This window comes from Opisthocomus hoazin, chromosome 7 (assembly GCF_030867145.1).
Source record: "Opisthocomus hoazin isolate bOpiHoa1 chromosome 7, bOpiHoa1.hap1, whole genome shotgun sequence".
Taxonomy (NCBI): Eukaryota; Metazoa; Chordata; class Aves; order Opisthocomiformes; family Opisthocomidae; genus Opisthocomus; species Opisthocomus hoazin.
This window is the reverse complement of record NC_134420.1, coordinates 35,744,408-35,888,031: the sequence shown is the minus strand read 5'-3', so window position 1 is coordinate 35,888,031 and position 143,624 is coordinate 35,744,408. Positions and strand designations below refer to the sequence as shown.

General features: G+C 46.9%; 2 protein-coding genes across 8 annotated transcripts; both read right to left on the bottom strand.

Annotated features, from left to right (window-relative positions):
• Positions 1-19,447: 19,447 nt before the first annotated feature.
• LOC104326941 (serine/arginine-rich splicing factor 5) lies at positions 19,448-36,111 on the bottom strand. 2 transcript variants are annotated; one of them, XM_075425344.1, is made up of 8 exons: positions 36,006-36,111; positions 33,692-33,830; positions 30,133-30,203; positions 29,278-29,361; positions 26,885-26,954; positions 22,994-23,067; positions 21,935-22,045; positions 19,448-20,966 (listed from the first exon to the last, which is right to left on the bottom strand). In XM_075425344.1, exons 2-8 carry the CDS (start codon positions 33,815-33,817, stop codon positions 20,678-20,680), a joined length of 825 nt encoding a protein of 274 aa, XP_075281459.1. In that variant the 5' UTR covers positions 33,818-33,830; positions 36,006-36,111; the 3' UTR covers positions 19,448-20,677. The 2 variants fall into 2 exon arrangements, with proteins under 2 accessions (XP_075281459.1, XP_075281460.1); XM_075425345.1 differs by lacking the exons at positions 19,448-20,966; positions 21,935-22,045; positions 22,994-23,067 and adding an exon at positions 23,795-24,035 and having other exon boundaries at positions 36,006-36,091.
• Positions 36,112-44,358: 8,247 nt separating this feature from the next.
• ACTN1 (actinin alpha 1) lies at positions 44,359-137,842 on the bottom strand. 6 transcript variants are annotated; one of them, XM_075425129.1, is made up of 22 exons: positions 137,582-137,842; positions 93,003-93,117; positions 87,827-87,946; positions 80,098-80,184; positions 79,427-79,514; positions 78,404-78,482; positions 70,951-71,032; positions 69,222-69,307; positions 62,494-62,586; positions 61,116-61,346; positions 60,436-60,583; positions 59,701-59,851; positions 57,123-57,231; positions 56,495-56,635; positions 54,374-54,556; positions 53,506-53,640; positions 52,482-52,661; positions 51,412-51,558; positions 49,353-49,433; positions 48,737-48,802; positions 47,077-47,235; positions 44,359-45,238 (listed from the first exon to the last, which is right to left on the bottom strand). In XM_075425129.1, the coding sequence occupies exons 1-22, from the start codon at positions 137,684-137,686 to the stop codon at positions 45,080-45,082; spliced, it is 2,745 nt and encodes a 914-aa protein (XP_075281244.1). In that variant the 5' UTR covers positions 137,687-137,842; the 3' UTR covers positions 44,359-45,079. The 6 variants fall into 6 exon arrangements, with proteins under 6 accessions (XP_075281244.1, XP_075281246.1, XP_075281242.1 ...); XM_075425131.1 differs by lacking the exon at positions 69,222-69,307 and adding an exon at positions 67,759-67,844; XM_075425127.1 differs by lacking the exon at positions 49,353-49,433.
• Between the last annotated feature and the right edge of the window lie 5,782 nt (positions 137,843-143,624).

Below are 143,624 nucleotides of genomic sequence, written 5' to 3'. Positions count from 1 at the left end.
CGCAGACGCTGAGGCAGATCTAGAGCTGAGGTGTTAAGCTCCCAGCCACCTAATGTAACCCGTCGGGTCACGTTCCCACCCAGGGCTGACAATATAGGTAGTCCCAGCTCCATCTACCTGCCACCCACTTGTCCTGTGAAGCAGCAAGGCTCATCTCCGTGTTTGCAGAATGAGATCAGATTGCTGTGGCTTACTCCATGCGATGGTGTCATCAGAGCGTGATATGTTATTATGATATCATGATGTTATTACGCCTGAAACTAACACAAGGCCACGCACGGAACAGAGGTAGGCAGTGGGGAATCGGCAGCCGTGTGGTCCTCAGTCACATCCCACCCCCCCCGCCCCCTTACCAAGGTGTTGGTTGATCCCACCACACCACAAGGATCTGCAAACGATCTGCATGCTGCGCAGGGTCCCCCCACCTTCTCTGTCAGGGCCTGGGTTCATTTCTGCCCCATACAGTCCCGGTGCAAATGACCAAGGTGGGAAAGATGGCTCCGTGAGACAGTGGAAGGAAAATGTTTGCCTCTCCAGTGGAAATGGCTCTCAGAGCACACGGCCAGCAGATAAAGATCATGGCCCCTGTTCTCCAGTGAGGCTGGTTGTTTTTGAGTGCTGAGCACTTACTGGAAACCAAGCCTCCTGAAGGTGGCTTGATATGAGTACTCGGGAAACCGAGCCTTCAGTGTCTCAGCACGGCTGAAGATCCAGGGCCACATGTTGCCACTGTGTGCTTCTGCTTTGCTATTTAAAACCCTCGCCGATACTATTATCCTCTTGCACATAGAATCAGGAACAACAACAACAATAAAAAAACCCTGCGCCTTATCACCTTCGTTTGCTTTTCACACTGTTTACACGGGGCATGATTTCACTCATGTCCGACTCATTGCAGACGACTCAGATGAGTCAGTTCCACTTTCTGAGACGGGCTCGGCTGGCTGGCTGCTGCTTGGGTCCCACAGGATGCTGCTGCAACCAGCACCGCACTACTGGAGGGGAGGTTAGCTTTCCCTGCACGAATCTTAACTTTCATTTTTAAATAAAACGCTCGGTGCTTTTTTCTTTTGAGTATAATGTTGGTAACAGGTCCTTCCAACGAAGCTGGTGTTGCTTTTTGCCTTGCCACGTGCAAGACTGGTTTCCATGGCCACGATGACGTTTGCAGAAAGATCCTCCTTGATTTCTGTGGGGTTTGGACACGTCTCTCGGGGGTTGTTACTGCGCCTGTTGAGAGCAACAGCAAAATGCCCACTAATGTCAAGGTGTGATAGATTAAGGTCTCAGAAGTACTTGGGAGTGGGAAGGGAATGCATTTGAGTGCCTGGACTGTTCAAAGATCTCCCTACACCCCTTCCTACCATGGTGTGCAGTTTTGGGGCACGCTGGGACTTTACAGTTGTAGGGCAATGGAGAGGCAAAAGAGTCTTGATCATCTAGAAGGAAAATGGCTCACTCTTCTTCCTCTGGCCCTCCTTTAGGGACCAAGAGCCACCCAAACTGTGCCAGACACTTGGGTTATGGAGAGTAACAACACCTTTCCAGGCAGTTGTCTCTGGAGTTGAGGTTTCCTCTCCTTACTGAGGGTTAAAGGAGAGTTTTCAGGACGTGGAGGAAGGCAGGGTGGCCAGCGCTGTGACCGGTGGCAGGAGAGCATGGGCTGACATGGGGAAGGGCCTCGAGTCAGCACCTTTCGTCCACAGAAACAGAAGACCCTGTGTCGTTGAACTGGCAGAGAGTTAATCTCGTAGTTAAAATGTCACTGGGCTCCACCTGCTCTTATCCTTCCACAGTGCAAGGGGCAAGGGGCTTAGTAGGTCAACTGGCTAGTACCTGACAGCAGCTAAAGGGACCCGGCCAAGGCCCAGAATTTGACCCATGACTCCTTGGTTAGATCCTTTTCCACAGTTCATGTCATTCTTTTATAGCCCTCGTTCACGCTTCAGCGTGTTTGCTGCTAAACAGAACAAAGTAAAAACCCTGCGGAGCAGACGGCCCGGGCCCAAGCTGGGTATGTTCAGTGGAGGCTTCACCAGCTGTCCTGCGGCAACACAAGGGCGCAGGGGGGCTCCCGGGGACAGCCTCCGCATCGCCGGCTGGCACGGGGAGCTGAGCCCTGACAACAGTGCCAAACACAGTGCCGAAAATTCAGGAGTCCCCAGTGGGGACGACAGCTGTGCCAGCTGCGAGAGACAAGTGAAACGACTAGTTGAGAAGGAGTTGCAAGTTCAGGGCAAATGCCCAGGCAATACCCCGCCGCCTTATCGTAAGAGGGAGATAGCCAGCACCTCGTGGCACTGGTAATCGGAGCCCTGGGTAGCATGGGGCTTGGTTGCTGCTGGTGTTGCCGCTGTGCCTGCCCTCACCACAGCTGGCTGCTCCCAGACCTGAGCCACCAAGACTTCAAGTCACAGTTTTGCTGGCCGCAAGCTTTTTAAATGGGAACAGGGAGCAATCCTCGCTATCTCTACAGGTTCCAGCTCGCGATGTGTGCTACACCCATTCATCTAAATGCAGAATTATTTCTGAAACTAATGATAAGGCTCTAAATGCCGTCACACAGCTAATTTATTTCCCCACTGTCCCAAAGTGCTTCCCAGGTGCTGAAAAGCTTAGCTGCCAAAATCTCCATAGCCTCTGCTGACAACCTCAGCGACGCAGCTCTGCGTTGCATCATCTTTCCTATTCGTGCAGGCCCCAGGTGCTTTCAGGCACGCAGGTCCTCAGACTTGGACCCCCCCCAGCAGTGTGTGAGGGGGGCCATTCTGCCCCTGACTCAGCCCAGGGGACCTGAGGCCCTGCGAGGAGAAGGCCTTCTCCCTGCTGCCAGGGGACGCAGGAGCCGGAGCACCACCATCAGCTGCTGCCTCCCGTCTTCCATGCGTGCCTTCCCTCCGCAGAGCGACGTGCTTTGCCTTGGTGGCCGCTGAGTTGCAGAAGTGTCAACTAGGTGTGAGCTCACGCTACAACACACCGGTTGTGCTGATGGCACAAGGTCATCCCACCCTTGGGAAGGAGAGAGAGGACACGGGTCTATATACGCACACATGAGCACGCCTCGGTGGCTGTGTATAAACACACGCGTGTACCCACGGAGCTTGCATTTGGAGACGTGCCCCGCGTGGCACGTGTCTCTTCAGGCAGAGAAGCATCACCACCCCGGTTCCTGCATCAGAATCTGTTTTGCTTTTCTCTCTCGGGTTCTGGAGTTGCTTCTGGTCTGCAAAAATAGCACCACTGGCGGCAGCCTTCCTGATAGGTGGAATAGTTTCCCCTTGAGAAGGAACTGGTGGAAATCCCCTCTCGAGACATTTTTAACTTTGCCAGAAAATGTACAATGGGAGTGACTGCTTTAACTAGTGAGCTAATGGGTTTTTCCATCTCTGGCGTCTGGTTCCAGGGATTTCCATGAATTGCTGTCAGGACAGAAGAAGGCAACAGATTGCAACTGTGGGATCTGCTGTTTCAGCTCCACCGACACGTCATTCCCTCAGGACACCCAGTGACCTGGTTAATCTAGTTCTTTGCTTCTGACTTCTCCTCGTAAATGATTTATCAACTGGCGTGGATCCCTGTTTGCTCAAGGAGGCGTGTGACGACCTCTAGCAGACCGGCTGCACAGAGCTGGAGCCCACGTTGGGCACCCGGCTACTGGTCCCAGCTCGTGACCCTTGGCACGGGGAGCAGAAGGACGGGGCTCCAGCCCGGTGGCAAGGGCTGATGCAGGGAGCTGTGGGTAATGTTTACACGGCGCTGCGGAGAGCCCCGGTGACTAAGCCATCAGCTCGTCAGCAGCGGGTCTGCTTGATGGCCTCTCCCGACCGGTCCTGAGCCCCACAACATGGACATCCTGACGGGGTGGTCAGCTGCCGTGGCAGCTGTGTACCAGTGGGGGAAGCACCAGCTGTGCCAGAGCCAGCCTTTGGGTCCATCTGCTCCACAGAGGAAATGGCGTGACCGTCTACCACCTTGTCCATCCTCACAAAGCGGCATTGGTGGTGATGAAACTGGTGTCTGGACCAGAGGCAGCTCTGGAGGTCTTCGTCATGTACGCACATAGGTCAACGCACAAGTTGCCGCAAAGGAAACACTGCAGCTGAAAAGAAGATGGTACAGATCTACACTCAAGCAGTCAAGCCAGGGAGGTGAGGGATGATCCTGCAAGCTTTACATCCTGCCTTTGTTCATGAGGCTAGAGGGGTGTGGAAAGAGATACCACAAACTGGGCCCTCCCCTAAAAAATTGTCTATGGGCAACTCCCTGCCTTCCCTCCAGGCCAGCTATTGCTGCTTCCTGCTTTGATTGTTTCAAATCCGGTTATCTTGAATTATGCCTGTTCTGGCAAATATGGTGCAGCAGAGGGGAGGTCCTGTTCCCGTCGAAGCTGTATGCATGCCACAGATCGCAGAGATTAGCATGGGAGGAACAGCTCGGATGAGCTGCTTGAGGCAAGTGTTGGGAAGCTTACAACAGAGCTGCGTAATGATTAGAAATATAAAACTGTTTAACAAAATCTTCATTTTGGAAGATACAGGGCCATACTGAATTTCCAGATGGCCAGAGGCTGTTCCACAGGGGCAGCACCCAGCAGAAAGTGACGCGGAGGAAGCCCTCTCCAGCACGTCCCAGACAGCCCCGCTCCCAAGAAGCAGGGCGTCTCACCACCCAAGGGCCACACATCATCAGGGAGGGCTGGGTCAGGCTGCAGCAAGGAACCTGCACCCACATGTAGGCAGAAGCATGGGGTGTGCTTTCTTCTCGCGTAAGGGTGGATCTGGAGCAGCTTTCAGCTTCCTGGGACCTGAAGGGTGGTTTTGTTCATCGCCCAAGAGGACGGAAGGTGCAGCTCCTGTTCCCTTTTTTGGGAGCAAACCACGAGCTTCCTTTCCTTGTGCCTCGACAGGAACCTCTGTGTTCACACACCACATGCTCCCACTTTGTACCCTGTACAACACACCAACATCACGGAAGGACAGGCAGCTGGTGGGGTGTGTGAGGGCTAATCCCTCCTCATCAGGAGCAGCCAGAGCTACCCTGTGGTTCAAAACCCAAAACCGCATCCCCATGAACGCAGTCAGTCTAGGCTGAGCCCACATGCCCTATGATATCCTTTAGTTATAGTTAGTTGTAGTTACAGAGCAGAGAGGCAGGACAGGGAAAGAAAGGAAGACAAGCAACTTATCCCAACATCGTATTTGCAACCTTTTAACATGGGTGGATGCATTCTAGGTATAACCTTCAATGTGATTTCCCAAGTGGTGGTAGGTTTATATGTGGGTAACTCAGAGTTCAGGCTAAGTTTTGAGCCCAGACCCACCAAGTGTTCACACCACCTCTTCTGTACGCAGCCTCACTCTCCAAACAGCAGAGGAGAGCCTGGTCCATGTAGAAATGATGTCCTTACCAGCAGGACAAGTGCTCCTGGCTCAGACCTCTTGACTTTGCAAACTCAAACACGCTTACTAAGGACAGCACAGATGTAGACCAATGCAAGTGCAAAACCCCCCAAACGCATTCCCCTGTCCCTAGGGCACTGAAACAAGAGTTGGGGTTTCTCATTGACCTCTTTTGTGGCAGGTGCACAGATCTAGCCACAGTGTGTTAAAAAGAGCACCCAGAAAATCTTTGGCAGAGTCAGGACTGGAACCTGCTTCCTCTCACCGTCAGCCTCCCAGGCTGGGGGAGAGATTGCTTCCAGGCACCCGGCTTTGTTCTGGTCCTGGCAACACAAGGCCATTTTCTGGTCCATTCTGTGTGTATCCCAAAGGCGTTTAATTTGCATTTTAGACCACAACCAAACAGATATTTTCATTGAGCTGTTCATACAGAAACCAGTTTATTGAGCTGTTCTGGTTTTGGTGTGCTAAAATCACCCAGCTGGCAGAGCAGTTTAGTGCAAGACAGAGAGGAGTCACATACCTCTCAGTTGGGTCTTACTATAGGAGAGCCTGCTGGGATGCCCTGGTCAAGTCTACGGCTACCTGCCATGTAGTCAAGGCATCCTCCTTTACCACCACTGTTCTGGGAAGAGAGTCTCAGAGTTAAGAGGTGGCTTATCATAGTGTTTTATGCAGGTCCACTGCTGGTGAGGTTCACATCAAATCTACTGGCAAGAGCTAACAAGATTGCATGCAGAAGGGCACAGTTATGGATGAATAGAAGCTAAGGGAATAATAACGTGCTTTTCTTGGACCTGGTCCAGTATTCACCAAAGGGATTTCCATGAGCATTAGTAGGATTCAAATCAGACCGTAAATTTCTTGCAAATTTTCTTCTGCTTTATTAAAGCAGGGAAAAAACCCCAAACTAAAAAAAAACTATTTTAAAAGTTGTTTCTCCTTTTTCTTATATATTTATTCTCCTTTCTGCTGCTTCATAGCACCGGGAAGAGTATATCCCACCTCTGACATGACCGCGATCTGACAGCTGCCCATAACATGAGAAATGCCTTCCTGAGCCCTGCAGCGTTGCAAGAACCGACTCGGCCCTGCTCCACTTCAAGGCTCATCACTCGTACCGGGCACCGGCGTGACAGAATTACACACTAAGAGGACGTTCTTCCTATCTTATTATCACCTCCCCAAACTATCAATTAAAAAATGTCACATTTCTGTACCCTATGGATGTCATCTGCCTCATTTGCGCACTTTGTTCGTGCAGCGTGGTGACACACGCTTCCTGCAACTCCTCGAGGGAGGAGTATTACAGGTATTGAGGCACTTAAAGATGCCGGCAGACTGCCTAACTGAATTTCAAAAGAGCATTGCTCCTGTTGCCTTTTGATTTCAGTGCAGACTGGACATGTAGACCCCAGTTCCCGTCTCTAGGTACCAAACACTTTGAAGTCTGGTTGACAGCCTCACTCTGCTCTTAGACTATGGCCCTTAGCTCTCAGGGCGTTGCAAGGATGGAAGCAGTAATGACTAGAAGTTCTCAGGAAATATAGAAATGTAGTCAACTAAGTAACTTTTAAGTCAATTGGAAAGACAGTCTATTAACACTTTCTGCTAATAGCCAGCTTTGATAGATTCCCATGATTCCCACTGCCAGCATCTCCATTCACACGAGGAAGTATTTATGACCCTTCTCCCGCCAAAGGCTGGTTTATCTCATTTAAAACAGAGAGACCATGAAGATACATCTATCAACATTAGGGACATTAACTCTCGCTTTTTGTCCTCCTGCTTAAAAAAGAAAAGAAGCATTCAAACCTTAGAGTGGAACGTGAATCACACAGAGTGGCTGTGGATGGGAGCCATTAAATGCCTGGCTGCATTTTTTTTATTGAAACAATAACGCAATTTACCGTACAAATAGCTTCGGCAAAGCGGGGTTTAGGTTCACAGCCCTGTATCCCTAAAGGTCAAGCGCAGCAGCCAAGCCTTTGGCTCTCTCGAGCAGGCAGGAGGCCCTGGCAAAGCACCCACCGAACATGGGCGAGCCTGAGGGCGAGCCTGAGGCCGACGGGAGCTACCGCATCCCTGCTTCGATTTCCATGCAGATGGAGAAGAAATGTCAGGGTCGGTTCCCAGGTAACAATTTCTGCTGCATTGCAGGCAAGCGCGGAGTCCAGAGGAGGGCAAATCCATAGTCCTCATTTTGAACCAGAAGAGAGAAAAAACCAAATCCAGTTTGGTTTCAGTGCACTGTAGGCTTTGGTCAGAACAGCCGGAGCGTGCGGGCTGCCTTCTGCCCCGCTGCTGAACGGAAGGCCTTGCCGTGTGTGCCAGTGTTTGGGTGTGGGAGCAACAGGGCTGTCATCTGGGGGCCAGCGTCACTTTCCAGCACATTTCCTCGGGCAGCAACGGCACTGCCAATAACCTGCTCCTCCTGCTACCTCCTTATAAAGGATTTCCCATTTCTGAATAAAATTGCGATAGTACGAAGCGCTTCTCCATCTGTATCTCTCATTCAGGAATTGCATACCCTGCCTCAATCAATCCAGCTGAAGAATGGGCTGTCTAGACAGTGAACGTATCTGCCATGGGGATGAGGGCTGTATGAAACGGGAGATATAAAGTAGAGCCTTGCAGAGATGTTTGAGGGGCTCTGGGCGGCTCTGGGCTTCTGTGAGCAGTATTAAATGTGTGCTTTTGAAAGGGGTATAGCAGGGAGGCTCGAGTACGGGACAGGGCTTTGTGTTGCCTACTTAGTCAGATCAAGCTCTACAGCCACAGGGTGAGGATGATGTCCATCTGCTCATCCCTTTGCTGCTCCTCACTACTGCCAAGCTTGGGAAGAGTTTGCTCTGGAAATGCCCCAGACCTCCATTTTTTTGGTTCCAAGTGTGCCTTTCCCCCATCCCTACAGCAATCTCATTCCTCACTGACAACAAGCAGGGGGACCGGGTCTGCTGAGCCCAGCACCGAGCTCTGGCTATCGAGGCCTGGACACTGTCCTTCCCAACCTGTCCCTGAACTGAATACTGCACGTCAAACCAATCCAAACTCCCATATACTGGAACCAGTCTGGAGCTTGTCTTGGTGGTTATGGCCTGTACATCTCAGCTCACAGTCCTTCCCTGTGGCTGCTCCTCTGCCTTGCTGCCTAATCGTCTCTCTAGTCTGGCTTAGGAATGGCCTCTGCCCCTGTGTTTCCCTGCAGTAGGCGTAGCAGTCATTTAATACTGACAAATGCTAAAAGGAACCAGGCAGAGGACATTCATGGCAACCTATTGCTTGCCACAATGCCCCGTGCTAATCTGAGGTGTGTTAAACCCTTCCACCTCCCACACACCTCGAGCGGCCGAGCAGGCTGACGTGGAGCAGGGAAGGGAGGGTTGCATGGCGATGCTCCGGCCTTGCAGCTGGAGACCCCCAGCCAAATGCCCTTGCAAAGCACTTCAGTTTTGCTTGCACACTGCATGCCCTGCGCCCTGCACCCACTGCGTTGCAAAATCCCCCGCTGATGTGACTAAGAGTCACGCTCTGCAGCCCCAGCTTCGGTTTGTACCTCTCACTGCCCTGAAATGGAGACAGGGAAGTGTCAGGCGCTTTCTGTTCTCCTTGCCTAGGACTCTCTGACCATGGGTGTTTTTGAGTCCAAGGGGCTGGAGAGACCTTTCAGTCAATGCCATCACGTGGGTGGCTAAATAAAAACAGATCCGAACCCAGCCAGCGCCGCTTACATCAAGGAAAGGGGAAGCGGCCGTTGACTGCAGCAAGCGCTCGCAAAATTCTGCAAGAGGCGGCTAAAAATAGGGCTGCCCCCTACAACGCTTCCGTCCCGCCTTTGACAGCTTTCACATCCCATCGGCCTCGCTGTTTCCTTGCCATGGGCTTGCCTCACGGCCAGCGTCACAGAGCAGCCCTTCCTGCCTGCGGACAGCCTCGGCAGCTTTGCAGCACGGGCAGCTTCCCCTGCCCTCATTACGTCTGCTCCAGTTGCAAATGAGAAGTGGGGCAAGCCCCCAGTGACGGTCTCACCCTAAGAAGGCACTAAAAGTCCCAGGGGTACCGAAGACTGGAAAAGCTTTCCGCAGTGGCGTGTTTTCTCAGTAAAGGAAGTGATGGAAAGTGTATTCTTGAACACTCTGGGATAACATTTCCCAAACTCTGCCTTTCAGTTTTGGTGACTGTTCTTGGAGAATTTGTAGCCTGAATCTGCTTCTTGGAGTAAAAAGGAAAACAAGTGAACCCAAGGATGTAGAGGAGGGGATGTGAAAGGGAACTCTTCTGCGTGCTCCGAGGCTCAGGGCTGACACAATTCTTGTCTCTGGAGGCAGGGAGATGGCTGTTAGCAGGCCAGCGATACTGTGTGAATGATGGACGATGGCACATGGAAGATGGAGGTGCGCTGGCAATGTACTGTAGGAAGAGCAAGAGCATTACCAGTTCTACTGGTGCTGTTCATGAGAACAGAGCGGACGGCCATCACTGTTAAGCTAAGGAGAAAGCAATGAAGCATGTTCACCCAGATAACATGGAGATTGTTGAAAATGGCCTGTGCTGTTTGCCCAAGGTTTTCCAATTCCTGGGAAAGTAATGGCCATGGGAAGTTGGGCTGATTGGGAGCCCATTAGCGTTTCTGTCTTCCATGGTTTTTGGTGCAGCAGGTACCAGGAAGGTCAAAGCAGAACGTGCAGGACTCCTGGTAAAGACAAAGAGGATCAGGGAAAGACAAGACCAGGGCTTTGCTGCCTTCTCTGGGCCACAAGACCATTAGACAACCTACTATCTTGTTCCCATGCTGCCGGAGCAGGAGTCCAGGCAGTCTGGGAGCCGATCCACTCCTCCAGCAGACTGGAGTCTGGCTGTTCTGGCCTCAAGCTCTCAAGCAGAGGGATCTGGCCTTTAAAGAGAAACACCTGACAGCTCTGATTCCACTCCCAGGTACCATAGGTGAATCAAGAAAGCCAGCTGAGCCTCCTTGCTGTAAAAGCACTGATGATGGGGGGAGCTGGGCCTCTTCACCGGGGGTGGGGGATGCTCTCTTAGGGTAGCCTCTGTGGAGCCCTGATGTTGGTAGAGGACTGCAGTGTGGAGGGGCTCCCTCAGGGAGTTGACCTGGTAAGTGCCAGAGGTCTCTGGAGCGGACAGAGAAAGGCACGCCTGGGGAAAGAACGCCCAGCCAGCCTGCAGTGCAGACTCCGGGGAACGATGGCCCTGTCCATGAGAGGGCTACTGCAGGGCACTGGGTGGTGAAAGACAGCAGAAAAGCAATCTGCTCAGAAGTCACACCCAGACAGCAAGCAATGTTCTCCAAACCAAGCCAAAAGCTGTTTCCTGAAGCTTCTTTGTTACCGGACTCCTCTGGAGGAGCGGCAAGGTTCGGCGTATACCTAACGCTGGCTGGAAACAGGGCCGTGGCAGGAGAAGGGTGCAGCCCCAGGTCTGAGGAGCTCCTGTGGGTACATGTGTGTGTGGGGAGGAGGGTGCTGGGGGTGGGGGTGGCTGCTTCCTCAGCAGACAGTTTTACAGTTCTCAGTCTAGTGCAGAAGAGAAGAATTTGTAAGCTCTTACTACTTCTAAGCCTTGCTAACCGCTCTCCTCTCGAGACTAGTTTGTGAAGGGTTCCTGGGTGGTTGGTTTGTGGTTTTTACCGTTGCAGTTTAGTATCTGGATCTTGATTCAACCTCTCCATCTCCCTCCCCTGCCCCGCCAGCGGTCACACAGGCAGGCGACTCGGGCCCTGGTGAAGCTGGGCCTCCGTGTCCTTCGGAAGCTGCTGTGGGGACCTGGGGAGCCACCTGGGGCTGAGCTGGGCTGGAGAAGCGGGACCACAACCCTTTGGGTCAGTCCTCACGGTGGTCCTCATGTCAGAGGGCCTTCCCAGGGCTTGAGCGAGCGCCGGGGAGCCGGAGGGATGGGACTCAAAGTATCTGCAGATGCAGCCACGACTCCCAGCAGATCCCTGGGGGCTCAGCTCCCCAGCTGATTTCTGAGCCGCCCCCCACCCCGTGCTGCCCCTCCTCCTCCTTCCTCCCCGGCAGGTGAGCGTGCGGAAACCACCGAGGGGGGAAGGCAGGGTTTCCAGCGCTTCCCTCGGGGCTGTTGTCATGGTTTTGTGTGTGATGGTGGGGTGCTGGGTTTTTTTTTTCCACACGGGCAGTGGTTTGGGTCACCGGGGCTGTTTGAAGCCGGGCTTTGCGAGCTGCCTTGGCTTGCGGCAGTCCCACAGCGCCATCTGCTGGGGGCCAGGCCGGGCGCCAGCCGGGCCGGTGAGGGGTCTGCTCTGCTGCGAAGGGCCTTAGCGAGGGGGCTGCTCGCCGCCGGGGTGCCGCTGCCCCCCAGCAGCCGCCCCGGGGGGGATGGGGGGGTGCACGCCCTGCCAGCAGACGCGGAGGTGGGCGCGGAGGTGACATCTCCGCCCCTGGTGACGGCGCGCTGGGCCTTGGCGGGGTCCACACGCCCTTGGACAGCACGGCCACGCGGCGAGGCGCTCCGAGGGTCCTGGCCCGCTGCGCGGGGTCCGCCTGAGGCCGCGGCTCCCCCCGGACTGCGCCGCGGCCGGCACCGGTACCCCGAGAGCGGCTGCCCGTGCGCCGGCCGAGCCCAGCGCGGCGGGAGCGGCACCCTCACGGCGAGGGAGCGCGCGGGGCAGCTTCGGACCCAGGTCCGAGGCAGCGGTGGCCGCGACGTAGCACCGCGACCCCGCAGCTCCTTCCCCGTGACGAGCAGCAGCAGCCGCTCGCACCACGCTCTCTTTCCGCACACAGCCGTCGCCCTCGTTCAGGCAGTGCAGCCAAACGCTGGGTGGGAAAGCGCACAGTGCCCGTTTGTGAGGTCTTGGCCAAGCTGAGTAAATTCACTCGTAGTTTGCAAGGTGTTTGCTGAGAGATTTGGGGGTCTCAAAAGTTAGGTACGAAGTGTCATCCGCTCTCACTGAGAAATACAGCACAGTGTTCAAGGACAAGATGTACGAGCTGCTGTACTAAAAGAAGCTCAGGAGCGTAGGTGCAACGAGCAGATATGGATTTTAGACCATCCAAGTTCCAGAACTGGGAAAAGGTAAAGCAAATTGAAACAAATGAAGGGCAGGTGCGGGCAGAAAGCCTGCAGCAAGGGTTTTGGCAAACCTGGAAGACCAGTCTACGTGATCAGTGTTGTTCTTGCACAGTGCTAGAAATAGACCATGACAATTTGAAGGAAAAGAATGAGGAAGCTTTATGAACGTATAACACGACTTGTTTTCCTGAGCAGATCACTTATCGGTTAGGCATTCACAGGAACTGACAGTGATGTAGAGAACACGCGTGTAAGGACCATGCTTGCTTATACTTTTTGTTACAGAGCCACTGTGATCTGAAGCTTTACTGGGAGAAAGACATGGGGAGGAACAAAGCCAAGAGCAATCAAAAACAACGCTTCAGGCTGAAGCACTTGACATTATGTTTAACTCCAGCTCTGGTAAATTCCATCTTTGGCCAGAGGCATGGAGAGTCTAGGCTGTCTAGAGAAGCCAGATACTGATTCTCCGGCGGACAGTACCAGCAGAAGGATAGATCGCCCATGGCCCGGGCAGGCAGAGCCTGCTGTCCCTTTTGGACAGCGCTGGCTGGTGGCTGGAATGCTGCTGGCCTGGACTCCTGATGTCCCGAGGCACTTACAAAAATCCCAACCAGAAGTCACTGTGGTGAGTGACTTCACACACTCCCATTCACTGAGTTCGAGGAATAATTCTTTCACCTGTAGATGTGAAAGGCAAAGATTTCATCCAGTTTCATTTCTTTCCCTGTGTATCTTTTCCTTACTTCCCTTTCCTGTCATTGCAGTGCCAGCATCTGCTGCAAAACCTCCACCCTACCCCCAGCTAAAATCCGGCCCAAATGTTAACAGCAGTTTGGGGTACCTCTGCTTCAAGGCTCTACAGTGGGAGTGTTTTCAGATTTTGATATCTTCAGCTATACCAATGGCTGCTCGCTTCCTTTAAAAGCGTGACCTGCTACGTCTTACCTCTATGAACTGCAAAGTAACATCCGCGGGCCTCTGAGATGCAAGGAGAAATCAGTTGCCTTCAAACACCAGAGAGCTGGCTGTTGGGTAAAACAACTCCAGCCTGCTCTCAGGGTCTCCAGTGATGTAGCACACCTACATACACGCACACAGAGCAATTCTTTGTCTGAATGGAAACATCCACTCTAAGCATGTCAGTCTGGGTCTTCCAGCTCAGCCCGCCACTGCTAAATGCCCACACAGCGCAAGGATTTTCTGGAGTGGAAAAGGAGAGAACCGGGAGAGGAGACATTCATCCCTGGTCACAGGAAAAAGCCATCACAAGACACAAAAGCATCATTCATTACCAGTGAAACTCTGTCTTTTATTTTAAGCCCTTCGTTGATCTTGAAGAGCAGGTTTTGCTGGACACTGATCTCCTCTCCCGCATCACTCCCTCATGGTCCCAGGCCCAGCAAATCAACAGTAGCGATTGTCCTTCGAACGTCTTGGAAGCGCCCGGACAGACAGACAGAGCTGCCATTAGCTGGTATTTTGCCACAGCACATAATCTGGCCTTGTTTCTAACCCAGGCCCCCAGCCCGTTGTTCACCCTCTCGGCGCTGAGTCTGTGCAAGGCCAGAACCACTCCCTTCTGTGGAGTCAGCGTTTCTGCTGTACCCCCTCCTTCAGGGTGACCCCGCAGAGCTCGCTGCCTCTGCTGCTCCCCAGGCTATGGCCAGGCGCGATTGTGAGCTGGTCAGCGTTACTGTCCCAGTAAACCCCCTCAGGGAGAAAGGCTAACAGCTCTCTCCAAAGAGAGGGGGTGGAGGGGTAGCTGATGGCAGGGCTGGTAAGATGGGAAACGTGCCCTCAGGTGCTGTACACACAGAGCATTTCAACTTCCAGCAGACAATGGCTGAGGAGGGGGAATGAAGGAGACAGACTGGAAATTAAGCGCTTCCAAAGACCTTGTAAGAAAACTAAAGCCCCTCAGGAGCTGTGCAGCAGGAGGAGCCGGCAGAGTGGAGAACTTCCCACCGCAGGATTCATGGTCCTGGACCCTCCCTGCTAGAGCAGTGGTGCGGAAGGCACTGGTGCCTTTGGGGCTCTTCTTCCTCCTCAGAGGCACACGGCTGCTTCACCCCATTTCTGGAAGACATGCTTGTCCTCCCCTGAGAGGAGCCGGGGCCCCCTTCGTGTGATGTGGCCAAGTGTGATAAAGCTTATCTTCACAAGCTGCTGGGATACCCCTGGATGAAGAGCCCTGCGTTAAATTGACCAAAAAAAATCATCAATAGTAAATAAGTGCCACAGACATCACGGACAATACACTCTTGTTTTCAGGGTGGGGTGTAGCCAGTTGCCAAAACACAGCAAACTGCAGTGCCCAGCTGCCAGCTGTGCCCTGTGCTGCCAGCGGTTGCATGCCACAGCGTGAGGCTTCCCCTGGGAGGAAAATGTCCTGTGACAAGAGAAGCACAAGAAATCCTGGAGAGGAGGAGAGTGGTGGTGTTCCATTCTGCCTGGAGCACAGAACGGGAGGATAACGTTAGGAAAAATAGGATACTTGTGTCTGTGGGAGGCAAACGGATGGATCAGAGCAGAGTTATATCCCAGGTCAGAATTCCACTTCCTCACAGAGAAAATTGAGGGAGGTATTAGGTAGTTCCACTCAAATCGGGATGCAAGAGCTCAATTTACACTTGCAGGCCACACCAAAGATGGCACTGCAGGACCGATTGGCACTGGATTTGCTTCCGTTGCATGAACAGCGAGTATGCAGCTTCTTGGATCTCAAAAACAGGAGTTGTTGCATACATATTCCTGAGGTTACAGAGAATCTCGACAAACGGCTAGATTGAATGAAACGAGTAGCCGAGATGAGCCGTGACTTGAGCAGCAGCATGGAAAGCAGTTGGCTAAATAAGGTTCTTCACAGACTGGGATTTTTGTTGACTGGGTGGTTACAGAGTCTATTGCAAACACTGGTCACATTCATTCTATTGGTTGTAATATTCTGCGTGCTTCTTGTATGTGTAAAAAAAATGGTAATATGGTCTGTAACTCAACAGTCACAGCATGTAACGATACACTACTAACAGATACACTACAATGGACCAGTGTTACTGGATTGCGAGAGAAGAGTGAAGGAACTGCATTATGAGAAATAAGCGGGACTTCGAGGATCCCAGGTGAAACTCTAAGTCTCAAAGTGGGGAAATGATGCCCGAGCAAGCCGGTCTCCAAGGATCCCTGAAAGCCCGAGGGGAAGGATTTAACCCCCAGGGGATGCTGTCCTGCTGCCTGCCCGCCCCGCAGTGCTGCTGCAGCTGGGACCGGGGAGACGGTGCCGGTGATGTCCAACAATGGAGAGGAGGATGGCAAAAGGACACCAGGAGCACACAGACTAGCACCACAGCCTTGAAGCACCACCGTTTTAGCTAAAACAAGGTACTAAGATAAATGCAAAATGGAACAAAACTGCTGATGAAAAGACTACTTGAACTATGAGTGAGGTATCCAAATTAGCATGGTAACCCCCCCCACCTTGAGTAGTGGAAGCCTCCTACCAAGAAAGGCCCCTTCCCCATAGAACATGTACAGCAAAAAGGGAGGACACCGTGACTTTTCGCGGAGACGAGAAAAGTCGGGACCAACGTGAAAGAGTGAGATCCAGCGTAGCTGTGAAAGCATTGATGACCGCTGCTCGAAACGTATGCGTTAGCCGAGGTGTGCCGGCTTTGTGGAGTTACCACCTCGCACCCAAGTGCTGCGCAGACGTGAAATAAACATCTCTACGCTGTGTGTCGATCAGCTTTTTGCACACCGGGTAAAAGAACCCTGATTTTGGGGACAACAAAAGCAGCATTGCAGGAGGCCTGAGGTAGCCGCTGTTTGAGATACGATCAGATTGGATGCTGGAGGATCAGATGAGCACCAGGGCTGGCGCAGGGCAGGCACAGGGACGGTAGCTTCTCACGCCAGCAGCAAGCTGCTAAGGCCCAACTGCACCCCGAGGCCCAGGGGGAACCTTTGAATCTAATACAAATTTAACATTTGTATTGTCTTGCGTCACCTCCATTTGCCGAGGAGCAATTTGTGAAAGCTGCTCTTGAGGTCAGGTTAGCAGAATGAGGGGAGGAGTGATGACAGATTACTTGTAGACGCACCATGGCTTCAGAGCTTTGTTCCTTTCAGTTCTGCAGGGCTGGGAGGGAGCAGCAGCTTTCTCCCGGTTGAAAGGGATGACTCCCAGCTTTCTTATGGAACGTGCCAGATGCTGGAACATGCTGGTTTTAAAAGATATGACTTTAATACATTAAAGAAGTCTATTTATGTTTTTTTTAAGCGGAGCTTACATTCCTGTGCTGTGTAAAGTTGGAACTAAGGCACCTGATAGGGATAAATAATTTGTTCCAATGCAGTCTAAAACTGTCCTATTTTTAAATAATCTGGTTTCTGAAGTACATTAATAGTTCAGCCAAGTTTCAGACTATAATTTGTTCCCTCAAGAATCTACCAAGCAAATCTATGCCTACTAATCAAGATGCCTACCTGACTTGTAGATGCCATCTTCTCACAGGAACAGAAGCACAACGTTAGCTTTCTTTGGACCTTTTGCTCTTCAGCAGAACACCAAATATTTTTAAGCAAAATAAACAAGCACACATGTTCCCCAGTTTTTTTATCTCAGGTACTGGGGAAACCTCTAAATTTGAACTATTGCCACGAGTATAAGGGTTGTATTCGCTTCTGTGGTCTATCTATATGAGTCTTTGACACTGAAACTGCCACCTGTCAAAAAACTTCACCTCCCTCTTGTCCTTTTTTTCCCTTCACAGCTTCTCTCTACCCCAGTCCCTCCTCTTCCCTCTTGAGACTTCTCCACACTTGCTGACCACCAAGCATTTTACTCAGCCTGCTGAACTGTCTTTTTTAACACCTCTGCACCGACTCATATGCCCTAAAACTACAAATTCCAGATTGGGTTTGATCCAAGTCGAGGTCAGATATGACCAACTTAAGAGTGGCACAATGAGTTCTCCTTCGTCAAAGCCATTAATTAAGCATACACAGTGGTAGCTCACTTTACACGTCAGGTAAGGTCAAAACTTTAAACTTCAATGAAAAATGTAGCTTTCATTCCCAACTCTGCCATGTGCCAGACAGGGCTGTGCTGCTCTGAAACCTGCTCAGAATTGTTAGGGCTTCCTGATACAACAGAATTGAGGTTTGGTTTGGTTTTTGTGGGTGGGGTGTTTTTTCCCCTGAAAGGCAAAAAAAAATTTTAATCTGCTATTCACACTCCGTCCTCCTTAAGGAAAAGAAAATGTGGTGACACAGCAGGAAATTGGGGGGGGGGGTGTCTGTGGAAATTAGACCACCCTTCCGCCTTCTCCCCCATGTACACTTTAAGGGTTTAAGCTTTTTTGACACAGAAAAAGCCATGGAAAAAAGTCACACGCGTAATAAAAAAAAATTTCGGCTTCAAATTCCATTGTTTCTCCAGGCACCTAAATTAATACACCAGAAGAAACACCTAAGAGCTGAGTAACCAGGGACTCAACCTCCCCTTTGAGAAAACTGGTTTTAGCTGCTGAAGATTCCCATCCTTGCCCTTCAAATACTGAGAAAGCTGCAAAGTTCACATCTTCCATAAACAAATTTTCCCCCAGAGAAAGATCAGATTTGATATTCTTAGTATTTCAAAAGCTCACCTTTTCCTCGCCTAAACACCTTTGTATATCCTAGCGGAAGAAAGAGCCACAGCTTGCCACCTTCACACACATGCAAAAAAATTAGTGAGAGGTCTATTTCCATCGTGTCACGTTGCACTGGCAACACCAGCCGACAGTCTGCAGTCCTCCGGTACCTGTGGCTACCTTCAGAAACCAGTACTAGAGTTCACTCGGGTGCAGCTGTGCTGGCAAAGAGGTTTAAACGGCTTCTGTGCCAGCACAGAAAAGAAATAGTCATAGGTGTTTCTACACAAAACCACTATCAGTTCAATCGTACAACCTAAAGTAAGTTAAAAAAAAATGTACTTCTAGCCAGCATTCATAGCAGCACAAATGTATGGGTAGACCAGGCTTTAGGTTCAGAAATAAGCTGTACTTATTTACGGTTACATCCACAACAATGATTATAAACTTGCTTATGACCTCAAGCTATCTGGGGGGCAAGGGAGGCTGGTTCTTTGGTCTTCATTCACCGTACTGTTGCCACCGCTGACTGAATGAACAGAAAATTACGGAAGCGAAATGATGTACAATAATCAAGAATCCATGAAATTCACAAGATCTACATTAGCTCTATATTTAAAGAACTTGCAAGGTGAGCATGCAAAAACAAGCATTCAAGGTGTCTGATGTTGCACCTGCCAATCTCAAAATGCCCAGGCTAGGCAGTGGACACTGCTCGGAGTTGTTGCGGTAACATAACAAACGTACCAAAGCAAACAACACGGACATCAAACACAGCTGAGCGTAGCCCAGCTTTCCCAACAGAGCCCTATCTAGTAAGATTCCCCTGCGAAGTGTCTTCTATTTGTTCCTCGTGTTTTTCTGAACTGCTACCACATTCAGATCACATCAAGCCAAACACGCAAAGAACATGATTAGCAGTAATTTGCTCTAGAAAGGGTGTCAGCCTTGAAGCCTTAGACGCATGCAAGTAGTGCGGGCAACATATCCCTGGAACCGTATTTCAAAAAAGTGACAAATGATTTTACCTGTAGGAAGACCTCTCCAACACCTATGGCCATTTGCTTGTTGGTTCTTCTGTTGAACTGGTGGACAAGAAGATTTCACACAAATCTGTCTGCAAGGAGAGCAGAAAGACTTCTATGTGCCGTTCATACCAACAGGCACTGATGGCCATGACAGTAAAATCCTGTCCTGTCCTCCTATTAGTCAGCATCTGGTTATTTATGTGTCACAACTGGTTTCTAGTTTATGTTCTGCTTGCCTCCATATGGGTACACCTTCAAATAAATTTCCTTGTCATGTTCGCAAGACTGTAGGAAGTGCACAACAGCAACAGTAACATTACTAAACACAACTGCAAAGTAAGCCAGAAAAAGGTTTTATTTTATTAGGAATGGTACATTTAAACGCACGTAAGACTTTGGGATTAATTTACATATTTTCCCAAAAACATTTCCCTTCTTTAACAATACAGAAGTTAAAAAATAATATCTAATTCCAAATTATAAGAACAAACAGTATTTGCAGTAGAAGTTTCTATTAATCAAAACAACTGTGCATTCAAGAGATTTAGAGAAATTATCCTCTTTATGCTTTAACATGATTAACTTTTCCTGTCACAACTGACTACACTTTTCCTGGGTTTTTTTGCTGCTGTCTACTAAAATAACCTTCCTTTCCATCGAGACTATTGCTAGTCATACACACATTATTCAGTATCATACTTTTGGGTATGAAAGCTATGTCACTTTTATAAACATCAAAAACATGGACATGCATATTGACATTTCTGTGCAGTTTTACAGAGTCACCTGTCAAATAAGGCCTCTACATACAATACCACACACTACCAAATTACCGGAAAATTAGTATAATAGATTCCCAATAATCCCGACATCCGGATGGTACATCTCTTTTCAACAGCAAATTCCAGCTTCCATTACTGGCTAACATTGTATTGATTTACTATCCAAATGAGCAACATTCAACTGACCAACATGTATTCCTGAAAGTCTGTTGCAAATTAAGCATATTATCAAGGTCATTTAACACTGGAACTTAAACAGTCTGTTAAGCCAAGCAACGGGGAAAAAAAGTGAACTCTAAACTAAATTCAGCTGGTCCATTCATTCTCACACAGAAAAGGAGCCACAGAACCTTAAAGGAATAAAATCTATGCTTCCTGTTCTCAGACTTAATACCAAGGACAAAAGCTAACGTAGTATTTTGGAAGTCAAAGGCCTTGGAGGTGGAGGGGAAGTGGGGGGCAAGAGAGGGAGAAAGCAGCGTATTGTCTCATCCCATTACCTCAGCATTATGTATACATAATATATATATGATAGAAATGTTTACTAATCGCAGGGGGGGAAAAAATAAGAAAGACTTCCCACTCCAGACTTCACTGAAAGGAGAGAGCTGACAGCTCCTCCTCACAGAGACGGCCTATTTGATGACAGGCACTTTGGCAATGTAAGAGGAGGTTACCCTTTCATCATGTTAACTCTTCCCCTCCCAGTTCTCATGTACAATTTGTCTCAAGTCTTCAAGAAACTTGAATCAAATTAAATGCATTAATACATCTCTAAGAGCAGGCTAACTACGGCTATGAGCAGAGCTCGACCTAGAACGAGATTTTCTTTTAGAAGAGGGAGATGGGGAAGAAGCTAGCAAGCTGGAGCGGTGGCTCTTATGGGAGTAACTCTTTTTAGGTGTACGACTGCGAGAACGAGACCGGGATCGAGATCGGGACCGGGATCGAGAGCGAGACCTGGACCTGGACCTTGATCTTGACCTGGACCTGGACCGGCTGTACGATCTGGAAGATCCTGTAGACCTGGACCTGCTGCGAGATCTTGAGTAACTCCTTGATCGCGATCTGCTTCTAGAGAAACACAATTAAGAGCTGTAATCTCACCTCCTACTAAATTTAAAACAATTTAAATTCTCAACTATTTTGTATGCACAGCATACCCATCTGAACATCTGAATGTGCTACGCACAGCAGTCAGTTATTTCAGAGCGCTGCTAAATTCCTGTTAAGCTCCATCACAACAATACCTTTTGAGGCCAAGGCTAGGAGGAACTGCTAGCCTTGACACTCTCTGCTAGCTTGGCAAAATACGAACTGCCTAATAAAAGATGCCTTCCCCCTGCCCCTCGCCAGGAGGAGACAAACGAATTTTTAGCCAGTTATCAAGGAAAGCACAGAAATGAAAATTCAAACCTGTGGTATTTATTCTCTCTAGAAACACCCATGTAAATTACTGAGAGTTCTTTCAAGATGCTAAAAAACTCTCTGAAGGCATAGAACACCGGTGCACTTTAATGCCCGAGAGTTTAACACCTTCTCTAGTTGTGCATCCCTTTTTTAATGAAAAAAGTTGATTTATTTTTAAGAGAGACAATGAAAGACCTGCAGCTACCATGTTTTTTTCATGACTAAATGGCAGAACTGCTTTGGGAATAATGCAGGCAAGCTAACTTCTTTTCTTTTATTCTCATGAAAAAGTTGGCTTTTGCAACTATTTGAGAGACATTTCACAGGACTGTGAAGCAGCTTTCCATTAAGTTAAAAAGCTTTTAATACCAAAATTAATAGGTTTTAAAATTCTTTCATGTAAATATCAAGCTTTATCTTTGAAAAAAAAATCTCCTTACTCTCATCTGAAAGTGTTCTATTCACCCTATTTTCAGCAAGTTAGTTCTTATCTAAATCCGTTTACACTGCTAGAAAGTAGTTCTGTGCGGTGACATTTAACTTGGGGCCAATGAATTAGATAATAAAACTTTGCCATCAATACTACCCAAATCCATGCCCTCAGCAGAATTTTATCAAGTCAGGTGACACACCTATGCCTTCTGTGATCTTCAGTCAGTTTAATTCTGCGTCCATTCAGCTCAGTGCCATCCAATTTTTCCAGTGCACTCTTCATGTCACTGTAAGACGCAAATTCCACAACCCTGTATACCATCAGGAAAAAAAGAAAAAGTTTCAGAGAAACTGAAAAAGCAAGGAGAACAAGTTTGGGCCTTTTTCAATCTGTTGATTCATAGATTGATGATTTATATTCTGAAATATCATCTTTAACTTGGTTAACAGGAAAATATGACACTAACAGTCCTAGACATCCATACCTTTCACATTTTCTTAAAACATTACCACAACTCTCATCTGCAATGAGATGGAGAAAACCCAGGAAGCTACACAAACCTGGACCAGCTGAGGAAATCTTTCAGTCCTCCACTAAATGCATTCTAAAGCTGTCCAAGAAACAAAATAAAATTGCAGACTCTCCTGCCCTATTTATATTTTTAACAGTGAATAGAAAAATCCCCTCTTTGTTTTTTTTAATTTGTTTTCTCCTCAAAAAAAAGTCTAAGTTGCATTTGCTTGCAGTGGCCCTAGAGCACAGACACTCCGTTCATACTTCCCTCTCTCCTGCTTTGTCGTGCAGGACCTTTGTAGCCTGCAGAATTAAGAATGGAGAGCAGACAGCTAGGTATTCCCCACGGAGATTAATTATGTTCATTTCCCATGACTTTGACTGTTGAACCAGTGCAACGCAACCACAGACAGGAGGTATTTTAGCCTTGGAAGTCAAATCATAAATGATGACACATAAATAAGTTAAAGAGAGCAGAACTCAACTGTTGAAAGGTGTTCTCCCTTCCGTTTCTGCTTGGACACATTGTTTTCATGGTAAAGACTAGAGACCGAGTTCTATACCACTTCTGAATTCCTACTGACTAACAGTTTGTTTGTGTTTTGTTTGTTTGTTTTTAAACTACAGAAATTTCAGCATCTAAGCCACACCATAGATTTATGTTTCATTTCGTTTATAATATAAGGATATTCTTGCCTTGAATAGTTTCAGTTATCATACAGATTTAGACAAAAAATTACCTTACCCTTCATTCCTGTTGTTTCTGTGTGCATCCACATAGGTGACCTCCCCTGCCTTTCTCATGACATCTTTCAAGTCCTGCAGCAAAAGTTGACATTTTAGCCTTAACCAGAACACAAATCAGTCAGCTAGCAGTAATAACCCCCCTAAAACTTTCTCTGCTAAAATTGCTTAATGCTTCTATATTTATATATATATATAAATACATAGTTTAGAAAAAAGTTTCTGAAACCACCTATGAAATAGAAGCTGCCTATAGAAAGGATCCCTCATTTTTACAACTACAGTGAATAAAACATTGCTTTTAAAAGAATCCTGCATCCCAAAGCCAGCTGTTATGAAAGCACAGTGCAATACTTCGAACACCAACATGTGCACTGAAATCAGAACTGTAAGATGAAAAGCAGCAGAGTATTAAATGCAAATTCTCAGGACTAACACCCCAGTTACATGACAACCCAATATATGCAGACAAATTAATTCTATATGCTCACCTCCCCCAACCTCACAGCAAAAATAAAAGCAAAAAGGTGTAATTACTATATAATTAATAATTTTACAAAGGAAAAAAAAATTTGTATTTCACTTGAATACCTGTCACACTACAGTGCCACGTCAACAGACACCCTTGTATTTAACTTCATAGAGGCTAAACACGCAGACACTGTAAAATTACTTGCTCAGCAACAGGATAAAGTACAAACAAATAACGTAAAAGGTCACTAAAAAGCTAAACATTTGTATAAGTTAAAACAGTACTTTTACCAAAAAGTATCTGGTATTTTATAATCCCAGACTACTTACCGCAACAAGCCACAAGTGGCAGATGACATAAGAAGGTACCTTAAGCAAAGAGCTGCTTGTCCAATACCTAGCTGGCCAAGAGGAACTCTCTTACATGAGAAAGGCAGTGATGGCTCATAGCAATATGCTTCACGGAGGTACCAGAGGCCCTGAAAGCACTGGACATAGTCTCCAGAAGTGGCTAAAGAACCCAAGGATGATCTGTGCTAGCCAATCGAGATCAAACCCAGGCAAACCAAGATCTAGATCGCCAAAAAACAGGAGTGTCATAGGAACCAAAAGGAAAATTCAAAACAGGCGAAACCCTAGAAGCTCAGCAACTAGAAAACCCCCAAATCTTTGGTTCTTTTTCCTCCACACAAGAAAACTGAGGGTTAACCAAATCAAGATTGTTAGAAGAGGTTCAAAATGCACTTGGTTAGAAATAGGCTTAAGGAAGATAAGACTACAAAACAAGAAGGCAAGAAAAATTTTACAACACTTGCCACAGATTACAAGAAGGCTTAGTTTTTATCTGATCTTTGAATTAGAAGTCCAGTTTTATTTTTAAAACTGCAAACTAGTACATATTTTCCCTGTTTCACATGTGCTTAACACAAAGAAACTTTAATACCAAATGAAAAATGGCCCCTACAGCACCATTGAAAGTAATACTTCAACCTCAGTATGTTTCTCCCAATTTCGAAATGAAGAACAAAATTTTGGCTCAAGTCACAGATCAGGACTGGTAAACCAAAAAGAAGTTAGGAAATATTAATCTACATAATTCAATAACTTTAGGCTTTAAATTCAGTAACTTTAGGCTTTAAAATTGAGGCCACCACAGACTTGCCACACTGTACCTGAATCCTAGGGAACATCATCACAAATTATCATTTAAAATAGTAATGTCAACATGACTAAAATGCCAACATTATGGCTGAGAAAAGAGTAAGCGTGCATATGTTATAAAAGTTCAACAGAGTATCTGCTATTATTAGGGAAATGTTTTAAACTTATCTGGTTTTACAGGTCAGTGGAAATCAGTGGAATAGCAGTAAACTTTGGCTAAAATTTGACTCTGATTCACCTTAAACAGCACAAGAATACCCTGTCGTCCTTAGCAGCAAAAGAAAGTAAGGCACAGGACAACCATAAATAGGAAAAACACATATTAAAAATTGCATCTTGACGTAATACAGATCTACTTTTCCCAACTGCTCGAAAATTCAGATACTGAAGAAATAATGAGAGCAGTTGGAAAGCTCTGAACATAGAGCAACACATGTATGCTAAAACAAGGAGAATTCTGACAGTTTGATGACTATATTGTTAACAGATAATCTCATATCTTAGAAAATAGTAAACAATTTGAGGAAACTTATCTGAATACAAACTTTATTTGTGTTTTGTTTTTTGGGGTTTGATTGTTATTTTTAAATACCCCAACACAATAACTTTTAAAGGAGACAGAAGTTCTCAAAGCACGGCGATCTGGACACACCAAAGACAAAAAGATGAGCGTAAGTTTTAAAGCAAGATTCTGTCTCGATTGTGCTTGCCAGAAGCTCAGGCATGAGAAAGGAAGAATAATGACACTACTGTTAATGTATTAGCTACTTCAATCTGTTGTGTAAGTAGCATAGTTAGAAGAAGTTAAAACACTATAGTCAGTATCAAAGCAGTACAGCTGCAAAACTAAGTAAGGCTTGCATATGGATTTTAGCTTCAAACGATTTCTATTTAGGCAGGCACCAATAAGTAAAGTCTCTTATGGTAACATGTTGTATATTTAAGAGAGTCATTAAAACATTTAATTAGAATCCTAAAGATTCATCAGTGTGAAATCTGAATTGGGTGGGCTTCAGTCTAAAATGGTACGGACACATAAAGCCATTATAAATATTCAGAAGTAAAAGAAAGTTACAGAAATGTTGTGGGGGTTTTTTTTCAAGTTACAAATTTAAAACTAAACAACATTACAGGATTTACTCTCCTTAACACTCCATTCTAGCTTACTTTTCAGGTCTCTACTGTCATTTCCAAATACTGTATTTTATAACAATGTCTTCATATACATAACTGCACAGCATACCCAGAAGATATTTAGATGAAATCCACTTGCTCATCACATCAACCCAGAAGTTTTTCTGGTTATTCAATAATTAACACAACCATACAGTTATGAACCTTTTGAACCTGTCATGCAGAAGATAAACAAACCTAGTTCAGGCGTTTATCTGCGTGGACTGTACCCAAGCTCTTACGAAACACAAGCCAAACAGCCTCCTCATGCGGGTTTAGCTGCAAGACCAAGGCTTTGAACATTCAACATGTTCTACTGGATCTTTCAGTACACTAATTAAAGTCTCTTTATTCAAAATATAAAGGTTCATGAACAAGACTAAACTCCAGTATTCATCCACCTTTTGTAAACAGCATCTGTTGCTATGCCCTTAAAAAGTAAACTTTTTATAGAGTATATACTACACAGAACACAACTAAAGGAATTGATTACATAGTTAATTCTGTTAAAACCCAGCTAAAAATTAGCAAAACATTAGCAAAAGGTGAAAAAATATAAGAAAGGTGGTAAGCTTCAAAATATTTTTTTTAAATATCTACAGTAAGCATACTTTACACAGCAGCTTTCTTAAGATTCCCTTAATTAATGATGTATTACCAGACTTCTCAATCACGCATCATGTCACAAAAACATTTTGCAAAACATAAGACCATAGATTTTACTCAAAACAAAGGCATGCATTTCCAGGTGTAACAATACAAAAGGATGACATGGTTTGAATGGATACTATGGTTCAATAATTTAGAAACAATCTACAGTCTTTGAAAGTTTTATCAGTTGGTGAACACAAATAAGCAAGAATCAGTTCCCAATTACAAAATTTAGTTACAGAACTATTTGCACAGTTCTGAAATAAAAGACTTCTTTAAGTGTTTGAATGCTAATTTTTAGCAATCACTGAAACTTTTTTTAGTTTTATTCAGGTTAAATATTTATGATGGCTTTATTAAGAAATTAGGCTGAGACCAGTCTACTTGCAGGGTAGGAAAATACGGTGTAAAAAAAGAAGCTAAGATGTTAACTCACCTGCCAGCTGATACGGGATGAAAGATTTTCAACTATGATCCTGTGTTCAGTACGAACAGGAGGTCCATACCTGCCAGAAGAGTTCAGAGGAAAAAAAAAAAAGAACAAGTCTCCATTGTAAGGGAACGTAGAACTTAAGAAATCTGATGTTTTCTACAGTTTGCTGAGAGTTTTTAGTACTTTCCTTGTTGCCGGACTGCAGATTTGATTCTCCCTAGTCAAGAATATACTTAATGTCCACTACAAGAATAAAGCTGCTACAAGGGGATTAACCAGGATTCTGACAAAGTACTTTATTTCTACCAAGGCAGTGAATATAGCTGCCATTTTTTCTAGATACACTGAAATAAGTATCTAGTAGAATTAAAAAATTAAAGACAATTCGTTTAATTTTAGTATCTGACAGGCTTGGCTCGCACGTATGGTTTTGGAGGATATTCACATAACGGGCAATTTATTTATTTATTTATTTTAAATCAGTAGGATAAATTCTGCTTTATGTCAGGGAGATAGAAGGCACAATCTTACAGGCATCTGAGTTCATGCTTCTAAATTCTAAATCACTTGTTCATATTTCTAAATGCCACCATGACGGATAGCAGATATTTTTGTGGATAGACATATTCTTATTTTAGTAAAATGAGAGCTAGATAACTGACCACCCTGAAATAACTGTGTCAGTTTACAGTTCCTGAATGAAAGCAGTTTTTTCCCCACTTAATCAGAAATTAAAGGCACTCTCAGAAATGACAATGTGGCTTGTAAATGTTCATACGGAAAATAACAGTTAGACAACTAGAAAAAATACTGCCCTTGCAGGTCATTTCTGTTCCCAATCCTAGTCACTCCGAATGCAAAGGGATCTGAGAACTACGGAAAAAGGTATGCCAGCCTTTCGGTAAGTAATGCAGGATTCTAACAATAGCACTACTTTGTATTACTACAAAAAGATTCAAGAATCAGGAATACTGACCTTAGAGAAAATTATTCTCATCTTCTCCTCCCACAGAAACATAATCCTAAATTGTGCGTATCGATTTGTACACTGAAGCATAGGCAATTTCATTTCAGTGCATACCTCAAAGTGTCCCAATTTTTTTCAGAACATCCAGATCTTCCGGGCATTTAAACAGAGGTCCCAGAGTCCCAAAACTGGCAGGCTGAGTCTCATTTTTCCATTATTGTAAACCGCAGTCTCTTCCTGTCTGGCATCGGCAGTCTGACGTCATGAACATGACTACAACGTCAGATGCCCACGACCTTCAATCACACTTCCTACTTTAAAAGTCCACTTTTAGCCTGGACCTCGGACCAATTATACCGCATCAAGGTTACTGCCACTAAAGAAAAAACAATCTAATTAGCATACTTGCATATGCAAATTAGATGCTCCAGACACTGGTTTGAAACTGGCAGCAATTCTGACTTTGAAACAAACACAGAGGTTTATGTCAGTTAAGTCTTTGTCTTTCTTCCAAACTCTACTCAGCACAGGCCACGGCTATAAATGCTTCTACAGCGTAAATCATTCCATACATATTTACTTCACATAGGTAGATATAAAGTAGAAAGATGTCATGTGTATTTGTTTGGTGGACTACAGGCAAATCTGCAAAACTTTCACAAACTCCACAGCAAGTTGGCACGAGGTTCACCACTGGCTCACATCACCACAAGTGAACACCTCCACAAATACCACATGTCCACTACAGGTATTCTAAACATGAGCTATGTCCTGTTTTTCAGATTTCACTGTCACACACTCCTTCAGCACGTCACTTGCTCGTTCAGCAAACTTAGTCAATTGATTTTTAAACACTTCTGCACATGCTACTATCTTGTGCTCTAGCACTGTTTCTCAAATCCAGTTCCTTTTGTATGCTGTGCTGAAGTAAGTATTTTGACAACCATGCAACTGGAAATGGGAAAGCTTGGTTAGACAGCAAATACCTTGAACTATTACTCTACAATCACTCTACTTAGCCTGTAAGCTCAGTTTAATGACAAAAACCTCAATAGAGAAGCTCTGGCATTTTTCTTGATTTAGTGTTAAAAACAGTCAGTCTAATGGCAGCATTACTCCTTCATATCATTCACACAACAGCAGGAAGCAAGACCAATGTAATGCCTACAACACAGGGAGGGAGCATTTCATAATAGGTTTGTGAACCTCTGCAAGCCAGTTAAACTGCTTTAAAATCCACATGCTCCTCAGCCAGAGGAGGTAAATAATAGTAATGGACTTCGAAGTTTTAAGCACATAAGGCTTCTCATGTGAAGCTACACAAGGAAACAGAGCTGGATCCCTAACTCCAACCCACAAGAAGAAAACAGTATTTCAATACAGTTCTTCAGTTACTCTGTTTGTAGGAAACAGAGTCCAGACCACCTACCTAGATCCACTCTGCGACTGGTAATAACTGAATCGTGCAAATCTGCCCCTTCCTCTTCGAGCTCGAGCATGCTCAATTGTAACCCTTATGACAGGAACAAAACAAAACAAGCAAACAAAAAAATAAAACACAAACTTCAAGTATTTGACACTGACTTACATCTTTCACAACTGGAAGCACATGTGCACAAACAAGAAAGATCTTGCCCTTGCAAGCAATGATTCATAACAGTCACTGGCATTTCTTAAAGAGCCAGAAGTGTGTCTTGTTCATCTCCCACAGACTTTCACGAAAATTGTCATAGGTGTCTGTAATTCAGATTGAAACAACTAAATTTGCTCATCCAGATCCCAAGAGTAATCACAGAGAGAAATGCATACCAAAATAAGTAACAACAACCTAATGACCTAAACCCAGCTTCCATAATTAAAAGTATTGGTAATGTACAACAGCTATAGTCCACTATAGTGTTGCAAACTGAAGGGCAACACTCCAAATGATGAGAGGCTATCATCAACTTACTTTCTGAAGACAACAGCCAGATAAATAACAAACAGACAAGTTCAATACACTTTTACCAGTATTTCTAGTGACAAGACCTTGAGTCAGCTTTGAAGGAGAAATCAGTGCAAGTGGAGAAAACAGTCATCCCTGCTCCAAACCCCAATTCCTCCAGTCCCATTTGCCTTATGTGACTGTAGCCAGGACCCCAGATAATCTCTTTAGATAAAGTTATGGAAGGTGTATCCCGCCACAGAGCCACAAGAAACAGGTGTTGGAGCACAAGCTAACGCACTGTATTTGCAGGCAAAATGCTTTTGCTGTTCTTAAGGGAAATCATGGTATCAAGCTTACCTTTCATCACACAGCTCTTTACCATTTAGTTCATAAATTGCATCATCAGCATCCCTGTGGTCTTCAAATTCCTGGAAAGAAAATAGGAATAAAAATGTATTTTTCCTCATAGTATATTCAAATGCTAGCAAACATGTTTTCTTTATAAATTTTACATTTCTGCAGCAAGTATCAGTCAGAACTTTGAACAAGGAAGTGGATTCCTAGCACATTTTTGACTGAAAAGCGAAGATGTTCCCATTCACAACCATTTCTTCTCCCTCCACAAAGCAAATTCCTTTTGCCTCCCTCAGTAATTTAAGTATAACTATTTGCAAGCCCTATAAAAAATAAATTGATTAAATAACCTGGTTTATTACAGTAATATCTAAAACGCTTTTTGGGAGAGAGGCAGGGGGATTACCTTGAGGCACACAGTTTAAAACACAGCCCTACATACAAAACGGCACAAGCTGATCAACTGCAACCAAAAGCAGGAAAGCTATGCACTCCCAAAACCGTCTTAAGAGTTCTGGGGCTGATTCAATTCTTATTGAATTGGAAAAGAAAGAGTGAACCAGAAAAAAAGTCCTTTCCATTTTTTTCTGAGTGAATTCAGCTCGCTAGTCTGGCAAATACGTGTCTGTGTAAGCATAGTAAGAAACACAAGCTCCTCCCCAGCACTGGCCATGGGTGGGTCTGGATCGGCTATCATATGCAATTCTATATCCTGTTGCAACGGAATCGGTCGCTTCGCTTTTGGCAGCAATGCTGCTCTAGTCAGCCCAAGTAGCCTCTGCCCGCTATCCAGCCCACTGGTTCCTGGCAAAGCTGTTTGTACAGCTCTGCAGGAAACTAGGTCAAGAAACCTATCCAGATGAAAAACAGCACACTTTGTGCAGGAGGTGGGGTGAAAAAGCCAGTGTTCTTTTTCAACCTTCCCACTAGGTTCATTATGTGGCTGAACAACTGTGCTAACACCATGTGAGGCAAGGGGAGAAAGGGAAGAAATAAAGCAGTGAGAACAAGCAGCTGGGTAGGGACTGCTTGAACCAACAGTGTGGATGGGCAAAGAAAAAAATAGTGGAACTGCAGCTTGAGAGCAATGAACAACAGTTAGAAGCAGCTTCTCAAGTTGAAGAAAGCGTTCGCATAACTATAAACAGTTTTTCAGAAGCAATGCTGGCTTAAGCAATCTTCCCCCTTCTGCACTGAAATCTGTTTCACTACCAAACGAAACACCACACATCCTTGCATGATGGTGCAAAGGTTATCTTCAGAAAATTCATTCAGGCGCAGCATTTAAGAGTATCAACAGCCAGCACCTACAGCTCCCATGCTTTCAGCTAGTTTCTAACAAACAATGTCTGCAAGTCTATCTAGCCTTATGTACTAGCTTTATGGTCTGAAGTTTGAAAACATTCTCCACTGAAATCTACAAAATTTAAGTAAACACAATTAGTTTCAAAGATCAAGCAATGATTCGCTCAAGCACAATGAAACATGCTTTTAATGCTACGACAATGTTCAATCAAAATCACTTGGTTTTGTAAGAGCTTTTACAAATACAGATTCTGAATAGCCAAAACCAAAGATGAACTGACAAGTGAGGTATCACAAAGGATAATGCTATTCAGTGTATTTATAAATGATCTGGATACAGGACCAGGACCCTCACCAATTTTGTGGCTGACACCTAAGTGGGAGGAGAAATAGGTACACCAGAAGGAAAAACCACCACACAGAGAGACCTTGATAGGCTGAAAGATCAGGCCAACAAGAATCGCAACTTTTAACAGAAGATAAATGTGAAGTCCTGCTCCTGGGATAGAATAAACCTAAGCAGCAGAACAGGCTGGGGTCTGAGTGGCTGGAGTGTAGCTCTGCTGAAAAGGACATGGAAATACTTGTAGAGAGTCAGCTAAGCATGACTCAGCAGCGTGGCCTTGCTGCAATGAAAGAAAACAGCATCCTGGGCTGCAGCAGTAAGAGTACAGCCAGCTGACCAAGGGATGTGATTACTCCATCCTACTAGGCCAACTGTATCCAGTTTTGGTCCCTCCAGCTCAAGAAAGACATTGAAAAATTGAAGCGGGACCAGTAGACGGCCACCAAACCAGATCAGAAGGCTGGAGAGCAAAGAAAGATGGAGAGTCACATTTGTTCAGCCTGAAGTAAAGGCGGCTCAAAGGGGATCCAGTCAGAGTCTTCCAATACCTAAACAGTTACAGAGATGATGGAAGTGCTTCCCTCATGTGGGTGCACAGCAACGGGATGACAGATGAGGAGGGGCGAGGGAGAAGTTTTGTTCAGAGGTAAGGAAAAAATTCTTCATCACAAGAACAATTAAATTTTTTTGACAGTTATGGGACAATTATTCAAGCTTATTAGTGAGCTTTGAAAAGAAAATGCTTCTGTCCAAGAACTGGGGAAGAGAGGAAGGAGGGTTGGCTGACTCATGTACAGGAGTTGAACAGAAGTTGTTCCTGAATGAGTCAACAGCCCTGCCCAAGCAGAGAAGAGGAACACTCAGGGAAAGGCGATGAAGAAATAGCAGCAATTAGAATGGATGCACTAAATAAACTCAGGTTCACATCTAGATCAAGCATTTACTTCTGGACTTCAAGAGGCAGGTACCAGCAATCAACCAAAAGTAGCTCATACTGCAGGGCAATCAGGAACCTGCACATGTAGGAGTCAAGCAGTAATACCCTTACGAAACTGAAGCAGGCAAAGCCTGGGGTTTTTTTATTCTTTTCCCATAGCTTCACCCAAAGGACTGATCTTGGCAGAATGAATGGCATGTAAGCCTGCCATAGTGCAAGGCCAGTATCAATCTTTCCAGTTTGAACTCAGTGCTGCAGAACAACTAGTTCTCAGTTCTCGGGAGATAATAGTTAAGAAACAGGCTGATCCTGACACAACTTCGGAACCTGTAAAGCTGTAAAAAATTAGGAGCAGAGAGCTCTAGAAAGCACTGGTAGAAAACTAATATCCAATGAACTGTGTACTTCATTTAATGATCTGATGGACACATGCGCCCTGTCAATGGATATTGATGGTGAATATGCATAACTTCAGCTGCACAAGAGTTAAAAGCTGTGCTGCTTCAATCCAACAGCAAGCAGCCTATTGCACCTGTCGCCTTAGCCAACTGCTTTGCTTTTATGTCAGGCCATTATTTAGAGATACAACCGAGCAGACTAGAAGGAGTCAGAGGAACATAAGTGACTCTATATAAACTTTTCTCCAGGTCAAGGCTTTGTCAAGTTTTGTAATAATGCTGTAACAGGATACTTATACTGCCTTCAGAAATCAGGGATACAATTTATATCCATGGAAGACTATGATCAGACAATGTATTTAATGTAGCTACAACATTAACAAGATTTTGCGGAAAATCTGGCCAAAACCAGGTAAAACTGTAATCCCAACACCTGAAAAGCAGTCTGAAATGTATATTAACATTTTCCACTTCCCGCTGGAACTATTATTCTCTTAAGCATCTTCTCTTCCTTGACATCAGCCTAGCAAGGCTAGTACCTGCAAGCAAAAGATATGAAGATTAGGTATGACTTACCACAAATCCAAATCCATTTTTTAGATGGATTTCTCGTATGCGTCCATATCCTTTGAAGAATTTCTCCACATCCCGTTCCCGAGCACGTGAGCTTAAGTGTCCAACAAAGACACGGCAACCACTCATCTTAAGGTTGATGCTAAGAAAGAAAACAGCACTGTTTATTAGATTAACAAACTTAAAATAGGTTAAGATAACTTCTTCATCTCAGAAATCTTGGTTAAATAGGATTTGATTGTCTTCCAGGTATCCATGTTAAAAACCCAGTTCCCTATAGCCAGACAGGTGAGAAAATCCTGTCTTCTAGCAGAACCTACACAGAACTCTCCATTTTGTCCTTTTTAGTCATATACCTTAAAGACTTCCTGCAGCTGAAATAATGTTTTTGTCTGCTGTTAGACTAATAAGGCTTTGGTATCACAAAGCACAAAAAAAAAACCCCACTCTGTAAGCACCAAGATGAATTTACTGGACTAACAGCAGTTAAATAAAAAAAAGAATAAAACTGTTACACTAACCACTGGAATACCAACATTAAAACAGTCTTAGACTTTTGCTTTCACCTGAAAGGATTGCTGCAATAAAAATTACATTAGCATCCAAAAGATAAACGGTAGTCATCAGATTATTTTCATTTGCACTAATCATAAAATACCTTATTTTAACAGTCTATCAGGTTACGAAAAAGAAACATTTCATTATGAGATTTCAACAATGGCCAAAACAAAGGCTATTTGGGATACTCAGATTTTCAAAACTATCCACTGATCCAGGATACATGGAAGCTCCATTGTTTACCTTGAGTAAGTCACTTTTACAGTTTATAAGATTTAGAAATTTTTAAGTTCTTGTGGCTGGAGAATATTCATTATTTGGCTCACTGAATGAGCTTGCTGTCATACAAAAGGCAAAGAATTCGAGCCCTAAGGAGTGGAAACACAATGTGATTTTGTATTACAATATCGGGCTGTAAAGCAGACAGAGTAAACAGACAAGATCTCTCTTAGCTGTGAAAGTAGTTCAAGACAATTTGGACGTGGTATTTTGAATTAGTGTGATTTACCTTCTGTGTTAACACCCATTAGGTTTCTATTGATTAGCTGCTTTAGTGATATCAGCGAAGCTCTGGAGCTTTGGAAGACTGCATATAGGGCTTCTCATGGGGCGAGGGGTAGCAGTGTGACAACACTTACTTAGAAGAGCCTGAACTGTCCCCGAATGACCTGAGGTGGTGACAGTTATTTAATCACTTTTGCGTTAAAAGTTCTGTGCTCCAGCTACACGTACCTACGCTGCCCTTTGTAACCATTCGCTCCTTTGTGCTCACGCTTGCATTTTTATGCCCATACGGAAATCCAGCTCGGAGGACTGATTCAGCCCCCTCGCAGAGCAGCTAGCCTTGCGACAGATCGTTTCCAGAAGAACCCTTACCACACAAACACGGGCAAGGCCAGCGGTGGCTATAAAGGGCAAGACAGGCCTTTGCAGAGCAAGGGCAGACTTACGTTAACTATGTGCTTTAAAACAGTCACTTTGGCAACCGCACTCCTTCTGGGAACAACATAGATCTGACAGATTCAGACGACCGCGTAACTGCTGTGCAATACTTTTACTTCTTAGTTCTAGAGAAACAAGGTGGGAAGAATGACGGAAGGAAACGAACACGGGGTGGATGGCACTGACTGCCTGAGAAACTGCCGCAGGTACGGCGCAAGCTGTGCAAACCATCTGTCCGTGCGTTCTTTACCCAACCGCCCGGAGCACAACGGCTGCGAGGTCCGTACTGACACCCGCCAGCCGCGGAGCTTCACACGCTGCTCCCAGCGCAAGGCAACCGCCTCCGCTGGCGGGTGGTTCACAAGACGCCAGGGAAGCTCGGGCCCGCAGCGCAGGATCACCGCCTTTGCCAGGAGCCGAGGCGGGGGGACGGGGCTGCGCTAGACTCGCCACCTCCCCAAGGCAGGAGGACTCTCCGCGGCCTCACCGCCACCGAGGCGCCGACCCACCCGGCGGCGATCGCCCCGCCGGCTGCCAGCCGCCCCTCCGGGCAAAACCGCCGGCATCAGCCCCCCCCACTCCGTTCCGCAAGGCCGCGGGGCGGCGGCGGAGCGCGGCCTCCCCCGCGGCCTGCCGCCGCCAGCCAGGCCTCCGAGCGCGGCTTCCGTCCCCTCGGCCCGGCGCCGCCGCAGGGAAGGCCGGGCCCGTGCCCGCCCCGCAGCAGGGCACGGCGCCGAGCAGCCCGCTCCCAGCTCGACGCCCGGCGCGCCCTCGGCCCTCCCGCCGGCGAGCGGGCCGAGGAGGGGCAGCCGCTCACCGTCGCCGAGCGCGGAGTCCTGGAGGCCGTGAGGGAGCCGCTCTTCCTTCCCGGCCGCGGCGGCAATGGCTGCCGTCTTCCTGCGCGAGACCAGCCCCGGCCGCGCGCCCCCAGCGGACGCTGCGCAACCGCCGACGCCCGACTCCAACTCCCGGCGTGCCGCGCGGCGGCCGCGCCGCGACTCTCCACCCAGGTGGGTCCCGTTGCACGCTGGGAGATGTAGGCGCCGGGGCCGGCCAGGCGGGGCCGCGCTCCGGGCCCGCAGCCGGGCGGCTCGGCCAAACGGGGCTCAGGGGGCAGTCTGGCGGCCGTGAGGGGTTCCCGGGGCCGGCGGCTTCCGGCCGGGTGGGGAGGAGTGCCGGAGGGCGCCGCGAGCGGGGCGGGCTGCGGCCCTGTCAGGGCGAGCCGCGAGGCCGGGCCCGCTGGGCCGGGGAGAGGCTGGGGGGGCTCCTGCCACGACCAGGCCCAGGCCGCGGGGGGGGAAGGCGCCGGGAGCCGGCGCTCGCCGTTGAGCACCCTGCAGTAAACCGCACTCCTGTCCCGACGAAGCGGTGCCGTGCCCACGCGTCCCTGCCGGCCTGCTGCCGCCCCCGCTTTGTGCCGCCCTGGCTGGGACTTGAGGCCAAGACGTGGCAGAAAGGATGGGTGTCTGCGCGGGCTAATGAGGGTGTCTGCGCTGGGTAACGAGGGTGTCTGCGCAGGCTAAGAAGTGGAGGAGCAAAGGCACGCATCCGAAGAGTTCATCCGAAGCGTTACACGTTAGCTCAGCGACGACGGGTCTCCTGCCAACCGAAGTTCGCTGCGGCCAGCCCCTACCTACCGTGTTTTCTTCAGCACATAGAATTAGGCTGCTTTGGGTAAAACCGCGCTCCTGTTGCTGTCGCTGACACCAGGGGGAAGCCTCGGGTGGGGAAAAGCAGTGAGGGGTGATGCGGGCTCTGTGTGGAAGTGCTAGGCTGAAGCAGTTTTTCCTTGCGTGTGCGTGCAGCACGCTGCTTTTCTGCTGTGTCAGTGTCTGAGCTGTACTCATTTTATGGAATTCTTACAGTGCAATTCATGACAGTTCACAGTGTGATGATCGAGATAAAAATTGTGATCCATTTCTTCAGTGTTGTATAGCTTGTTAAATCTGCACCATCCAGGCACTTAAAATATAGCTACAGTTTGTTTTGCCCATATTTCTCCTCCTCTGATAGCATCGTGCCTGGTTTTCCTGATTTAACTTGGAGTAAACATCTGAGATACATTTATGACTTTGTACGTTAGATTCGGGTGTCATACAAAATTTCTTCTTTAGAGTGGAGATAACCTACACATTCATCATCCATACTAAACAGAATCATTTAGGTTGGAAGGGACCACTTGAGATCATATGGTCCAAGCCGTCAGGTTGCCCAGGACTATGTCCAGCCCACTTTTGAATATCTCCACAGATGGAGGCTCCTCAGTCTCTCTGGACAACCTCATCCAGTACTTGACCACTCTTACAGTAAAAGAATGTTTTCTTGTGTTCACATGAAATGTCACGGTTTTTAATTGTCAGTGGATGCTACTGAGAAGAGTCTGGCTCCCTCCTCTTCCTTCCCTCCCAGCTCGCTCAGCCTGGAGGTGAGATGATGACTGAGAGATGCTCCAGTCCCGCAGTTGTCTTTGTGGCCCTGTGCTGGACTCACTCCGATAAGTCCGTATCTCTTTTGTACTGGGGAACCCAGCAGAGGACACAGTGCTCCCGGTGTGGCCTCACCAGTACTGGGTAGAGAGGAAGGATCACCTCCCTCAGCCTTCCAGCAACGCTCTGCCTAATGCAGCCCAGGATGCTGTTGGCTTTTGCTGCAAGGCAACTGATGTGAACTCTTTTGGGTAAGAAAATGGAGTAATGTGACAGCTTAATAAAGCTAACTGTGGTTAAAAAAGAACAATTGGGTAGCTGTAGCTGGGGCAAGTATGTCTTACAACGCTGAGTAAAATGTTTGGTTGTAAGGATGGTTTACTTCTTTATTTTATAAGACTGCCCAGCACACTCGGAATGGCAGCCCTGTGACTCCTTCTGTGCAAATCCTACATAGGTAGCAGAGCTGGACTAGCACGGGAGTAGAACCAGAGTCTCTGTGTGCCTGTGTGCTTGAATTGCTGCCTAAGAAGCTCAGAAGCAGAAAAAAAGCTCCTTAGGTGGCAGTCTTGGGATGGCATGGGAGTAACAGGGATTTGAGTTACTGGCAATAATGAAGATAAGTCATGCCGGAAGCCCAGTTAAAGCTTTTTTGGCTTTATCCTGCATCTCTGCAGCCTCCGGGGTTGTGTCAGTGGGGAAGAATGCGGCTGTGCCTCTGGAACGCAGCTCCGGCTGCTCTGGCGGTGCCTGAGCCGGGCTGGAGTCCCGGTTTCCCTTTCTTGGTTGTGGACACTCTGCACGGGTGGTAAAAGGCATGAAATACATCATTAGAAGAATCTGCAGCATTGCCACTAGTGCGTGGGTAGCATTTCTTGGAAGCTATCATGTGCAAAATCAACTTTCGTAATAGAACTGTCTTTTAGTTTCCTCGTTATGCTGCCTGCACAAAAAGATTGGTCTCTCAGAAGACCATCTGAAAGCCCACGGGGAACTATTAGCATCCAGACTGCACACCTACAAATGTAAACAAATACTCAGCTGGAATCAGGATACTTAAAAAACACAATCTGTTTGTTGCTGGGGTAAATGAACTGCTTTCTTGCTTCCCCAAAGAAGACATTTTTATTTTGTCTGTGGCAGAAAACAGGATGCTGTGGTTCGGAACCACAGATTAGACATTATGCCCTATTCAAGAAGTGGCAGGAGAGAAATACTTCATTAAAGTGATGGTGGTGGTGGTTGAATGTGGTTAATAAGAAGGTATAAAATGCTTTCTTAACTCTGCAGTTTAAGCAATGACAGCAATTAAGGAACTGAAGGGAATGGTCTGGGGAAAGGTCTGAAGTCCTTGTAGGATGACTGCGGCACTTAGACTGGAATGTGACAGAGCTGAGATCAGTTTCCTGCTCCGCCACAATCCTCCCCGAGGACCACAGGCTGGAGACGATAACCAGTCGGTTGCCTTCACTGCAGCCCCTGGCAGGTGCCAGCCTGCAGAAGGAACCCAAGAGCTAGAGCTAGGTCTTGCACAGGACACGGGGCAAGGCAGACCATCTGGGGACCAAAAATGCCTACGTGCTCGTGAGTGGGTGAGGAGCTGCTGGGAAGCAGGGGTGAGGGATGTAGGTCGTCGCGTCCTGTCCCTGCTCGGCACGTGCACACCTGCCTGCAGCTGGGGAACCAGAGCCTTGTTCCGCTTGGGATCCGCAGCTCGGAGCTGTCTCAAAGAAAAGTGCCAACCTCCATTTCTGGTGAGGGCGAACGAGGACTTGTTCATTTCTTCAGCTGCCAAAAGACGTGTTGAGACCCATAGCTATCTTTTGTAAGATAGCCTGTTGTTTAAAACACCCATCGCCCTGGAGGCTTGGGTCCGCTCGCTTCCTCAGACTGAAGATTTGGGCTCCCACCCGCCGCAGAGTGCCCTAACCACAGCGTGAGCCTGTGGCGGTGGAGGAGGGAGGCTCCTCTCGTTGAAGCTGTGCCACCATGGAGCAGACAGCTGAGGGAGAGCAAGGGTAAGGGCAGACCTGGTGGTGGGGGTACTGGGAGAGGCGTTCTAGGGCCTGTTTCCCACCCTGAGGCTTCGTTCTGTATTTTGTCCTTTGGCTAATAGAAAATACCTAAAAAATGCCTCTGTTGGGGACTGAAATGCAGCATTCCTTCTGCAGGCTGATTGCCTAGACCAGGAGGATATGGGTTCGTGCTTTCTCTCCCGTCACTTGGGTGCTTATTCTTTATTTCGCAGACGGATGGAGTGAGTCTGGGGAGGTGCTCCCAGCACAGCCTATTAGATTTCCCACTGGTTAGGGTGTCGTGCTGGGAGGTGGGGATCCCCTGAGGAAGGATGACGCACAAGAGAACTTGTGTTACTCTGTTATGTGAAGATATTTTAGGCAATTAGGCTCTCATGGAGCAAATGGGTGGCAAACCCACCCAGAGGCTTTGCAAAGAAAAGCAGCCCGTCTTGCTGGTTCGTGCTGCTCTTTGTACACGGGGTGAGGTTTGCAGCCCCCCGTGGTGCGGGGTGTTTGCAAGGGGAATGCGCGTGCCCGGATGGGGGCTGTCATAGGCAAGAAGCATGGGCGTGCAGAGAAGGCTTAGGTCCAGCGGGTGAAAGCCTAGTGAGCGGTCCCTCCAGATGTGGGCAGCAGCTGGAGAGAGACTGTTTGGATTGCAATTGTAAATGCGGGCTTCGCATTTCTACCTTCCAGTGACATCTTGCCCTTTTCCCTCATGTGCCTTCTTCCTCTGCACCGTAGGAGTAACACTAGATGTTTCCCACAGCAGTGGTGAGAGATTATGCTTTTCCAGACAGTACGAGGATTGAGGTCACGGAGGTATCACAATAGCTAGAGGTCCTTCTTGATATTTTGCTCGAATGCTTGCTCGGTCACCAGGAAGTGAACCGCTGGCTGATAGCAAGAAGGTGTCAACAAACTTGCTGAGAAGAGGTAAGGTAGTGATGGGATACAGTGCAGCTTCTACCAACATATTTTCATGCAGGTATGTCCCAGAAATCAGAGAACAAAACTGAGCAACTATTTCCTGACTGTTGCATGGTGTCCAAACACAGGGGAGGAATCCAGTTTAATATTTTATTGGTGAGATGTGTAGTCTGTAGTGGCTGTAAATCCTCAGAATACGGAAAAGATTAATTTTCTTCTTGCATTGTAGGTTTAAATTGATGAGATTTAAATCTACCTAAAATAGCCTTACAGACCATCCTTCCCTGTACATGATCTAATCATCCAACCTTCCCCTTCGCAATGGCTGACTTTCCTACTGCCTGCAGCACTGAACACATTTTCTCGGTGCATGCTGGGGAATGTTCTGATTACCTGTTTGTCTCAGGATATGCCCTAGACTTTGTTAATCTAGGTTTATTATGCTAAGATTTACCCAGCAGCTTAGAGCTAATGCAATGGATTTTAAGGGTTTACACAGTAGCAACTCTTTCGGTAGCCAGAGTCACCTCGGCAGTTTGATTAACTCAACAGGATTAAGCTTTCTTAGTACTTCGCTACCACAGGGGTGGGAAAAAATCTGTCCTGCCCCAGCATCTATAATGCAAGTAACACCATACAAATAATCTTCTTGTTATGGTCTGAAAATGATAGTTGCATTCTAGTTTCTTAACAAAGTCAGTTTAGTTCGAGCTGTTCCTTTTCCCAGCTGTTAGGAACAGTCACCCTCTCTTCCTGCCTCACCCTCCATTATTTCCCTGGTAAAACCCATCAGTCTGATTCAGCTGGATGGATCCTCCGTGGATGTATGAATACTTCTTTGAAACCAAGTTCATTCAAGGTTGCAGACCAGTTTGTCTTCTGAGCCTCCTGGCTCTGCTCCTCCGCTCCAAAACCAGATGCTGGCAGGACTGAAGACATGCAACAGTCACGAGACAGATTGAGAGGCTTTTGGAAATGCGGTTGACATTCTGGCAGGCAAGACAGACCCATGCTTTCTGAGCACTGATGTGGTTTTCGCCCCTGTACTGCAGACAGTCATGCCAGGGCAGGTACTGAGATCTCAGCAGCCAACGATACCGACAGCCATGAAAGGAAAATAGTTAATTTCTTGGGAAAGCATTATTTCAATTTCCCTGCCTGAAAGTAGTAAATACAGCAGACTGATGAAAACAGTTTACCCCTGAATGGGAGATGTGAGCTCGAAGTGGATTGTCCGCTTCTTCTGGTCTCGGCAGGGGAAGGGGCAGTCACTGAGCTGCAAACAGCTGCTTCCAGAGATGAATTTCATCAAGGCTGATGTCACGACTTGGCTAAAAAACTGCACGTTAGCTGCAAAACCATGAGCCTAATACAAAAAGCTGTTTTCAGATTTCAGCATATTAACTGCCGGGGACTGTTAGGCCACATAACTGCAAGACAGGTCTTGTGCTGTGTACGAGGAAGGTGAATGCATTGCAGCATCCGAGTGCTCCTCCTCTGGTGGGGTGGGAACGGGGAGGCTTTATCTACAGCCTAGAGGGAAAGACCAGGTCACGTAAGCTCTAGCCAGTTTGTCAAAGGCCTTGCCACCTAAGCAGAAGAAACACCAGTACATACACCTAAAATTTTAGGCACACCTACTGCCAGTATTTTGAACTCTATTCAACCGCTCAGAAGCACAGGCAAGGCATTTCTGGTGCTGTTAACACCTCAATGTCACCAAAGGATGCTGCGCTGTGGTGCCAATGCAGCAGCGTTAGCGAGGCTGGAGCCCACACACTGCCAGCAATCTGTAGCGGGAGCAGGGGCCAGCCGCCTGCCAGATTTCTGTCTCGTAAAACCAGGAATACTTCACTCCCAGCTGGGGTTTTGGGTGAAGCCTGGTCACAGAGTGCAACACTACCACAGCTCAGCAAAAGGTTTTTTGTGAAGACTTCTGGAATCTCCAAGCATGGACTGGCAGAGCGCTGTCACAGGGATCATTCAAAGTAATTTGGCTCTGTTCTCAGAGTGGTAGCAGACCTGGGCCCAACGTGATGGCCCAAGGTGCACCTATGCTCTCTTCCCAGCCCTATTTCAAAATAACATGGGTCTTTTCTCCAGACAGTGGTCATTTAATACCCCAACAGATATTCCCCCCACCCCCTGGTATTACTGTTTAACTAAATTAAGAAAAGGCATGCATAAAAAAAATGTCTTCTGGGAGCAGGTAAACCCACAGTGAACCTCCATCTATTTGACAGTGCAAAGGTCCTTTTCCCAGTGCAGCAAACCAAGGACAGGGCAGCTACTGTGGAAGAGGAAAGAGGGTTATCAAAGGAAGGGCGATGGGTGCTCTGAGGCAAACTTCAATATAGATTATCTGCTCATGTCTGTAGTCATCCTCTCTGCTATTTTGGTTTTCAAACAGGTAACCTGTGTTATGCACATTAAAACATGGCCATGGAATCAGCACTCCATATCTTTGAAGAGGACAGTCCCGTTTGTAGCAGCATAGTAGTGACACAGCTGAAAATGGGCCTATAGAGGAGCTTGCGAGCAGATTAAATACTGATGTGGCTGAAGTCCCACGTTAGTGACAATTTGTATCGGCCCCTCCAGGCTTCTCAGTATCAGAGGTCACAACACAGGAAACTCAGCTTCAGCTCTTCCCCAGCACTCATTAAGAATGCAACTACAGGTAAGTTCCATGAACTGTCTCTGCTTCAACCTTTGAAATCAGACTACGGCGAGTACAGTCTGGCCTTGTCTATGGATGAAGCCAAACGGTGCTCACTTGCATACCCTCTGCGAACACGTTACCCAGCCCACAGAACACAGACCTTGGTGTCTCCTGGAGAAAGTGCGGTGGCCGACATCAGCATCGCTTCTCCCAAAATCAGTATGCAGAAACTGTCAGGTTGGGGTACATCACAACACGCTGCTGTGATTTTTAATGTGTGCTACTCCAGGTCAGGAATAAACCAGAAAGTTGTGCTGAACCCCAACCCACCATGGGCAATGTCTTCCTCAGGACTTAGCCCTGCCCTGGAGAACAGAGGGCAATGCCACTGAGAGCTGCAGGGGCTCCTTGCGACTCTGTGCATGAATTCTCCGCTCCTGCAGCTCTTCAATATAAAAATTGCCTTCGGGACTGGAGAGTAGGTGGTTATAGCTAAAAAACACTCGCTTGAAACACGTCACGAAGCACTAATGAGTATTTTTGCTTCTAACTCTGCGTTTCCTAAAAAGTTGTGGGAGGGCAAGAAATGCACCTGTAATACGAGATGGCTGGGAGGGGATCAGCTGCTTCCCTCTGCCGATTTTCAGGCACGCACATGCGTGTGTGCATACTTTATGATTCACTACAGGTCCCAAAGGAGTTGTTCTGAAGGCTGGTTTCTTTTGACTGTCCAATACAAAGGTGATCTGGAGGTCTCTGGAAGAATTTATGATGTCAGAAGACGTGATATCAAAGCAGTGAGATATTCAATGCTAAGCACGGGAACAGTGGAGGAGTACGGTGGTTGGTTGTTTGCATAGCTCTAGCAACTAATTTTGTGCTTTTTTTTTAAGAAATAACAAGTGGGTGTATCAGGGATGGTTAAAAATTACAGAAGTCATTAAAGTGGTCAGAAATCTATGAAAATGCCAACATCACACAACAAGAATGAAACTGTTCAGGGGGACGGAATTTACCTTTAAAGTATTGTAATTTTAATTTAAAAACCTCATTAATTTTGGATTCTCTGTCATATTTGTTGTTTTTACTAAATAGGATTAAACAGTTTTATTGTACAAATGAATAAGGCTAGAGTTGTTATCACAAGAAATTTTTAATATGGTTTGTGACAAGCAATATCAAAGTTATTAACTCTCAAGCTCATGTTCTGAAACCAGACAACTCTCAGCAACAAAGTTGTGCACTGATAAACATAGGAGGCATATTGTATTTTTTAATTAAATATGAAAACATGAGCTGTGTACATTATTTTTTCCCTAGAAAACACAGCAATTTCAAAAGTTTATCATAAAATATTTTCATGAAATGAGTGAACCAGCAAACACATGCACTTGTGTGCCTTCCCCCCTCCCAAGATAAACGTGATAAGAGAGACGTACGCAAATGTAAAAGTTAACAGAACAAGTGGCGTTTTGTTGTTGTTTGGTTCTTTTTGGAAAGGATGGAATGTAACATTGTGCTGGACTTTCTATATCACAACAAAAAATATTTGGTGCAATATTTTAACATTTTAAGTTTCAATCTGGTGGAGAAAAATACCTTTTTCTATAATAAAATATGTCTGTTCTTTTTAAAATGTAACTTTTTTTGCACAAAATAATTTTGTAAACTGTCATTTGAAGGGCAAGGTAGGCAGTGCCGTGTCAATGTCCTCCCCCCACTTAAAAATGGGATCTGTTATCTGAAGCAAAATGGAAACACAAAGAAGAGCGGAGCAGAGGCTGCTTTGCAAAGAGAAAGAAGGGCGTGTTGGACGGGGGAGAGGGGAGGGAGCGTGTGGTGGGACAGAGAAAAGTTAAAGGTCACTTTCGCCGTAGAGCGCCGTGGAGAAGGACATGTAGTCCAGGGCACCGGGTACAGCATCGCGGCCGTTGTAGGGTGCCATTCTAGCAATGCAATATTCAGCCTGATCAGGAGGGAGTTCCCGCCGTAATTCGTCCACAGTGATGTAGTTCTGCAACGAGGACAAACAATAAGGCGATCGTTACTCTTAAAAAACTGACCTTCCTCCTCAGGGGGACAGCCACCCCCTGCCCCCCAGGGGAGCAGGCAGCAGCCAGGGACAGGACCCCAACTAGCCTAGTGCTGTACGGCCACCCAGGCAGCTCTCTGCGCACACCCCTTGGGAGGAAACGCAGTCCCTCTCCCTGCCATTTGTCCACGAAAATGTTTTTACAATGCAAAGGATTGTTTTTGCAGGGGGGATGCTGGCACACCTAAAGAAAAGTAAGGGAAGGTGTTAGTGCAGGGCTGCGCCTTCCTACTGACAGTGGAGGTCCTGCTGAAAGCAAATGGGAGGAGGAAGAAACTCCGTTTGGATCCCGTCCCTCGCTGGCAGGCGGTCACAGCTGCTTGTGCTGCTCGGGAGCTGCCATTGCCACTGCTCAGGGCAAGGACAGAAGCCATCTCTGCCAGCTCTGGTTGGTGGCACCAATGCAGGCAGCAGACATGCCAACGCTCTGCATTGCTTCCATGGTTCCCCCAACAATCCTTGCCTTTCACAGCAGACATTTTTAATAAGCAAGCAAAACTCCTTAAGCAAATTTGGCTTCTGGAGACTCACTGAGCTGAGGTAGCCTGGCTTCTCCCCATGCAGCAGGTAACAGCAGCTGCCTGTTTGCTAACCAGCATGTTGTCTTTAGCTCACTGACTCACGGGCATTTGCAGTCGTCTGAATAATGGTTTGGGTTTCACACCATCTCTCTCTCTCCTCTGACTTTTTCTTCTTTTTTTTTAAGTTTTTTACTCCGCCTTTCAGTTTAATGACTGGAGTGAGTAAGAGGTATTTTTCTTCATAATGAAATACTGTCTGATTCATGTTATAGTCAGTAGAGCATATTAAACACTGACAAGTGTATTTGACATACTGTACAGAGTAAACGAGTTAATAAATAATACTGTATCCAAAAGTACCTATTTATTCAGTGATTAGCTTATCTAAATAATGTGAAATTTTCAGGCCTTGAAAGACAACAGGACTGGCTTCAGTTAAGTAGATGCCTAAAGGACAGGGATCACGGGTTCCTACATTACAGATCATGAAAAGACTATCAGTGAAACAGGGAAACTGGTACTGGGCAACTCATTACATTCTGAGAAACAGTATCCCACATTTCAAGGGAGATGAATAAAGTCATTAGCAAATATAAAGATACATTAATATTAAATGCATGTATTATTTGTTCAATTACATAAAAGATCATTGTGGATTGTCAAATAAGAAAAATCAGATTACATAATTTTTTTATCACCTGGTTCCACTGATGATGCAAATTTAGAAAATTAATACTTTTAGTATCAACCTATGCGTTTTCCTACTTTCGACCAATTTCTATGATTAAAAGATGCTCCTCTTGCAGATGCAGCATATCCTCAATGAAAATCTACTATTGATTGTATAACAACTGATAGTGACACGCATATCTGAGAAAGATCATCTCAAGTTTACAGCTGTCAGTAATTAATAGTTTTTCAAGACTAATCCAGAACCATCTGTTGAATTTGTTCATACATCTTAAAATAACAAACCGCAACCAAGCTCTTAATTAAATTTTTAAAGCAAGAGTGGGCAGCTTAGTTCTGACTGACAGCTGAACAGGACTTTCAAGTGCCTTGGCAGGCTGCCCATTAACCCACACTGTAGCCTTGCACTCCTCCAGTGCTGCACAATGTTCCTGTGAAAATACCCTCCACGCTAGAGCGTGCTTCCCTCCACACCTTCTCTCGGAGACGAGAGAGGAAGAGGAAAGCAGGAGAAATGCAGATGCAGGAAAGGAAGGAGTGGAGCCTGACCTTATCTCCAGCCAGGATCTTGAAGGAAGCCATAACCTGGTCAGCAGTATCTGTATCTGCCGTTTCCCGGGACATGAAGTCAATGAAGGCCTGGAACGTCACTACACCCAAGCGGTTAGGGTCGACGATGCTCATGATGCGGGCAAACTCTGCCTCTCCCTGCAGAACAAGAAAGTCATGTGAGCCTGGACATTCGGGCAGCGGTGCTACGAAAGCGGGGAGAAACTGTTCAGCAGCACATCTCACAGCTAGAAAAACAAAGCCAAACTGAAACCACTTGTTTAGTTTATTCCAAAGGACAAATGAGTGGGAAGCATTTGTACATAACAGCAAGTTAAAAAAGAGTATCGTGATTAAAAATTCTCAGCGGTGCCCTAGGGTAATATCCAACTCCACCTAGCTCTAGGACAATGCTCCTACCAGCAAACAATATCACACAGACTTCAGGGGAAGATGCAAATTTCTCTGTAATACACGTTGTGCTAGCAATATTGGAAGTTCTGCATTCCTCAAACCCTTTTACTTTCATGTACTAAACGTGAACTTTTACAGTGCTCTTCAGCTGCCAGAATAGAAGCCACTAGAAGAAACATCTCTGGGGTCTTTAATAGTATCTGGTTCATCTTAACTAGACAGGCTTTGGAAAGAAGGACTGACGTATCTGGAGTGGCCCAGGGAAGCAGCCTTTACAGGAAAGATCCTATGGAGAAGTTGGCTACAGAAGCCAAAACCTTGTCATGTAGTTTTCTGCCCCCACCCCCCCCCCCCCCCCCCTTTTTTTTTTTGCATATAAACAGAAGATCATCTATTCTTGTCTCTTGGACTCCTTCCTCGCCAGGTAAGGAGGACGGGAGAGCAGAGCCGAATGTTCTCCTGGGAACAGGCTCGTCTAACACATCTAGAACAGTATACCTTCAAGAGTAATTAAGGTATCTAATCAAATGTTACTGTGGCTTGGCACACTAAAGAGCCTGTATTTATATTGGGCTGACGAGTAAGATGAATAAGCACTGCTTTGCCTGACATCAGGAACAAAGATACTGAGAGCACAGATGAATATTTTTGCACTACGCTCTTCCCCTGCCCTTTGATGAGCATCAGTATTCAGTGAAGCTCTTCCTCGTAGTTATGGTGCCTCCCCAGGTGCCTCATTACTGTTCTGAATGTGCAGGTACCTGGTGAGGGTAAAGCTATGGGGAAGATGACTGGAACTTGAACCTACTTGCGTGTTCAGGAAGAGAGATGTGAAATAAATGGTTGGAATGAGAGGAGCAGTGTTTGAGTATATTCAGAAATCAGGTCGTGTATACTTCCAGATGAGTTCAACTGATACTTAGGGCTGGAGAAGTTGTGTGCTGCGCAGAGCGCAGGTACCGATATGAGGAAGTTTATTGTTTTCTCCACTTGTAGCTACACAGTTTGATAAACATAGTTCTTATTTGAAATATAAAGGAATCAATAATTTCCTTTTTTTTTCCACTACCTTCAGCTACCGCTGAGAGAAAATAATTTTATGCGTACAACTAATACTAGATTTAACATTGCTGACAATTCTGGAAAATAAGGCTGTATTTACCTTGATTAACTACACATTTTCCCTTTATTTTTGAAGATGCCTACAAGAATCACTTTGAACAAGAGTGAGAGGGCTCTACATTACCATATTGTAACCCATGGAGATAAGGCAGGCTCGGAAATCTTCACAATCCATCATACCAGTCTTCTTCTACAGGGAATGATGCAAAAATGGAAGAAGCCAAGAGAGAAAAGGGAGACCAGTCCAGGGAGAAACGAACCCACAGGAGACATTACAAAGAATGAGTTTCAGGGGGGAAGAGGATGGAAGGAAGGATTTACAGGACAAAAAAAAACATAGAGGAAAGGTAGTTTGTGAAACCACAAAGAAGCAAAGGTGGTTTTGGACATGGAATAGTTTACACACAAAGAACATATTGATGATGAAGAAAAGGAATGAAGATATCAAACAAGACGGATTGAGGGATGGACAAGAAAAGGAGTGTTAAGTGACACAGAAGTAAATGGAATAGTTTGAAGACATAAAACGAATTCTCCCAAGACAAACAATTAGGGAATAAAGAAGGAATAGATACCAAAGTATATTTAGAGAGGAAGTAGTTTAGAAAAGTGATGTACACATAGTCAAACGCAAGAACAGCAATCACAGACGGATTAAGACAAACAAGAAAAGAGAGGAAAAAAACTGTTATTTTTTCCCAGTTTAACATCTGACTCTGTTCACCACTAGCATTCAGTACCTGTGCATCGTTTCCGATATCGTAACCCAAGCTGATGAGACAGGCTTTGAACTCCTCAGGGCCAAGTGTGCCGGAGTGGTCCTGGTTATGCGGTGTGCCAGGCAGCAGGACATGCAGTGCCAGTGGGGTGACGGTGTGGGGCAGAAGGAAGGGAGACACAGAGGAGACCAAATGGAGGCGGAAGGGCAACAAACAGGTGCACCATGCAGTGGGTGAGGAGAGAGGGAGAGGAAGAACGACATGCAGATAGAAAGACAGGGAAGAAAAATAAAAAGTGCACAACGTTAGATATCACAATGACATTTCAGGATGTGCTAAAAATGCTCTTGGAACAGTTCCTTCTCAGAGAGCTTGTCACATCATGAGAGCATTTGAACGACAAAAACAATTGATGCTCAGAAGCCTCAGGATCTCCATCTCCCAAGTGAACTACTTGCGTCACTGCTTGTGATCCGTAGTCCCAGACGCCCTGTGTTTCACTACCCGGAGTGCAGGTAAGCAGGCAGAGGCAGTGGGAAGCATTGCCTTAATCTTCTGGTCAAAAGTCCCACTAAAGGAGTAGGTGAGGGCAGGTATGTTTGGCATCACACCCAAGGAAGCTTAGCTGTCAGGGCATCCCAGGAACAGCCAAGGAAAAACAGCTGAAGCTCAGGGCGGCAGTGTTATGGCTGTATTTATGAGACCTGCACATGAGCTGGAGCTTTGACCGGCAAAGCTATTTCAAGTGCTCAGCTCTGCAAACCACACTGCTGGACAGCACAGCACAACACGGCTTGGCAGCTGCTCTTCCCTCTGCTCATTCCCCGCTTCCCCTGTGTTTGGATGTACCCATCAAACTATACATAAGCTACCACAGGAACTGAGAATCCCCATCCAGCCTGCTGAATTTTAGCTCAGGACAGCCCCCAAGCACTGCAGAGCCCCTGCCTGCCACCACCATCTCTGCCAGATCAAGGAAGCTACACACAGGATACTGGGGCCAATTCCAAGCAACTTCCCTCAAAAAAATCAGCTTTTAAAGTCAGCGTTAAGCCTTCATAAATCAAATACACAGCTGAAGATGGGAAACCCACATTCTCTCTGCATTATCATTCAGACTGTTGTGGAGAAGTGGGAAACAATATGAAGGTCAAAAAATAAAATCTACAGGGCTTTATGGGTCCCTCTGCTAAGAAAAGAAGGCATGGTTTTCGTTTTTCTTAGGCAGCTAGAGAAGGGCTGAAACAGCCAGTGTTCAGCAACCTGAAAGTGTTGCCAGTCTCTGACGGCAAGCCCTGCTCCCTAGAGACCCTTCAGACAGCCAGGCTGGTGCAAGCAAGTGGTGGAGAGCAACCTACATTTGCATCACCGACTTAGTGTCTCTGCAGGCTGATCATGGATTTCCAGACAAAATTGAAGGGGCTGATAATGGAGCCAGTTTCAGGCTTGGGCTGCTGTCTCTGCTTCCCTGCTTGATACCTTTGTGATCCGGGTTGTAGAAGGAAGAGCTGCAGACATGCTGGCAAACTGAGGGGAGGAGAATTTCCTTTAAGGAATTCCTTTCTTACTGCACCCATTAGTGCCTTGGCATGTATTTCCACAGTAAGGCAAATCAGGCTTTACAGTCAGGGTTTATCTGCATGATGCAATGCCGTGGTGTGTATGGATCCTCCTGTTTGCTCCATACAAGAGCAATACTGGTTTCTGCAGTATGGGTTTATGTGTCAGTATGTCACAGTGAAGGACAGCTGCTCCAAAGAATTTTGTAAATCAAGATAATAATCTGCTCTCTGGAGAAGATGGGGCAAAAGTCTAATTTCCTAATAAGCCTTCCAACTTTTCCATACTTTAGCTTTATCAGGAAACTTAGCAGTTTCCTAATGAAGACATACTTCTCCTCCCAGCCTAACGATCACTTAGCAGTCTTCACAGGAATGACTGCTCCACGGGAGTGGCATTTTTAAGAATGAAACATCTTCTGTTGATCTAGTTTTATGACAGTGACTGTTAGTTTTTTATTGCACGGCACAGTCTATATGGAAGCTTGTAGCCTGCCACGCTGCAGTTACCTCTGTCTTACCCTGTCAAAATGGTTGAAAGAAGCCCGGAACTCGTTCATCTGTTCCTGGCTGATTCCTTTGGCATCACGGGTCAGAATCTGGTTTTCCACTTCGTTGATGGTTCTAGCAATTGTTGTTAGTAACTGCTCCCAGCCCACTCGGATATGCTGGAAAAAGAGGACAGAACAATTTTTAAATTAAAAAGTAGCTCTTCTGCCTCTGAGGCCAGTGGATCGAATGTGCTACTTCTTGAAAAATAAATGATCCTAGTGACCAAGCCAGGAGCAGTCCATTTGCTCAGGAAAGCTTCCTTCTCACCTGCAGTGTGAGCCAACCAGAAGTTTAAAATCTGAAATTTTGACTGAACAAAATATTGAAGAGGCCAATTCCCGATCTTAAGAAAGTCTCAGTCCTATTGCAAAGTTCCTTTGCCTTGTCAGAGCAACATATTGGGGGCCTTTAACACAAATGGGAATCAAATCCAGTTCTTCCAGGACTTCATTGGACAGAAAACTCTCCTTACCAAGAAAATAAATAAACCACAGTCCTTGGAAGACACTAGTGCTCCACTGCTTCTGCTGTAGCTTAATGAAGAGCTGGCCAGAAACCAAAAGACAAGTTTCAAAGCCCGCCTGTGTTCTGCTGGACTCATGCTGAACTCAGATTGCTTCCAAGAAACCTCATGTTGTCCAGAGAAAGCCAGACTCCGATGTTAAAAAGCCTTTGTTGGACTTTTTTCTTCTGCCAGGCTGTGGCAGCTCAAAATCACTCCCCTGGTCTTTCTAATCCCAGCTAATGGGCTGCCGCAATCAGGTGGCAGGAGAAATGAGACCAGCCAATTCTTCAAGCAATACTGTTGATCTCATTCAGGTTCTTTCTTTTGTCTATATTTGGAAGTACATCAGAATGGGTTGGCATGAAGTACAGGAAGGCAAAAAAAAAAAATTCAGCGACATGTTGTTGCATGCTTGGCCACACTGACAAGCTCTCCATCTTCTGGAGAACCACAACACATTGCCAGAGCTAGATGTGGCTGATGCTAACTGGCCACGGCAGATGCGGCTGGCTGATCTGCTGCCAAAAATTTTACCTCCATGGTGTAGTTGGTGTGCTTGTTGTCAAAGATAAGTGCTTCCTGGATCTGTTGGTGGTCTCCTTCCAACTGGTCAATCTTTGGTTTGTAATTCACAATGCTTTTCTCATACTGCCGCAAATGGTTGAGCTGGTCCTCCAGGGTCCCATGCATCTCTATTGAAATGCGGCCAATCTCCTGCATTAGCAAAGCCAAAGGAGTTAGACCACATTAGAAAGACAAGCCTCAACACGCTTGATATTTATTGCAGCTATTCACACTCACACAGGATGATGATTAAAAAAGAAAATCTCATGGAGCAGTTACTTTAAATGAGTCAACACAATGTCAGCAAAAATTTTAGCAGAGCCCTGAACGTTTTCCAAGCGAGGTGAGTCACATGAGATGCATCTAATACAAGGATACCAAAAAAAGGAAAACTGCAGTCCATAAGCTAGTAAAGTACCAAGCCAGATCTTCTTCTGATGTACTGTCTGCCACTGACTTAGTCCCTTCATAAAGACATATTTCTGTAATTGCTCTCTTCTTTATGGCTCCTGCCGTCAGTAATAGCTTCAAACTCAAATCTTCGCTAAAGAGAGATCTCCCTTAAAAATAAGTTTCCTTTGCTGATCTTTGATATGCTAACTGTATTTATTTTGCCCTGTGTTTGAAGACCATTGCTGTAAAAGCAGTTATACATAATATGCTTCTGATGTAGGGTCTTTAACTTGCTGCACATAAACACAACTCTCTTAAAATACCAGTGTTCCCCATTTTAAGTCATGTTTTTTATCTCTGTACTAAAGAGTTAGGGGAAGAAAAATACAAGCACTTCAGTAACTGATACCGATCTTGGGATTCTCTGTATTGTCTATGGACATCATATTTTCTATGAAAGTTACCATATTTCCTATGAAAGTTTCTCTTGCTGTAACCTGAAGGAAGAATGACTGTTACAGTGGTCAAGAAGGACCAAGAATAAAACATCAGTGAAGATCATAGAGGAAAACAGACTGTTTCAAAATGAGCAAAGCGCTACCTCCATCTTGGTCTGGATCCAGGGTCCAATGACATTGGCCTGTGCACCAAACTGCTTACGAAGTCGTTCATTTTGCTGCTGGCGAGCATGTTCTTCCATCAGGGCTTGATCCCTTCTGGGAACCAGCTGCCGCACCTACAGCAAAGGGTAACAAAGTGTGCGGTTTCTACATACCAAGGCACATGTAGAGTAAATGTAGAAATTGCCACAAGGAAGGGAGGAGTGGGTGTTTGCAGTGAAAACAAGCAGTTGTACAGTTTAGGGCATGGTGGGAAGGCTCATGGTACGTGAATCCTATCTGCTGTAAGATGCATGCTGCAAACTCATCTCAGGCCATGGAAGACCAGAAGAAGCTTCCATTCATGACTTGGGTTTTGGTGGCTCATGTTAACTGAATTGCAGGACCTGTTCAGATCTCACTTTGGGGACCTCGTTTGGTATCAAGAACCATAAGCACAGCTGGTATGGAGAGTAGCTGCTCTTTTAGGATTACAGCAAGGGAAGGCTACTTGGCTGTGGAGATAAAACATCTGAAAGGTTGAATGGTGAAAAAGGATACTGACTCACATGCCACACGTACTTGCTTTTCAGGTCAACTGAGGACTGAAAACCTCAAAGCTTTTAACTTAGCATCTTTCATTATAAAAACAGCAAGTAAAAGGGAACTGACACCCCTTAGGCATTTATATGAAAGATCTCTTTCACTTTCCAAGCATGTGGCAATTGAGCCAAAAACAAACAACAAAAAAAAATGCTCAGCAGTAAGCATAAGAGAGTAACTGAAGAGTAAATAATTCACTCTCTGGGGCCCCAGCGACTGAGCAGTGGCATCGTCCCACACTAACTTGCAAGGTTGGAAAGAACTCACATGTTCCCATTTGCCATTGATCTCATGTGGTGTGATGGTAGTGTAAGGATTCGTTCCTGCCATGTTGACATGGTATGTCTGGACAATCTTTGAGACTTCATTGTGGATTCCCAGGATGGCCTGTCGCTCCTTGTCGGCATCTGGCAAAGTGGCTTTGAACTGTTCGTGGGCTGTGGTCAACCCCTGCAGAAGGAAAGCAGAAGCAAAGCAAGCCTAAGAGCACTAGTCACTGAATAGCCCCTTCAGCAAATGTATCCCTGAAGAAGTGACTGCAAAAGCTTACACATTCCCAGGATACAAGGCAGGCTACTCTGCTACACTTTTCAGGTTCTCTCAGCATCACTAAACAGGCTGTTTTAAGTAGTTACACAACGTGAAGTCTTGTTTTCCCTCTGTTTCTGTTCCATGTTGACCAGTGAGAGAGATCACATCCCAAAAAATGGTGGAATAATTTTGGCAGCACTATTTCTCCAACACTGTTCAGTGACTGCCTGTCAGCCCTTTTGGGAAGAAGATTTGACTACTAGCATTACTTTAAAGCAGTCATGTCTCACTAGTGTAAATGCACCATGGTTTTCTTCTCCCACTAGGTATGTACTAGTTCTACACCTGAGATAACTCCAGATGAATAGTAAGAGTTAGATTCAGTCTGATCAGAGTCAGTCAGAACTAGGTGAAGGTCTTCCAGCCTACAGCAAACTTGCACAGGCAACAGCTGAAAAGCAGCTCCTTCTCCCTGATCACAACAGGCCCTTTCTGTTCCCCGTCTCGCTGCGGTGCCCAGACTGTGCTCCAAGGACCGACGGTGGGGGCACGCTTGCTGGTAGTTTGTGGACATCTGACAAGCCAGTCCTGGCTCATCTCCCACTGCTTCTATAGGCCTTTAAGGTACTTCATCCCAGAAGCCTGGAAGATCAAGACTAGGGAAGCAAACGCAGGGAAAGAGGCAGCAAAACGAATGGGGGACAGAGAGGCATGTGCAGGGATAATCGAGGGAACAGTGTGGACAGAAGAGGGAATGAAAGTAAACCACATGACTGACCACTCTCTTACAACACACGCACTGTAACTACTTTTTATAAAATTGCTTCCTGACACGGTGACTCATTACTTTGCAGCTGCTGCAGTGGCCACAGAGATGTAATGCAAGTCTGGGGGGCTGGGAAGGATACTGCAAACAGTCACAAAGAGATGATGGAAGTGTTTAAATGCTGTTCAGATTTGTTCTGCTTTATAAAAGATTTAATGAGCCCCTTGTTTCTTCCACCCTCCTCTCCTGAACAAAGTAGCAGCTCAGTAACAGAGCCGATACAAGGCTAGGGCTGTTTCACCACCCCTGCCCACCGCTGGCTGCAGTGTCCCCTGTTGGTCTCCCGTTTGCTGCCTCTGATGGCCACATTGCTGTCAGCCATTCCTGCAAAGAGCTGACTTGGGATTCTTTTCATGAGCCCATTAAGCAGGAAAAAAAGAAGTCTCCACTGTAATTCCTGCTCTCAAAGGTCTGAAAATTACCTGTAGATACCTCAAGTTGCTTTTATAACACCCTTTCAGAAGGGGGAAAACAGATACACTCTCTGTTGTCTTTCAGAAGGCAAGATGACTTTCACTTCACATGGTAACCCACCACCCAAGTGAACAATTCTGATTTTTCTTGTGCTCAACACCAAAACCCAGCTGGCAGGTCAACAACTGCCCTCATGGCACATCCCATCACGTAGGACTAAATGAACTGGACATGACATTACATGGGACCACTGACCTCCAGAACATGTGAGCAGCACTAAACTTTGCTCGTGTGGGTTAAAAAAACTGCACAAGACCCTAACAGATTCTCTCAGTTTTCAGGCTTTCATTAATAAGACTCTGGAGCTAGTCTGAAAAAAACACTTTCAGTTCTTTGTGTCCAGCTAGGATGGTGTGAGCATATTTTGTATCTATTCAGATCCAGGTTTTTGGAGGAAATCAAGGAAAAACATACTCCCTTTCTGTTTTTATTGCTAAGGCTCACTCACTGGAGCAGAAGCACCAAAACGTGACCTACAAATTCAACACCACTAGGAATCCAGAAGCCCCCGACTTCCCTCTGTCCCAGCCTGACTGGTGCAAATGGCTGCTCTGTACCTGGATCTCCTCAATGGTGTGAACAATGAATGTGTCCTGCAGGTCCTCCATGGCCCCTTCCATCCAGTTATTGAAAGGGGCAGCTCGTTTGGCATATTCCAAGTACAACTGGTCAATCGTTTCCAGTAACTTCTCTGTCCTCTGGGCATGCACAAAAGAAGAAAGAAAATCAGGGAACATGGTTAGAGAAGAATAATCATGTAGATATGTGGGCTGTCTGAGCTGCTCCTTCGTTTCAGACCTCCTTGGTGCTCCCAGGATGGCATTACAGTACAAGTCTCTCTGCTGTTAAGAGATTACACACAGGATGGATTTTTTCCTCAGAGGGAAAAATCTGAGGTCCTTCGAAATAAAACAAAACAAGGACAGTCTTTTCAAGGAGAACAAAACTACAAAACACAGAAAAGTAGAAATAAATCAATAGCCTGAGCAAAAAACCAGCACCATAATTGGGCTGGAAGAGGAAAAGCAGGCTAAATATACTGAAATGCAGCCCTCGTTTACAGTCCGGGTTGTTCTAGGAGTGCACAGAAGAGCTGAAATGGGTTGCTTGTGCACCACTGCGGCTTTCTTCCCACAAATGACCTACCCATGCAATCCCAAAGGTCCAACTTTTAACATGTCTCACCTCCAAGGCTTCTCTACGTTTCTGGGTTAGGGCACCCAGATTATCCCACTGATCACAGATCTTCTGGCACCTGGCATTGACACTGGGAGAGTCGTAATAGTCCAGCTCGCTATAAGGGGTGGGGGAAAAAAAGGACAAAAAGTCATATAATGACCTTTTAGAGAAGAAAGAGAAACCCATTAGAAATCTTTATCAGCCTTGAGGACAGATTCAGAGAAAGAGCTCATGGTCTCCGCGCGTAAAGTGAGCCAGGAAGACGGCAGTATCTAGTTTTGGAGACGCTGTATGTTATGCTACATCAAACCGCATAGAACAGGAAGAAAAACAACCACCACCCAAGGCCTCAAACAAACACTGGTGCCAGCTGCCTGATGGGAATAACTTGGCACTAGGGGAAGGGAGTACAGACTTCTGCTCAAACTGGAAATAAGCAGATTATGAGCAGGGCAATATACCCAAGCATTCTGCTTAAGAACATCACGCAGGCTAACTGCCTGCACCTGTACATGAGAACGGGCACCAAATTTTATTATGAATGCAAAGAAACTGCTTAAGATCGTTCAAAGAGTTGCATAGTTGGGGTGGCAAGGAACAGCTAAATTACACAACCCATCCATTTATTTAGGACAATCCCAGAATTACAGTGTAGGTTTCTCTCCTATATGCCTGACAGGGAGTGCTTTGCTGAGATGTCTATAGGGTGGCACTCATGGAAGACGGACTGGTAAGAGTATGGCTGGGGAAAGGAGAGCATGGAGGTAAGCTGAAGCTTGTGGTCTTGTATTGCTTTGTGCTCTTGGTTCTGCACATGGAAAAAGAGGGAGAAACCTGCAGACAGGGAGACCAGCCAAGCTGGGAAGTGCCAGCCTCGAAAGAGAAAGCAGAATAACTTACTGAGCTACTAACTGACCCTGCGCTACCTGATGAGCATTTCTCTAAGCAGTAATGCAGGTTTAAACAGTTTCCTCTTGCCTCCTGCAGCCTTGCTTCTCACCATTGTATTGCCTGCCTGAGGTGTGTGGGCACAACTGTTGCTGGAATCTTGGGATAAACTAGTCAGGAAACTGATCTGGGCTAAAAATAACTTTTTCTTTGCTGCGTTTTTAATCCAGATCAGTTCCTTGATCTACATTGCTGCAGAGCCAGCACTGCAGATGCAAGAACTGCTTCTGAAAGCCTGGCTTGTAACGCACTCGCGCTGGACCACTACTGCTGGGGAGTGCAATGTGCCGTGCCCCCAAACACGCCTGGCACGGGCAGCCACACTGGCTTCCTCCAGACCCTCTCCATCTCTCTGCCAGTCTGTCTCTGGGGGAGAGAAGAGCTCAACGTGGTTTTTGAGTGCATGGCCTCTTTGCTGAGATGGAAGACAGCTTTTGTAAGGATGGCAGAGCCCGCTGTTCTCACACTTTGGAAGAACTCGTCTCTCCCCCAGCTTAGGGCCCAGCCTTCCCTGTTGCTCTTAGAGCTGGAGCTGCTTTGGCTGGCATGTAGCATGTGCTTTGGAAGCAGGAGATCAGCTAATGCTCGCTGACTAGCCAGCCTCAGTTTTAATCTTACTGACATGGAGGATTGCCTTGAACCCTTCTCCTGTTCCAAGGTCAATCCTCCAGCGGACAAGGGAGCAATTCTGTAAATCTGTGTTGTTAAAGGAGATAACGGTCTTGATCCAATAATCCTGATTTTTTAGAGAAAAACAGTCCTGCAGCCCAAGAGTACTGGTCTTAGCCCAGACACTAACTTGAGATAGGCCAGTGCGATATATAAATATTTTTAAAATAGGAAACAAAGTCAAACCCAAGTTGTTCAGACTGTTTTTGCCAAGAAACATGCACGGTTTCAAAATCCCTCTCCCTGTGCTGCAGAGGCCAGTTCTTCACCTGCCTGCTACCCCTAGCAACCAACCTCCCGCCCTGAGGGGACCCCATTTCTCCTGGTAACCTGCGTCACTCATCACTCCAGGAAAAGGAGTGGAGGTGAAGCTTTCCAAGCCAGGGGAAGCAGGGAGGGAGCTGAGTGGCTGTGAGGATGCCCCGAAGCAAGTGGTGACTGGGGTGCACATGGTACAGTACTCCTGGAGCAAAGGGCCCAGGGTGGCAGCCAAGGCTATGATGGGCTCAAGCATCAGCAGATTTTTTTTTTTTCCTGCCAGAATAAGGAGGACTTTTTTTTTTGATACAAGAGAGCCAACTGACAGCCTGGTATCCTCTGATGTTTGCCTCTGTTCCTGGAAAAGCATGACAGCGTCACAGCTCTGAAACCTAGCAGGCATCAGCGGCAGGTCAGACTCTTTAGGAAAGGGTTCACAGCAGCCTAACAAGCTGGAGGAGGATGGAAATTTGGCCTAGGAATATAATTCCGCTGCCCCCTCATCAGCACCCACGACTCATCCGTTTTCTGGCCTGCTCTTCTGGTGTGTCCAGATACTGGAGAGCAGTATCCTAGAGACTGTTTGGAAACACTGGGACTTCCCAGCATTTTTGTATGGGGATTGATTTACGGCTCTCCAGAGGGCAGAGGGCAAAGCCAATTAAGCCTCGCTGGCCCCAAGGACGGGACGTGCGCCGGGGTGCCGTACTTCAGCTCTTGTGCAATAGCAGCAATCTGTTCCACGCGGTCCTGGTGTGCGGCCAGGTCGCTCTCAAAGGCCTCGTGTTTCTTCAGCAGGGCCTTTATCTCCGAGAGGGTTGCCGTTTCGTAATCCTTCTGCTGCAGCATCGCTTCCTTACCTGGGGAGGGAGCCAAAGGACGGCAGAATGAAGGCAGGACCCCGCGCCCCCCGAGCCAGCTCCCCACCACCCGGGCAGCCCCGGGGGCTCTCGGAAGGGCACCTGCCCTGCTCCGGACACCCTGCCCCCCTGCACGTGATGGCCGAGAGACGCGCAGCCCTCGCTGACAAACCACGGAGTGACAGTTTGCGGTTAACAACAGAGAAGGGCACGTAGTGCAGCTCAAGCCAGTGCTGTCACAGTTTATACTGGACTTGTCTCACTATGTGCAAACTGGGCTATGCTCGTCCCATAAATGCCAACCGCAGCATTTACTGTATGGTAACTTTTCCTCTGCTCTGCAGCTCTTTTCCACCCAACGTTCTCACTTTGCAACAGTTGGGGAATACCGATGTGGCCACATGATGTAAGCAGAACAGACATCAAGCTGATTTTCATGCATTAGTTTGTAATCAAATAAGACATGAACCTAGCATTCTTGAGAGGAAAACCTCATGGAAGGACCTACGCATGACCCATCTCTTCCTCCCTACATAAGGGACAGCACTATGTCAGGCAATAGGAAGCATGTGGGTTGGCATTACCATCTGTCCAGGACTCATGAATGGATGCCTTCTGCCGGAACTTCTCTGCCAGGTGATCCAGCCTCTCTAGCCTCCGGATCTCATTCAACAACCACTCCTCATAGCCCTTTTCAGCCTGCTCTAGGCCACCCCAGGCATTGTTTATATCCTAGAGACAGGAGTACAAGAAGAAAAGGCAAGTTAGAAGATGGGGGTGAAGATGTACGTCAGCATTAGTCTCCATGAGATACACAGCTCCAACTGGTTGGAGGGAATGGATGTGGGCTTTCAATCTCACAGGGCTGTGCAAACAGGTCAGGAAGACAAAGCGCCAGACATCAGATAAGCAGGACTAGCAGTATCAGGATATACCTGTCTACACGAGAGTCCCTCTTGAAACACTTCCCCACATGAAACTTCAACAAATCCCAACCACTTTTTAATTAGAAAAAATGAGGGCCACCCAGACATCTCATAAAGGCACGCAAGTTGTGAAGAGCCTCAGAGTCTGGTTTAGATACAGGGAAGCAATCCTTACTTGATCCTCTCTTATTCTGGCCTCACTGAACTATCTTCTGCAGGGTTCCTACCACAGAGTAGATCACTCTGAAGGTGGGCACGTTCTGCCCACCCATAGGCAGAAAAGGAGCCTCATTTTTTAGGCCTGATCAGGGTTTGTATGAGCATTTACCCCCACTCACCGAGACCATTTTCCCTTCTGAAGGCATGAAGGCTGGCCTGTTGCTGAGCCGCAGCTTGGTCTGCAAGGTGTTGAAATTGATCTCAAGTTGGCACTTCTCTTGGACCTTGGGGGGCTTGTGCAGGCGACGGTAGTCCCGGAAGTCCTCCAGTTTCTGCTGCATGGCTTGCATGGTGTTCTCTGGGGCCCGGTTCTCCAGCCAGGGGATGGTGCGACGGATCCACTCCAGCAGCTGGAAAGAGCAATGACAAGAAGCCTTCAACTGAAAATTCTGTTAAAACTACAGGTGCTGCTCTGATCTCATTAGGGACCATTTACTCTTACATTTCCTGTCAGAAAGATTCTGCCACCCAGCAGGGCTTCTAAAGAAAATTTTTCCAGCGTTTTTTGGAAGTACTTTTTTTTAACGAGCAGCCCATTCTCTATCACAGTAAGCAGTACTGCTTGTTGCAGAACTGCCAATCCAACATGCTTAAGGCATAGCTTTCGCACAATCAGGACCAAACTATGTCCTCAGATTATGCTAAAGCCTTAGACTTCTGCTGGACTGCTGCATAACTAAATGATGCTGTAGGTCATAGTATCTCCAGAAGGGTCTGACAGGAGAAATCCATTTTTGGCCTCCAGTTACACTTTTCCCACTCTAGCTTCCTTGAAGTCAGTGCTACTCTTTGAATAGCCCTCCTTAGCAAACCTGTTTTGGGAGCTGGCAAAACGCTAATGCAATGGGCAGTCTATAGTGTGAGCAGAGTAGCATTCCACGCTTTTCAGAGCAGGCTGAAACCTGGGCTCATGGGCTATGTTTGCCCTTCCTGTTCTCCATTATCCCCTCCCTACTTATCTTCCACCAACATACTCCAGTCCACATTTGGTCACCTCTTTAGTTTCACAGCTGTCGGTCTGTTAGCCTTCCTGGTTAACCAAAGCAGCCTCCAGCTTGTATCTTATACAGATTTTTTCCAACTATCAGCAAACGCATATTTCTTTCCTCAATTATCTCTAACTTCCATTCTCTCTGATCCAATTCCTGACTTCTGCAGTATATCGGCATAAAATTTGTATGAGAGATGTTACGAAGTTGTATAGTCCTGAGGAATGTAAGTTAAACCAGCTTGATTTTTCCTTTAATTTTAGCATTTCTACAGCTGCTCTTAATAAACTGAGACACTCAAAGCTGCTCTATGGAAGCTTTCTGTTTTAAAGTAGATTGCTTTTAAGGTAAGTTCGATCTTTGATTTTTCTCAAGCTAGAAGGGGAAAAGAAAGACTTTTCCAGGGAAACATGGGCCAATGGCATTCCTTGAGATTAGTTATCAGCGTTAAACGCAATTCCTTTCCACATACCACCACCCAGAAACCAACAGCACTGTAGACACCTACATCACTGGCTAGTTTCTCGTAGTCTTCCATGAGCTGTTCATTTTCTTGGTTGACTGCCAGCACCTTGCAGATACGATTTGCTGCTGTCTCCGCCTGATGAAGAGAAGAAAAACAGAAGAAGGGAAAAGTGTGAAGAAAAAAAAAAAAGAAAAAAAAAAAGAAAACCCCAAAAGCTTGCAGCTTAGCTTCCTGCTACATACCTGTGGGTAAAGTCGCCTACCCTTGGCTCTAGCAACCCGTCTGCACTTCGAAACGTCTCTCCTGACCTTTTTGCTTTCCATCTGACCTTCTATAGTAATTAATTTTTCCCTTCTCTGGTGAATACATTCCTTCAGAGATTTTCAGCTCTACTGATCCCAACCTATGTGTTGTGAGACAGCCATATTACTGTGCCCTTTCTAAAGCTGCTCCTATGAGGGGGCCCTGTTGTTCGCTTTGTACCAGAGGAACCTCGGCTGTCTCTTTACACAGACAGAGGGTTTGTGCCACCTTCTCCACTCCCCTCACCAGCATTCAGAGCTGCAACACCAGTAACTGAGTGGCGTCAAGCTGATGAGACTCTACATGCTTTTGCCCCAGGAAAGAATAACCTAAACAGAGTTAATCCATAGACTGGACTTTGGAAAATTCCTAATTTTGTTTGGAAGATAAAGTGGTAGGTACTCCTCTTAACCTTAAACTCTGCCCAGCAGAGCTGTCTTCCAGATTTCCCTGTATTTCTGGCACTCATTACAGGGCCACCTCCTCCAGCATCTTGCCGCATGACACCTACCATGTATTCAGGGTCTCATGATCCAGCTGAAAAGAGGATTCTTTTTTTCCCTTTTCTGGGTAATTTTTCTGCTTACTCTGCCACAACAAGTCTCACAAAAAAAACAGCCTGTTGTTACTATTTATGTTTTCGCTTTTGGGGTTTTTTTTTTCCCATTGCGGGATCAAAACCTTGTTCTCTGCAGGGAGCTGAACATGATAAAACACAAATTTGGAACAAAGTAAGGATCACAAAAATCCCAGCTATGAGCTCAGGAGCAGTCAGTCTGCCCTGGAGTGCCATGCATGTGTTTGGCATGGGGAACATACAGCAGGCTGATCCTAGCACAGCACTTATCTGTGGATATCAGCTCCCTTGATCATTATCACGGTGGGTGCCATGCCACAAAGCCTTGGAGGACATGCCCCTATGATGGGTGTCAGGGGATTGCTCAGCACCCCCTCACCACAGTACAGCTATCACTCTGGAGCCTGGGGAAGGTGCTAGAGCTACCCAGAGGACCCCTATGGAGTAGTCCTCCTTATGGAGGCTAAGCGGAGATGAAGAAGAGAGGGCACATGCCAACACTACAACAGACCAGTTACAAATGCTGTGTCCTGCCTTAAGACTATGTGGGGGACTGATGCCAAAAGAAGTTTTGCTGAGCTTATAGCTGGCAGGTTTCAACCTTTTTCTGTTTTTAAAAGGCCTTTTACTATCTGTTTATTCAATCTCCAAGGCCATTTGAGAAAAATTCTCTAATTTTTGCAGCTGATGCAAGGCAGCAAGAATAGCAATTAGCTCGTAGGCTATACAGTGATGTATGGACTGCTAAGGTCCAGGGGATCTGGCAATTTTATTCATTTTTAAGAAGCTGTAAAAACACATATTCAGATATCTCTCCCTTCACCAAAGTGCGTCAGCTAGCAGAAACACAGATATTAACTAATTTAGAACACATCAGAGGGACCTGTACAGGAGAAAGAACAACTTCACTTAAAAAGAAATATACATAAAAAGTGCAAACAATGATTACATTTAAGAAAGTTTGTACTTTGACCTGTTTTTAACTGAAGTTTGTACTTTAATAGATGCTTTTTGATATCCAGAGAAAGTTTTATAGACATAGGACCAAATAGTATATCGAAAAGACATTGCCAGAGCTCTACCATGATATGCCTAGTGACTGCAGGGAACTGGTGGTGCCAAATGTTCATTCCCAATTATCCCAGGAGAGGAGCTCCCTGCACACTCTTACCTCTCTTCTTTTTACACCCCAGGAACTCACTGCAGCAGCAGCCAGCTGTGCAGGAGGGACCCCATTTCGCGTAGGCATATTTACTTGTATCTGACACTAGATTTCCTCCAGCTGCTCAAGTTTTTAAATATATGTGTATGTATATGTGTGTGTTGAACATCTGTCCAAATACAAAAGTCCTCTGAATGTCAGCAATTACGACATTATTTGTACTGCACTAAGGGCTGAAGTGTAGAGGCTTTGCCTCTCCTACCAGTACTTGCTTCCCTCTGGTTCTGGCCTACTCCAGACTGCTCTGTGCAACAGCGTGCTGCTGCAGCATCAGTAAAGGCTCTGTGGCCACTGCCACCATTAATGTAATGACCAATGTGTTACACTTTCTTGCTCCGAGCAAGGCAGGACAAAAGGATCCCAGTGCTTTCAGGTAACCTCCACAAATACCTTCCACACTGCCGCTAATGAGCTGATCTGTGGTGATGGCAATCTCAGTGAAACACTTTCAGGTAGAAGAAGAGTGGCACGCTAAGATGTTTCCATGAGGCCTAGGCTGCTTGCACGCAGAGACTGTGGGGAGGGCAAGCCCAGGGCATGCCGCTCGATACCACGCTGCTGTGCGATATGCACGTGGTGCTTGGTGGACTCAAATGGAAATCTGCATAGCCAAAATAGCAGTGATTTCTCTGCCTTCTGTCTTTTCTGTACTTCTCAACCCTGAGTTGGACTGCTTAGGACGGAAGTGGAGTCAGCTGTCTCTCTAGCTCATGGATCCAGGTCTCCGCTGAGGAGGATCATAAAGGAAGGCATTCCCACAGTGCGCTACGTAGGGAAGATGCCTGCCTGTTGCTGTCCTCTGGCCTCAGAGGACCATTCTGAATACTGTATGCCAAACACAATCTCTTAATAAAATGTTAAAATGTCAGTTAGAAATTTTCACCCCAGAAATCAAGTGTACAAAATATTAAGCCAACCAGTAGCTGCATGCATTTAGTGTGAAAGTCAGAAGCAGTTAGAAAACAAGCAAACCAACAAAAGCAAGTATACCTAAAAATACATATATATATATATAAAAACATGGCATAAAGAAAAAGCAGCCATCTACACACACATGTCAGGCTGGGGACCCTGTACCTTCAAAGGCTCGGTATAAGAGAGTGAAAGAAGCAGAAAGCGGCTCATGGGACTTCCCCTTCAGGACTGGTGGCAGTAATGAAAAATCTGAATGAAAAATGGAGTGATATCATAGTAAGTCACCTAACCGTGCATGAGGCAACACATTACAATCTGAGCTGGGTCTTGTACTCAGCAATCACTTTGCATTTGCCCAGGCGTTTGAATCTGTGTCACAGAGCAGATGGCTAATGTACGGCTAGGGCAGCTCCAAAAAGGAGCTGTGCCCCTCCTGCCAGGGCACAGTTGAGTTGCTGGCCCATCAGGACTGCTAAAAATATTAATAAATGATTAAATCTTTTATCTTCCCTATAAGCCAGTTAGACTATGTGGGACTGAAGCTTTAATAACTAAGAAGCTCCATCTCTAGTTCTTGCCCTGGCTACTTAGTTCAGGTCCTGAGGCAGTAAAAGGCCGTTTTCAGTTATCCCAGGAGACCTAGCATCCACCCAAATTGCTGATGAGAGCATGGGACCTGCTGAGCAGGTTTCCAAAGCATGGAATGGGCGCAGAGAGAAGAGGAAGGGATGGGCGAGGGGCACGGCTGCTCCTGCAGCAGGCCACAACCCTCTTCATATTGTGATTTGCTGCTTCTCCAATCTGGAGTTCTTCAGGTTAAGCAGACAGCATGGAGCAGTCCCTCAGGGGCACCTGGCAAACAGCAGGCCTTATCACCAGGCTGGCATGAGTTCTGAGGCTACAGAGACTACTGGGCAAGTATCAGCTGGCCAGAGTTTGCAGCCTGGTCTTAAAGGTTTTGAACTATCCACAAAGCAGAATCCTAGCGGAAAAGTCATGACTACTCATATTATGCCAAACAGGCAAATCTACTGCACTCCTGTGGGACATATTCCCAGTTCCTTGGAAACAAGGCAGTATCACGTAATTTATATGAAAGAGGCCAGAGAACAAAAAGCTTGAACTAAAGAGCTGCTTCCTAGAACCTACTGCCTGTGTTTGCCCTCTGAAAGCCAGCACCAGCATGATATCTGCATCAGTGCTACGACCATCAGCACTGCTTTGTACAGAAGGGATGGACTCTTCCTGGAGCCAAGTTAGCCCTCAAGCTGGGCAACACATGGACTGTGTCTCAAATAGAAAAGGCCCCATGGGAGAAAAGAAGTTGTGGCTGGGTGCAGCAAGGAGATTTTACATCTGTTTGTAACATGAAGAATGCAGTCTTGAACTTCGGATTTTATTACTCCAAAGCCTACAGTCTGAAATTAGCAGTGATCTTGTGGAAAGGCTGCAGCCCAGCTAGGCTACGGCATGGGAGGAAAGGATGGACCTTTTTCTTCTATTCAAAGGATTGCAGGGAAATTGCTGTTTTGGAGGAAGTTTGCCCAAGGGGAAACTGCGACCATTTGGTTCCTGTGAGGACAAATGTCCCAATGCCAGGCAAAGAGACTCTGGAGTAAAGAGGAAGCAGAGGAAGGAGGACTGAAGTTATGGAAATGGACAAAGGGGAGGAAAGAGAAATAAAACATATAGGTGCTTGGGGAAACAGAGAAGAATGACCAGGGAAAAGCAACGAACGGAGAAGCGTGTGAGTGTGGGAAAGCTCAAGGCCTGGTAGGAACAGACTTTGTGGCTGGAGCACGTAAGTGCTATGTAACCAGCTCACAGATGACTCGGCCTAGGAAAGGAGCACTGACCCTGGGGGGGCTGCAGGTGGAAGGCAGGATGGCAGCTCAAGGGGGAGAAGCTGCGATCTCCTGGCGTAGGCTGGTGTGATCGTGGTACTTTTGAGGCACACCGCTTAGCCAGGATGGTGCCCACTAGTCACCGAAAGGATGCCAGCTCTGTCGGGGCAGACATTCGTTCACCTTTCGATGTCAGCTTTACCAAACGCTTTCTCCTCCACTGGGGTGTGAAACCGGAGGGAAGGAGCAGCTCAAGCCTGTCTGAAAGGACGTTTACGTTGCTTCTCGAGCAAGAATACAGATGGCACATCCAAGTGCATCGCTGGATGCCCTGGGCTTCCCTGCAAGTGCCCTGGGGCGGACGGGGGTCTGGCACCTTCCTCAGCGGAGAGGAGCAGTGGGCAGGGCAGGGAATGGGGAGGGGGTTGTTAGCGGTAAAGTCTCACCTTCTGCGCCCCTGAGAAGGCGTGGTAGTAACATGAGACATAGGTCATTATGGCCTTCTCATCCGGCCTTAGCGTGCCTATAATATCTGTGCAGAGAAGGAAAAGAGGTTGAAAGGATAAAGTAAGAAGCAGCACATAGAATAAAACAAAACAGTCATGGGTGGCGTGAGAGAGGGGGAGAAAATTCCCATCATGCATTGCAGGACAGGCCAAACAGATTTCCATGCGGAGAGCTGGGAATTCGGATCAGAAGGTGGCTAGCAGCGTTGGCTTGTGGCTCAAAGCGGCACCCCTCCCTCCCTCCCTCCTTGCCACCCCCCAATCCAGCGGGATCCCGAGCCGAGGATCCGGGCTCTGCGCCGTCACAGCTGCAGTCCGGGGGCCTGGCACAAGGATGCAAAAGGGCTGTTTGGAGGTCTGAACACCCGCCCGCGCTGGAGGCCCTTCCGTACGCCGAGGAGCTGGAGATCAGAGCCTGCCTACGCAGGGCGCTCCCCGCACGGGACCTGCTCTGCTGCAACACGCGCTGCCAGCTCCTGCGGCGCTGAACTACAGGCAGCTGCCCAGTTTTGGCGAGACATGTTTAGAAGGTTTCACCCACAAAATGCTTCCCTTAAGCGACTCCATTACCAACAGAAAAATGGCCAAGTCAGACACAGCAAGGACTCAACTGCTCGATTTCCAGCATGGTATGGTGGGTGAGAAAAGAGAGACAAAAAGAAACAAATGAACAAAACCAGGCAGCTCAGTTGTGCTAAGTGATGCTCTGTTTGCAAAATCACCACGGACGTTCTCGTTAGACATGCTTGGTAAGCCCCAGGTGAACTGGAACTGAATTTGCGGCAGAACTTGAGAAAGCAGCAGGTTCAGACCCTGAAGCAAGGGTGCAAGAACCTGCAGCATATGTAAGGTGAAAGATAAAGCTTTGGGTATTCACCGAGCCCTTCATAAAACCACTAAGTCAGCTCTGTTCCACCACCTTTGAAAAAGAAAAAAGAAAAAAAAAAGCGAATAGGTGTTAGCACCATTTCCAGTGGGGGCAGGCTGCAGTGTCCTGCTGAGCAGAGCAACTATGTGGTGGTCTCCACCTTTGTGAGACCAAGCATCCTAGCTCAGATTTCCCAGGAACAGGGGGTGCAGGTCCTTGTTCATCAGGGCAGCAGTTTGGAAGGCAAATGGAGACAGCAGAGCTCCCCACTCCCTCGGGTTTGTGTGCGTGCCAAGGTGCTGGCATACACAAGCGCCACTGGAAGTACCACTGACTATAAGGAAATGGGACTCCTGGATCCTTTGCCCCATGTATTATGTCTGGGGCACCACTTTGAACCAATAGCCAACTCTACCAAGAACATAATAATAAAGATGCCTGTAGCTAGAGAGAAGAGAGAGAAAGAAAAAAAGGTTTGGACATTAGCAACGGCACCAGGTGTGCTCTGTGGAGGGAGCTTGGGATCCTGCGATACCTTCTGGGCTCCTGAGAAGGCGTGGTAGAAGCTAGAAACATAGGTCATGATGGCTTTCTCGTCAGGACGGGCAGTTCCAACAATGTCTGTCAAAAAAAACCTCACGTTAAGAACATAATCAACTGGTGGGAGGACAGCAAAGGAGAGGGAGAACCACAACTGTCCAGGAGGCCTGCCGGGGTATATATGCATGTCATAGCAACTCCACAGGGCTTCCCAGCATTCCCCAGAAGATGTATCTTTCTCAGAAGCCAGGATCACTCTCCCGGTTTCCATCCCTCACGACAAAATTGCTTCCAGGATCTGGCCAGGCTAATGCAGCCGTATGTCAGCATGTCTCGTGTCACAGCACTTCCCCGTGTCACAGCACTTCCCTGTCCTGAGAACATTACTGTGAATGGTGGGTTGAATCAATCCAAACTGGCAGCAGGTTGATGTGGCTTTTATAGACATATTATACTGCAATTCCTCCATGCAGTTCTTCAAGAAAGATTCTTTCTCCCTTCCTTTCCATGCCCCTGTCCTCCATTTCAACACAACGATGGCTTGAATTTCAAAAGGCCCTTTCATTAGTTTCCGGGGAAACTCGACACCTCCAGAGATCAGAATTAATGGTGTGGAGGAATGCACATTAGCTCCACCCCATGAGGGAGGGGAGTGACCAGAAAAGAGCAATGGGAGCTCCTGCAAGGGGCCCTCTTCATAGCTGCTAACTTTGCTGAGACCTGAAGCTAGATCCACTTATTGTGGAGGTGGCTTTATTTCCTACAGAATGTCAGGAAGCACTTGAATCTACTCCAGAAACCTCACGATTTTTTGTGACCTTAGCATGATGAATGCAGGGAAAGCAAGACTCATCCCTGGGGATGGGAAATACTACCTAAGAAGATGGACATCCTAGTTACCCAAATACAGGTTCACTGGGTTCAGCTGTCCTGTCTCCACCTTTCCCCCTTATCCCTCTCACTCCCTTATTTAACAAAAGCCTTTAACTGCTTTTCCTGTCCAAATCAAGCCTGAAATACAGCTTCTACCATTGAAACCAGCTGCCTTCAGGCAAACAGCCAACAACCAGTGAACTACTTCAGGCTGTTGTTTGTACTCCAGAGTTACAGTCTTCAAAGCCTATTGCCAAGCTGGTCCTGGACAAGGCTCTGAAAAGTAATCCTTGCTGTCCCAGTGGCCTCAGAGCAGCAGTCACAGTCAGTAGCAAAAGCACCTCTGAACAACATCGATCTCTGCCTTGGTCTCCAGACCGAGTCAGTGAGGGATCTTCATGCTCAACAATTCTGAGTAGTCAAGAAGAAGCAGTTTATAATACTAATATCATGCCCTCAAAAAGGGAAGATGGCCAGCAATGTCAGCAAGAGCCCAGAAAAAAAATTGTGGAGCAAAAGGAACACGGTCCTACACCATACATTAACTCCCTTGAAAGGGAACACTTCAGTCAGCAGTGGACATAGCCAGGTGTTACTCATCTCTGCCTAGTGTGTCAAACCCAGCTTAAGAGCTCCACACCAGACTCGGAAGACCGAGGGGCACAGGAGGAAAATGGAAGTAGAACATGTGATTCATTATTCCATAGCAACTTTTTCCCTATACATTTAGTACGTGGTGAGGGAGGCAGCAATCAGAGGTTATGGAATTCTTGTACAATACAAGTCCACCTAGAAGAAGTGGGAAATTTCTTGGGAAAAAGCAAGTTAAAAGCCATTGGGTTCTACTTTACCTTCTGCATCCAGCATCTTGGGAATATCGAGATATTTCTCAGCCACATCAAAAGCTGTGTTCAGATTAGTGAGAGGATCGTCCTGGGAAAGAAACAGAGCCAGAGCATTAGCATCAACTTGTAACAAGGTACACAGCCTTTCTCTCAAAACCGAGCTATTGTGCTTGGTTTGGTTCAGGTAACTGTGCTGTCCAGAAGAAATGATGCGCAAATCCTCACGTAGCAGGATGAAACAATTAGCTTCCTTTTGAAAGCAGAGCCTGGAGACTCATGATACAATAATTAATGCATAATCCATGCACTTGCAATAAGAAGGAATAATACATTTTGTCTCAAGCCTAGTTTAAAGTAAAATTAGCTTCACATCATACTGATAGTAAACAGCCACATCTCACATTTACATCTCATGCTTATATTAGGTTTGCAACTTCCATTTTAAAGAACTGCAGAGCAGTGTATCTGTTAGAACATCTAAGCAATACTAAAATAGTAACAACATCTGCAACGGGTGCTGTCCTTAGCTAGTGTACAGTTTGTTGAACACCAGTTGAGTGGGAGGAAGAGAAATGTTTTAACAAATCTCTACCAAACAAATATATATAAAAGTACCCATTTTGTCTGAGTATTGCTTTTCCTCCTAGGCGCTGCACAGGACTTGTCATTTCCTTAGTACATTTCTATTCCTCTATATATAAACCTTCTGCTGTGGCAGGATGTACTTCAGATACAGGCATCAATATACAGTAATCAAATCCTAAACAAAGTTAAACGTGACTTATCACATTATGAGTCATATCACAAAGATAACTAGATTTTAAAGAACCACAGAAGAGAATATGAGACGCAGATGTTACCAGAAGTGAAAGACCTCTGCAAATTGCTTCCAGTATTCAAACGTAATGATCAGCCCCAAGACACCTATCAGCCTGTATGAGACCCTCATATGGGCCTTATTCCTATATTCCTGTATAACCATGCTATTTAGTTATTCTGAAGGATCAATCCACTTCATGGATGACAAATTACATTTGCACTATCAGTTTCTACTGTTAAGACAGGCAGCTTCTGCTGGAGGAAGGGCTGTGCATAAGCTGCTAGCATTTAGTCACCACGTTTGCTAAGTGTCTTTCGGGAGAGAGGAAGGATGGGGTGGTACTCTCTGTATGGTCATTTGTGCCACTCACACTGAGACCTACCTTAAAAATGAGGAAATAAGGAGTATAATTATTTCACCTTCTTTCTAGAGTGGCATCCATGTTCTGTTTCTTTTCTATTTGAGATCATGTGCCTTTGCTTACTGCATTGACTTGGAAGACAAAGTGGTGCCTGAACTCCAATCAACAGGCAGTTTCCTTTGAACCCACCCAGCATGAAAGATGAAGCTAGGCAGGCTTGAGCAGACAGGGTATGGGCATGCACAGAACTTCCTTTATGGCACTGGTCATTATGTCGCCCTTGGATTACAGCCCTCGTGAAACTAGGAAACTGAGCTATTCTGAAAAGCAGTTTCCTGCAACATTTCCCTAGGAATTAATGCATGAATTACATTGGCATGTCTTTGGGTGAATCATATTCCTTTGGGTGAATGTCTCCAGTAGACAGCAATGTTTCACCTACCAAATTAAATCACATACAGAGGCCATCAAAACAGACACAACCAGTGATCCATATTTAGTCCACTGGGACAAGTCAATATTAAGTGAGGAAATGTTGTGTGGGCACACCATGATGAAACAAGCAGCTGTCACACACAATAACAGGCCCCCACCTCAACATCAAATAGTACTTTATCCCTATATAATACACTTTCAATGGTGACTACATCAGATATATCTCCATCCACCTCTTCAGAGTTTAACAGCGGTGCAGGCAGGGGATTTTTACTATCCTCGAGCTCCAAGGAACCACCCTATGCCATGGAATTAGAGGCTGGTACCATTTCAACTTCAGCCTCTGTGTCTCCTGCCTGCTGTGGAGAAACCTCTACGAATACAAAGTGTAATCAAAAGCCTTATCTGAGGAGGTGAGACTAGCTGGTATACAACATGCCATGTCCACTCTGTGTAGACAGGGCCTTAGCTCCATTTAGGAAGGAGAAATAACAGACTTTCTTTCACTCAAGTGCAGGAGCATCCAGAAATCCCAAGTGGCAGCTCCCTTGCCAGTATCCCCCTAGTCCATGTGCTATTTTCTGCTTCTGCAGAAATGTCACCACCGTTACCAAATTTCAACCTATCCTGACGACGACCACCCTAACGCCCTGACAGAGTGTTGAGTAATAACACCCTTCCTTAGCACCAACCCATCTGAATGAGCTGCCCAAAGATCCATCAGCCTCTCCTGGAGGAAAGGGAGGAGCAAACTCACAGCAGATAGCTCTCCTATCAGTTTGCAGATAACAACACCAGGAGTGATGTTGCCAAAGGTTAAAAAGAAATTTAAAGCTGGAAGTTGGGAGAGGTTTCCTGATAGGAAAACTTACTGAGCTTGGGCACTCCCAAAGGAAGGGCTGGAAGTCTTAACATGCAGGAAACTGGAGACTCACCTAGATGAAGCCAGCAGACTTTTACTTCATATGTAAGAAAGATGTGAGATCACAGTCTCTTGGGGAATAAAGCTACAGATAGTGCTACTGAAAGCAAGCTACTTAGGTCCAGGACTAGCTCTGAGATGAGCAGAGCGCTGAACCTGAGCAAGACCCTGTTGCCTGTGGGAAAAGCTTCACCCCTCATGGACAGTGGAGCTGCTCATTGCAAAAGTGATGCTTCTTTGTGCAAGAGATTGGGTTTCCCTGGGTGCTTGTGCAAGACTACAACAGTGCATTGAGCCCTACAAAATTCCCTCCAAGCTCCACTGCTTTGGGTTCCATCCCATCGAACAACAGCTAATCATTATTTCAAGTTACCCATTTCAGCTGACTCCCATGAAAAGGGCTCATAGAATAGCTTGGGTCTAAGGGACCTTCTAAGGTCATTCAGTCCAACCTCCCCCTGCAATGAGCAGGAATATCTTCAACTAGATCAGGTTGCTCAGAGCCCCATCCAAACTGACCTTGAATGTTTTCAGGGATGGGGCATCTACCACCTCTCTGGGCAACCTGCTCCAGTGTTTCACTGCCCTCATTGTAAAAAATTTCTGCCTCACATCTAGCCTGAACCTACCCTCTTTTAGTTTAAAACCATTACTCCCTGTCCTATCGCTACAGGCCCTGCTTAGAAGTTTGTCCCCATCTTTCTTGTAAGCCCCCTTTAAGTACTGAAAAGGCCACAATCAGGTTTCCCCGGAGTCTTCTCTTCTCCAGGCTGAACAGCCCCAACTCTCTCAGCCTTTCCTCACAGGAGAGGTGCTCCAGCCCTTCGATCATTTTTCTGGCCCTCCTCTGGACCTGTTCCAGCAGGTCCATGTCTTTCCTGTGCTGAGGGCTCCAGAGCTGGATGCAGGACTGCAGCTGGGGTCTCACCAGAACAGAGTGGCAGAATCGCCTCCCTTGACCTGCTGGCCATGCTTCTCTTGATGCAGCCCAGGACATGGGTGGCTTTCTGGGCCGCAAGCGCACACTGTCAGCTCATGTCCAGCTTTTCATCCACCAGTACCCTTAAGTCCTTCTCGGCAGGGCAGTTCTCAATCCCTTCATCCCCCAGCCTGTATTGATACCAGGGGTTGCCCTGACCCAGGTGCAGGACCTTGCACTTGGCCTTGTTGAACTTCACAAGGTTCACAGTGGCCCACTTCTTGAGCTTATCCAGGTCCCTCTGGATGGCATCCCCTCGCTCAGGTGCGTTGACCACACCACTCAGCTTGGTGTCATCTGCAAACTTGCTGAGGGTGCACTCGATCCCTCTGTCCATGTCATTGATGACATTGTCCTCCCTGTGCCTTAGCATAGCTTTTAGGAGGATCCATTCGCTGATCTTCCCAGGCACAGAGGTGAGGCTGACAGGTCAGTAGCTCCCAGGGTCCTCCTTTCTGGCGAGGACAGACATTTAAAAATGGGTGCAAGCAGTATAAAGTAGTAAAGACTGGCCAGGCACCTCCAAGCTTCACAGTGCAGCACTGCAGCACCATGGCTGCAGGCACACTTTAGGGGCCCAAATGCAGCAGAGCAAACAAAAGCCAAGTCACCTGTCCCGTGATTCCTTCCACAGCTGAAACACACACCCCAGAAGAGCATGACCCAGATGAGGTTCTGCAGAGGTACCTCAGTTCCCACTCCGCTTATGTAAATACAGAAATGACAGACACAAAGAGCAACAGTAACTTGCCAGGTACTAGCTGGGCCGACCGCGAGGAAAGCTATAGTTTTACCATGGAGGAATTACATCGTTTTAGCGCTGGCAGATTGCAAAACTGCCCTAAACAAGTGCCCAACTGGCAGGTTCTCTGCTTTTGCTGACTAAAGACTACCATGGCTCCTCCTCTTTCGCCACAACCCTAACTCACACGGGGAGTCTTCTCTCCTCCTGCAGCTATTTCCAAGTCCTTGCAGCACACAAGGTTGCCATGGAAATTATTGCAGTGTGACATAAAAAAAAGTCTTCTATTAACTAGCAATCAGGAAAGGAGATGGAGGGGGAGGAAAATCGAGAGAGAGCAAGCATTTATTATATCTGCCAAAGTTGAACACTAGGAAAGAAATCCAACAGGTACAACTCCTGTTTGCAGGATTATCTGTAATGAACGCATTCAACATGGCAGTACACAGACCACGTTTCTATATGGACTGCCGTATATGAGGCAGTGTCTGAGCCATCAGTCAACCATTGTTCTTCATAAAAAGACCTTAGATGTGGCTCACACTTGAGCTACAGTCAGGTGTAAAAGGAGGAAGGGAACCCCCATCTTCTGTATATCTCTCACACACAGACCATGAGCTGAATCTCGAGATCTTATCTATAGTGAGCTGAACAATAGTAGACAGACCTGCACTGAATAGAACCATCTAACCAAATAAGTAGCTGTGGTGTCAGGGAATCACCTACGCGAAGCTGGGTGGACTTGTACCTTTTATTTTGGGGCCTGGACCATACGAGCAACTTCATCTAGGCAGTGCTTGTAGACAGAAATGTGCTTTCTCCACTAATACGGCTAGACTAGGAAAAATAGCTAGAACATAAACTCAATACAAAACTGTGCTGACAAGAGAAGTCGCTAACTTTTGGGAGGAAGACATGCAGCTACCTTTTGCTAGCATACACTGCCAATACAGGATGTGTAGCATAGACACAGCCTCTGTGAAGGAGCAGAAAACACTAAAACTGCACAAGAATGCTGCTCAAACAAGAGGTACAATGCAGACCTCTTGACAGCTTGGACTGATGTTCACCTCTTTATCTTATATGTGTGTGTGCGTACACAGAAACACACACAACATCAACAAAGGCACACACAACTGAGATGCCATTAATCATTCCCCAGAACTGGAAGAGACCTGGAGGTGGACCTCTTATCTGCTATCCACTGTGATGGCTGCTTCTCAGCAGCCTTTCTCATGTCATTCTCTGCAAGATAAGTCCCCTGCAGAGACAGCAATGATTCAAAATGTTGGGGTTGGTTGGTTTGTTTGTTTGCTTGTTTGTTTGCTTGTTTTTGAGGGAAGGGGGAGAGGGCAAGTAGGCTCCAAGGAGACCTGCAAGAATCTGTTGAGCTGAGTCAAAGGGAGGAGAAAGAATCAGTAAAGAAGGAAGCAAGTGACAGAAACCGTCCAGGCAAATACTATGTTTAGGAAGGTGCCATGTTCATACATTCTACAAATGGGTTTCAAAGATCTAGCATAAAAAAGGCAGCTTCCCCTTAACACATGTCAGATGCCAGAGCTAAAGGCTAGGCTCTGAGTGAAGTTCTTCCCAGCTATTTGCTCAAGATTTCAGCTATGGTAGAGTTCTCAAACACGCATTTAATCTCATGCCTTTAGAGTAATTGAAGCAGAACAACAATAAAAATGATACAAAAAGAGTCAGAAGACTGCAGGAGGGTAGAGGGAACCTGATGAAGGAAGGGATAAAAGGCAAGTGGAGAACAAAAGATGCTTCAACCGTACTCCAAGGAGGACAAATCCCTTCCCATTTACATTCATGCTGGCTAGAACAATCACCCTCTCTTTCACCTTAAAAAGTTTGCAGGCAATATGATCAACTAACCTTCCCTCACTCTCCTCTCACTTGGGTTTGGCTTAGGGCTTTGTTGATAGCAGAACGTGATGTAGCATTTACCTGGCTGGGTTTGTCAGATGCATGTTGCTTAGCTGCTTTTATTTTCCCAAGATCAGGCATTGAATATGTAGCTCTAGTAATTCCTTTTGTTATTATTGCTGCTGTTTATGTAAACAGGTACAGTCTCTCCCCATTGTTTATTCGTCATGTGCTGGCTCCAGACACTAAGACTGATCAGATAATATAACTGACTTCTCTGCAAGACAGTAAAGATCTAAAAGGTTACTGAAAAGCAGATCAGATTGTGTAACTCATTGCCTCAAGGATGCAGCTAATTTGATTAAGTCATTTACATATTGTCTATTTGCACAGTGATCCAAGAGCCCAGGCCTATTAGTGATGGGTGTCTATGTTTATTTCCCTAGCTAACATCGAGTACGTATGCACTTCATAACTCCCAGCCTGTGAGATCAGATGGTTGAACTTTTTGTGTATTAGCCCCAGTAATGACACATGAATTATGCTCTTGGTGACATTTCATTCCATGTGTGTGCAGATATAGTGAGACTGGATCTCAGCAGACAGCAGAAATGCCAGTGGGATGGGAACCCAGTCTGGTCTTCCATCATCCTGCTGGGTCAAGACACTGCTGGCAGCACAAACCACCGAATGCTTAGTCTCATCATCCACTTAGCAATCTTGTCTCCAAGACACACACGAAGCAGACTTTGGAGCAGCTAGATATCATGTTACCAGTGGCAATTTTTAAAGTAAAAATGAGTTACGGCAAATGCTTTTCTGGCATCTGATACCTACATGCTAGGAGAAGCCCAGTACTGCAGACAGCTCAGTGCTAAGCTGGAAGCATGTGACGTGTCCAACAAGGACACACAGACCCCTCAATGAGCTTTTGCACTTGAACACCAAGTAACTGTTCTCTATCTAACTCTCCATAGAAATGTTAAGTCTGATTTGACTCATTAGTCTGTGACATTAGCACAGAACTAGTCTCACATTTGGTGCTACTGAATTTGCCAGCTTTTGCTCATCAGCTAGGATTGGGGCATGTGTGTCTCTCATAAGGCAGTCTGAAAGCAGGGAAAGTCAAGCAGGAAGCTCATTAACTTCATGCTTCACTAAGAAGCCTGAATGTACTGATTCATCCCTCTTTCCTTCCACCCCAGTCCTCACAACTGCCAGCTTGTGCTGAAGTTCTCCAATTATGTGTATCAAGCTAATTCTTCTTCTCCCTCTTTACTTCCAAGGAGCCAAGCATCTGATTGAACAAACAAATTGAGTGGTACCTTTCGTAGCTTCCTGTAGTCGATGAGTTCTGGACGGTGTCTATGAATTAAAGCGCAGAAACCAAGGCCGTCCTTCCAACTGTGAGAGAGACAGAAGAGAGCACAATGAACCGTGCTCAGCCAGGTAGAGACACAGTGATGGGCATGAGGTAAGGCATGAAGACAGGAGGATGACTAATTCTAGTTTAGTTTCTGGCTAACTGTGCTTCTGTAAGTGCTGGGAAGGAGGCATATCTTGTACCTGGACGAGACTGCAATAAAGATTTCTTTCAATCCCTACAAAAATCCACTGTGATTAGGACTTGCCCTTTGCACTGCCACCTCCTTTTTGCTGTTCTCCATGCTGAACTCTCTATGCATGTCCTCTGGAGCATGCAAGGACAGGTGTAGAGCTCAGAGTTGAAAAAGGCGCAAGCCCTAAAGGAGGAGCAAGCCCTAAAGGAGGAACAAGTGCATGCCTTATGGAAAAGGCAGATGCCCATAGCTAGCTCTACTACAGTACTGGCTAGCATGGATGGCACCAAAGTGCATTTATGTGGTTCATACAGCTCTCCAAGACATGCTGGAAAAAGCACTATTATGCAGAATCTTCACTAGAACATCTGCCAGTTTGGAAACATTAAAAGCAGAGGAAGAAAACCTCTCATCCCTTCCCAACTCTGACATACTACAAAGCTTCCGGTGCAGCCCTTACTTCATGGCTTCTAAAGTGTTCAGAGTTTTCACAGAGCAAAGACTGTCTTGCTTAGCCCATGGCTTGTATGCTGCTCTCAGAGGACCTCATACTCTGAAGAACTTTACAAAAGCAGCAACTGTAACTGGAATAAGGAATTGAGATGTAGGTATGTGGATCCTTTTATAACCTCTGCCTTTAATTTCCTACGTGTCTCTCTGGACTACATTGTTACTGTGTAATGTGCACCTGCATTGCCTTGGGACGTCTGTCAGGAACATTGTTCAGTATACCAAGAGACATATGAAAATAACACAGATTGTAAAGCTAAGTTCTTGCCTGTAACTCACCTGATATGGAAGTTCTGGATGTTTACATTTTTGTAGGGGGCTGTCTTCCTCTGACACCATAACAAAAGTCCTTCTTTAGCAGATGTCTCTAGAGAAAGAAAGCAAGCACACCAATTAACTCATTTTCTTAGAAAACAGGAGTGTCTGGAGCATATGCTAGAAAAACATGACCAACTCCTCTTTGGTAGAGACTGCACCAAACTGTGCTTTATTGAATTTCACTTGCCAGATAATTCCTTGTTTGGAAGAGTCTACTGGGATAGTTTTGTTGCTATTATTTTCTAAATAAGGTTCTGTAAGGAGATAGCTTTTTGGGATTAGAGGGCAGAGTTTTGTAGGACTTCTAAGAGGTCCATTTTCAGTGCTAGTCCCTCAATCAGCCTGCAAGAAATGCAATAGATTCCAACATCAAAGTTGGCTTTCGGGCCTAGCCATCCTTCTGAGCTGCTCTTAAAATCTCTTACAAGAAGAGGATGTGAAAAACTCTTCTCAGTATACCTAAATCTGGCCAGAAATGTCAGAGAGACAACAGAGCAGCTTGGGAAGGGCAGCTCCCTAGGATCTTCCAGCGACTCACCTAAGAGCACATTCTGGGTCTTTTAAGTGGCAAAGCCATTTAGTTACCCCAGTTGTTCATTGTTGAACGGTGGCTGGAAAGAACTAAGATTTACCTTCAACTGAGATATCCTGAATGGCAAAACGAAGGATGATGGTCCAGATCATTCCAAGAGTCATTTTAACGTTGCCATCCACAATTTCTATGCGGGGAAAAAAAAAAAGGTAGAAAGAGAAGAAAATTGCAGGCATCAAGTTGCAAGTGCAAATCCTAGTACAACAGGAGCATCGGGGAGCATTCCTTTTTGCACCTGAGAGAACTGGAATTCCAGCTGAAAACTGTTCTTCTGTGCCTCCCCAGATGCTCTGCTCGTAGAGCAGAGTCTTGCCCAGTAGTACCCACTAATCAGACTGGTTCTCTTGCAGTATAATACTTAGCATAAAACAGACAGTTATTATCCAAAGTACCGTGAATAAGGACCAATTTAGATCAGCGTAATATCCTACAGAGGTCTAAACCCACCTTGCTCAGGTTTAATTCCAATCACTTAGAAGCCGTATAAGCCAAACTGGGAAAAAGAAAACCACTCCTTTCTTACTGCGGCATGTCTACTCCAAATCACCAGTATAACTTCCCCAGTGTAATTATACCAGAAGAACCAGTGAGACTTCCCCGTGCAGATGAGCTCTGACAACTGGTTTTGTCGTGTGAACAAGATACCACCAAGAAAGACAAGAAACATCAACATTTTCATTTTGAACAAGCCTAAATGCTTGTTGTTTCAAACAAGCCTAAATACACCAACTGCCTGCATAGGACTTCTTTCAGTCATATAATTGCCAAGAGATAACATAGCATTCCTCAAAGTACATGCATCCTGCGTGAAGAGGAAGCAAAAACTCACGCTGCCCAGCCTGAGCAGGCCATAACATAAACTAAGATGCTGAGCAGATTGTGCTTTATTGCTCATTGGACTCTGCAACATAAATCAGCAGGAGTCAACAGCTCAGAGGTTTTAGAAAATGACTGCTTGCACGTGTGAGGTATGATCTGTTTAGGATGGGGAATCAAGGTTCTGGGGGGAGGCTGGCCCAGAAAGGGACTTCCACCATGTGTAGATCAGCACCAAGCAGTCCAAATGGTGAGCTGATCCTCAACATCTACAAAAGTTCTGCACAGACTATATATACATGTCATAAAATTTACAGCCTTCACTTTTTTGGATAGTGAAACTAGCCGAGCTGCCTTCTCCTGCTCATTCTCTGGCAGGTTCCTGCACGGCAGAAGGGTCGTTCACAAACAACTGACAAGTTACCAGAGTACTTTCAGGAAGAGAAGGGTTAGAATTAACCTACTGTTTGGAGGCAGAATAATTCAAGTCCTAACAAGGCTGTCAGAAACCATTTTTGTACTACTACAGACACCTCTGTGCCACCGCTTCCATAAAGCTGCCCAGCAGGAACATGTCATGCTCCAGGGCAAGCACAAATCTGCAGTATAGGCAACTGCCACCTGTCTGGATCCTGCCACAAAAGTTACAATACTTGAAATTTTCCTTTTAAGCCGTTAGAAAAAGTTCTTCCTTGTATGAAAAATTCTCAAAATGTGAACCTGAGTGTATTCAAAAGACAAGTAGCACGCACACAAAACACATGGTTTCAGAAACTGTGCCCATCCTGTCCAAATCCCAGAAAGCTTGTGATTTAGCGATGCATGTGGTACAACTTCCAGTGTAAATTAGAAGGATAATCTCCGCTGTGCTTTGACATACATCTGCATTACGGATTTACAGATTTAAAAGATAGAAAACAAGACACGCCACCGTGTCCTACTGCAGTAAACCCCTGTATCCACTCCCTTCTGCACTTCAGAGTACACACAGATATCTTGGTGGGGCATCAGTTTGCCCGGAATTAAATAGCCAACAACTTATCACTGCAGTACAAAAGAACTGCAGTTATTCTTGCTGGCATGAAAAAACTATGTTTGCCTGTTGACAGTTTTCTCACAAATGAATTTTTTACAGGAATTTTGAGGTCAGGGGGTTGTCTGCTAGGCTGATGTAAGAAAATGTCATGTGATGGCAAGTATATTCACTTCTGCACTTTTTGCATTCTCTACCCCTCCAATAAAGCACCACAATCAACTTAAAGGACAATCCTTACTATTGTTATAAACTCCTGAGGTACTACAGCTAAAATAAGAAAGAAAGCATCCATGTTTTCAGCTTGTTTGTTTTGTTCATGTGATAGATCTTTGTGGGGATTTTCAGAAAGCAAAAAACCCCAGTGCTTGTAAAAACCACAGCAGTTGGCAGGAGGACCCTAGGGTATATTTAAGATCTGAAACTAAATACAGCTCTTTATTTTAATGGACTAGATTAAAATCTGATGGCAATACTTTAATGTTGAAAATGCTTTATGAATGCTAATAAATCAATCAGTGAGCTGAAACAGGTAATTAACATTACTGTTCCATGGATTTTAATTGGAAATAAAGGTCAAGATACTTACATAAAACCAGATGGCGTAAAGTTGCTAATGTGGCATTAGAACTCAGCACTATGCTCTGGTCACATTCTCAAATTCCTGTTTTATAGTTAGCTGGTGTAGTTAAGGTGGAAAGCATCTCTTCTCCCCAGCCCTCTTCACTGCATTACTCATTTGAAAAGGAAGATATGTGCTCCCTGCTCCCGTGTCTGATCCTTCCTTAGCAGTGCATCAAAGCAAAGCTGCTCTGGAAGAAGTCCAGAATATTTCCACCACTTCATGTCTACGTATCATTTTACTTTTCCTTGACACAGAGAAGACCCACCACCTACCAAGCAGATACTGATGTCAGTAAGATTAGCAAGTGATCCATCCCAGGATGCAGATTTAACCAACCACACCATACCCAGTCCTTTTCTCTTTTTTTTTTTTCCCCTTCTTTTAATAGAGTTGATGAAACTGTTATTATTTGTTAGAAGTGAGCAATAATTTTTCATTTCTGGAGCTAAAAAAACTTCTTCTGGCAATTTGGTTACAAAGTCAGCTGGCCTGATCAGAAAGGCCATATGCTCTTTGGCCCTCACTCATTCCATTTTCTAACTCCTTTTCCTTTTCAGATTCCTTTAGGATTCCTTTAGGATCCCTTCATCACCCTTCAGCTGCTGCCAGTCTCTTTCTAATGTAGTGGAATATGGCCAAGAAACAAAAGCAAAAAATACGGTTGCAGAACAGGTTTGGAAGAAGCCTTCTGCTTCCTGGTGATGAAGAGAAAGAAACTCCACAGGAATTGTTAAAAAGTTGAACCTAACACTACAAAGCTAGAACAACCTAATTAATTAATTAAAGAGACTGTGCTCCCCACTGACATAAGGCTCAGTAATATGAGAGCAGTTCATGTATTAAAAGGCTAATAGACAGTTTATTATCAGCACTTCTGCCTGACTGTGCTTTCCAAGTGCTCTTTCTAGGCTGGACCTCTGCAAGCGTTGTCTGTGCTTCCTCCAACACCAGCAGCTGTTGTCTGAACAGCAGCAGCAAGCACAAGGTATTAATGTGATTTACACTCAACTTGGGGGTGGATCAGTTGCTGGCTAAAGCTGATGAGGCATCTGCATCCACTGGAAGGAAATTTTTTGCACCAGTGAATATGCTTCCACCCAGCTCCCATTACTGTACCAAATACCACGAACAAAATATGCAAAACCTACAGTACTCTCATCCCAGTGTTTGACAGCCAGTTAAGAGCCTGACAAATATTCAGTCCTCAGGAGCGAGACTGGCTGGCTACACAGATGTGGCTTTCAAAATGCCACCAACATTTTTAAAAGCACAAACTCATTCTGAAAAATGCAAAAATGATTAAGCTTACTTTTCTACGCTGGCCTGGGTAGTTACAAGCAGAATCAATGCTACAGAAATTGTTATCCCTGCTAGCTACTTCTGAGATGCCCACGAGAGCACAGCCTCTAGATGCCCCATGGAGAGAAGGAGTTGCAGGGGATGAACAACTGGCAGGATAGTGTTATGATGTGGGAACTGGAGACATAGAGCAGCAATGGTGACATAAAATAAAGGCTGCTCTGCATTTTGTTTCTCCTAACAAAAGCCAAATAAAGCAGGACAAGCATCTGTGCCCCTGTCTTCAGAAAGCATGATGCTAATGATGGTCCAGTCAGATTTAGGACAGATGGCTGGCGTTGATGACGGGGGTGTACATCTCAGCTCCCTAATTGCGAGTGGGCAGTAGGTAGGGACAAATAAAATGCTATGTTTCACTCACTGACATGGAGCGACCTTATCTTCCCCTTCTTTCCACTGTCAAACGTATGCTTGCTCTGCCTGGTGCCTCAGCAGGTGTTTTGCCCAAATGGGACCTCTGCAATTGTTGAAATCTCTAAGCTTTACTTCTCCTTTCACTTGAACAGGTGAGAGTAGGGATCAGTTCATCCAAAGTTATCTTTACACTGAACTCAGCCACATTTGTCCAAGCAAGCAGCAACTTTCTGTGCAGATTAGAAGTGAAAACAAAACAAAAAAAAGTCTTAGGGTCACACACGTGACCTGTTCAATTGGTTAGATCCCAGGAGCATTTGACACCAGTATGGAATCCATTACAACAAAAGAAGGCTCCTGAGGTGTCCGATGACAGAGAGACTTAAAAGCAGATGAAAAACCATTTGGAAGCTGCACCAGGCTAGAGCCTTCCTTGATCCAGGTTTACACAGATCTGCTGTATGCCACAACTACTTTGATCCCATGGACTCTGGTTAAACAAAGATGTTCAGAATCACCTCAAATTGCTAACAGTCAAATATGGTTGTAAAAAACAGCTCTTAACCCTCACTGCTTATTCTCTTTGATTAGTTCACCCTCCATTCAACGTGGACATGGAATATGTCCTGCATTCATGCTGTGCGTAGGAAGTTCTCTTCAGCTCTGGTTCTTGTTCACTGGGACATGGCTGCAGACCTTCACTTGCAAACAGTAAAGAGCGATCTTTATTTAACGAAATGCGAGATAAATGCCATGATAAATACCACATTTTTGCTGGTTTTAACTCTGATTAAACACAAGATTTCACATGGCTTAAGCTGACATGAGAGTCTTCTTGGGATTCTTTCTGGAGCTTATTTTTTAACCACAGTTAATGCCAGGACATTAATGGCCAATGCCATTTGTCTGATGCATGCAGAGAACTACAGCGGGGCTGCAGACCCTCCACACAGGACTGTGCTGCCCAGCAGATACCCAGAGATGGAGCAAGTCACCTCAAGGTGAGGAGTGCGCTGCCCCAGCCAGTACCACCAGACTGCTGCTGGATGGTGGTTTCCTCCTCTGGGAGAAAGGTCACCTGGAAAACTTCCTAGATCAGTCTAACCCGAATGAGGCATTTACAGCTCATTTTCCTGGTGCAGTGTTAAGCCTGCTTTGTTGGCTTTTATCTTCTACTTTACTGCTGCATGATGTCTCCTTAAAGTCTGAAAGTAAGCCCTTAAAATTCATGCTCCAGGAAGGTTTATAATCCCTTCCACGGACAGAGTTACTGCTGGACTGTTGAAAGTGAAAGGCCATTTTTACAGCTGATGTGTAATTTACTGTACACCAAGCACCTCAATGGACTGGCCAGAAGCCCCTGCAGCAGGTTATGTTTCCTGGTGACAACCAGAGTGGCCTGGGCTCGGTCTGTATGCACAGGCAGGCACTGGGGTAGGGGAGTACATGCTGTGATCACACTTACGTGGCCTGAGCTGGCGTCACAGCATGGGCCCAAGCACTCTAAATAAAAATCAAAGGTAACCTTGGTCCAAACCTTTATTGCCATGCTACCTCTGGTAGTATAAAGAAACCCACGTGGGTTCACCATGTAGCTACATGGGCACCAGGACAAAGGAGAGCCAGGAACATTTGGCAGGGGAGGTCTGGATCACTGTTCAGACTTGATATAAATCATGGCTTCTGTCACAAAATGGCACCTCACAGCCTATTTCTGAACAGGGTAATTGCTATGAATCCACACTGAATAACTGGGCCCTGCAGATCTTTGGTCACAGACCATTTTACTTGCAAATGATTTCTAAAAGCCATGAGGGTACAGTCACAGTTGATTCAGGAGCAGAGATCAAAAAAGAGAAATCCAGCGGATGGAGAGGAAAAGGCAAACTAGTGCCAGGGAGAGCAGAACCAGAAAAAACAAAGGGAATACAGCACGGAAGATAAGTTTTACACATGCTCTAGACTCCCAGAAGGATGCAAATGTCTGTCTGAGATCCAAATGACAGCAGGAGCTGTCTTAAGACAGAAGATCTCTGGCTCCAGGTCCAACTTCTAGTTTGAAAAGGGTCTCATATAGATACAGACTACTGCATCAGACACTGGATGCATCAGGTTTTTTTGTAAGGGCACCAAATAACCTTAGATATGCATCTGTGCTACATAAATAGTACTCAGGGCCAGCAACACCCTCAGGTTGTTCATGTGGGAAAAGCTGAGAAAACTGCAGAAAAGTTTTGCGTGCAAAATATCAATATCATTGAGTCTATTTCGCTCTTAAATACCAAACTCAGTAGTGTCTGCTATGTCCCTGGACACTAGTTTCAAATTGTTCCAAAGTCTCCATACAGTTAAAGCAGTATAGTAAGGTAAAGGTCTTCGTAAGACAAACATAAGCACCTGCGGTAGCTAAGGTATTCTGCCTGATGTGACACAGAACAAGTGACCCATAGGATGGGCACATCTTGGAGATGTGTCCAAGAGCTTGCCTGAAAGGCCAAAATTGGGGACAGCATGCAGACACTGCTCTGACCTTCTGGGCTAAGAACAGACAGGGCTCAGACCTGCAGCCCCACAACTCTCCCAGAGGAGGAATGCTCATCCAGAACTGTATCATGGGCTCATTTCCTGGCTCTGTCATGAGTTTCCCTGGAGAAACCACGCATTTCCATCTGTAGGATGGAGATAACAAACCTCCCTCATTTTCCATGGCCACTGTAAAGACAAACCTAGAAATACCACAGAGCAGAGTGTCACCACAACAACAGTGACAACATGAGTCCACAGGCAGGACTCACATACAGGTCCAGAGCAGAGGAAAGCAAGCGTCATGAAAACACAGCCGAGACAAGATGACAAGTTGTCAAGGTTTATAAAATAGAAACTATCTCTTACTAACCTGCAAGTCCTTCCGGGTCTCAAATGACATATCTGCAAAACACCCACCATCTTTGCTAAAAAGACAAAAATCCTACACAACTCCACACTGTGTGCATGATCCACAAGTTTATCTTGAGGGCACCCCTGGTGCTGCCCACAATGATGTCTACACAATAACACACAGGCTTCCAGCAGAGCACCCAGCTTTCTGAGGTGCACAACAAGAAGCCTGGAGGCCCTGAAAATTAGAGCCTCTGGCGTCCTTGATCTGTGCTGGGGACTACGCTTTGCTTTGACCCATGGGATGTCCTACAGCACTAGGGGATCTTTCCTAGCAGCTCTTCATCAAGCTAAATACAAGCAGCTGCTATGCTTCAGTTAAGACTTTTCTTCATTGGATAAAGAAAAAGCCCAATTAATTTGTTTCTGCCGCTGCTCAATGTTTTCCTTAACCCATGAGAACCAGGAGAAAAGCAGGAGGACCGGACCAATCAGCCCAAAAGGGAATCAGGTTTGGCAGCTTGGTGCGAAGGTGAGATTTAAATCCAGAGTAAAGACCTAATATATTCCCTTTTCTCCTCCATGGCTTGTTCTACAAAGACATGGTAGGGCGAGGGAGGCGTAAAGGGAAATGACATGCAGCTGTGAGAGAAAGGCAGCGGCTAAGCACAGCTTGGGCCCAGACAAATCAGCTGGTTTCTTTACCTTCTGCTCCGATAGATACTAGTTTAACTCCTTTGCTGGCAATGAAATCCAAGGCCTTGTTCACGTTGGATATTTTGTGCACTCGCATTTTGCCTCTTTCAGGCTTAGCCAAACGTTCACCTAGAAAAGAGAAAAAAAAAAAGTATTAGAAAATAATTCCGAACCCTTTCTTCCCTGACAGGTGTTTCCCTGTGCTGGCGGCTCCCGCTGCTCAGCTAGACAGAGGGTAAACCTCCCCGCACCCTTTCTCAACTGTGAGTGCAGGACAGCCACACTCACTGTTAAGTACCTCCAGAAAGAATCAGACTGCAAAGTATTTTTTTGTTGCATCCCAATTAATTTAATAATGGAGGAACTGTCAGCACCGAGTCCTTTCCATAGCAGGTTTGTATCAGAGGTGAAAAAGTCCTTCAAAACCACACTGAGATAGGCAGTGGAACTAACCTCCCTACCATCAACCACAGATAACGATGCCTGGAAATGGCACAAACTTCCCTCCCCCATGAAGACAGGTGAGGAGCTGCCCTCCAGCATTTACAACACCTGATTTACAAAGCAAATCTCTGCTTCTTGGAACTCCCTACGGTCAAATACGAGAGTGATCTCGTATCTTGCCTTTTCTTTTCCCCAGCCAGGATACAGACCTCCTCCCTCTCTAGTCTCTGCACTGAATGGCCACAACTGCCTGTACGAGGAAATAAAATCACTTCTTTGGCAAGTAGCTTTATAACCATAAGGACTGTCATCTCAACTCCTTTCCTTTACGTGTTTGATGTATTTCTAACTCTATGCAATGGTCTCTTACACAGTGGTATGCATTTTAAATGTTCATAGTGAGGCAGAGAGGGGGAAGCAGCCTAGCTTCAAGAAAAGAGCAGGTAAATCTCTGATAGAAACGAGTCTTAGGGCAAACACCAGCTCCTGACTGGAACAAAGCTGAGAGATTTGGAAAAGCATTTTCTTGACCTCACTTATTTGAAAGAGTTGCATGACGTGCAGTCATGCCCGTCTTGATAGGCTGCCTGTCACTATGCTCACTGCCTACTTCTACTAACACTAACGTGACATACAGAGTAAGCAAATTAAACCTTGGACAGACAAGTGGACTTTTCAAAGGAACCTCTGCTAGAAATACAATTAGACAGGACATCAGGAACCACCTGTACGTGACACACACCACCAAAAAATGAGCAGAACAGCCACTTTCAGATTACAAGCTCCAGAACACACAAAAAAAATCTAAACAAAATACAAGCAGGTTTTGCACTTTGAAAAAAAAGTTATGGGATAATTAAAAAGAGATCAAATGGACAAGTCAAGGCAAGTAATTACTCACTTGACCTATTCAGTTCCAAAAGTCTCCTGCTATATCTTAAACCTGTATATTTAAGCCAATGTGAGCTGACTCAAAACCTTTTTTTGAGGCTTAAGGGTGAGAAAGAACAGTACTTTTTAAAAAACTCTTTTTCATACTAAAACTGGATGGCTTGTTTCCTAACAAAGGAGTGAGGAAAAGCTAAAAGGGAGACAAAGAGATTATCTCCATAGCCATGCCCTACAAAGAAAAAAATCTGGGAATGAAAATCTTTTAAAGGTGTTTCAGTGATTACTGTAGGCTGGTGTCATTAGTTTTCAAGCTTAAGGACAAAATCAGATTCACTTCCAAAATGAAACACTGATGTCTGACAATCTAAGTAAAAAGATGCATTTATGATATCACCTTCATCCTAGGATTACAAAAACCTCTTCTGCTTTAATGGAGCCTCAAGTGCACGTCATGGTACGTTGCTTTCTTTTTCCATTTGGATAATGCCAGTCATTCTAAGCAAAGCCAAAGCATTTTTTGTGACAGTTTCCACAATGACATTTTTACATGTAGTTTCACAACAGACTTAAGCAGACTTATGCTGCCAAATGTCAACAAATGGGTTGAGCCAGCTAAAAAATAACCATTTTCTTCAGTTGATGTGACTGTAAACTAGCCTTGCAAAAAGAAAAATAAAGACAAGAGATTAGGTTTCAGCTGGAACAGCAAGCCGATCCAATTCACCTTGTGGCCACATGACGTGCACTGCCAGCACAAGGGAGAGCACCTGAACTGGTCTCCCTGGGGCTGGGGGGAGGAGGATTGTTCCCTCTGACAGCAACGCGATCCTCAAGCAGTTGATGGTGATTGCAAAATTGCAGCCTCCCTCTCAAATATCATAATAGGATATTTGTTTTAGAATCATTTTTTGGGGGACCTAAAAAGTCCCCAAACCCGATGGTTACTTCCTTCAGAGTTGGACTTATTACAAATTTAGATTTCTAGGAAAAAGCTTCATCTGGTTCCATGCCATACATTATTAATGATGTAGACTGTTAAAAGGGAAGCCTGCTAGAAATATGTTCTACTTTCAGCTATTTGCATCATTGCTTTATTTCTCAGTATTTCTCCCAGCTGAGACAATGAAAACAGCCCGCTTGCTTCCATTCTCTGATGTACTAGCCCAAGGCTGTACTTTAAAAGCCAAACAATGCAAGGAAGTGTTGGCGTAGAAGTTGTTTACAGCAAATTTATTCAGGAAAAATTTCAATTAGTCATTCCTTCTGTTTAAGAAGAAAAAAAATTCACCTTGTAACTTTATTTTAAAAGTACTAAACACGAGCGTAGCCTTTTTCAGTATTGTAGCATTATTTTTAAAATGGCTTTGTCAGGGGAAGGAAATGCACGCGGTGAAAAATGAAAGCGTATCTTTCGGGACAATTTCTAGGGGAGGGCCCAACTTTTTTTTCCCCACCACGGAGGCCAATTGGAGAGGACTCACAATGTGGAAGTCCCAGGACTGTCCACGGAGCTTCCCCACCGCACAGTGGCCAGGGGACCGAGGGGCTCTGGCTGGGCTGGAAGGGGACCCATCAGCAGCACAGCTCACCACCAGAAGGTACCAGGCCGAGTAAAACTGAGGTGCTCTCCTCCTGCCGAACATCACTGATTCCCGCACTTTGGGAAGTCGCATCGGGTGGCCAGGCAGGAGGGGCTCTTGGCACTACGCAGCTCTCAGCCAGACTGGCCCAGCACTCTCAGAGCTGAAGGCTCCTGTGGCCACCACCCTCTGGGTTAGGAGAGAAGATCAGCCTGCCACAGAACAACTCTGCCCACGCCAAATTCCTGTCAGCAGCTCTGCAGTCCCCCAAAATACGGGAAGAGGAAGGTGTGAAGTGAGCCAAGAGCTGAAAGCAAAAGCCAGAAGCTGGAACTGAGGGCTGAGAGCCATCTGGAGACTCACCCTTTTGGCAGGTGATCAGTGGGAACCATGGTAGGAACATACAGGCGAGTCCTTGCCAACCCGCAGGAGACTCCTTACCCCCGTGCCACTCCTGGGCTGGGCTGCTGCTTCCCAAACTACGGGCCAAAGGGGCTACTAGCGAGGCAAGCAGTGGAAGGAGGCTTTGTAAAAGCCATGGAACTCACAACTGGAAATGGAACTGCCAATGACGGAAATGAAATGGGGAAAAAAACAACTGTGCTAATTTCCCCTCTTTTGCCCCTGTACCTAGGAGAACTGTGGTTCTAGCTTCTGCTGGCTCCAAGAAAAGGATGCTGAGCCCTTAGCGTGTGAAGGACCATGGCCTCTGGAGGGATGCAGCCCACCACAGCTGCTCCCCATGCCTTTGCCCGCTGGTCATCCAGCAGCAAGCAGGCTGTGGGCACAGAGCCGCTCTGCAGCCAATGGAGAAATGCCGTGCCCACACCACCAGCGCACTCGGAAGCCATTAGCTTCTTCCCAGACTGAGAGGGGTCCAACAGGCCCTGCCAGTGGGCTCCCAAAGGGACAACAAGAGAGGAGGAGTGGGAGGTGAGGCAAGAAAATTAAGCAGTATGAGATATGAGATCCCCTGCTTTAGCACTGAGACTCCTCCGCCCTCCCCTATTCATGCTTCTCTGCCCTATCTTCCAGTTCAGCAACTAGAAACTAAGCCATCAAGGCCCATCTGCCCCAGCTTCCAGCCTGCAGCCCCTCCTCTGCAAGGGAACATAAATATAGAAAATAAACTAATAGGACTCTGCTAGCTCATTTCTTATAGGCACTGCAGAAGCAACCTGCGTGCTGCAAAGCTCTGATATTTTGAAATCTGATCCCTCCAAGACACCAGCATGGGCAAAAACCCTGAGGTTTCATTCTTTACTCATAAATTCTGAAAAACACCTATACTGACAGCATCTTTGCAGGAGCTGGCAAAGGGGAAGGGAAGGAAAGCAAAGGAGGGACAGAGGGAAGGCAGTCTGCGTGGTTCTATCGTGGCAGTTTTATTGGAAAATTTACCAAAAAGGTCAGGAGTGCAAGTCACTGGGTTGCTATTACTGGCTTAAAAGCCATCAAAAGAAAGTCTGTGAGCATACAACCCCAACTTCATACATATATTCTTATCCCCACTCAATGCCTCCTACAATACTTTACCAAGGTATTTATTTCATCAGCACATCAATACAGATTACTGCTTATAGGAAATAATCCCTGGGAGATATCTGTCAAGTAGTGGGACATCTGTGACAAGGAGTGAAAACAAATCTGACCTAAGTTGTTCATGCCACTGTTTTTATTTCAGACTGGGTTTTCTGGGATTTTGCTTTTCTTTGAGATTTTTTTTTTTCCCCTGAAGACTTGAGCATTGAGCTCAGATTGAAATTAGAATGGAAAAACTTCAGTCACAGCTGAAACTGAATGACACAGAAGATTTACTGGTTTGACTCCTCTCTTCCATTAACTTCTACCCTATTCCCACTGTCATGTGGCTTTGGTATGATTTGTCAGTGCAGCATTCCCACACTCTTCCCAGAGCTGCTTCGTCAGCCCTGCCAAACAGTATGAGCCGTTGCCTGAGCCTTCACAGGAGGCTGTGCATTCCTGACGGGCAGAGGAAAGCAGAGGGGCAGGAGCAGGAATGCAATGGGCAGCCTGCACAGGCCATGAGGCTTGCAGTACATTCCAAAAGCACATTACTGGTTACTGCTGAAGACAAGATATTTGTTAGGGGAAACTTGTTCTGAATCAGAAAGCAGCTGCTCTTATATTCCAGCAAAATCTGCAGCATTACAGCCCTTGCTGTCCCTATTCTGCAAGAAAGGGGGAGGACAGATTTCAGAACGGAGATGCTCAGGACATTTAAGAGCACCACACAGAACCTTTCTCACCTGAAATGACTTCCAGAAGTAACATCAGTTTAAGACCATCCCTGAAATCTTCCTCTATGTTCTCAATCTGTGTCCCAGCCTTGCGGAGGTGAGAATTACACCATGCTGTAAATGTCTAAAACACAGGAGAGAGAGAAAGAAGAAAGAAAAAAAAAAAGCAGTCAGTAATCTTCCCAGAAGCTAAACAACAGTTCAGAACCAAAGCAGTGCTGCTAGGTACCATGACACAGATTCAAATGCTGGTTAGGTTGTCATCTTTCCACCTGCTGTCTTTGTGGAGAACAAGTGTTAGTACCTAAATATCCAAAGAAGTTGCAGGGTGTTCCCATGACAGAGGGAGTCCATGACAGAGTCACTTCCATCTGAACATGAGGAAGAACTTCTTCCCTCTGAGGGTGACGGAGCACTGGAACAGGCTGCCCAGGGAGGTTGTGGAGTCTCCTGCTCTGGAGATATTCAAGACCCGCCTGGACAAGGTCCTGTGCAGCCTGCTCTAGGTGACCCTGCTTTGGCAGGGGGGTTGGACTAGATGACCCACAGAGGTCCCTTCCAACCCCGAACATTCTGTGATTCTGTGATTCACAGCTCCAGCATGTCTGATTTTCTGGAGAGGTCCCTACAGTTTGTGTTTGGTTTAGAACAGCACGCCTTAAAATCAGTTTCAAGGTAAGTCCTCAGATTGCTAGGGACTCCAGTGGTGTTAGATGACACAACATAATACGAAGGAGAACAGAAAATAGCATTCCAGATCAGCGACATCGAGTGTACCCTCAGCAAGTTTGCAGATGACACCAAGCTGAGTGGTACGGTTGAGACACCAGAAGGACGGGATGCCATCCAGAGGGACCTGGACAAGCTGGAGAGGTGGGCCTATGTGAATCTCATGAGGTTCAACATGGACAAGTGCAAGGTCCTACACCTGGGTCGGGGTAATCCCCACTATCAATACAGGCTGGGGGATGAAAGGATCGAGAGAAGCTCTGCTGAGAGGGACTTGGGGGTACTGATAGACGAAAGGCTGGACATGAGCCGGCAATGTGCGCTGGCAGCCCAGAGGGCCAACCGTGTCCTGGGCTGCATCAGGAGAAGCGTGGCCAGCAGGTTGAGAGAGGTGATTCTGCCCCTCTACTCTGCTCTGGTGAGACCTCACCTGGAGTACTGCGTTCAGCTCTGGAGCCCTCAGCACAAGAAGGACATGGAACTGTTGGAGCGGGTCCAAAGGAGGGCTACAAAAATGATCCGAGGGCTGGAGCACCTCTCCTATGAGGAGAGGCTGAGAGAGTTGGGCTTGTTCAGCCTGGAGAAGAGAAGGCTGCGGGGAGACCTGATTGCAGCATTTCAGTACTTAAAGGGAGCCTATAGGAAAGATGGGGACAATCTTTTTAGGAGAGACAGCAGTGCCAGGACGAGGGGTAATGGTTTTAAACTAAAACAGGGTAGGTTTAGGCTAGATAGAAGGAAGAAATTCTTTACAATGAGGGTTGTGAAACACTGGAACGAGTTGCCCAGAGAGGTAGTGGAGTCCCCATCCCTGGAAACATTCAATACGAGGTTGGACAGGGCTCTGAGCAACCTGATCTAGTTAGTGGTGTCCCTGCTCGCTGCGGGGGGGTTGGACTAGATGACCTCTAGGGGTCCCTTCCAACCCAAAACTTTCTATGATTCTATGATTCTATGATCTTGTCTCTAGGCAGGTGCTTAAGAAAAAAGGACCATTCTTCTATACCCAACTGCCTGTGGTCTCCCCCATCTCCAGCAAACACTGCAGCCCTCAGACACACTGCAGGACAGCATACAGAGCTCCTCAGCCACGTAAACCACATCCCAGTAGTGTGTGTCCTGCTCCCTCCGTTCTCACTGACTCACTGCTAAGCAGACTTCCCTCCCTTCAGTGAGTATCCCACCTGCCCTCCCCCCTCATGTGGAGGAGTAAATTCTCTCTGAATAACAATGCTACCACCCATCTCAGCAGAAGTGCAGGTCCTAGAAAGGATAAAACTAAGCATTGCTTAGTGACACTACTGTCTAGCACAGTTCCAGGCTCCCACTATTTGAGAGCCTCTGGTAGATGGATCATTGCAGCCAGCTCAATGATAGAAATCAGGGCCACTCTAATTACTAATATTACGCACCACCACTGGAGTCATAACGTGAGTTTGAAGTGCATGAGGGACTGAGGTCCAAACTACAACACAGCCAGCAGCATTCAGGCTAAACAGAACTCTTGCTGGAAATGCCTTCTGACCTCAAGTGGTCAGGGTAAGAGGATCTCTCATATGAGAGAAATGAATGTCACCACAACTGATGACAAGACACATTTTCTGTGGTTGCAATCTGTCAGCCAATGTTCTGAACAATGGGTATGTAAGGCACTGACAGGGAAGAGGCCATCTCATCCAAGAGATGTGATAGTAGAGATTATCTCAAAAGAGCACCATGTAAACGGGTCTGAAAGAGAAAAGTAAGTGCTACTATTTGACAGTCAAAACACAAGAAGAAAACATAAAACACCTCAGACACCTCAGTACGGCATGGTCTTAAATAGCTGAGTCAAAGAGCCCATCCTGGAGATGCAGAAGCTGTTTGACACAACAGTACTGTTTGAAGAGTAAATGGTAGCAACTGGTACTTTTAAGGTGGACGAGTTTGTCCAAGTGCTGATGAATGTGTTTCACATTGTTTGAACAGGACACCAAGTAAACCCCTTTCTTTGTACAAACTGATAACCCCTCAATCACTCTTTAAATAGAAGGGTGAGGTTACTCAAAAAATGAGCGGCTCCTAAAGCTCAGTGCTACCACAAGGAAAGGAGGTCTTTCTTCCCTCCCTCTCCCAGATGTGCTCCCAGAGCCAATTCAACTCACTGACCCAGCAAAGAACTGTTTACTTTCTTTGGTAACACTAATCTTCTGCTCAGTAGTGCATGGAGGCAGTTCAGCAGAGTCTAACAAGTCTCTGCAAGAGAAAATCGGGCATATATGGGCCAAGCAAGAGGGTGGAGTGGACCACAGCAGTCACGCCATCTTAGACTGTTGGGTAACCGCAGCAGAAAGGACTCAGCTGATACTGAAGCACGGCATGCCAAAAATCTAGCAATGCTTCACCACTGCTTACACCATGCACAGTATTTCAAAAGAAAGATTACCCCAAATTGCAAAGAGCATCAGGGCTTGTTCTTATTTGTCTGGAAGCTGGGCTTCCTCTACTAACCTGCTTGCATTTGTGCTCACAGGACTACAAATAGCATAGCAGGATCTTTCCTCGGCAAACGCACAGCTCAACAGCTGCCGAGCTTCCTACTGCTGTGCTCTGGCCTTGCCCTCCGCCGGGGCTGTGGGATGGAGCAGGATAACAGCGCAGCTGTAAATACTTTCACGGCAATGGCCCTTTGCACAGATGCACATATTGTGAAAGTCTGGGAACCCTTTTTTCAAGATGGCCTGGTTTCCTTCCAGATTTGGAAGCTTTGAAAAAAGAGTAAGTCATTAAGCACTTTTTATTGCTTTTTATTGTTATTCCCCTGAGAAATAGAAGTGGGTTGTTTTTGTTTTTTTTTCTCCAAATAAGAGGGGTTTTATTTGAAAATGGGCCTTGTATCCTGAAGTACATCCTTTTGGCACTACTTTCCTCATTCCACTGCCTGCACTGTATTATGTGAGAAGAGGTTCACTTATTTGGCTCCCTCTTGCAGTCAGGCTCCCTCACTCCTCCAGAGGGGCGAATGAGAGCAGAGATGCTTTCAAATCCTGCATCCTCATCACATATAATGTGTGAGAGCAAGTTATGTCAGGAAGGTTGTGGATGCCCATGACCATCCTTCTCATATTTGGAAAGCAGACAAAGCCAGCTACCTAGAGCTAGTGACTGGCCCTGGGTCACGTTACAAAATCCATGTTGAACTGAGGCGGAAGCCTGATAGCTAACTCATAGGCCACGAGGCTGAACTTTTATTTCTCATACGACTTCTCTGAAGCCATTTCAGTTTTGTTTTCCATCAGCCCAAAGCAGTTCAGAAAGTTCTGCTTTAAATGATGGATAATCACAGTATAGCTCAAATGGGAATCGCTTTGCACATTTTGAGGATGGAAGCGAGCAACACTTCTCTGCTGGAGCTGCCTCCACCACACCACTGAAGTGAGATGACTCTGCAAAACATTGCCATTAGCCATCAGTGGCAGAGCTGAACCTCAGCTCCTCAAGGACATGGACCATGAAGGATTAATAGACAGAGCACACGCAGTTGCCACTAGACCACTCCCAGATGTGCAGACGTTTTCTCAAGGCACCCTTCAGATCCTATATGAACTCCAAGAAGCATAATACCATAAGCAGCACAACAGCATACGGGAACAGCAACAACCAGCAGCTCAGTGTGGATGCATTAGGCCATTTTACAAGCAAGCAGGGTTATGAATGCTTTTAATAATTGCAATGGGATTCACAAACTATATTCTTCACAGACCAACCCAGAGCAACATCCATCAAAACAAAGTAATCAGAAAACAGTGTTATGTTGCTGCATATACTGCATAGGAGCAAAATATCTTTTTACTTCAGAGTAGTAAATTGGAAGGAGTTTTAACAGATAGATAGGAGAAGGCTGGAGAAATGTGGCAGAAAAGTCGGGGGAGCAAGAGAAGAAGGGAGAGCTGAAATTTTTGCTGTCCGCTGGGTCTTGCAATCCTGGCTATCTTGTTTGGAGCCATTTTTACCGACTTGGCTTCACGCATCTGCACAGGATCCTTTTTGTTATTCTAGGAAACCTACTGAAACCACGCACTCACCCCATCCACCTCCTGGGCAACACAGCCGCTCCTCCCCACGCCCTGAGTCACATCTAGTGGTGGCAATCGGCTCGGGGTGGCCTCGAAGCCCTGCTGTGCTGCCTGTCAGCAGCAAACAACCTTCCAAACGTGGAAAGGCCTGCCGAGAGCAGCCAGCCAACTTTCTGGCACAGGCCCGGCCCTGGGAGTAGCCAGGGAAAAAAAAAAAACAAAAACCAAAAAAACACATCAGTGTTTGCTGAGGTGAGGCGAGGTGCACCCCAGTCTGGAGGGCAGAAACGCGCTACCAGGTGGGAAGCACCATCTCCTCAGCCGTGAGCTCAAAGCACTGCTCCGAGGCAGCAGATGTGCTTCCTTGCCGCCTGCAGACACAGAAGCCTGGAGATTATTCTCCTGCTTACCTCTAACTCCCTGTCCCAAAGACGAGGAAACAAATACTCTGTTAATCTTGAGGCTTATGGAAATTTCACAGACCTGGAAAACTACTTACTGTTAAATAATAGCACAAAAACATACCATCAACTGGATTTCCTTCATACAAATCTCACACCACAAATTTTCTAGGATAACTGCACAAGAGTTGCAAACAGAGCTGTCTTTCTTGGCCCTTGGATCTTTCCATATATTGTTACTCTTAATTCCATTTTTGGACACAACAGATTGCCAGGGCCCCCCTGCAGGTCTGGCTCTTGCTCAGTGTTCACGATGGAGGATGCCCAATGAAGGGAGCACGTGTGCTTTTGCATATACATGCACGCATTTCTATCATTGCCCTCCGTGCCCCCCACTCCCATCTAGCTGTGATTTGTAGCTTCCTTTTTTTACAGTCCAGCTTCATCAGCAAGATCCCGGACACTGAGATCAACTCCTGCTATTGGTGTGCTGGGTGCCGTATGAGTAACAGGACCTTCATACTCTACCACAATATAACCTGAGAGATAATAAAAAGAATAACAAATGTTACTAAAATCAAGCAAATATAATTAACTGTTCTGCTGCCTCAGCACACGAGGCCGGTTTACTGTTGGGGTAACCTCTACAAACCTACCTGCATACCTATTTTAACAGGCATGCACACCCTTTTTCTGACACCACATGAAAAGTCCCTGCTTCTTCAGAGTTCACTGTATTAACCCTCGCCCAGGCACAAGTTAATTAAAAACAACAGCCAGGTGATTGCTGGGGGTCCTGCAGCCAACACTTTAAGGAGGTACCTTCTTCAGCTAGCTTCTTCCAGGTGTCTCGCAGCCCTGCCAGCTGCAAACTCACCTTTGTCTCTGCCTGCGTTACATGTGCCTGCACACACACTGCTCTCTGGTACTCTCTGCACGTCCAAAACTTTTGCTTTTGTTCCTGAAAGCCAATAACCCTGCCTCTTCATATTGTCCTTTCCAAATTCAGCACCTTTCTGGTACCAAAGTGGCTCAGGCAACGTTCCTGAAACCTGGGGAAATTACGACATTAAGTCAACATTTTTAAGTTTAGAATGCTTCTGCTTGGAAAGCAGCAGTGCCGTGACACCGCTGAGAGTGGATCTAAAGAGCTCCTTGCTGCATGAAAACAGTCATAAGGCACTTCAACCATTGAGCAATTTTAGCAATGTAAATGTCGAAGCCACCACAACCATTCAAATGATAGATATTAAAAAAAACCAAATGTGCAGTTTTATCTCTTTGTGGCTGTGACAGTAACATTCCAGCTTTCTGACCTTTCCAGATGCTCTTTACTTCTCTCCTTGCTAAATCACTCTTCCATGCAGCCCTGCTTTCCACAGCTGAGTGTAAACTTTCCGACACAGCCAACAGACTGCTGTATTTGTGTAGCAGCCCCAGAGAAGCTGTAACTGAGCCAGAGCAGTGCTGCTCGCATCCTTTCTGACAGCAGAAAGGTCTGGCTTAAGCAACCAAAGAAAGAACTCACTGGAGCACTGCCTCGCCAGACCACCACCCCCGTGCTCAAAGGGAAGCAGTGTTCATGGCCACCAAGGCACCCTCCTTCCTTGTGTTTATGCTGGTGGATGAGTTTTAAGCAAGTATTTCAACACTGCTCTGCTGTTGAGATGTGTCCCCAAAGGTATGGCTCCTCTTAAGGAGGGGATGAAGCTGCTAGCACACAAATCTCAGCCTAGTAGCACAGTTTTATGCTGTCTGCACATGTGCTCTGCAAAGTCAGGTCTCGAACGGGCTGAAAGTTATGGCTGCTAGCCCAGGCTTTCTTCTCGTGTTGTGGGGGGAATCACAGGAAGAATCCCTTTCCAGTCACCAGAAAAGCAAGCAGGATATTCGAACAATACATCATGCACAGCTGGAAAACAAAACCAATTTACCCAGCTGCAAGTGCTGCTCTTCTGGTAGTCGTGTGTTCAGAGGAGTGCACCTGGGCTTCTGACCACACAGCCAGGCTGCATTCCCTGCCTGGCCTTGAGGCAAACTCTCCGTGGCGCCTGCTTACTACAATGCCAAACATTACAGGACTGCCGACACAGATCTGCTAATTCTTGCAACAAATTCTACAGCTGATTCCATGCTGCAAGGAATTTTATTGAAATGACATTATCTGGAACGATGACTGAGGCACTCAGCTAATAACGACTAATCATTTAAGAGCAGACAGAAAACTGCTGCACACACACATTTTTTAAGCAATAGAATTACTAATAAAGCAGTTCCAGCTGCCCCAAAACGGGACCCTTTCCACCTTGGTAGTCTGGGAGCTGAATGCTGTGTATCAAGTAAGGAGGATGCTAATCCACAGCCACCACAAATCTCTCTCGCTCCTTGAACAGACTAGGCCATCATTAGCTTATTAATTGGAAGGTTTTGGACTGAAAGGCTCGGCAGGCTATGAAACCAATCTCAACCATCCAGTCCAAGTTTCCCTGCACTCAGCACTATTTCATTACCAGCATTAACCCCCACGGTCTCATGTGATTTTCCCCTTCCTGGTGCTATTGCTCTCCGACACTTTTTGTGGCACTCCCTTCTCCGAATTCTCCTTTCACACCTTAAAGCACTTGGTAGAATTGCTGGGGTCTCGTGGGTGGCTGCTTGTCATCCTCCTCACACTCAACGCAGACTGAAAAGACAAGCTTGGTTGCAGCTTCTTTTCCTGCCCAAGGCTGTGGCATAAGCCGACAAAGAGGTGCTCAATTAATTAGGGAGTAATTACAAAGTAATCCTGAACCCTGTCAACACCCTGGCACAAGAAAGGCCATGGCTGGACAAGAGGGATCACACCAACAACCCTAGTGAAGAGAGCCAGGCATTGAAAGGGCCCTCCACGACATACAACTGTGATCAGATAAGCCAAAACAGAATCTCCTGGCCCACTGAATAATTTCTGTGCCCACAGGCTTCAAGTGACAGAAGCTTTATACACACATATATTTTCAGCTGTAATGGAGGAAGCGTAGCCCTACAGCCTCCACTTCAGTATACTATACCTCTTGGTTTATTCCTTGGTGTACTTCGATGACTGCTAGGATGCCCAAAAATACTCACAAATGGCTGTCCTCTCCTTGCAGAGGAGCTCTAGGATTGGAGATCCTCTACACAAACATCACCATAAGTCCAGGGAGCCACCCAAAGCGCCTTTTGTTTGGACTTGAATTAAGAGTTCAGCCACCATTTGCCATATCCTGCAATTTCATCTTCTAACCTGAAATACCTCTGCTGCATGTTGTTTTGCATTTGAAGCCACCTAACAACTTTGAAAAGAAGAAAGGCATTTGATAAACCCTTTCAGCATTTACTCTCCAGGACATAGGGGTGGTTCAAAGAGCTTGGTTTGTGTTGAAGAGTTATGCTATCAGCAGCTGACCTCTAAAGAATTACAGGTATGATGGCCAACAAGACCAACACTGCACAATGAAGAGCTTTGCCAGTTCTCTTAGAAAGAGTTCACCAATTCTCTTGGAAAGGCCGAAGGAATTAAATGCATATTCAGAAGGAATCATTACAGACACTCGTGGCACTATTTCGCCACCTCCACAAAAGGAGTTTAGTACCACTGGCATCAGTTTTAATGCCCTGTTCTGGCTTAACTGCAGCCGCTGAGTTCCAAGTGTGGCTGAAAGACAAAACACAGTCCACGCTGCTTCTGAAGTACTACATCCTGAAAACAGGGGCTATCATTACCTCGCACTGTATGTTACCAGCATCCACCGAAAGAACCATTTGGTGGCTGCGTAAGGAATTACTGAGGGTGAAAAGGAAAACTGTAAGCTTACTTGCATTCCCCAACTCCAGGGCACAGCCCCTGCAGCTTGGAAACACAGAGCTCAGTCACTGCTTCTCAGCCACTTCCCAAAACCCGTCTCTGCAGCTCAGGATGAGAACACTACAGCTGTAACTGCGTAAGCCAGGCTGGATCCCACCAGGAACATCAAGCTCACCACCAACACCTCTCCTTGTCCACTGGGGCTAGGAACCATTGCACAGGGAAAATAAACCCTCCTAACAATCAGTTCATCTTTTTGGATGATGGCAATGAACCAGTACATCACTTGCAAGAAGCGCAAGTAAATTCAGTGTAGGAGTTTTCATTTTTGCTCAGCAGAATACAGTTCCCAGTGTCTTGAACAATTTTTAATTCTCCTCTCCTGGGAGACAGGACAAACGAAAAAAAAAAAAAAAAGCCAGAGTGCCTTCCACATTGGTTTTCCACTGGCATGGTATTAACTGCTTTGGAGTCAGAACAATCCCTGTTATCAGCTAACAACGGGCTAAAGTGGCGAGGGCAGAAATCTCAATCCAGTGCACTTCCCGTCCAATGCAGGGTAAATATTTGTTCTTCTCTACATTTATGCCTCTGGAGCCTTTAACTCCATCTCTGCTACAGAGCTGCATCGTTCCAGGAAGAATCTGCTTCTGGCATTCGAATGCTACTGACCATTAAATCAGTGAGTCGGCTGGCATTTCAGATCAGTAAAGTACAAGCTCTCATTTTCCCACAGTTACTAGGGAGCACTAATAGGTATGAACTCACAAAAAGTCTTCAGACATGCAAAAACCACGCAAAAAAAAAAAAACTGCACGAGGAGACCAACTGGCTAGAGGTACGACCTTTTATAGTTTATTGTGAAGCTCAGACTAGCAAGACTCCTCATTATGCTCTTCCCTCTCCTATGAAATCAGCTCATAAATGTCAACTTGCTTTAAGCTCTCTCGTAACAAAAATTAAACAGAGCTTGTCTCTGCACTTTACATACTGAGCTTCCCAAATGCTTTATAGCATTTGAAGGTATACTGGAAGAAATCATAGTCAGCAGACTGAGCACTAGCATGCAACTATTCATGGAATGAAAAGTAGCAACAAACCACCGAAAGCAAGACTGTTCTACTCATGGAGGCTAAACTCTAACTGTCCAGCACAGGATGGGGCCAGGACACCAGGATGAAAACCTTCACGAGCAGCCTTATGTCCCTGATGGCAGGTCTGGACTTTACATCTCATCGCCCAGTCCAACTCTCTTGGAGGGTTTATCCAGACCCAGCACTGATTTCATGGTGAGGTGTCACCCAGTCAGTCCCAGGAAAAGGCTGGGGGGTAGGACAGAGAACGCCTGGCACTGTAACACAAAGCAGGACATGCGGATCAGCTCCAGCCATGGCTTGCCTGAGAGCATGGGACAAGGGTATGGGACTCCTCTCAACGTGAAGCAGGACTGGAAAGCACCCTCCCTCCAGTGGATTCATGTTGCTCTGTAGACAGATGTAAATGCAGCTGCTGTGCTAAGATTTGTCTTGTGCTTCTGCTCTCACGGGACGGGGGGGGGACTATCAGTTTATACTAAGTCCACAAATCCAGCAGCACAGGAGCTGATCTGGCTGAAAGCCCTTCTGCAGTGTGGGTTCAGAGACATTTGGGACTGCCCAGAGCCCTCTCATCCATCTCGCGTGCTGCTGTCCTAAGGGGCTGCTTCCTTCAGCTTCCTGGGAGGATTCATGGGTGTTGCTTTTTCTGTGGCTCTTCTTCAGCTGTTTACTTTGCTGATGAAGGGGAAGGGAAGAGGAGGAAGTTACAGCTTCATTTATCTGGGTTTTCTAAATACAGAGCTAAGTAAACAGGTTGAATAATTGAAACAATGTAATGTATTTTCCCTTTGCTCTGTGTGGAGGCTGCAAAATTAGCAAAAAGCATTGCTCTAGGCTTTTCAGGCTGCAGAACTTCAGTGACTCTGCAGCCGTGGAAGGCAGAAAAAACTTGAAATAATCTGGTTTTCTAAGGGATGATGGCAAGCACCTGGCTACAACAAATAATAGCTGTATTTCTAGCAAGAAAGGGTCTCCAAAGTAGTGTTGGCATGAAGCTCCCTGATAAAGAGTAAGAAGTCAGAAAGGATACCTGTACCCAGCAGAGTTTCTGAAGGCTACATGGCATGGATGTACTACATATTTGTACATCACTTGGTGACACAAACTCTGAGCTAAAACATACAGTAAGAAAGTAGAGTTGTGGATACATATGCCCCCTTGGCCACCATCACTGTCCCTGACAATGTGCTGCCAACGCTCAGAGCTCTCCTGCGTGTTTACAGCTGTGAAACGCATCACTCCCAGCTCCTGAGGATTCACCTTTTGAACAAGGTCTGCAATTAAGATCATTCGCTTGATATGGGATTTTCCAAAATTAAGAAAATAGCTCCTGTGACAAGATGACTGTGATGCACTTGTACTACCAAAGAACTAAGGGCCCTAAAGCTGGGTAGGGACTTTACTGTGCTAGGGACTACACAGACACAGGGTGGAAAGCTGCTCTGCGCTCCAAAGCGCTTTCAATATGAGACTCAGAGACGAGGGTGGAGACAGTGCATCTCAGAACAACGAGATAGCGTTAGTCAGAGCGCTTGGCAGTGGTCTCGGTGCACCCACAGCCTACCTCTTGTCACGTTCTTTACCAAGATCATAGTAAACTAAAGAGAGATTTAATCCATAAAAAGACTGACCCTATCCTAAAAAAGCTACCAACAGTTCACAATCACTACAAGCTACGTAAGTGTGCCTGAACAGCAGCCTCCTATGCAAGACTGTAGGACTGATTGCCTCATACTCTCCAAAGTTTGGTGCCATCATGTTACGTTTTGGTGTCATCACCTTGTTCTCAAAAGCTACATCCTGCTGCCACAGTGCAGTTTGCTCTAGCTTGCTCCATGCAGTTGGTGCTGGCACCCTAATTGAAGGGGAAACAACAAAACTGTGGTGGTCTACAGCAGATTACTCCTAAACAAGAGAAGCAGTACAAACGAGAGCAAGAAAGCATTTGTTTGAAAATGTAATGAGCAAACAGTTGGCACCAGGGGCTGACAGAGGTGAGAGCTGACACCTCACAGCAGAGAAGCAAGAAGAATGGGAGAGCGACACAGGGCTTCAAAAACAAAGACAAGTGCTTCATATTTAATAAGGAGAAGAAAGGGGTGCTACTGGAGAGACTTGAACTGAAGGGCATGTGCGTAAGTGATGGGTGACAAACTTGTCGCTGCAGCTGTTTGGGTGAGTATAATTGGATTGCTTCATCAAGGTCAGAAAAAGAAAAAGGATACAGCAGTTAACCAAACATAAGATAATTGAAAGCCCGTGTGGAGATTCTACAGGAGATTCTTCAGCCATTCTGGAGGCAAACGAAATGTCAGGTCAGAGTAGGGAATGTCACATCCATTGCTGGATGAAAGGATTTAACTGATCGGGGTGTAGGCAAGATTTTGAATGTTCACGTAAAGGCACAGCAAAAGAAGTCCCAGTGCTAAGTTGTGGGAGCAGCAGATGTCTTCTAAAGGGCAAAATATGGAACTAAGCCCCAAGAACTCGGAACAGGGACCATCCCGGCACCTGCTCTCCTTCCCCCCTCCACCCCTGCAACACAGACCAAGAGAGAGACCGTGAAAAGGTGGAGCTGCTCCTCTGTCTACCCCTAAGTAGATGTGCTCCTTTCATTCACACACACAGAGCAGCAGTTGTTGTCACATTTACTGCTGTTACCTCTGTGAAGCCGGCACAGATAATCGGGATGGTACCGAAATCTGCACCTTCTCATGCAGTCGTTACTGTGGCACAAGCTTGCCAGTGTGTCCACTACGTGTCCCACTGAACCTGCAGGCCTTCAACAGCACACAGACAAGCAGTGTCAGGATGAGCAGATCCTCAGTGAATCACTGGGAGTTGACCACAGGCATCTCTCCTCCCAGGCTGTAACTCTTAGGTGGGCGCACACGTTTGCACAGCTGTAAGTTCAACAGCGTTTTTGCTTACAGTTTAAATACCCAGCACACAAAAAAGCCAAGAACAACACAAACTCATGTATATCAATCTGTGTGTCCTATGGTTGTGGGGAATGGTATTTATTAAGGTAACCGTCAGATTTAAAATTGAATTGCATCGTGACTTATTTTTAATTGGATACCAAAAGCGCTAACGCTACTGTGGGTGGCGAGATGATGAAGCTGGTCTTTTCTGGGATCTTAAGGCATATTCCTTGTTAAGGCATGCATGTCTCATCTAAGAGTTATGATTTAAACCATCTACACTAGCACTGAGTAGCAAGCTACTTCTCAGTGTGCATCACTTCCCATGTAGTGGTCTAATTAGTGAGCATCCTCATGAGCCCTAAGGCATCCGCATGCCCCTGCAAGTTTCTACCACCACCTTACCACCATAAGCACTGCAAGCGATGGGATCTCCCATTTTCACCCAGCATTTATAGCCCTGACTGGTACTGAGAGATCTTTGAGGTGTCCAGGACAAGCCTGTGGGCACACTTGGACAGCACAGTGAAAACCACTGTAGAGGTGCCTGAGTATCTGAGCCAAGAAACAGAAACAGCAGTGGCAGGAAAACACAGCTTGGCAAGGGCTATCTGATGTGGGAGCCATACCAGGGGTGCAGAGCACAGCCCCCCTGCAGAGATTAGGACGTAGCAAGCACAGGGACTGAGGCTCAATACTGCCATGGAGCAAAGAAGCAGGGAAGGTCAGGTCTTCCCAGCACATATTCAGGCCACGATGGAGCAAAGTAAGAAAAAAATGCAGTGGAAGATTAAAAATTATGATAGGGGATAATTACAGCAGGAACTTTGTTCCAGACTGCTGTGGTTCAGACACCCCAAGAGAGCAGCAACTGCATTAAGAGAGATGGAGGCAATGCTGGCTCACCCAACATAACACCTGGCTGAGGACAGCACAGCACTTCTTTGCTGCTTCCCCCAGTTTGCTGCCTTTGATCCAGTCTCACGCTCCTTTGGCCTCCCCATGGCCATGAAGACTCCAGACTGGGGACCTAAGCAGAATATGATCTAACTTTAAGGGGACGTACTCTTTAAAGACTTTCTTGATCCTGTGACCAAAGCCTCATATTTTTAATCTATTTTTACTTTAATTATTTTCTTTCTCTTGAAACTTTTTATGCAGTTTATCAAAGCAAGGAACTCTCTAAAATAACTCAGATATGGGACTGATATCAAGGATTAAAAGCAAAGGAGAAATACTCCAGGATTTTTTTCTTCTTTGATGTTTTATTCAACCTGAACCATTAGCAAAGGCAGTTTCACTTCTACGTACCACAGTAGCTCCGAGCTAGTATCTATGGATATCTTATATTCTTTAAAAAGTTTGTGCTATGGTTTTACAGTCTAATTTTCCAAAACTTTTATGCAAAGGAAAGAAGGAAGTGAGGCTTAAAGATACATGCACCAGGGATCTGCAATACTTCGGGAGAGCGTTGAGCCTGTTAGAATAGATGCCCTAGGTAAAGCCTGGGAAACGCAGTCAGCAGACTGCCTGGAGCTGACCCGAAGGCTACCAAGGAGAACATTTCTGCTGATAGCAGGGGGTTGGGATCAGGCCCTGCTCTGCAGGGGACAGTGGCAGAATGACAGAAAGAGCTTGGTGACTCCAACCAAGTCCAAAAGAGCTGTGAGGAACTGCTGCATTATTTAAAAGCAGACACACAGAACACTTCGCCAGATACTAATGGAAAAAATTGATCTCTTTTTAAACCTAGCAACAAGATTTTCACCGTGCTGATGACAGGAAAACCTATGGGAACATATGGGGAAACACGCTACAGAAGGAACTAGGAGGAAAACACTGCTACCAGCCAGTTCAGTCCATCAGAAAACATTTGCTGTTTCTACTTTTCTGCCCCAAAGAGCTGGAGGCCTCAAACAACACTCTCCAAGCAACAGAGCACGAGGGGACAGAGGGGAGGCAAGTCCCAGCATTCATGTCCTGGGCAAGGACTTGGGGTGTCCTCAGCCCAGGACCATCTTCTGTAAAAAAAGGAGGGGGGGGAAAAAAAAAAAAAAAAAAAAAAAATCACACTCTCTTCCTCAGCTGCCCTCTGGAAAGATGCAACAAGCCCAAACGTAACCTAGATTAGAAACACCACACTACTGTATCTGGCTGGGGAAATTAACTTGGCACTTGAGGCAGTGAGGGAAGCATACCAATAATCCAAAGGCAGGAGCTGGAGCTACAGCAACTCCAACGGCTAAGGACAGATTGTGATTTAAGCCCTAGCCACAGACACGTTCACATTCTTGCATTTGCTCATTTCTAGGAGATGAGGTCAAAGAGCTCACCACAAGAGAGGACAGATGATGTAAACTGGACGCTGAGTGCCAGCGCTAGTTCTTTTTTTTCCACTGTGCTCTGCACATACCCAGAGCTTTTCCATTTATAGGAAAGGCCATTGGTATAAAAGGTGCATTCTTCAGTGGGTCAGAGGAGGGGGCATCATATTTGGTACAAAAATGTTAGCACTGTTTCCAAAGCTCAGCACTCCCAGTTAAGGGATGAGAGAAAAAAACACACCAATGTTTTCTCTAAGGAAGAGCTTTCAGGTGGGCAGAGGACTGGGGAGAAGAACAAAAAAAAAAAAAAAAAAAAAAAAAAGAGACAGTTTCAAGGTGAAAAATCAGGTATTTTCATCAAAGAAAATGAATAAGCCCCAGAGTTATTGGCATCTTAGCTATTTCCAGGAAAAAGAGCTAGATTTCTTTTTCTTTTTCTTACCAGCTTCAGGCTGTAAGAAAGAGGATTGGGACAATTCTTATTTGCCATGCCAAATGTCCCAAGATGCTGTGCATTAATGCAAATTTCATCTTGGGAAAGAGAGAGGATGGGAGAAGAGTAAAATCCCAGAAACAAAGTTAAAACTATTTTTTTTTTTTTTTTTTTTAGACATTTCTACATTACTTAACAATTTAAGTTGTTGGGATTTTCTCTTCCTTTCTGTAGCTCCATTTCAACCCTAACCATACTCCTGGCTATATTCTTACTAAATAGTGAGTGTTCCTAATCACTAGCTGCAATTTCACCGTTTAGAAAAGTGCTCGAGTTTTTTCAGGATAGCTCTGACAATTTGAGATTTTGGCTAGAATGAACCAGAGATATCTTTTGCCGGCACTACAGAAAAGGGCCTGTTTTTAGCAAGGCCACATAGAAGAGAAATGCTGTGTCACGAGTTGCAGGATTTTGTTTCAGCAGCAGAGTTGTGACGTCTTTCACGAGCTGTAGTTCAGATTCCTCATGCTCTCATTTTTTTCTACTGTGCAGGAACTCATTTAAAGGCATCTTCCACAATAAGCTACCAAGCAGGATGGTACTTTACAGGAGTCTGATGGGTGCAGATCACAGGAGATGCAACTCCCTTTGGAAATCACCCTACAGATACAACTGCTCCATACCCAAATGTATTTTGCAGAAGGAAAAGGAAACTGGCCAAAATACTGAGATTTTGGGATTTCCAGTATCTGGCTTTTTTTGTCAAAACAACAAAACAAAAAAACCCCCAAAAAACTAAACAAAACACAAACACAAAATCAACCCAGTACTGCTTTTTGCCCATGGAAAACACACGCTTTTCACTTTAGCAAGAAAAAAAAAAAAGCTGTAATACTGTGGTTAAGAGTATACACAGTTTTGGTCAAAGAACATTTCTAACAGCTTGAGAAGGACTGGTCCTTTGTAGTGAACACGCGCGCACACATGCACGCACACAGTGCTGCTGTGCAATTCCTAAGTGCAGAAAAGTGACAAACACAGCGATTTGAAATGTGGTGTGGCTGGTTGGAAGAGGACGGCAGAGAGGCAAGGGTAGGCTTTAACTTTTGTTTCATCTGTAGGGAGATGCATTCATTTATAAAGTATGACTGCTAGTTAAAGGGAAATGATTTGAATGGGGTCAGGCAAAGATTAATTATTATTTGCCTTTGCTGCTGTTTGAAGAGAAGGAATGATGAAAACTGCAAGAAGAGAACTGCTTCTGACTCGTCCTGGTACAGGAGGAGAAAAAAGGGGAGGTGGGGACTAGTTTTGTGTTTTGTTAGATAAGGGAAATTGCAAAAATAGCTGGGGGAAGAGTTTATTTGTGTTACGAGCTTTAATCTCAGTCTGGCAGTAGTGGCAACAGGCTTTGGTCCAGCAGCAGCTGGAAAGAACGATGGTATGAAAAAATCTGTATTATACATGAACATAAATCCAGAATTTTCCATTCTTCTTCCTTCTGCGTGGAAGCATACGGCATCTATTCCCAGAAGTTTCAAATAGCAGACACTGAAAGGATCACTAGCCCTGTGGGCTAGGAATTATATTTTCACAGCTCTAGGTCTAAAAATATGTGTATTTTATCCTTGAACATGATGGAATCTTGCAATACATTTATATTATTTCTGAATTCAGGTGAATTTTAACCTCCCTGCCTGCCAAACAGAGCACAGGAGCTCGCTGCCAAGCCCAACAATTGTACTTTTATAGCATACAAGACCGGAGGGGCACAGTCAGCCCTCAAGGAAATACACTGCAGGATGCACAAGCTACCGGTGGAAGGGAGCATTTGCATGGGCTACGACAGACCTGTGCAAAGCTCTACTACTGTCTGATGAGTAGCTCTCTCCACTAACGCTACTATATTCAGGTTTCCTTTCGGCGCTTGGCTCTGTTGAAACTGCTCAGGGACCACAAACCACGCTTTAACAAAGAACACACACACACACACACACACACACACACAGAGAAGAGAAACTCCACCACAACTAAAACCCAGCCATCCTTCTGCTCTTTTCACCTCCCACACTGAGCTTCAGCCTTGGATTTAGAATAAATCAGAAGTGACCCGTTCTGTTCAAAGCATTAAAGCAGCCAGGACACAGATGCATCAGCAGTTTTATAGTGTTTGTAGGTAGCCACCGGTTATATGTCCACATAAACTCATAATCAGGGGACTACTGGCCTCCATTTCTAGGCTGAGCGAAATGGGAAGCAGCCAGGACAGTGAGCATTGTTGGAGAGCCCTGGAAGACTGAGTGCTGTGCTCAGACAACTCGGACCGAACAGGGCATCCCTCTCCACTCTGCTCGACAGCCGAGATGGGATTAGTAACGGAGGCCGAAGGGAAGACATGGGGGTAGCCACAAGGCATACCCTGAGCTCAGAGTCCCCCACAAACGAACAGCTTGAGCAACCCCCTCGCTACGCACCAGAGAGCTGCACTGTAAACACACCCTCCACTGAAGCAGAGAGCGGTAATATAAACCAGATGCTGTAGGGAATTTTTTCCCTCTTCGTCTGCACTAAATTTAAATACTGAGCTCTTCTTTTGCCAATTCTTTCTTAAAGGGCCTGTGTGCCGCTCTTCATCTCTATCCCACTTGTTTGAATTTAATGGAGAAGTCAGCAGCCCCCCACGCGCTGCGACCACCCCAGGAAGCACGTGTTCTTCATGAAGTCTTCAAGCCTGAGACCTGGCTTTCTAACTACTGCACCAGGAGCCCTCACAGCTCCTCTGCCCACTCACCTGGGCACGAAGGGAATCTTGCAGGTGAAACACTGGCATGAAAGCACTGCTTGCTGCTCTGGCCACATAAATGCCAATGGATAAATGCAGTGCCATCCATTCACTCAGGTTCTTCCAAGCTGAGGGAGGAAGCAAGGGAGAGGTGCCATGCAAGATATGCTTCCAAAGTTGGGTGTCACACTGTAGCACACGCTGCCTACTTAATCAACAGGACACACCATCATGTTTCAGCATTGTGCCGTGGCTACATCTAAATTTAGGTGAGGATTCCTGGGCTCAAGCCTTGCAAAGGTGTAAGAGCAAAAGAGTTAAAGGCAGACTGACCTGCGATGGGCTGTTGGGCACTGCCGTATGCAGAGCTAATTGCACACCATCCAGTGCAGCAGAAGCACACAAGCAACGGTGTAATTGCACACTGGGTAACAATGTTTCCCAAAAGCTGCTATTCCAGCTCTAACAAGAGGGTAGGCTCAAAAAATTCTCAGCCACAGTTTCAAGGCCAATTCTACTCTGCCCCATTGCTGAACATTACTACTCCAGTAAGAGGTGGAGCAATGAGGAGTGCGTGCCTGAAACACAGCTACTCCACCTCTAGGTCCAAAGTCTTCTTTCAAACCAGGTGTGAGCCCTAGAAGAGTTTCCCTGTCCTTGAGGTACACCCTGTTCCAGGTCTTTATCTTATGAAATGAGATGTGATAGAGTCAACACAGGAGCTTAATTCCCATCTCATGTACGACAAAGGATTGCACTCAGCTTTCAAATATTGTACCAGACAAAGAAAGTCCCACTGAGAAGCTAGTGTAATTCTAGTGCCGAGAGCAATCCACTAGCCTTCTGTGCCAGGTGACTAAAATGAGTATCCCATCACATGCCTTGCCTCCCAGGCACAGTAATGGAAATCCATTACTTCAGGACACATGGGTCTCGTTGCAATGGGCAGCAGAGGAGAACATGCTAAGCATACTGCTGCTACAGACAACAGGCTCCACCTGCATTGCCACCATCACCCTCAAATGGGGTGGCTGCCATAGTCCAGCTGAACAGACTGCACCTGCTACAGGCATTAAGTCAACACCATCTTCCCAGTGAAGGCTTTAAGTGCTCACAGCTAACCATTAAAATGACATCAAATTTAAACATCACTGAGGCTGTGTCCCCATCTCCCCTCCCCTTTGTTGGGCTATCAAAGCCCACAGCTGCTTTGGTTATCAGTAGGGCTTTTTTTCTCCAGGAAGGTGCCTTTGCCTCCTAGCACCACTAAGCATCTGCTTCCTTGGCAACTCAAACAAATCACTAGTAATGTAACCAGCAAGGTGCCATTCTTGAAAGACGTAAAATTATGCTAGCGCACCCTTTCCTATCTACTGTTGTATTACATTTCTACCTGGTTTCGGCTCTTCTTAAAAATCAATGCCTCACCCCCAAAGTCAAATATTAATCTATTTATTCTTTGATAACAAGCCATTCACTACACAGCAGAACTAACATAGTCTGGCTTCCTACACTGCTCCGGTGCACGTTTGCTGGTGTCTAACCAGGAAAAAACTTATTTGCCTTGTCCCATTCTGCCACACCTCCAGAAACGAGCACACAGTCTGCACCTTTCATCTTTGTTGATTTCTGACTTATTTTCCCTAACTTTGCTGTTATCATAACTTCATTGATCCTTTGAAGGCAAACTGTCATCGGGCAAGAGGGATGTTCTCTCCTGGAATATAAACTAGGTAGAAGATGGAAAATGAAAGCATAAAGTGGCCAGTCTCCATCATGGAGAGAACTAAGTATGTGGGGGGGTTACACAACATTTTACACAAGCTTAAATACCACCTGATGTAATTATCAGTGGCAGAAAAATGAGATGATCAGTAAGGTGAATACATACTTTGGTTTACAAAGCATAGCTGTGAAGAACTAGATTTAATCAGAGGCAGGTGAGTAACACAAAGACAAATAAAAGTCTCTTGAGGTGATAAATCCTTATGGGCTCACTTGTACTGGAACTACTCAAACGTCTTGCTGGATCCTAAACCAATTCAAAATAAACTGAGATGAAACAGGTAAGAGCCCTGAACAGTTCCCCAACTCATCTGCATAACACACAGCAACACCCTAGAAGTGAGACTGCAAGTACAGGTGAGGAGGGAATGGGATGAACAACAATTAGGGACATCACAATAACAGCACACCGCTCCGTGCTGCGCCTGCACGCAGAGCACAGTGGGGTCCTGAACCTGCACAACAAGAGAGCAGGAACAAAATATTGCTGTAAGCACACTCCTTAAATCATCCAAGATATTCAGTTTACTTCTGCTTTACAGTACAGTAGGAAAGAGCAGAATATAATTACACAGTAGTTGTTCCATACATATACAGCAGATTTTATACAGAGTTTGACTTAAGTGAAGGTCAGATCAATACTACGTGGCTTACAGTTGGTTTGTTTAGCTTTAAGGCAATACAAAGTAAATCTCCCCTTTCCTGCCCCTCCCTTGCCACTCTCGAAAAAGACATTTGTCAAGGTACAGAAATAATTGTTGAAATTCAGACTTTCTGTGGACATTGTGGTTGCTTATTAACTACCAGGGAGCAATGCCACTGACAACAGCAGCTCTGAGGGTAGGTGTGGGGAGGTGCCCTTCTCTCATACGCAGAAGTGAAACCATTTGAAGGATAGGGTGCTTTTTACCTTGCGTACCGCAAGTTTTGAAATAGCCTTACGAAGATAGTCGTTTTGGGTGGATAACAGAACTGGGTTGCTTCAAAAGGCAGTGCTTCAGCACCCCCTATAAAACAGGGCATCAAAAACACTCTAAACCGTCACAACATGTGACGGTTGCCTAAATGGAGTATGCATGCAATCGTATCTCTAACCCATATCCTTCCTTAGTTTTTTTCTTTCTAATAAACTCTGATCTTATCTGACAGGTAGGTTATTTCAGCTACAAGGCCCCCAACATGCACACGTTGCTCTCAAAACTCTCAGATGTGGCTCCTGACCACAGGAAACGATCAGTGGTGTGGCCTGTCAGGAAGAACAAAGCGCAAGGATGCCCGCTGCTTTGTATTTGCACACAGGTAGCTGGAACTAATTTTACCTAGAAACTCTCCAGGACACGGGCTCATCTTGTTTTCTGCAATGCATGAAACACTTTGCTGCACAAACTAATGGCCAGTAAACTTGTGCACTTAATGGTTTTCAAAATAGGGATCACTCATTAAAGAATGCAGAGGTGCTCTACAGCAGTGGTCCCAAGCTACCACAGAAGTCCGTCACCCTGGGGTCTTGGCGTAGCACAACTTTCACCCCCCGGGGACAAACAAGAGAAACCTCTAATCCCATAGAAAAAAAAAAAAAAAAAAAATCTCAGTTTCTTTGGCTAGTGGCATGGGATTTATTCAACCCAGGAGCATGATAACATTCCAGACAGTTTTGGGCTTTCTATGGCAATTTTGGTAAAACCTACAGACCTAAGCCCTATGCCGGCAGTAGACTGAGGCTGAACTCATTGAGATGCTGCCCATGACCAGCAATAGGAAAGGAGTTCCCACAGGACCAGAGCACCATCCTGGGTTTCTATCATCCCACAACCTTTTAAGCGCTTTACCAGTACCTCAGTTTAGGCTACGTGGGAATTGTTCCAATCCTGGAAAAACCACTTTGAGGACTCTCAGAGTACAATTTGCTGGTGTAGTGTGACACGCAAGCACCACAAAGTTGTGTTTTTCCTATCCATACCCTCAGCCATTATCTCTGTTTCTGAGCAGGCTCTTTTGGCCATGACCACTCAGCACACCCCTGAAGCACATGTAGATGGACACCTGCTCAGCAGCCTTAGTTAGCAGGGCTGGCCTCTAAAACTCTGTTTCCTGACACAAGTCTGCAGATTTCTTGTATTAGCAGACAGACCTGCCAAGTTCCCTGCTTGATGAACAGAGACAAAGCTACACTGAAGAAGCCCATAAATTCACCAAGTGCAGGCATGGTCAGCTCGCTCACGCTCTCTCCGATTGGAAGGCAGCAGGGTGACAATCCCCTTGTCTCCCAGGTGGACCAGCACTCAGAGCTGCCCCAGCAGAGCAGTGGGACAGAGGCGGACACGCAGCACACCCCATCCCAAGCAAGCTGGCAGAGACGAGTCGCTGCTGTGGAGGGACATGGGAGGCAGCCAAGCCACCAGTGCAGGGGGGGAACCCTCATTTGGGGACGGGGCACCAAGCCATGCACGGGGAGAGGGGCACCCTGTGCTGGGCTGACAGGCTGCGCTGCCGAGCACACAGGCCAGAGCTGGAAGAAAGAGAGAGGAGACCGCTGCCAAAGAGGCACTAGGCACGGGGCGAAGCCAGCGCAGCACCACCGGTGTCCAGGGACTGGAGACAGCCCCAGCCTCGCAGGCAGGGCGACGGCCCTGGCAGCCACACAGCACCAGGATGGCCTGGTGGCAGGCCTGCGCGCACCCTCCCAGCCACTGCTTGTCAGGCACCGTTCGCTTTCCACCAACTGCACAGCCTTTGGAAAAGCAGGTGCACCCAAGGACCACTTTGTTTTTTTTCTTTTAAACACTTTTTTTTTTTATTTAGTCACAAGGAAGAGCGAGTCAGTACTGACAGCACAGGCTTCCCTGGTACCTGCCAGCAGCACCTGCCTCCTCCGGCAGCCGTGGAGGATCCCCGGGGCCTGTTTCACACAGTGTTCATCAGCACGGCAATGAAGGAGATGCAGGCGGGACCGAGTACAACAGCTATGGCACTACGTCTGTAACAGAGCAACACGCACCCCTTGCTACTGACACTGAAACCCCACAGGTTCAGCAGGGCAATGAGCTTGGAGAGGCTCCCACTCCTGATGTGATTTGGGATCTACTGTGGCTTGCAACAAAGAGGATTCCTGCTAAAGAAGGACACAAAACCCGTACGGGGCAGCCAGAATGACAGAACTGCAAATCCAAAGCACAGCAAGTGGCACCAATGCTCATACCAGAGCTGCCGCGACCCATCACAGTGAGGGACATCCTCTCCAGTGTCCTTCCACTGGCACAGCATTTGCAGAAATATCTCAGACTCAGGTGGGAAGAAAATTTCAGAAAAAGATAATGCCTTGCTGAAAATTATTTCCTGCCAGGCCCTGCTGGTTCAAACATGGAAGCTCTCATCTTGGGAGAACCTCCACTTGAGCCGTGTTGTCACCCTAGCAAAACCCCTGCCATTTTCCCCCGCCACATGCTATGCATTTGGGACAGGCAAGGAGGACAGGGCAGGTACTTAGGAGACAGTGCCCTGGTTCCAGCTGAGCCCTGGCCTGGAAGGGCAATGAAAGCACTATAAAACCTCACTGCAATGCTGGGATACTGTGAAAAACAAAACCTTCACTCCAAGAAGGATCTAGTTAGTGGTGTCCCTGCTCGCTGCGGGGGGGTTGGACCAGATGACCTCTAGGGGTCCCTTCCAATCCAAAACTTTCTATGATTCTATGATTCTAAGACTGGGCAAGTAGCCTGGGCAGACCGCTACTAAGCTGTACCCTGACTTCTTCCTTACATAACTTTTTCATCTATTTTTGCATAGAATTTAATAATCAACTAAGAAGGAGTCCTTAAGATACCTGTCAAGCACCCTTCTCACAGACAAGACAGCAGAAAGGCTCCTGCACACTCTGATGCACATCGCATGTGCCAGTTCAAGGTAGGTTTCTTTTGCCTTTAATCATTTCTCCCATGAATAAGTAACGTCTAACGAAAGTGCTTTTACCCTGACAGTATTTGTATTCCGATACCCCACTGCTACTCATATGCCTCTCCTAAGGCAGCCCCTTGTTAAGATTACAGTAGCACAGGCAGGAGACATGTGGAAGCAGACGCTGCCTAAAGTAAGTGCTTAAAGCAGTCATTGAGCTTAGTACCAATTTCTTATTTCAGACTTTAGGCCTAAAGACCTCTGGATTAGCCCCCTTCATGGAGACTTTTAAACACAGTGTTCTCTATAACACGTGCATACCTATACATGACAAAATTAAAGCCTTCTTCACTGGAGACTCATCCTCCATTCAGGCGGCTCCACAGGTGACACTGCTTGAGCAAGCACTTCTGCAGACAGCATATGGTGTGTCACTCATCAGTTTGCCCTGTCCTGCTATGTATGTAAGAGTGGACACACCAGTACCTCATTCACACTCCTGCTTACACCACCATCAACCTTGGAGCGGTTCCATGGGAGGGAAATCTCAAACGTGGTATCGGTCACAGTCCTCTAAAGTACATAATTTATTCTGAGGAAAAGGAATGATTTCACAATGCAGAATGACTAAGCCAACCACCACTCTCCAGTTACCATGGATGGATGTCCACTCAAATTCATCACTGTTGCCCAAGGATTGGCTGTAGAAGTTACTACCATGTCAAGCTCTTCGACTCTGCTGCCTTGTGTTCAGAAGCTGCCTAGATATATCTACTACACACAGAAAGCCAGCAAGAGCATTTATGAAGCTAGGAGATTAAATTGAACTTGCTCTGACGCATATTCATGAATGCTCACTCTTACATGTTTGTGTAAGAAAATGCCAAATCATTTAGTCACACATAATACGTCAGAGTACAGCTCATCTCTTAAAAAGAATGCCTTCCGTACTCACCATTGCTAATTTTGCTGTTGCCTGACAATTTTCCTTTGCAACAGTTGCTAAGCAAAACATTTGCAATTCAGCTTACTATCACAACTGATACATGGTAATTCTTCCTAATGGTTACAACAGTAAAATGCATGGCTGTTGTGTCTTGTTCCTTTTTCGACCTATCCTGTTTTTTTCAGATCTGTGACACTCTGGATATTTTACTCTTTACCCAGGGAATGCCTAAATCATTTCTACTGCAATATATGCATTCATGGATACAGTAGGAATAATAAAACTAGCACATCCTGGATCCTGCATGATATTAAGTTGGGGGAAAAAAACCCCAAATGACTGACAAGAAGTAGATAACCCAAATAGCAGGACATGCAGTTTGTGTGCAATCTATAAGTCATCATTGTCATGACATTTGTCATCTGTTTTCTCAACTAAGATATCACCTGAGTGAGGGAAGGTGCATGCAGATGACAGATAGGAGTGTCAGTTACCACGTGGAAGTCATATTACCCCTGGTACAAACAGCTGAGGAACATTTATTGCCACTTGTTTCAGATGGCCTAAAAACCTTGTTCCAGTGACATGCATACAAGGTCTGTCAATATCTACTAAAAACAGGTATCTTGCTAGCACCCTGAGATTTCCGTCATGAATCTTCTAATCAGAGGAATTTCAAGTAGCTTTCTGTTTCTCCTACAATAATCCAGTTCAGTATAAGACCAATATAGAAAAGTTAATTCAAGACAGACCCAGACTGCTATATTTTTAATATTTGTGGCTAAGAAACTGTACCATAGGTTAGCGGTCACAGCTAGCACTCAAGAGAATAGGAGGAGGGAACTCATCTCCTTTCCAAACAAAAGTCAACTTTGCTGAGAAAAAAAGGATGGTCCTTCTGACACTACTAACCGACACACGGATAGGTTTATTTCAAGCTTGTGCTTAGGCTGGGAAACGTCTCCTCTTCTCCTTCAGCCCAAGAGCTTCCTAAGCAGGTAGACCCCAAATAACAAACAGGATGGTCAAGAGAAGTTCTTTTTCCATTAGCTTTGGCTTCATCGGGGCGGGGGGGGGGGGGGGGGTGGGAGGGGGGGGGAGAAGAAGTACACTTCTCCATCCTTCCTCTTCCATGTCTAACTCAAACTTCATCCACGGATGATGTGATGGAAGAAGACCTTTGGAAGCATGCGGGAGGGAAAACAGACTTCTGCAATTCCTAAGAGAAGACAGGAGTCTTCAGAAACAGCTTTGGAAATCAGCAGCAATGCAGGTTGCTACTACGTTTTGAAGCTCTAAGAAGGACAATGCAGGTCTTCATAAGTGACCTGGGACAAGACTGCAGAATGGAAAAGCCCCATGTTGCGTATGTGTATGAGCAGAGATGAGTGTGTTAGAAGAGAGAAAGAGAGGGATCTGTCTCGTGCAGGAGAAGTAGTAGGAAGGCAAATGACACCCTGCCTTGGGCCTCATAGAAGTTTGCTACAGTTATGCCTATGACGATAGCAAGGGTAAGCTACAGACCATGCTGCAAAAATCACACTTCTCCTCTTGTCCAAAACCACACCTCAAAGACTAATTTGAATTTTATACTTGGTTCTCCACCACCACAACTGCTTGTACTCAGTACTGGCCAAATCGCCAAGTGACAGCCATCCAAGCCCTTATGCCAAGGGGCATGGTCCCATTTCCCAAACCGGTCCCTGTTGAGCCTGCATAGCTTCATGCACTAATTTCACACCAGAATCCGGCCAGAAGCTCCTTTGGTAGAGATCAAGTTATTATGGAATAAGTTAATTCCTGGAAAAACTCCCCTGGCTTCAAGCTTACACCAATGATAAATGCAGTTCAGCCCAATCTAGCCTCTGTTCCTAAAACCGGACATTTTCTGGTCTCCTGATAGCTCCCTCGGAGGGCTGCAGGGACAAGCCAGTCTCTGCAAGAGATCTGATGGCAGACTGCATAGCTTCACAGGAACACCAACATGAAACACATTGTTTCAGGGTCTCTGGTTAAGTGCTAATCTTCTTCCGGATTTGGATGCCAGCCCTGATTATGAGAAGTATGCAGTAAACAGAACCATGCCATGTGATACGCGTGCTTAACCCTCTTCCTGCTGGCAGCTGCACGTCAGCACAAAGTTGTAGTGGGAACAGCAAAAACAGCATCTGCACAGACTGACTGGCCTTTTGTCCTCAGCTTGGTGCTCGCTGCTGTCTCCTCTGGAAAACCACATCCACACAATGTAGGGTTGCAGAAGGATGAATGCGATTTCCACCATAACCAGTCCCCTAGAAGTCTGCTTTATTCTGTGATCCACACCACCCCGACCCAAGCATATGGCTGGGCACCAACCACAGCCACGTCCAACAACAACGCTGGTCTATGTGCAGCTTCACAGGGAAAAGGGTACGGGTAATTAAGATCCCACAGTCAGAGGCTCAAGCTGATCTTGTCTGCAGGCCAGCAAGAAATAATCCCACTCCCAACACGCTGAATAACCAGCGGGTGGGCTTGAAGAGCAAGGGCACAGTTGTCCCAACCCTTTCCTCAGCAAGCAATCACGCGATTGTTGCACAGAACAGTAGGTACTGGCCACCGCCCAGGGGCACCACGGCTGCTGGACAAGCATCCTGTGCAGGGCATCACACGCTGTACTCCCACTCCAACTGGCTGCCACATGTGTTGTGCAGTCACGACCATGCAACGCTAAGCCTGCACCCACCACAGCTTGGGAGGAGAAAGTGACCTGAACCAGCAAGCTTGAAGCCAGGTAAGTAATGAATTTCAGCCCCTCTCTCCCACAGGATCCTCTTCCCTCCCACGGGACCACATATCCTATCACCAAGGCACATAGGATCTAACCTTTGCAGGACTCTTCCTTCCTCATCATATGCAGTATGATGGCCACAGAGCATTGTGCTTGGAAGGGAAACATTTTTTTCCTGCACAAATCAGGCAATCCAACTCAGAAAGTGGAGCTTTCACAGCAATAAGTTCAATTTGGTACTTAGCAAGCCCAGCTACGCTTACTAGTGGCCCAGGACCTCCTCACATCCTACGTCCTACATCCTATGCACTGCAATGGCAACTGCCAGAGGAAGTTAGTCATTTCCACATTTGACTGTCTCCCATGCCATGAGCCAGCCAGCCCATTTCTGCACGCAGGTGAGGTATTGTTAAGTGAATTAGAATTTATTTCTTCCCTTACCAGCTGCCAAAACAGCTAAGCCTCTTGCATTGCTTAGCAGGCTACTCTCTAGGACTTTTTTTCCTGACTTCCTGAAGTTTAAGAACCCAACCCTGATAATTCAGAGCCTGTCTCCAGCTCTCTGTGTGGTTTCTCTGTATTTAGGACTGCTGTAGGCCGAGCTCTACCCAGGAAGACACAGCACAGAGCCCTGACATGTTCATGCTCCAGACTTTGAACTACACTTGAAGCAACAGTTTGTAGAGCAACACAAGTCCATATGAACAGCAACTGGGCAGCAAAAGCAGATCAGATCAGAGCACTATGCACTCGCTAGTGAATAAAGAGCCAGGCACCCATCAGTGGAGCAGCTGCAGCAGAGCATCTCCCCACCAACAGGGGATTCCCACTCAGCTCCCTGTAGCAGCTGCCAGCCCTGTTGCATTATCCCATCAAGGAAGCACCAGCTCCCAGGCATGAGGAGCCAACCCACTGCACAGCCTTTTGCTCCCTGAAATCCCTACAGCAGCCTTGCTGCTCTTTAAAGATGGGGATCAGACTACTGGTACCTGTTCATGGAAGACGTCTGGTATTCTGCAAAGCACCATGGCAAAGTCTTCAGGCTTTGAGTTTTCAGACTTGGAGGGATAATGATCGCACTTGCTGAGCAAGCTTTGTTTCCTCAAAGCTTCAGCAACTGGGTTCGTGTGAACTGCTCTGAGCTCTGGCAATGTCGGCAGGGCCTAAGAGGAGGTGGCTAATGTTCCTGCATAGGCAACAGAAGCAGCTTCTTTCCCAGCTGAGCAGCTGCTGCGCAGCGGTTCTTTGACCAGCTATTAAGCACTCGCTTCCAGAAGGTGGGAGACTGCATTGGACTTGAAAATGAGACAGATGCCAAATCCCAGTCAAGCGCCAGTGCTTGGGGAACCAGGCAATGTGATGTTCAAAACGCAGACCTACCAATCCTTATTTCCACAGTAAAAACAGTTAATGTTTGCTTTTTTTTTCCTTAAGACTCTCCAGCTCTTTCCCATTCTCCTGCTGCTCCCTCACTGTGGTGAGCTATCTAGGTTTAACTCTCCTCCCTCGTATTGTTTTGGTAAATTAATTTTACCACAGATTACGTTCTTTCATCTGGCTCACAGTTCACATCCACAAGCAGTTATGCTGGAGCAATGCAGAGGCCGTGCCTTGCACGGGAGGGAAGCAGCAGCTGGCGACTCGTATTTCTCAGGCAGCTATTGCTAGTGCAGCCCCCTTATTCTATCAAGCCATAAGCATAGTCTCACTGCTTCCAACACTACTTACTTGTGTCAGGCAGATTTCCATTCCCCCACTCCAAAACCCTTCCCCCATAATCTCAGATATCTTGCATGGCTAGAGGTGGTTTTAAGATGCATTCCCACCTATGGAGAGTTGACACTTTATTCTTTTCACATGCAGACTAGAGCTATCACCTGGTCTGAGCTGCAAAAATTCAAGGAATTTGGGCAGGGCTGAAAGAAAACAAGAAAGCATTGCTTTGCTTTCCAACTTAGTAAAGGGTATTCAGAAGCCTGGAACAGAACGCTAGCCTCAAGCTCCTTTGGCTGCCAGAGCCCCTCTGCACTCACTGCAGTTCCAAATACCACATTGCTGAGGGACTGGTTTCATGGCTGGCAATGACCACTTTGTTGACTGCTGCCACTGAAGGAGGCAGTCCCACTCCGCACTCACCCTTCACTTCCCCCACCCTGCCATCGCCGCCTTCTCTTAACCTTAGGCTCAACAGGATCAGCTCTTATCTGGCTGAAAACTCACTTTTCCATAGCATGCACAAGTACTGATCATGGGTGCACTCAACTGAGAACAAGTGACAGACAAGAACAGTTGGACTGGACTGAAGATTGTGAAACTGCATCTGGAATGAGTCTTGCACCCCGTAAATGTACGGGAAGAGAACACTCAGCACTTGCAAGTGCAAAAGTTAAATAAATTAGGTGCAAAACATAAGATTTTGGCAGGTCTTTGGAATCGCCAGGGACTGCGAATTTGAATACACCTGATGTCACCCTCTGGCACACTGTCTAAAATACACTTTACAGACTGCAATTACACAATGCATTTATTCACTCCTTTTGTAAGGCTGCAGAAGTACCAAAGTTCACTAGCCAAAAAGCAGATAATCACTACATAAACTACAGTAAGAGCTCTGGAGTATGTTATCCCTAATAGACATATGTAAAATATTTTGCCCACTCATATCCTCTTGTGAAGGCAAAGCAAGCAGCAAATGGGGGTAAATTCAGCTCCAGGTAGTCTGACAGAAACAGGCATGCCTAGCTAATATTTCTGTTCTCTTCTAAGATCAGAAGGGTGGTTGTTACTCTCATACCCCACAATTTCATGACAAATTAGCAGCCTTGCAAAACCTTGTTAAGGGTTCACATGAGCAGAAGTCATAGGAGAATGTGACTTACCAATCCACCACACAGGAAGGTCAGAGGGGAACAGAAACCCAAGCATGCTTTGCCAACACCTCACTCTTTGCTACAGCATCAGGGCAGTACTCACACCCAGAGGCACGCTTACCCAAAGGACACCTCTCACCATGTGCTGTGCCCTGGCACCGATGGAGAGCTTTGCTCTTTACCTAGAGAGCTGTTCCTTTGGGTAGGCCGTGCAGACCAAAGACCAAATCCACAGCCTCCCTGCACCCTGTGCAAGCACTCCCCTGCCTCAAGCCTGCCCGCTGCTGCCCTGCTCAGAAGCAGAGCAAGGCTCACTCAGGGGCCGCCAGAGCCCACCGCCACCGGTGGACTTCCAAATAAGCTCTGAAGCAAAGCAACACCACCACAATAGTCTCTACGTGAAAGAGATTAAGATAATTATTAAAAACTTACTAACAAAAAGTTTCAAAATCTCTTTCCAGTACCACATCATTTTGTGAATGCATCAGACCATGAAAGCCAGGAACCCACCTAGGCAGAACAGCTATCTTCAGTCCAAAGCATACGAGATCACTGAAGACAATGGCAGAGTAAGATGGGAACACAGATTTCCCTTCTCAGCTCCTGTTAGTGAAGGTGGGCCAAGGAAGGGAAGGGAGAAGAGGAGGGAAAATTTGGGATAGGGAAATATAGGTAGTAAAAGAGGTATCAAGGAGTACCATCAGAGGCTTTAAACTCAAAGCAAAATTTAACAAAAAATAGTAAGCTGGTGAGTTTATTCTCTTTGGCTATGCTCACAGCAGAAACTCGCTACAATAAACTGCTGTACTACATTAGCAGAGTTGCAAGGGTGTGGGAGAAAGGGACATCTCTACTTGCAGTTTTGTAGCAGCATGCTAAAAGCAGGCATCTGAAGCTAAAGATGTCAGAAATATATAAGCACTGCTCTAAAGCAGTCTATTACCAGACTTCACCCCGAAGAGAGCCTGGGAAGCACTCAAGTAGGACGTGCTGATAGCGGCTGCACCAGCACCTAAAACCAACAGGAAGCCAAATGCACAGTGCTAGTGCAGAAGAATACAGAACTGAAAATAATTTCTTTGAGTCAAGTGGCTTGTGAGTACCACAAACAGCGAAGCAACTTCTGTATGCTGTAATAAGCACAAAGGGTCTTAAGATAATACCCAAAAGTAAAAAAGGGCCCACTTAAAATCAGTTATCATTGCTTCAGTGCTGGTGGCCTTGCAGCACCTGGGAATCCGGCTTGCAGATCAGAGTTCTGCTGTGCAGGGTGCTGTACAAACACAGGGCAGAAACACCAGCCCTTTGCCCAGGTACCCTGGAGACTACGAGCAGGGCAAGAGACTGCAGGAAGATACAGAGAGATGCAAAGGCAGAGCGCAAGGCAACAGCTAGACTCTGCTCGGGCCAGCAGGAAGAGATCCTGGCAGGTCAAAGGGCCCACCACATAGATCTCTGGCCACTGGCACTTTAGGACTTGCTCCTCACCTTACTGACCATGATGACCCACATGGCAACAAGTACATTTGTCAATCTTTCATGCAACTCAGTGACAACAGCAGATTTCTGGGGCAACAAAGTGAGTGTATACACAGCAGTGGCAGACGCTGACAGCATGTGCAATATCCAGAGCGGTGAGAACACATCTCCGCTCCTAAGCCAAATCCAGAGCACATGAAAAACTTATTCTCATTACAGATTGTTTCTGTATTCGCTCCACCTGCTGGGGGCCATGATGCAGACTGTGCACCTTACAGTGCCTCTATTGCCCAGCACCACGCAGGAACCAAGCCCGGAAGAGCAGCATGATCATTGCTCAAGCGCAAAATGAAAACCCTGTGATGGGACTGGATTTTGGGACGGTGGTGGGTTTGGGGTGTTTGGTGGGGGGGAGGGGTGTGTCTGATTGCTTGTTTGCTTTTTTCGCTTGGGTTTTTTTGTTGATGTTTTTGGTTGTTTGTGGGGTTTTTTGTTTTGTTTTGTTTTTTTAAGAACCTTGTCCTTAGACCAAAAAGACTTCATTTTTCTGACTCCACCACAGGACAAATACTGCAAATGAATACCCTACTCAGCTGCCGAGTACAGCACGCCTGCCAACTGATGGCTGGCAGCTGGGCAGCTAGGTATTTTACCACTGCAGGGCCTTGGCTTGCTGCAGCCACATGTGCTCAGTCACCCCTTGTCATTCAGCACAACTCTCCACTTTAAAAGCTGCCCACACTTGTTCCTCACCACAGTCCTCTTCCTCCTCCTCCCCAAGAAGTCAGAGCCCAAGTTACAACAAGCTTCATCTCAGAAGGTAAAGCTGAGGAAGCATAACAAAGGCTGGAGACAAGCGTGCTGGTACTGCCCTTCTGTCCGGGTATAGGGGGGGGGGGGGGGGGGGGGGCAGGAGAAGCCTTCAGGAAATCCGGCTCATTGCTCCCAAAAGAAGTGGCTGAAGAACGCAGCAGAGGGATGTGTCTGCTTGGAAACCCCAAATACCACAGAATGAATCTGCAGGGCCATGAGCTGAAGTCTCTTGGCCTTGCCTATGAAGTTAGTAATTTGGTGGGTGGGGAAGAGCACTGTGCGAAGGGACAAGAAGGTATTCTGACAGCAAGAGGAGACGCTGAGCCTGATGCAACATAGGCATTCTCTACCATGTAATAAACCAAATGTCAAGTATTACTACATCACACCTTCAACATCACCAACCGCCCTGCAAGTTCCACCCAACACCAGTGTTCCCTGACACAGCTTGTAAAGAGAAGGCTCCTTCCTGACAAAGGGGCAGAAGGAGAACACCATGAGCTGGGCATGCCGTCTCACCTCCACAGGGCTCCTGAACTTCCCCCTGCTGTGGGCAGCCCATGTGGCACCACCTGGGGCCTGGCACAGAGGCAGCGTGGCCTATGCCAGGCTTGCCCTGTGTCCCCTCCACCCAACCCTGGGCCACCAGCGGTAATTACCCCTCACAGGACTGCAGGCAACAGTTGTTCCGAGCTCTGCAAACATGGAGAATATTACGCTTCAAGTGTTTTAGTTACTGTAAGCAGTTCACTAATTACAGTAGTAATGATTGGATTATGGCCAGTTAACAGCTTTAAAGAAACAAGCCTTTATAGGAGGGGGAGGGAAATACTCCTTTGGGTCTAGGATGGAAACTGCTTTCAGTGGTCCACCCTGTAGGAAGCTGTCAGTAGCTGGCTGGGTCAGACCATTTGCAACAGGCTGCAACAGCAAGGAGCAGTGTAATGTGTCACTAAACGATACGCTGGCACACGAAAATGATCAGTGTTGGAGGAGGTGTGCTTGCAGGAACAGAAGGTCTCCTGTTCGTACGCTGGCCCCGTCGGCTCCAACACCTCTGCATGGCTGGGCCCAGCAGACATGCTGCAGACAGACGTCTGCACTCTAAGTTACCGACATAGTATCGTGCTTGTGATGCTTTGTTTCAGCATGCACCAGGGGCTTTAGAAACTCTTTAACAGAGACCTCCTAGCTCCAACCAAACAGCCAAATGCAAACACTCGCAGCATCAGGAGCCAAAGGCACTCACCAGAAAGAGCAGCTAGAAATTTCCTTTCACTAGCAACTGTTGCCAGCACTGGAAGGCCCACAGTATCACATGTAAATCCCTCAGTCCCTCCAGTTGCTAAAAATCCATACAAGGAACATGCGGGGAGTCTCCCTGCACACCTGACTCTCACCTCTGCTTCTTCAGCAACATCTGACTGCAGAGCAGTATTGAGGGAAAAGCAGCTGAACCAAGGGATCCCTGCAAGAAGTCCTATCCCAGTGAACAGAGAATGCAACAAGAAGGACTGCCAGCTCTGCAAGGTGAAGTTTTGTGTGGCCATGCCTTTTCTGCAGAGGGCAATCCCAGGTGCGCAGGCTCCCCTTTGAAGGGCACCTTCTGCCCTGTAGCACCTTCCACAAAAGGGGAAAGGAACATCCTATTTTGCAGAAGAAATCCCCAGCGTGTTGAAACAACGATGAAGGGAACAATACTCATTCCCAGATGACTACCGTGGCGGTACCACCAGCAGTACTTCCTTGCGGGTTGGGTAGCTCCGTCTATTCAAGCAAAGCCGACCCCTTGCACCCCCACCACCCACTTGTTCCTCCCCACTCACCCTAGCAAAAGCAGGGCCCTACACCCCTTGCCAGCCCTCACCCACAACAGCCATGCCTCAGTGGTGACACCTCACCACCATGCCCCTGCACAAGCTCTTCAGTGCCTCCCCTCACCCCTCCTCAGCAGTATCTTGCTCTGCGTGGTCTCCTTGTTCTCCTCTCCCTCCAGTTGAGGACTGGCAGAAACCGAGTTTGGTATCGCTGGCTGGAGGGTGAGGATTTCTGGAAGGAGAAAACCAGTGGAGGTGGGCATCTTGCCCACAGTGAGTTCACAGTTGGCTCACCACAGCTGGAAATAGTCTCATCCCTGGCCAGAGCTCCCCAACGGCTCAACAAAACCCTCGGGAACCGGCAAGTTTCCACGCGTTAGCCATTTTGAAACAGACAGGTTCGTGCCCATGAATGTACTCCCCCAGTGCCCCCACCCAGCCTTCTCCATGTGGCGCAGCTGCCTGCAAGCGCTGCTGACAAAAGGTGCTTGATGAACAAGTGCTGACGAAGCACAAGGTCTCGCTTTGTGCGTTGAGCTAGGTGCGGCCAAGACCAACACTTCTTCTGGAGATGCTCCCCCTGCACAGCAACACTGCGAGCAGAGCTAGAGGGAAGGCGGAGGCTCAAACGAACATACCCCCACACTCCTCTGCCCACCGCGCCCTCGCTTCCAAGCAACTGTTCTCCCCTCCCTCACCAGTGGGAGATCTCCACATCTCCCAAACCAGATAAGACATGTAGGAAACTCACCTGGAAGCATCAATACACTTCAAAAGCTGGAACTGCTTTTGGCTGCAACCAAAGTTTTGCTTAGGAAATTAAGTATTTTCTGTCATGATAAGCCCTGGCACAGACACGGTCTAAACAGCTTTAAACAAAGCATCCTTTCTCTGGCATGGCTTAGCAGTTAAGAAATTAACCAACTTGCCTTTTTTTCACCTGTGGAGCCAAATTTTGAAGTTTTCTTGGGGATAATACATTTAAATAGCAGAACTAACTCATCGTCTACTGAAGGGCAGATTTAAAGAAACTGACAGGGATCACAGGTAAGTACACTGGGTAGCAAGATACACTCAGCTGCTATAGAGCCAAGGAATCTGGCCAGGAAACAGGGCTCTGAGACGTGCATATCACTTTCCATGATGAAGAAAAGAGCACTCAGCTGGGATGCAGAGACCATACATGGCGCTCTTGCTCTCCCCGATCTCAGAGGCCTTTATGGGCTAGCTCCTGGAGCTAAGATGTAACAGCGCAACTTCCATTTACAGCAGCGGTGAACTCTGAGTGCTTAGCATCATATGCTGCAGCGAAGAGTAGCAAGCGCCCTGGCTGCCCAATTTAAAGGCCATAGAAAGCAAAAGTCCTTCCTCCACTGCCAGCTGGCCATGGTTCAGTGCCTCTGTAGGACAGGAGAGTTGTCCTCAGGCTTTTAAAAGCAAGCATGAGCATTCTGCACGGAACTTCTCTGGCCATCCAGCACCCTGCTCATGGGAGGAGCAGAATGAACAGGCTGTGCTGCCCAAAACAGACATACAGCATTTTGCAAGGGTCCCTCTGAAAAGGCTGGCCACGCATAGGACACGGAAGCAGAGCCCACCCGTGCTACCCTGAAGGGCAGGCCCTACACCGCAGAAACACACAGTCACTGCAAAGTCAAGCGGACTGCCAAAGAAGCAACCAGCTGGTACAAGTCATCCCTGCCTTCCCATTGACCACGTAAGCCATTTAATAGGATGTGGAACAAGTTGCTGCTGAAGAAGTCTGCCTTGCAGCCTCACCCGCCTATCAACTATCCACACTGGTGTGTTTCTGTAAGATTGCCCAGAAGCCCTGGATTGCTGGCATTCAGAGACCTACTTGAAAGCACTCCAATCTGAGCAACAGACAGGTGATATATGGAGACTCACATCACTGGTGTCTACTGTAGTGAGTGGTAATAGCCAAGACACGGCCTTTTCACCTGCCAGCACTTCCCATCTTGGCTCCAATACAACAGAAAGGCCAGTTTTGCTGTCATTTCCCACACCACAGGGGGATGAACACATTTCCAGGAGGCTTTCAGTCTAGATAGAGTGGCAAATCAAAGATTCATCTGGATGAGAGACCAAAATCCCCTCTGTTTATTCATGCACACCCCAGCCCTGTCAATGGGAGGCATTTCAGTGCACTGAGGGTGGAGGAGGCCTCTGCGGAGCCTTGTTCATGTTGCAGTGCTTCAAAGCAACAACAGATTTGGAAGGAGGAGAAGGGAGGACAACTGCAGGTAAAAGCCAGAGGTCAGCCAGCTGCAGTACTGGTACAAGGGTTGGCTTGCAAAGGTCTGATCCAGCCCTTACCAATAGGATACACGCATTGCCAGCTGAGCAGGAAAGACACAACGACAGGAAACCAGCATGGGGAAAAAACGGTTCTGCTTTACTGCCTAATAGGGAGCCAAGAGGTTAAATTGGTGCCAGGCCATGCCACAAACATCCTATGACCAAGTTCTGCTCTCATGCAGTGGGGGAATGAGAGCAGGGAAGGCTGAAGAAGGTGGGAGGGGAACAGGAAGTGAGTGTGGGGGGGGGGGGTTTTGCTAATCATATTAATGGTAGTGGTTTTGGTCACTTAAGCATCTTTTGGGTTGTGCCCAAGAAGTCCACAGTTCTGTCTCGGGGATCTAGGTGACTCTGTTGCAAACCCATCAGTCTCACACGTCAGGGTCAAAATAAACTGTTGGGTGGCTCTACAGGCTTCAATAAAACAAACTTTTCTGGCATGACTAGCACCAGACAGAAGGTCCTGCTTCTGACAAACCTATCTCACCACTCTACACCAACTCATCCCAACAGATCCAAGCTCTGTGTAACTCACTTCAGTCCCAGAATCCCAGAGGCAGAGCAAATCTTACGCCTCTAAGAAGAGATGTCCCCCTGCCTTTCTTGCTAAGGTCATGTTTTTCCCACCTAGCAGTTGCCAAGCATAGTACGCACATGTTTTCCCCCATACACACACCGTTCACCTATGGCTTTGAGGAGATGACAGGGTTTTACATTGCTGTACAAGATTTGTAGATGTCATGCTAAGCAAATTCCTTATGGTAACCACCATGTTTCCAACAGTCACATAGAGCAAGAAATCAGTTCTATGTTCTTACATTAAAAAAAAAGTAAACTTTGTTGCACTCTTCAAACACGATTGCTTAGGCTGTACAAAATACCTTTAAAAATGACAGCAACACATCCAGCAAGCCCCTGGGGCAGATGCAACATGCTAAAGTGAGACCAGTCCACTGTATGTGTTGTATTTTAGCAGCTACCCAACATCTCCCCAGACAGCTCTCCAGCCTCTTTTCTACAGTGACTACTTTCTGCACCTCATCGTCAGAAAGAGCACAGCCATCCTCTGCTAGCGTAAGTGCACCCCAGAGAACAGCCTAAGCGTCAGGCACAACAGTGATAATCCACAGGCAGATGGAAAATGCTCTCAGTCCTTCCCCCGCACAGCCATGCAAGTTTTCACCATCTCTGTCACTGCTGCTTGTGCCAACCTTAAGAATTGCAGGCCAGTCTTAAGTGGATCCCAGTGAGGCAGCACAGAAAAGCGCACAGGCTCATAACCTGGCTGGAGAGACCAGTTGAACCCTGCTCCTCGTCCAGCTAGAAATGCATGAGACGCGATAGGTTGGAGAACTGCACCTCTCACACAACACACAAGAAAAGCAAGGTGCCTACAGCAGCTGGGGAGCACGTTACTACCATTCATGGTGGTCACCTCAGTGCTGGGAAGAGCAGGTACCATTCACTGGGTCGCCACTGTAACACACACAGCTTCTAAAAACGTGATCCCAGCATTCACAAACTCTTTTACTGAACAGGTTTACTGGCCCACATTCTCACAGCTACCATCCAGTCGCACTTGAATTTCATAGCCAGACAACACCACCTCATATAAAAGCACCTCCTTCCTTCTAAGGGGACAAGTTCTTACCAGACAGCCAAGAAAACTGAAATTTCCAAACAGTCTCTGCTTAAAGATGCGCTATGTGGCACATCAGATGCCCCAGGCTACACCACCAAGCGCTGCAGGTGGTCAGGGAGGAAAACAATGTTATCCTCTCCAGCCTTTACACTTAGGCACAGCAAAAATGTCATTACCAAATCATACACACAAGAATTTAAACAGGTTGCCTGAAGCAGTCAGCAAGAAATTCCCCAGACACACTTTACATCATCTGGGCTGGTAGCTGGATGCCTTTGAGGTGTTTCACCCTCCCCTAGAGGATTAGGAGAAGGAACAGTTCAATCCAGTCTGGTGAGTATCCTGTTCTCACAAGCTGATCCTTGGGATCTGTTACAGATCGCCCCAAAAGTCTCTAACACACGCTCACTTTGTCCTTAGTTTCCCCCCTTAAATAGGATGCTGAATAGGCAGGTAAGTCAGTGCAAAGCGCACATGCCTCATTCATCATGCACCAGGAGGTCACAATGAATAATAATGTTCTTGTCAAAAAACCCACAAGCGTACATCCTGACAAACCCTGATCAAAGAAAGTATGCCATAGCTCCCGCACTCAAGGACAAATAACTGCTCTACAAAGCCAGATACTTCCAGAGTCCCCTACAGCAACTTTTGAGTTTAATGCTTTGAAGAGCAAGTATCTGGCAACTAGCTACCTATGTTAAACAATAAAAGCTTGATCTGAAAGATAAGAGATATCTGGTGACCTATATTGCCTGCCTGTTTGACTGTTAAAGGGCAGCTAAGCAAGCAACCTTACAAATTTCACCACTCTGCTTCTGTATCTGTACTGGTCGGGTGAAAAATAAGGCACAGAGAATCCTCAGGTGCTTCAGGGCCGCCTTTCCTACAGCACACCCGCACTGTGAACACGAGGCAAGGACCATCCCTCACTATCACCCATCTAGTACTACGCAGTGTCACTCACAGCTGGAGCAAAGGGACCCAGCGCTGTACATTCACCAGCAACACACATTTATTTACCTCACTGCTGAATCTGTGATGGTACTGAGAGAAATTTCAGCGAACTACAGTCTGGGTGTGGTATCACACCTCTGTGTGGGTCCACAGCAGCTACCACAACTGTAACTTTCTGGAAATCCAGATACTCTTCTCAAAATAGACCCTGTCTGGATGAGAGGACACTCAATGCAAGGGAAAAAGAAGCTGTGATTGTGACTTTTACATTTTGTCAGAGATATTAGTCACACTCATACCACCTGATCTGAGCATGCTACCAGCAGGCTTGGAGATGAGGTGTTGCCATGACAGACCAGGGCTCCGTTTAACAGACACTTTCTAGCATTAACAACCCCAACTCAAACAGAGAGGTGATTAGCACAGCAAAATTCAAATCATAGCAAGAGCAGTAAGACCTGTTGGATGCAGACATAGTAGGGCCATAAGACCCATGGCTTTTTAAGTTATGGGATCACTCTTGCATTTATGTGTATCTTTACGTGCAGTGCATGGCACAGAGTGGCAAGATGGGCTCTGGGAGACTGCCATTTCTAACAAAGAATTCCTGTAAGTTCATGAAAATCTGTACTTAGTAAGTACTTCTTGAGGGGAGAAAAGGTGCTCCCAAAGCCTGTGCTATATCACTGCTTCAGCAGCACTGTGAATCTGAACAGTGCAGTTCTCTCAGCCAGAGATATCCTTCACTGCCACATTGCCACAGAACTGCCAACCTGGTGAGGCAGAGCAGCACTGGATAAAGACAAGGCACATTTTTTTTTTTTTAAATTTTTTTTTAAAAAAGCATTACTATCATTCCTTACAGTGTTTAAGTCACATGCAGCTGTCTTCTACACATGCCGTTCCTGACCTCCCCAGGACACTCAGGAGGCGGTGGCAGGAGGTTGCCCTTCTCACACCACCCTTCGCTTCACCCGCGAAGAGGAGCCAGGCGTGCTGAGCACCAAGAGGCTCACCCAGTCCCTCAAGGCCGAATCCCACTCCTTCTCCAAGAGCCCCCAAGCGAGCCAGGAAAAGTTTGAACACTGCAGCTGGCCATTTGTCATCAAGAGGGAAAAAACGTCCTTGTGGGCACAAGTGTCAATCTCTTGGCCAGTAAATGCCCACGTACGTACTTTATACATGGCAAGCTTGTCTATCTCGACAGCTAGGTGAGACCGTCACAATGGCCTTCAGCGTGTTTCGCTTTGTAACACTGGGAAATGGCAGGATCAATCTTCTTGTGCCTTGGCTAGTGCTACTTTGAGGCCTGACTCCAGACAGGAAAAAAAGAAAGAAGCGAGAGGAAAGAAAAGGCTATTAGAAGAAACTATTGAGACGAGTTCAACAGTGTAAAGGGGAAAGTATTTCAATTCCCCAAAGAGACCCCCCTGCTCCTACACAAAAGGATGTGCAGAGGCTTATATCAAGTGAGAAGTAGCTGAATTTGTTCTGCACATCATACTTCTTTGCTGCTTATGAATAGCAATGCCGCAACAAGCTCTTTAAAACCTCTTAGAGTCTCTTCTGATAGACAGGAAAAATAGGCTTCGCGTGGAAAGCTGCTTTGCTCCCAGGAACTGTCACTTCATCCCTGCATTGTAAAACAGTAGCTTCCCAGGAAGGGGCAGGTGGGACGAGGCGCGAAATCAGCGTCTCTTCTCTGTGACATGCTCAAGAGGCCAAGCTCCACCCGCCAAAACTCAAATTCACTCTGCAGCTCACCTACTGACCCATCTCAAAGCAGCTATCTGAAGCACCGCCCCAGACAGCGAAGGCTGTGCTGTCTGCCTCTCAGCGCAGGTAGGAAACCCGCGAACCAGCTCCCGAAAGCTCGGCAAACTTGCCATCCTCACAGCGCGCCTCTTGAGGCCGCTACTAAAAATCAGCAGATCTCCCCACGTCCGAGGCCTGCCACGAGCTCTGCTGAGCCCACGCAGCCGAGAGAAGGGGAGCTGGATTCAATTCATCCCTGAGCAGCATCTCTACACTGCTGGCTTCCCAAGTCTCAATTAGTCCCAGCTGCACAAAGCCACGCAGGACAGCCCTGCGGCGCAGCTATCCCCAGCCCACAGGGCCTTACCGAGCCAGGATACGAGGGGCTGGGGTGGAAACGGCCAGCAAGTCACGGCCACTTCTCGCACAGACGTTCGCTCACTGGATTACCAGCCGTGCCACCACTTTAGAGTGCTGTCTCTCCTCCCAGAGAAGGCCTGAGCATGAAATTTTCATCTGCTTCACTGGCTGACCTCAGTGATACAAATAATAGTGACAACAACAATTTGGTAGTACTTAAATCAGGTTTGGTACTGTCTGATCTAGTATTTAAATCAAACAGATTTCCTCTATCAGAGACTCTCTAGCTATTCTGTAGGTGAAGGAAAACCTAAAACATGTGAGTCAATCAGGAAAGACTGAGCCTGAAGAGAGCCTACAGGAATATTTGGGTGGCACGAATCTCTCCTGTTCGACTCAGTAAGCTATTAACTAATGTGTGCAGTAATGAACATTTAATTTCAATTACTACAATGATTTCATTTCACAGGTAAAAACGGGTGACAGTTTTACTACACCATACACCCCAGGCCCATGCCTGGGGGATACTATTACGTCCCTAACTCTGAAGAAAGCAAGCCCCAAGACCCCAGCAGAGCTTTTGGTCACATTCAGACCCTGGGGAGGGGAACAAGACTGTCCCCCAATATCTGCACAGCCTGCAGTCTGGTCATCGATCCCTCTGAGCAGGTTAGCCTGATGGGCTGCCGATGGGAAGAGCCACCACTCCCAGACCTGATCGTCCTACCTCCAGACCAGAGGGGTGGGTCACCATAAAGCTACGAGCTTGCACCCGTTGCAGGAGGGAACAGCTTCAGCTGTCCATCGGCAGGAAGAAAAACAGCCTCGTGATTCCATCACCAGAGAAGGACACCTCACTACAGAGAGCCCTCCAGTTCAGCAAGCTGGAAAGTGACACCTAGCACACCAAATTCAACTGGTAGCCGTTGACCATCAAAAGAAGCAGATGTGTTAATTCCTTAAAACTCCCTCTTGGCTTCTCCCCTCCTCTGCACAAGTTAACAGAGTAGCTCTCTGTCCCCCTCTTGTGATAGGACCAAGAGGACTTAAACACTCCTGGAAGGAGGCAATATTAGAAGAGCATGGCCTTTAGGGCACGTACTACAGCTTGGGTTTTGGGACCTCTTTTTAAGCCAAAGGTTCAACCCCTGCTTCTGACAATCAAGCCAGTGTCCCAGTACATATAAAATAGTTCCCCTTACCCCGCACCATGAAAGGCAAAAAGCCCCACGGTACGACAACCATCCCCCCACAGCCGTTGAGCAACACTATCCATGTCACCCTGGGCCCTGCTGACTGTTCCTAGACGGATCAGCCAGGCATTGGCATATGACTGGAGATATGGATCGTAGGCAGGCAGATCACTGGAAAAGGAAGAAAATTCCCTCCTCAAAGGAGCAGAGCCTGCTCTTCAGACAAGCCATCCAGCACTCACTCCCCAGACCAAGATTACATTCCTCTCTTTCTCCTTCGCTGAGGTGTGAGCTCCCATGCCATCAGCTGCTTCTCCATTAAATGCCCTTGTTTGTGTGCTTTAATTCTGATACTGTCTGCCCTCACCACCCAAGTCTCTCCAAGTGAGGAAACCGCTGACAGCAGCTGTACAGCTATCACCTTCAATTAACTCGTCAGACTCCAGGGGAAAGACTCACCAGTGGCACCATTTCAGGCAGCTACAAACAGGGGAACCTGAAAACCCGCCATCTGGAATCAGGGGAGGAGAGGGGCTGAAGAGGAAGAAGGTATGCCCTCCTCCCCAGCGCCTCCCGGCAGGAAGCCCCTCGCCTCGGGCTACATTACACACGCTGACATACCACCTAGGCACGAACCAGCAGCATCGACGCCCACCCGCCCCAGCAGGGAAGGTCCGGAGGGTTCTCCCGGCCGCTCGCCCGCCCGCAGTCCCGGCATGGCCAGGCGCGACCCGAGGGCCGAGGCCAGGGCGCAGCAGCGGCAGGCGGGGACGGGAGCCCGCCGCGCCCGAGGTGCCCCCCGCTCTCCCCGCGCCGCCGCTGCCCGGCGGGGCGGCTGGATCGGAAACGTTTCGGGGATCAGGGTTCCGGAGCGATCTAACGCAGGATGCTTTGGGTTTAAAGGAGGGAAGAGAAGAAAAAAAAAAAAAGAAAAACCACCACAACAACAAAAAGATCTAGCTGAAGGGCGGCGCGGCCGGAGCTGCTCCCGAGCTCCCCTCCCCGCCGCCACCCTTTCGGTTCAAAAAAAAAAAAAAAAAAAAGAAAAAAAGGGCTGAATGTTACCATTTTTGGACATGAGCTCCGCGCAAGCCCTGCCCTAAACCACACCATTCAAACGAGGAGCCAGCCACCGTCCCGCCGCCGGGCCGGGCGCGGGCAGCGGGGCGGCCCCGCCGCCTTCCTCCCCCCCCGCCCGCGGGGTGCCCGCAGCGGGCCCGGTGACGGGGCGGACAGCTGTTGCTGCGGGTGAACCCGCCGCGGCCCCGCCATCACCTGCCCGCTCCGCCCGCCCCCGCCTCGCCTCGCCAGCCCCCGGCCAGGCGCGCACCGGCCCCGCCGCGGCCGGGGAGGGCGCGGAGCCGTGTCCCAGCGGCCCCGCGGTGCGTGTGAGGGGAAGGAGGGGGTGCGGGCCCACCTTCCTCTGCTGCTTCTCCCAGGCCGGGTCGAGGAGCAGGTCGCGGTCCCAGTCCTCCTCCGGCTGCATGTAGTCGTTGGTCTGCTGCGGGTCGTAGTGATCCATGGCTGCGGCGGCGGCGACCCGTACCCGTGCGGTCCGTCCCGGTGCTACCCGCTGTGCCCGGCCCCGCGGCCGCTCAGCCCGAGCAGGCGGCGACAGCGCCCGCTCCCACCTCTCCGCTTCGGCCGCGCGCAGCACCGCGGGGGCGGGACGCGCCGGCCCGCCCCCGCGCCTCTCATTGGCCGGGGTGCGCCGCCGGGCCCGTATCTCCCAGAGAGAGCTCCTCGCTCATTGCGCTCCCCCGACGTCCGTCAAAGTACCCCGCCGCCGCGATAGGCGGGCTGCGGCCGCCCCGCCCCGCCCCCAGCACCGCCCGGCACCTCCCCGGCGGCGGCCGAGGCTGAGGGCGGGCGAGCGGGGCCGTCACCCGGCGGCGGGGCCGGGCCGTGGCGGGGTCTCTCCGTGCCGCTCTCGGGGCGTTTCTCCCTCGGAGGGGAAACGATGGCAAGAGCGTTATTTGTGTCCCCGGCAGTCTCACCGAGGAGCAGGATGGCGTCTCTCGCAGAGCTGAGAGGAAGCCCGAGGAAACGCTGCTCCACGCCACCGCCCCGGGCGGAGCCAGCCCGGGCCCCAGTTCGTCCAGGTTCGGAGGAAACGGAGAGCCTGTGGCCCGCCAGCGTGGGAGGGAGGGACGCCCGGAACGGACTGGGAGGATGCTGCAGAGCGTCAGGGTGAACTGAGCAGAAGTGCTCAACGCCGGGCAGGGTTTCGCCCCGAGTTACGCCAGTCAGCTGCTCTTCCAAATGGCAGGAACTTGTTTTCTGCTGCTTACGAACATCGGAGGTGAAATTTGCCATCTTCTTCCACTTTTTGACATTAAATAACGGCGCGGAACATAGCGGGCAGCTGTTCTGTGTAGTACTGTGTGTTCGCGTGCCCATACGGTGCTCCCTGTGTGCACTTCAAGGCTTCACAAACACAACAATAACCATCAACCAAAGCCGTTCCGCACCCTGCAGAGCCTGTCATATTTACCCTGCCGTGAGTCGCTCGGGGTAGAAAGATTATGTAAATACATAGGAACAGTAATATCCATGTTTCTCAAAAGCAATGCAAGAGGTTTCCATTTTGAGACCAGATCACTCAGAGCATCCCAGCTCAAGGGAGCCAGCTCTGAGGAATCCAGGACTGCGCTTTGGAAATCCCCCTGGATGTGCTTCATGATGAAAACTGTTGGGGAATGCAAAAATGTCCTATCACTCTGGGGAGACAGTGATATACTTGAGGGAAACTTCACTGTTTGGCACTGCAGAGAGGTGCAGATGGTGGCCGGTTTTTTGAAAAGCAGAGTGGAGGAATTTACATTGGGGAAACATGTAAACCGCCAGGGTTTGAAGAGAAAAGGCCAATTTTTATTTCTTATAACAATTTGATGAACACCCAGCAACAGAAGTTACAAACCAACAGCCAGATCACGTGATAGTTTAGAGACAACAAACATGTTGTCCAAAAATTTTCCTACCGTCTAGTTTTTCTTATTTATCAGGTCACTTCCAGCCTCAGCAATCTGGAAGAATATGTGAATTGGCAAGATCTGGGGAAAGAAAGGGAGGAGGGAAGATAACGCATTCCTTGAGAGAAGTCCTGGGCTTTGTATTTTAAGGCAGGGGCTCCTATTCTATTACTTCCCCACCCTTGTAGTTTAAAAGCTCATTATGGAAAGCCACTTTCACACCTTCCCAAACGTGGTGAGAGCTCTTGGCTGCCATCCAGCGAGTGAGGATTTTCAGTATTATCCAGGAGACGCTCAGCCCCACGGAGATCCAAGCCCTAAGACATGCGACAGGTTTCTGTGAGGCTGAATCTTCCAGGCGCTGCCTCTTTGGTTCCTTGGAGTTGAGTTACAAAGCAACTATTCCCATAATCATAAGTTGTGTTTCTTCTTACCTGTATAAAATACACCCAGTGATCCCTCTTACAACGGTTGGTGGTACTATAAATAGAAAAATGTTATTAACTGCCTGTATCAGCAATCCCATTAATTTACCCATCTCTTCTTGCACAGTGCAGAGGATAGATTAGACTATTTGATGTAAAATATCAATGCAGTAAAAGGTAATAATAAAATCAAGAATAACTGCAAGGTTTCTAGTGTATTAGAGCCACTCTCCTAATTGTCTCTCCCATTCGTATTTCTAATTTCATGATCCCCACTTCTCTAAATTCTTGCCTGGATTTCTGGGAAATATCTTAATTTTTCACTCCTAACCCTGTACCAATTCTTCACTTTTCATGGACTCTTTAACAAAAACAAGAGAATGTCCTTGGCCAGAGTTTTGTGAACTTACAGGCAATAGTGTGGGGGGGGGGAAGTTTGTTTCTAAACTTGGGATAGTTCCCGGATCCCCTTGACTTTGCCCTCGTGAAGAATTGCACCAGCACTGTGAAGAGGAAAAGACAAGCTCGCAATGGGAGCGGGAGGCACAGGAGCAACAGGAGCTACAGAAGCCGGTGCTGCTGCTGAGAGAGATGCCTGTAACCACAGCAGTACTCTGGTTTTCCTTATTTAGTCCCCTAGAGTTCCTTTCTCCTCCGTACAAGATTGCTGATGATTTCCTTGGACGTTATTCAAACCGTACGGGACCAAGCAGGTTTCCAACAAGGTCTTTCCAATCCAGTGAAGGGAGAGTGGGTTTTTTGTAGGGCAGCGAGCAGAGCCACCGTGGGAACCATTGGACATACGTCTTACTTCTTCATCCTGCAGCAGATGAAAAGAGGAAGGAGCCCAAGGGCATTGGGGTATTTCTCGTTACTGTTTGCTGCTCTTTCTCTTTGCGCTTAGCGTGTTAGCTACAGGTCACGAGCTTCCCTGGGGAGATATCTGTTTTCTTGCCAAGAACATCCATAAGCTTCTGTAATGAGGCCCGGCAGGTGAGCGTGGTCATGGTACAACAATGAACAAGGCTGTGTTGACGTGGCCCTTGACTTTTTGTTTTGCGAAGTCTCATAGCCAAGTTTCAGCGCTTGTATTCTCCACACACACAAAAACTTTGTCGCTCTGGGATTTAGCACTTAAATTTGAACTGCATGTTGAGCTCTTACAGTAAAGAATTCAACAAGTTTGTTACACTCATTTCCACTTGCCCAGTCCAGGACACATTACCAGCAAAAGCTCAGCACCTCTGAAACGCAGACATTAATTTGGCGGAGTTCAGTGGGGTATACCGTGCTTCATGGGAGACTAGGGAGGGGGGTATCTCATGCCCAGAGACTAGTTAAAACTTGGGCTTTTCATAAGTGCCATGGAACAAGTGCCATCGTCATCCAGGGTGGAAGCAAGGCAAGAAAAGGAACAACCAAGGCAGGGATGCTGCGTTTGGAGGAGAGGAAAAGGGGCCTGAATAAAGCTCCCAAGTACAAAACATTTTCTCTCTCATTCAGGGCCTCTTCACCTGAGTTGTATTCCTCTTCTACCCTGCCCTCACCATCCCAAGTCCTCTTTCCCTTTACTTCCCATTTATCTGACCTTCCAAAATTGGTTCCCCAACCCCGCACCCTGCAACTAATGTGATTTCTGGGACTGCACAAGTACCTGAAGAAGGTATTATCTCCTCCTTCTGACTGGGGGTCAGCCGTGCTTGTTCAGAGCATGAGCTTTAAGGCCAAAGTGACTTACAGAGCTGTCTTCACACAGTAGGCATTTGCTACTATTCTTTGAAGTGTGTGGAAATGATTTTTTTTTTTCCTCCTGTAAAAACATTGATTTTGCTTTTCCAGCAGAATACACCCTAGATTTCTCCCTTTGCTTTCACAGTGTCACTTGAACAACAATAGGATCAAGAAATACACATCCAATCCCGTGTCCCTGTTGTCACATACCCACTGTATCTACTTTCATCCTGCAAGGCAAATTGAGTACTTGACCAACATTGCCCATATACTTCCCTTTGCTTCCTCCCTCCACCGATGAAGAGGAAGGTCTTTGCTGCTCAGAAGTGCACAGGAGCATCATGCAGCAGTGAAGCAGGCTCAACTCGGGCAGCTGCTAGCTGGTTCTGCACAGGGATGTAGAGGGTGAAGTCATCCAACGGTACCTGACCTACAGAGTCACGTTAGATGCCCATGAAACACACTGTACGGTGAAACGACCACCTCAGCCACCCTTAGGCTATGGCGTGGGCACAGAGCCCCTCACTCATGGCTGGGGCTTCTGATTTTCATGTTTTACCTGCTAGTTGCCCTGTACTGAGGGGCAGATCTTTGTGGGCTTGTTTGCTCAGTCCTTTTGGTTTTCTGTGTTAGTTTTTAAAGGATATCCCATTTCAGAGCCCTGGCACAGTACCTCTGTCTGGCCCAAACAATAAGGGGGTTCAGGGACAAGACATGCTAAAGACAGCAGCGTTTTCCATTTTCCTACAAGAAACAGGGAATGCATTCAAGTGTAGAAGAGGGCACGCTTCAAATCAGAGACCATAAGACACAAATCCCTGACAACTGGTGTATCCCTGTACTAACCAAAGGCTTGATCCAGGCCACGCTCAACTCAGTCTCTTCTGGTGGAGCTGCTGAAGGGGGACAGGCTGCCCCAGGCACAGGGGAAGCCGTGGTGAGCCGGAGCTGCAGCAGGTACTCACCTCCACGAACGGAGCTCTGAAAGGCAGATCCAGCCTGTGCCTTTCACGTGGCCAAGGCAGTGGGAAAGCAGGAGAGCCTGCTTGCTTCTGGAGGCTGTGGATGAAACCCAGGCTGGCTCATTCCTGGTGCCGCCAAAGGGGAGGCTCAAATTTGAGAATCTTGTTCTCACACTCTGGCTGAATGGAGCTTGCCAGATGACGTGCCCATAGGCTGCAGATGCAAGAGGCAGAGTTTGTTGCTTCTCTTGCTTCCCAGGCACCAAAACTGGCCATGCAGCAAGTGTGACAAGCTTTGGAGGCAAGTGTTGTGAAGTCTTTCTGGAAAGCGAACAGCAGCAAGATGTTAGCGGGAAGGCAAGCACAGGGATTAGTCTCTCTGCAGCTCCACCCTTGCCCTCACAGAAAATCTGTTCTGGTGAGAGAGTCACTGAACTCTCAGACCTGTCATTATTTAGCCCTGGCTTAAAAACTTCACTTAAAATCCCTTTCCTTCACTTTGATGTTCTCCATAATTGCAGGCCTGCAATTTTCTAGCACAAAGTTTGGAAAAAAACAGCCCTCCCCCATCTCCAAGTATCACTTGTGCAACAGTATCCTCAGGCTGTTTTCAAGCAGAACCCCTTTCTGGCCACAGCTTGGAATGTCTTTCCCAAGAGCGAGCCAACAAACGTTTCATTTCTTCTGAGGAGGGCAGCTTCCTCATCGTACTTCAGCAAAAGCGCACTGTCCCAGTTTCCTTCCCAGGCGGCTCTGCTGCTGACCTGTGAGCCCGACGCTGACCAGAGCAGCCACGGCCATCGCTGTGCCATCTGCCACTGCTCCGGGTCCGTCAGTCACAGCTGGCACAGCCAGGGCATGCAACAGTAGGTCACAGTTGTTGCAGTAGTGCGTCAGCAATCCAGGCCTGACCAAAACCACCGCCACGCTCAGGTGTGTTTAAAGCCAGGTGCTGTGGGGATGCTTGCCTGAGCTCTCACACGCTGTCTCGGTGGTCTGTAGCCGGCTGGAGACCCCAGGCTCCAGCCGTCTGTCCGCGGTGCAGTTCTGCACAAGAGCAGCATCCCTGGGGGAAGATCTGCAGGATGTGTGAAGCAGCCACGGGTCTGCTCCAGCGTATGCCGCGCCTGCTGAGGATAACGCCTGAGGAGCGGATTACCAGAGCTCAGTGCTTCACTCACGCAGCCCCTCCATCCTGGGCAGGCTGCTTATGCAGCAGCTGCAGAGAGCTGGTGTAAGAACAGGCATGAAGTTAGTTTGCTCACCATTTTTGCTCCCTGCATGATGCAGGCCCGGGCTGATCCCACAGGGGGAACCATGGAGGGTGATCACAGAACCACAGAATGTTAGGGGTTGGAAGGGACCTCTGT

Bases quoted from the DNA above. Each gene is read 5' to 3' on its own strand.
- LOC104326941 (XM_075425344.1), bottom strand. From the start codon at position 33,817: ATGAGTGGTTGCCGTGTCTTTGTTGGACACTTAAGCTCACGTGCTCGG. The intron at 29,362-30,132 runs GTAAGCTTGATA...TCCTGTCATAAG, and splicing joins AAAGAGCTGTGTGATGAAAG to GGTTACAATTGAGCATGCTC. The intron at 26,955-29,277 runs GTAGGTGGTCTG...CTCTTCTGGCAG, and splicing joins CAGTCGCAGAGTGGATCTAG to GTATGGACCTCCTGTTCGTA.
- ACTN1 (XM_075425129.1), bottom strand. From the start codon at position 137,686: ATGGATCACTACGACCCGCAGCAGACCAACGACTACATGCAGCCGGAG. The intron at 69,308-70,950 runs GTAAAGTAGAAC...TTTTTTTGACAG, and splicing joins CAAGATGCTGGATGCAGAAG to ACATTGTTGGAACTGCCCGT. The intron at 62,587-69,221 runs GTATCGCAGGAT...TCTCTTCATCAG, and splicing joins CCTTCTCAGGAGCCCAGAAG to GCGGAGACAGCAGCAAATCG.